We start from the raw sequence: 144179 nt of genomic DNA, 5'->3' as shown, positions 1-144179 counted from the left end.
CTCCTTTTCCGAAATGGACTACAGGCTCTTAAAAAATGACGATATGCAACTGAAAGAGGGAACACAAATGGCCCCCATGTAACCTGAGCCCTGTAGTGTTGACAGGTGTGGTCATGTGTGGGTATCTTAGTCAGAGAAAGAGAAAATATGGGGATTCAGTTTCGGTGAAGTCTTTGTTATTGTTCTTATGTCTGTGATTTTCATCCAAAAACATGAGGTTTGTGGCTCCTCCAGCAGAGGGCAATGGTAAAGCACCAGTGTGAGATTATCTTGGAGTGTCTGTGTCTCACTCTTGATATCTCAATATACACTGAGTGTACAAACATTAGGTGCACCTTAATATTGAGTTGCACCCCTTTTGTCCTCAGAACAGCCTCAATTCATCAGGGAATGGACTCTACGTTGTGTCGAAGTGTTCCACAGGGATGCTGGCCTATGTTGGCTCCAATGCTTCCCACAGTTGTGTCAAGTTGGCTGGATGTCTTTGATTGGTGGACCGTTCTGATACACACAGGAAACCCAGCAGTTGCAGTTCTTGACACACTCAAACCGGTGTGCCTGTCACTACTACCCCGTTCAAAGGCACTTCGATCTTTTGTCTTGCCCATTCACCCTCTGAATGGCACAAATACACAATCCATGTCTCAACTGTCAAGGCTCAAAAATCCTTCTTTAACCTGTCTCTTCCCCTTCATCGACACTGATTGAAGTGGATTTAACAAGTGACAATGATGGACAATGATGGATTATAGCTTTCACCTGGTCAGTCTGTCATGGAAAGAGCAGGTGTTCCTAACACTCAGTGTACATCTACCTACCTCAGTGCCATTCAATGTATCCTTCTCAGTGTTGTGTCCGCAGTTGCTTTTGTAAGATCTTCCTAACAGTAGAGATTACGTATTAGTATGTTGATGTCATTAAGTTAAGCACATTACCAGCATTGTGTTAGAACAGCCTAAAATGGCTAAACAAATTGTTTAATCTTGATAGCTTTCTTTGTATTAATTATATGTGCATTCAATTGACATTAAATATACCACAATGATTGCCATTTTCATTGAGGCAGGCTATAAAATGGGTGGCAGGTAGCCTAGCAGCTAACTGAAAGGTCGCTGTTTAGAATCTCTGAGCTGACTAAGTGAAAAATCTGTTGATGTGCCCTTGAGCAAGAAACGTAACCCTAATTGCTCCTGTAATTCACTCTGGATAAGAGTGTCTGCTAAATGGTGTACATGCTATTATATTCAGAAAGAAAGAACAGACAGCTGAAGAAAAACCCAAACAAGAGTCTTTACTTTTCTTCTTTACCTTGGGCTGAAATTAAATACATCTTTCTTACTTGCCTCAGTCCAGACTACATTCAGAAAGACAGTTTGAAACAGTGAATGTCTGTTTCAAACTGTACAGCTTACGATTGCAAATCGAGTCAGTGCCCAAGTCCCCAGCATTTGGCGAGCCTCTCTTTGACCGAACCCCTCCCGTCCTGATCAGAGGCAAACTTGCCGACGCCACAGTGTCGCATTCTGGGGATAGCAGCGCAGTGGGACGCTGTGATGTGCCACCTGGCCTGGCCCTGCTGGCCCGGGAACTCTCCCTGACCTCCCCACAAAACTCGTTTGCCATCGGAGCCACGTCAGGCAGAGTCTCCAAGGGCCACTTGCAAGCATTCCCCCCCGTGATGAGGACCGACCAGAGAGAGATTGCCAACACCTATTGGAAAAGCTTCTCTGATCTCGTCTTAGCTGCCCAACAGCCTGGACCCAGAACAACTACAAATGTAGCATCTTAATTTGATCACCCTGTTGCAGGTGAACTTTCCAGCAATACAGGAAATGTAAAACGTCTAGTTTATTTGAGGTTTAAAAAGGCTTCTAAAGTTTGCAATTTACACTTAGACATTTCAGACTTGGTGTTCTTTTACGAATAATGTATCAACCCCTGCAAAAATGTAAATTAATTGTAATCCACATAATATCATGTCCTGTTGATGCAGGAGTATTTGCTGTAGCAAACTGGCTCAAATTAAGATCCTACATCAGCTGCACATCAAAGATTGTCCATTTGGTACTGAGCCAACGGGTCCCTAGCTCTCAGCCCTGGTATGAACACACACAACTGCTATAACACAGTACATAGTGTCTGTCTAAGATATATTGGTTTAATGGGAGAACGGTCAGGAGACGGAGAGGAGATTTCATCAAAAGGGAAGTTCATTCTCTGGTTACATTAGCCATTTGAATTATATGGAAATTATGTTGTTTGATTGAAAAAGAAGTACATTTAAATAATACATTACATGCTGAAGCTAGTTTAATGGACGTCACACTGTTTGCTTAGGGAGTACCGCTTCCTCCTGATTCGGCTCACTCCAAGGTTCAAACCCAGGACTCCTGCCTTGCTAACACACATGACCACCCTCCCAAAGCCTCTCACCAGTCATGCCATGAGAAAATCTAGCTACTGGGCACCGTAAATGGGGACACTTCAGGGTGAGTGAGTTTCACACATCCACATTTGCTACATTCACACCCCAAACTTACTCCACAGCGACCCCAGCATTGAGCTGTGCGCAACTGCAGATCTGCGACCATTTGTAACAGATAACACACGGCTTGCTTAGCGACTACCACTTCCTCCTGATTCGGCTGTAACCAAGTATCAAATCCAGGACCTCTGCCTTGCTAGCACACGTGAACACCCTTCCCCTGTGCCTTACCAGTCGCGGCTCGCAAAAAGTGAACTATATGGTAGGGCAAGTGGAGAGCTCCACACAACCCAATGTGCTACGCTAGCCCTCTAATATATTACTGCTCTATAACGTCTTACTGCTATATCACAGCGTTATTATTCATTCATCATTACTCTAATTGACCTACTGTTTTCAGCAACTGTGTTCACAAGAGTATTATACAGGATTTTGTGTAAGTATTCACACTCCTAGATGGCTTTGAGTGTACTGTGTGCAACTTAAAGTGAGACAGGTGTCTGGGTTGTTTTGCATGGTGGATCATTTCGTCCTAGACGCTCTATATGCCCAGACACATCATTCACTCTAGGAGAACATGTGCTATTGGACCTCACATGTAGTCTGCACCATCCTCGTCTCGGTAGTCCTCAGCAAAATGATAATATTTGTCCAGAGAGCTGAGAGGAGATGCTAGCGGCCCCTCACACTTCGTCCAATTCTCTGGAAAGACACTCTCTCCACCTGTCGCAGGTCAGAGGCTAATGTTTTAAGGTCAGAGGTTGTTTCAACAAAACTGGGTTGGTTACAGCTTTATTTTGCTGTAACATTTCCCACCCATGTGTAGAATGATTCAATCAACACATTTATAGATAAGGGAGCTAACTAGTGGTGGAGCTATCACAATAGATCTACGTATATAGTCATTTAAAGTGTATAAGAGTAAAATTATTCACATTTATTGGACTACTCTTGTTGAGCTAATGATAACATGTTAATAGCGTAAGCGTTCCTCTAAGAATAGACTAATTATGATCCTTTGTTCTGAGGCTTTAATTGATTGGTTTAGAAGTATGTATGAAGGAAAATGGCTGTCCATATATGAATTTGGAAAAGTGTACAGGCCACAGTTCCCTGCTCAGCTCAAGTGACGGTCCTCGATGGGACAATGTGAATTGGCAGTACACAAAAAAAGATTAAGAGGGCCACATTAAACCTCCCTAAAAGCAAAAACAACTGCCGTGTGATGTGGAACCCTTCTCCCTAAGTGCCCTGTTGAATCCCGGGCCTGCCCTCATCAGACCATATAACGACCAGATAACTGGGCCGTCACATAACACATCCCCAAATAACATGGACTTGTAGGGCTCTTTTCTAACGGTGCCGCTTTTAGCTGTCCTTTGACTCTGGGGACAGACCTCGGAGGATTCGTAGGCATGCCTGAGGTCTAATTAGCTTGAAAAACAATAGCTCCCTGATCGCCATTCCATTGTGCTCCCCAGAATCGCAGGCCAGATCCTGTTACAAACTCACGATAAACAAGGGGCTAAATTAGATGTGCAGTTGTTGCCATTGTCCCAGATTTTTGATACCCAAGCCCCCTGCGCCCCTGCGCCCCTGCGCCCCTGCTACCCAATGCGAACGAGGGTGAGCCTGAAAGAGTCACAAGTCCCTGATGGAGTGTAAGTATTTGGTAACTGACAAGACGAGAGAGCTGATACAGTGAGGTCGCCTTCCCCTGGCACGGCCCAAGGTAATTAAGACATACAGTAGAGTCCAAGATAGTGGTGGGCGGGTTTGGAATATTAATGTTGCTTTGATGGATGGAGTCAAAAGTGATTTGTTGAGGGTGAGCATGGTGCTGTTATGAGCCAGCTGGTCCAGGGGCAGAGAGCTGGACTGAGGGTAGGAGGAAGGCCCTCTCAGCCTCTCTCTGCTGATGGAGCGAAATTGATTAATGCCCCCCAATTAGAGCAACATTAAAAGCCTAATTTCCAAAGCACATTTCAGGGTCACGTAACACATGTGGCACATTTTGTGTACATTCCCTTGCCAGTAGATGAAGGGGACAGCACATTTTCCATGGAATCCACATTTAATTGGCCAGCATGTGGAGTGCTGATCTTAATGTGTCAGCTTGGGAAAGGATGATAGACATTTCTAGATATAAAGACTTCAGTAAAATTGTCAAATGCCTTCAGAATAGATAACACATGCATAACACACTATGCTTTGAATGAGGAGAAGAACGCAGCTCAAAGACTTTGGCTACTTATTTTTTATTTTACAATTTGTCATTAACATTGTTCCATGAACTCTGCTTTATCCTCATCTAAATTGCAAATATTCATAAAATACTGTTATTCTTGTCATACGTGGCTCATTAATGTTTTACAACACAACCAAACCTTTTATGTTCCTGAATGATGTATTGTCTTATGGTTGGTTTGAAGTGCGTACATATACCTTTTGGTTGGAATAATATCACCTTGTGATATTTTTGGCTGTATCCCACATAACCAACGCAATAAAAACATTAGCATAGCAGGGTTCTTCCTCTTTTCCTTGTGTGGAAATATTAATAAAACCATAGGCCTTTCAGGTTGTGACTTGCAACGGTCGGCCCGGCCATTGAACTGCCTCTAAAACACTTTAAAACACAAACAGTGATATTTGTCATCCCTGTTCTACTCTACATGCCATTGGGCTGCATCATTATTACCCAACGTGTGTCCACACTGGCACATTCTGTCTCTGATAGTATACGATAGGCTCTGTTTAAGTACCGCTCCCAGGGTCCCTTTGGATGTGTTCCAGTTGTACATTTCACAGGTCCACAACCTTATATGACCCTTTAATACACGTTGCCACTTTTTCAAATGAATTCAAAACACCTTTTTGGTTCTTACTTAGCTACCACCCCTGTCTACATTATGCATTCTAGTACGTGATCCATTGCATCCCAGAGGACTGCAAGAAGCCATAGAATGTGTCCTTGTTACTCCGAAGCACTGCCTGTTATGGCCTTGTAATGGGAGGCTGTGGCTGAGACATATCCTTGCCCTGGCCTGGGGGCTGTTAAAAGTAGCACCCATACCCCCAGAGATGGGGTTAAAGAGGTCTCTGTCTGTCTGTCTGTCTGTCTGTCTGACACACCAGAGCCCACCCTCTGAGTGATATGTCACCATCGTAGTTGTAGGCTATTACAGCTCAACTCTCTTAATGAGACTGGTCAAGATGCTCAGTTCCAAAATGTATAATGATCCAAGACGCTTGATGCACATTTGAGTTGGTACTTGTTCAATTAAAAGTTAAGTTAAAGTTGCAACTTTTTATCTGACCTAAAGCACATTACAAAAAAGTATTCTAAGATATTCTTATAGAGTACGACAGAGTGTAATTGATAATGCCCCAGAGGTTCCCTGCTGTCTAAGCTCTATAAGTGTCTTAAGACGAGACAGGGTCAAGGCTAGGGACAACTGGAAGGTGCTTGTTAAGTGTCAAAGGCTCGTGCCGCTGGGACCACTGAGCCATGCTTGGCATCCTGCTACAGTGTGCCCCTCTCAGCCAACACTCCTGCCCCCCACCCCTGTCCACCCCCCTTTCATCCATCACCACCACCATATTATGTCTAGTGCCCCCCCCACTCAGAGCTCAGGGGGCCTGATCGTATAGAAACCAAAAATCAACAAATCAACAAAACAAAAGGGAAGGTGGACAAAGAGACAGAGCCTGACTGTCTCTGCATCTGTCAGGAAATGTCACTGTTGGCCCTGGAGTGAATCCATACCATAGACAGACAGTACCACGTACCCACCCCCAGTACCCCAGTACCCTGCTGAAGCTTTGTCATCCCTGGCCACAGTGCTGGTTGATCCTCCCCACTGCTCTGGTTCAGGGTCAGACTACTATAAAATACATTACCAGGTGCTCATCATTGCCAGAGTACATTATGGTGTTATCTTTGAATGGCATTACTATGGTGAATGATACGTTTTCATGACGCATACTAATTTGCAATTTGGGTGTTATTTTGTTTTAGTTCTGTTTTCATTATCAGTCTTCAATGGCTCTTTGTGAGGTATGTTTGTACAGATATGGTGCAACAAACCATAGATCAACAATGATGGGAATTTTCGGCACCGGTGGAACATCATACCTAATGGCTGTCTGTAGATAGCATCTAACAGCAAATATGATAATCCATACAAAGCTCTGAGGCTATTGCTTTGTATAAACATAATGTGAAGTTCTACTTTGTGCTGTTAATTGATTACATTATCTGTATTTTCATCACTGTAATCTAAGCAAAATAATTTAATCCCACAACACCAAGATTGTGTAAACAGTTTTGATTCCATAATGAAATGTGCTAATGAGATGACTCTGTTGAGGCTTTATCCAGAGGAATTATCTATTCAAATAATAGTCATTATATTGAAGGGCTATGGTAATTGTAGAAGGCATACTTCCTTGTATTCATTATTTTCTTTAAGCCAAACAATGCAATTCACCTTAGGCTGCATATTCAATTTCATAGAGAATAATAATACCCAGTGCATTATAAGTCCTTGGATATGGACCTTGTATGAAAGGTCAGATGTTCTTTTCATTTGGAAAGTTGAGTTGGGGTCAAAGGTTGCAGTCAAGATTAAGGCTTGAGGTCTACTGAATTTTGGAGATGATGAAGAGGCTCTTTATTCAGTTAAGCACAAGCCTTCACAGTCTACAATAAAGATGTTCTAAGCTAAGCTCCTGATGACAGATGACTGGACATCCAATCTATATGTAAAGTTTCAATAGGTATATCTATTGTTTCAAAAGGCAAATTAGAATGGTTCACCGAAAATGAAATTGACAAGTAACAATTTGTTGCATGTTGTTGTTTTTTTTTACATGGAAACAGCGTCATCTCTCTAGGATTTATTTCCTCCGCATAGATCAATAAAACAGCAGTAAACTTGATTTGGGTTTATAGAATGTCAGTTGCCATGAGTCGAGTCATCATCCATAGGAAGATGAGCAATAAAACCAATGACTTATTGTTTGTAGTATATGTAGGGTGGATTGCTGTGGGGGAAATCTTGCTCCAGTTGCTTGGCGTACCCAGCATGGAATCTTTAATGAATGGTTATCAAAGTCCATGTACCCTGTTACCACAACAGCACACCTGGAAAGACGACTCCCACTCATCTGACAAGGCTGCCATTATTTGACACCTGCTGCTGTTGTTTTTAGTGACTCAAGGATATTACATCAATATCTGACATGTGGAATAAGAAAATAATGGCGAGACTGCTACATCCTAGCTGTTAACGGCTCACCATCTGGCCCATATGTCCTCAAGCTACCATGAGGGCATTGAACACTGGTCCTAATGATTGTTATCAGGAAGCACGCAGTTGTGCGATAAACACAGGTAACAAAGGATGTATGAGACACGTATATAGGGAAAGTAAATTTATGGATGCCTTGGCTGTTTTAGACCTATTCACAGCAGGGTACACAAATGATGACGATGGCCAATGGAAGGGGTCACTGGAGGTGACCAGTAGCCAGAGCAGGTGAGATGTTATTGGGCCAATAGGTGGGTGGTGTTTGGGGTCCACTGGTTTCCAAAACAACCACTAATGCATGGGCTTTAGCAGTGACTAACGAGGAAAGCAGAAAAGCTCCAGCAGCAACGACTGCATATTGTCTTGTAATAAGGGGGATCAGATTTCCCAAGCACTGATATAGGATGCAAATGTAATCTATAAATTCCTTTTCATCACACCAGAGCTAACGCGCTAATAACAGATGCCTGCCACCCCCACAGTCCTGGACAGGCAGATATGAGTGCAGGGCCACACTGGGGCACAGGGTCAGCCATGATGTCGACCCCTCCACTTCTCTGTATCTTCCTGGACTTGAAAGGCATCATGAGTGCACAACACGTGTTCTATTGTTTTGCTTTGTTGTTTCAAGGACAACTCTCGGAACCAGACATGTTCTCACCCACGTTTAGTATTATGAATGACCACCATTATGCCCATCAAACATTAGGGTTTTTCTCACTTGGTGTCAGACCTGACACAGAGCTCGTTTAGCTGGAGCATCACCTGAACATGGGATTCTACAGGTGGGAAATTGCTGGACAGTGGGCACTGCCCTCCCGTGCCCAAACAATGGCACCCCCCCCATCACCCCCCTGCTCCATACCATGGCCCCCCACAGGCGACTGATGGGTAACTGGAGTCGCCTTTATAGGAGCCCTCTGCAGCGCTATTGGGGGAGGATGGGGGTGCGAACAGCGGCAAAGATGCCTCTGGGGTCAAGCCTTTAATAATGATTACAAACTGGAGCTGGCTGCTGGAGCGACAGGCTGCAGCTGTGGGCCGGCTGGCTTTGAAGTGCCCCCGCCTGTTGCAAGGTCCCAGGCCCCCTCGCATGAGGAGACGCTGGAACTATGTGACTGCCTGTGGGAAAGAATGTCACGCGACGCCAGGGTGACGGAGGATGGCGGAGGGTGGACCGTGGACGGCGCTGCTGGTGCTGGCAGTGGCAGGGCCGGGGAGGTTTCTCTGAAGAGGACTGGTGGTGGTGGGGACGCTGGAGCAGACGACAAGAGAAAGGGAAAGTAGCCCTGAGGGAGGGTGAGATGCACAGGCTATGTGTCACTGTAGCCAAGAGCCTACTCAGGACCGCTCCATACATTCAGGCCTCCTTCGCTCTGCGGTTACACAAGACCAACACTGATGAAAAATCTGGCCCTTTAGGCACATAGGGAAATAACAGATGATGATTCAGCTGTGAGTGATACAACTTCAACCTGTAGGCCTGAGACACTCCTGTAAACATCCTATCAAATCTCATGTGTTTACAACCCATAACGGATAAATACAATAAAAAAATCCTTGATGCAAGACAATCCTGAACAAGTAGCGTAGAGTTCACATTAACGATGCGAGAGATTTAGGACTCCTTATTAAATATTAGCTGCCAATTGATACTGTCTGGAATTAATTAAAGTGTTTGTGATTAATGTTTTATTGACTAATGACTAAATGACACATTTTTCAGAATCAGAATCATCTTAATTCACCAAGTACATTAACACATACTCAGAATGTGACTTGGTGATATGGTGCTGCTAGTGATATGACAACATTTAGAGACAGAGGAATTTACACAAAGTTTACATTCATTATATATGTTTACGGATTGCACAAAATACAAATCAAGATGTGTAAGCTACAAATCATGCCATATTATTGACATTATATAGATACTAATAAATAATTAACTTGAGATTATAAGGTTCTATCTGTGCAAACAGTGGTGGAAAAAGTACCCCACTGTAATACTTGAGTAAAAGTAAAGATACCTTAATAGAAAATGACTCAAGTAAAAGTGAAATTCACCCAGTAAAATGCTACTTGAGAAAAAGTCTAAAAGTATTTGGTTTTAAATATACTTAAGTATCAAAAGTAAAAGAAAAAGTATAAATAATTTCAAATTCCTTATATAAAGGATATCTTTTTATTTTATTATTATTTACAGATAGCCAGGGGCACACTCCAACACTCAGACATCATTTACAAACGAAGCATGTGTGTTTAGTAAGTCCGCCAGATGAGACAGTCAGGATGACCAGGGATAAATGCATGAATTGAACCATTTTTCTGTCCCGCTAAGCATTCAAAATGTAACAAGTTCTTTTGGGTGTCAGGGAAATGTATGGAGTAAAAATAACATTGTTTTCTTTAGGAATGTAGTGAAATAAATGTAAAAGTATTACACATATAAATAGCAAAATACAGATACCCCTAAAAATAACTGAAGTAGTACTTTAAAGTAATTAAGTACTTTACACCACTGTGAGCAAAGCAGAGTTGTGAGATATTGAACATCAAAGTTTTTTTCTCCAATCCTGGAGTTGATAATGTTGTTAAATCTGTGAACACTTCACATCAATTTCAAGCACATATACAGGTACAAAAAGAACTATGTTTTATTTTGACAGGGAGTCATGCTAAGATCAAGGTCTCATTTTCAGAAGAGCCCCGTAATAAAACATGACATCATAGCACGTAGATACCAATGAATAACTTTCTGTTGAATTAAGAAAGTGGAGAGAAGCAGGACTGATAGAGTGAGCATACGGTATGACTTCACCCATTCCATAACAATGATCCATTATGCTACATGGCTCCGGCTCTGGCAATTGCTGTCCATAAGTTTTATTTGGCATTTTATTGCCATTAGATCACACCAGCTCATTGCCATGCTTAGAGGTGGCCACTCAGTGACTCTCCACAGAGAGAGAGAGGGAGAAAAGAGACCACCATGGGTAATTCACACTCCAGCAAAAATCCTGTGTTTCAGCTCAGTTCTCTGCCCCAGAGATGGTGTACTTTCATCTCTTCCATGAGGATCTTCTCCCTATTTCCCCCACTCGACACACACAATTACTAAATGACAGATCATCAAAATGTCTTAATATGCTGCAAATCCTCCCTTCACTTGACAAGGAAGGAAAAAAGGCAAGCCCGAAGCGTTTCATTTGCAGAACTCTGCTGACGTAGTGGTCACTCAACTTGTGTGTCTGCCTGGGTGCAGCCTAGTTCAACTATCATGTGGTGAGCCACTGAAAAATATCATATTGTTATTATATATTGCAAACACAACATAAGTTCTAATAATGTATTCAACATAGTAATTAATATGATTTGTCAAAATAATCTATTAAAAAGACTTCCAAATACGCAGGGCTGTACTTTACATGAATATGCAAAAAGGTGAATGCAAATATTGTACTGTATAAACTTACTAACTTACATGGTAATTACACAACACGTTTTGCTACTGTGCTGTAAGTCTGTGTCTGTATCAGTATTTTATTGCATATTAACTTTGGAAATATGACTGAATAAATGTAGAAATGTACAACAACAAAAAATGGATGTATTTGAAAATAACCGCCTACTTACTTGATGTAATAATCAATTACTCTTTAAGGAATATAAACACATGTCATTCAACAAATTGTACATTCATTGCAGAGGATTTGAGTGTGAAGTGCAAGTGTGAGATCATGAATATCTTTACTTAGCAAAATATTGTATGGTCTTACAAGGATCAAGAGGCAAAACACCAAGCGTAATAAGTGTCTCCTCTCCATGGGAGTGTAAAAGGAAGTGATGTTTGACTGGTTCTGTGTTGTTGTTGGAGTAGTGATGGGTTTGTCTGAGCTCTGTGTGTATAGGTGACCTATTGTACTCCTCTCTTCAGGGAAGCTGAAAAGCTCTGCCATGACCATGAAAAACAGAAAAATATATATCCCCTGACTGCTCAAGCCAGATGAACATTTTAAATGACATAAGTACCTTATGATAAACATCCATTTGGACAATTTACTCTCCTTGAATGTCCGTGCTTACCATTCCTTTTACTCTTTCCTCCGTATCCAGCTAGTTTGAATTTGATGTAATGGCTTTACCCAATGTAATCCAAGAAAAATAGATTTGAGCTTTTTCTGTGATCTAACATGGCCATTACCTCTTTGTAATTGGAAGGTAAACAGTCTTATATACAGATTAAAGTGGAGGCTAAATGTAATTACTCCTGTGACATGTCCCTTTTACAGATTTTTTAAAGTGCCGTACCCCTGTCTTTTTACGATCTGCTTCATAAAAGAAACCATTCTCCGCAAATGTCCTCTCCTGTGAGCAATAATAGCACTTTGGTCTGATCGAGTGTGCCATAATGTAATGTGGATATTAGACTGGGTTAGCTTCATATGCACTGGCAGATCTTTGGTCTCTGTGCTCAGTTCAATCAAGCCTCAGGCTAATGTTTCCCACTACCACTATTAATATCAATGCTCTTTAAATACTGCACAGAGACCCAAACCAACAGGTAATATTAGGCTACTTGGCACAACAGCCTGTTGATATTAAACCAAAAATGTTATTCAATTGAACATCTCGTCATTTTAAGTGTTTCCCGGGTAACCTTGACTGTTTTGTAACACACCGGGCAGCATTCACTACGATTGTCATGGGGCCAAAAAAAAGCGACTTTATTAAATTGGCATTCAATAGAGCTGCCATAGGACCACTGGCTGTTTCTGAAGGCTGGGGAATACCAACAGTTATTATTAGATCATACGCTGACTGGTTGGTTTTACATTTCTACAATGACATATAGTATAAACTGTATTTACAGTTAATATAACATCCACATTTACCATCATTCAGTCCTAAAGTTTGTATGTTTTCACTGCAATTTGATAGGACATTGTACATCTAAAGAGATTTACAGAGAATCACTGTAAAACGAGATTACACAGAAAGTAAAGTACTGATATTGACATAATTTCCAATTTAAAATGTGAAGTCACTGTAGTAGCTGTAAAAGTTACTGTAATAAATGTATCTTTATGTATTGAAGTTACTGTTCTTGCTTCTATTCTACTTTCCCATTTCTTCTTTATGACAATGTCATTGTAGCTGCCAAATCACACCACTGATTCCTGTGGGAAGAATAAACAGATTTACGGGTTTGTGACTTGGTGGCACTAAATCTGTTCCGCTCTCAGAACAATGTATGCAGAAATAATAGTATGAATGTGACTGATTAATTGTGTCTGATCACAAAGTAAAGCAAGACTTTTTAAAATAAAATCTGTATATACTCCCTCCTCATGTGATTTACCAGATTTGTCAATAATTTATTTTATGATTAAGAGGTTAAGCCAATTGTTTTTAGGTTATCCAGGAGTATTTGACCCATTGATATCCCACAGAAATCAATTTACCTTCACAACCATTTGCTTCATTGACCCTGCATTCCAAACATCCTCTATGTTTACCTTGGATTTGTGCAGCACAACAGCCCCACAGTGTGTCTGAATGGGTTCTGTCTGAATGGGTGTGATTGCATGTCGTGGTCGGACAATGTACTCTCGGTTGCTTTATAAACTGTTCCATTTTAGCAACGTGACTCATCTGAACGTGTACTGAGATGCTAGTTTTGTGTAAATATACCTTGTGTAAACCAACAATGCCCAACTTTTCTGAAAGAGAGAATAAGCCTGCATTTAATTGAGCTCCTGCAGTGAATCACTCTACTATTACCCTTAAATTACAGGGCTATGTAGTGGGTGTTTTTGTACTTCTGTCATTCACACCTTAAATCTATCACTCACATACATACAGCTAGCTACATTTGAAGTCGGAAGTTTACATACACTTAGGCTGGAGTCATTAAAACTAGTTTTTCAACCACTCCATAACAAACTATAGTTTTGGCAAGTCGGTTAGGACATCTACTTTGTGCATGACACAAGTCATTTTTTCAACAATTGTTTACAGACAGATTATTTACCTTGTAAAATTCCAGAAAATTATGTCATGGCTTTAGAAGCTTCTGTTGGGCTAATTGACATCATTTCAGTCAATTGGGGGTATACCTGTGGATGTATTTCAAGGCCTACCTTCAAACTCCATGCCTCTTTGCTTGACATCATGAGAAAATCAAAAGAAATCAGCCAAGACCTCAGACAAAGAAAATGTAGACCTCCACAAGTCTGGTTCATCCTTTAGAGCAATTTCCACAGTACAAATACCACTGGAACACACAGCCGTCATACCTCTCAGGAAGGAGACGCATTCTGTCTCCCAGAGATGAACATACATTGGTGCAAAAAGTGCAAATCAATTCCAAAACAACAGCAAAGGACCGTGTGAAGATGCTGGAGGAAACAGGTACAGAAGTATCTATATCCACAGTAAAACTAGTCCTATATCGACACAACCTGAAACGCCGCTAAGCAAGGAAGAATCCACTGCTCCAAAACCGCCATAATAAAGCCAGACTACGATTTGCAACTGCACATGGGTACAAATATCGTAATTTTTGGAGAAATGTCCTCTGGTCTGATGAAACAAAAACAGAACTGTTTGACCATAATGACCATTGTTATGTTTGGAGGAAAAAAGGGGAGGCTTGCAAGCCGAAGAACACCATCCCAACCGTGAAGCACGGGGGTGGCAGCATCATGCTGTGGGGGTGCTTTGCTGCCGGAGGACTTGCAGCACTTCACAAAATAGATGGTATCATGAGGGAGGAAAATGATGTAAATATACGTATTGAAGCAACATCTCAAGACATCAAGTTAAAGCTTGGTCTCAAATGAGTCTTCCAAATGAACAATGACCCAAGCATTTTTCTTCCAAAGTTGTGGCAAAATGGCTTAAGGACAACAACATCAAAATTTGTGGGCAGAACTGAAAAAGCGTGTGTGAGCATGGAGGCCTACAAATCTGACTCAGTTACACCAGCTCTGTCAGGAGGAATGGGCCAAAATTCACCCAACTTATTGTGGGAAGCTTGTGGAAGGCAACCCAAAATGTTTGACCCAAGTTAAATTTGAAGGCAATGCTACCAAATACTAACTTCTGACCCACTGAGAATGTGATGAAAGAAATAAAAGCTGAAATAAATCATTCTCTCTACTATTATTCTGACATTTCACATTCTTAAAATGAAGTGGTGATCCCAACTGACCTAAAACAGGGAATTCTTACCAGGATTAAATGTCAGGAATTGAGAAAAACTGAGTTTAAATGTATTTGGCTAAGGTGTATGTAAACTTCTGACTTCAACTGTACCTGCTTTTTAAGACTCAGATTTTTGTTATCTAAAGTGATACCCAGGGGGAAATGTCCGAAGTGAATTTGGTAAAAGGGCTTTTATGTACTCTGTGCCATCGTCTTGGAACACCTTACAAAATACTTTTAAACTGGAAGACCTTGTCCCGATTGGTGTTTTTAAATCACTGATGAAGGATTTTGAGGCTGATTCCCTGACCTGTCAATGTTTTTAATTTGCTGTTTTATACTCTTGTGAATTCAATGGTTTTTACTAGATTACTTGTAGTTTTTCATGTTGTCTGTCTGTAATTTTTTTGTAATGACTTGGTGCTGCCTATCTTGGCCAGGGTGCTCTTGAAAAATAGATTTTAATCTCAATGAGCCCTTCCTGGTTAAATAAATAAAAAATTTAAAAATCTCCAATTAAATATATTTGAGGGGGAAATGAAATAGTTTTAAAAAAATTAACAATGGGTCAGTGATTCAGTGAATATTCAATATAATATTTAAAATGTGTTAGAATCTCTTCCACTGCTTTAGCTTAGCAGTTCTAGGGGGAAGCAGAGATATCTCTTTAAGTTGTGTTTGTTCAGAGCTCGTCCTTTTTATTTTATTTATTTAACCTTTATTTAACTCCTTCAGTCCTGTCCCACCACACCACACTGAGACCTTGGCTGGGAGCCAAGGCTGCATGTCTGAGACTGACTGACTGCAGCTCTCTTTGCCTGTTGCTTCCACTCCCACCAATAAGAGAGAGGAGGGGGTGGGGGCAAGGGGCTGCAACCCTCTCCATAGTCCACCTTCACAGTGATGCGACTCGGCCTCCTTCAAGGGGGTAAAAGGGTGAAATGAATCCAGCGATTGTTATGTTTCACCTGCTGCACAGGCACCCCAAAAAGACAGGCTTTTCTCTAACTGCCAAAGCAGCAGAACTACTTAAAACTCTATTACATCATTTCAGTTGGACGGCTTCCAAGCCTGGCTTGGCTCCTGACCAACTCTCTGCACTGCCTTCAGCTCTCCTCTTTATGCCCTATGTGGAATAAGTTACTGCACTTTTCACAATCACACGTGTATGTATTTCTTTCTTATTTTTTGACCTTTACTTGATTCCTTTGGCTTTTTCTCCAACCTCAGTGCACTGTATTCCCCCATGCAGTCATTTGGTTTGGTCGTTCCTCTTCATCCAGTTGACAGAGTATCTTTATTTATGCCAAAACTCATCTCATGTACGCCACTTGAGAGACAGATAGACGTGTGTAACACCAGATCCTGAATGGTGAATTGTGCGTCTCTCTAAGTAAGCCCTGCAGGTGAATAATTGGTGAAAGATGTGCTGCTCCTTATCAGTCAATGGGAATAAGTCTATCAGCAGCTATAGGCCTGCAGGAAGGGCTCTGTCATTTAACAGTTGTGAATAGGTGTTTTTCTTACATCCTCTTCTATACAGTTTTGCCCTGGGGCAGATACTATAGATATAGCTGGTCTTTGCTTGCACTTAATAGAACCCCTGAACAGAGAGGGATTGAGGCCAGATAATAGTCAAGTGTTTTGGCGACGGACTGTAGGTTCGAGGCCCCCCTTCTCTACTTCTCTATTTTGCTAATTTAATGAGGGGAATTGATATCTCATAAAGAGTAAAAACATGGGTTTTCCTACTGGTTTGTCTCAAATTAAATGTTTGAATCCATAAATGAAAACATTTATATTGGGAAAATGATTTTATTACTTTTGAAGGCATAATGTTTTGTCATCAAAGGCAGAGAACAACTCTGGTGTATACCATTGTTGACGTTGATGCCTGGTGAACTAATATGACAGAGAAGATTCCTGTATGAGTGCTAGAAATGTTTATCCATGAATTCAATCTCAGAGTGAGTCAACCACATCACGAAACAGCAACACAAACCTCTTGAGAGTCAGAATCGAGTAGAGATACCGATCGAGTGACACAACAGAGGGCACTTTTCACACGATTGATAATGTTATCCCTAGATGGCTTGGGTGTCGCCACGGAAACATGTGGCAACGTTTGTGTCTGAGGCCTGTGATTCATGATGTGCTCCAGCCTGATGTGGGAATGGGCTGACAGACCATTAAGATTAATGGAAGTGTTTGTTGAATCCTACAGCCATGGAGATTAACAATGGGAGGCCCTAAGATGCTCTGTGTTCACTGTAAACACTGATGGACTCTCCAGCTGAAACCAGAGGAAACTTAAGCTACCTGGCTCTCCATCAATATCAATCTCTTGCATTCCCATCTCTCCCTCCTCCTTGCACTCCATCACCTCCTTCTCACCAATCTATGTATCTTTCTTGTTGTTCTTTAGCAGAGCATATTTTGGAGAACTGCTATAGTCGTAATGTATGTATGATACATTGTTAATGTTTCCGTTATCCATACTATGCCTGCCTGTTGATATGGCAACATCAGCCAGACACACAATGAATTTATCCCCCAGCATTATGAGACGTATCAATACAACTTGAACTAAAATCAAGTTTTTGCAAGTGGTGTGTTAGACCTGACAGAATGATTGTTGCACAAAGTGATGAAGACAGTAGTTTCAAATCAAATCAAATTTTATTAGTCACATGCGCCGAATACAACAGTGAAATGCTTACTTACGAGCCCCTAACCAACAGTGCAGTTACAAAAAATACGGATAAGATTAATGGAAGGTTAAGAGATAAAAATAACAAGTAATTAAAGAGGAGCAGTAAAAAATGACAATATATGCAGTGGGTCATAATATGAGCGTTTTGCTTTGCAAAAGGATGTTGTCACAGCTGTATTGATCACCAGATGTGCAGCTCGCTCTCGACTCTGTGATAAATTAACGCCAGGAACGATTGTCCTGCTGATTGAGGATAACTCTTTTCTCACCCATGTGTTTGTACAGTAAGATACCTTGGCATTAATCTGTCTACGGTTAGTTTATCAAATGTACTGTAAAGCATTATCCTCCGCAGCTGTGTACGTTTCGGTCTATTTTGGGTTAATGGTTTGTTCGGTTGATTTGTTTGGGTGATTTGAATTGTCCATCACTGTTGAGGGTCTAGTGTATTTCCTTAGGTGTTCAGCAGTATGAAAAATATTATGACAGGATGCTTTAGCCTCTGATTTTATTATTTGGTTAACTTAATAAGCAAATAAAACAAGGCAACAGTACACATGTCGTCACCCCCTTGGCCCAATCAGTGTAATTTTTTACATGACAGATCTCTTTGGCAAGAAGTGTCATTCACCCAAGTTTCGTCAAAATCGGACCAGTGGTGTCTGCGGTATCGCGTGTGACTAACGTGCAGTTCATTACAAAGTCAAACAGATCAACAGACATAAACAGGTGCCCATTATAGTGCCATCGTGTGTTCCATATGAATGTTCTTGCATATGTTGAGTCTTGACGGTGTCTGCAATATGTGTACCAAATGTTGTTACAACACGAATATCCTTGACTGATTTATAGTGCCTTCGGAAAGTATTCAGACCCCTTGACTTTTTCCACATTTTGTTAGGTTACAGCCTTATTCTAAAATTGATTAAATAATTTTTCCCCTCATCAATCTACACAAAATACACCATAATGACAAAGCAAGAACTGTTTTTTAGAAATCTTTGCTAATTTATTTAAAATAAACAACTGAAATATTACATTTACATACTGTAAGTATTCAGACGCTTTACTCAGCGATTACAGCCTCAAGTCTTCTTGGGTATGACGCTACAAGCTTGGCACATCTGGGGAGTTTCTCCAATTCTCCAATTCTTCTCTGCAGATCCTCTCAAGCTCTGTCAGGTTGGATGGGGAGCATTGCTGCACAGCTATTTTCAGGTCTTTCCAGAGATATTCGATCAGGTTTAAGTCCGGGCTCTGGCTGGGCCAATGAAGGACATTCAGAGACCTGTCCCAATACCACTCCTGCGTTTTCTTGGCTGTGTGCTTAGGGTCATTGTCCTGTTGGAAAGTGAACCTTCGCCCCAGTCTGAGGTCCTGAGAGCTGTGAAGCAGGTTTTCATCAAGGATCTCTCTGTACTTTGCTCTGTTCATCTTTGCCTCGATCCTGACTAGACTCCCAGTCCCTGCCACTGAAAAACATCCCCACAGCATGATTCTACCACCATCATGATTCACCGTAGGGATGGTGTCAGGTTTCCTCCAGACGTAACGCTTGGCATTCAGGCCAAGAGAATTTTGTTTCTCATGGTCTGAGAGTCTTTATGTGCCTTTTGGCAAACTCCAAGCGGGCTGTCATGTGCCTTTTACTGAGGAATGGCTTCTGTCTGGCCACTCTACCATAAAGGTCTGATTGGTGGAGTGCTGCAGAGATGGTTGTCCTTCTGGAGGTTTCTCCACTTATCTCACCTCCCTGACCAAGGCCATTCTCCCCCGATTGCTCAGTTTGGCCTTGGCGGCCAGCTCTAGAAATAATCTTAGTGGTTCTTCTTCCATTTAAGAATGATGTGTTCTTGGGGACTTTCCCAGATCCGTCCCTCGACACAATACTGTCTCGACGCTCTACTGACAATACCTACAACTTCATAGCTTGTTTTTTTTCCCTGACATGCACTGTGACATTATATAGACAGGTGTGTGCCTTTCCAAATCATGTCCAATCAATTGAATTTACTACAGGTGGATCAAGTTGTAGAAAAATCTCAAGGATGATCAATGGAAACAGGATGCACCAGAGTTCAGTTTCTTTTTTTTCTTGAATTTTTTTCCTTGAATTTTACCCCTTTTTCTCCCCAATTTAGTGGTATCCAATTGTTAGTACTATCTTGTCTCATTGCTATAACTCCTGTACGGGCTCAGGAGAGACGAAGGTCGAAAGTTTTGCTTTGTCATTTTGGGGTATTGTGTGTAGATTGCTGAGTATTTTTCTTTATTTAATACATTTTAGAGTAAGGCTGTAAGGTAACAAAATGTGGAAAAAGTCAAGGGGTCTGCAAACTTTCCGTAGGGACTCTATATGCATTTATGTGCCAGACCATGCCCATGTGAATGTTTATTGTTCAATAGCTGCCATGTTGTTTTAGCCTACCAGTCTGAGAAATATTGCAATTGGAAACCTAATGTCCGTAGATGCCACATATCAAGTTTCATGCAGATTGGTCATACGGTGCCAGAAGAGTAGCGTTTTAAATGTTTTTCACAAATCCAAAATGGCGGAAAATTCATCATGGTGGACTTTATGGGTCCCTGAGACAAATTAGTTCCTTGTGAGGAGAGGGACCTATGTACTGAATTTCATGATTTTGGGTCAATCGAGGTGAGGAGCATGACCTTTCAAAGTTTGCATTTTCAATATCTTGTTATAGCGCCACCATCTGGCCAATCAGTGTAATTTTGTGAATGCCGGATCTCTATTGCAAGATGCATCATTCACCCAATTTCATCAATATTGGGTCAGAGCTGTCTGAAATATCTCCTGTGACTAACACATGAAAGTAGGAGTAGACGAAAGGACGGAGAAAGATCCCCAGTCCCCTTCCCGATTTTATAGTGAGGGATAATTAAGATGTTACTGAAAGGAATTTGTGTTGATGTTGCATCAATAAGAAAACAGAAATCATCCGTCAACAGAAAAGTTGATCTCATCTACGTATGTATCGTGCATAGTGTCTAGGCGTAGACACTTGTTATTTTCAATTTAAGTATTATCAAACTGTTTAAGTGCTATGTTATTAAAAATCACATGAGGTGTGAAGGAGTTGTTTACACCTCAGGTGATAATCTGTTGAAATTGTCTATGCCAAAGGCAGTTTTCATTATTATGATTCTCACTATTAGTTCCTTAGCAACTGTTCTTAATCTTCTCCTGTCCTTTTTGTCAGAGGTATTTCTCACACTTCTGAGGATTAATGAATTACATGTATTGATAGCAAAGTATCTCATCCTGTGCATTCACTGGAAAAAACTGCCATCACACATAGACAGGGGAAAATATATTCAGCAGTGGAAAGTAATAAATAAGCCCCTTATAAAATAAAGATAACCTCTGATTCACCCATTCTGAGAGAGGCTGTGCATGTCACCACAAAATCTACGAGGAGATCTTGAAAATTCATACCCCTTGGGTGATGCCATAGAGTTACATTACAAGTGCTCATCCAAAAAGTCTCAAGGTCATTGACCACAGATAAAATGACGTTATATCTACTGTAGCTTTGATTGGACTGATCATGTCAATATCATACTTTCAAAATCTTAGCTAGCAAGCTAGACAAGCAGTCATCGTCATGAATCAAATCGACAATCTACTGGCAAATCCTGTTCAAACCTTGTCATATGAAGATAAATTATACATAAAATGTATCAGTGCTCATTTTCCATTGGAAATAAACATGAAACAACAAGTTGGAAATTGGAAATTCATTAATGAGTGGTTTGGAAGTAATCAGTAGCTAACTGCAAGCATTGCAAAGCAATTGCTAACCTGCTATTCAGTGGAGTGGGTGTGTGGAACATGTCTGGGTTCAAGGGTCTCTTTTCCAAGCTTTAATGGGTAAACATTCAACACCATGGGCCAGAAAAGGTTGAATGCAATCCAGCATGACTTCTGCCTCATTCAAAACAACTGGAAACTCAGAACTGGGAAATCTCAGACTTCAGTGAGTTTAAGACAACCAAGAAGTCAACAAAAAACAGCTCAGACTGGGAAAATATGTTTTGAACAGTCATCCAACTAGGAATTCCAAGTCGGGAACTCGGGCCTCTTTCTAGAGACCCGACCTGAAGATCACTGACATCAGGATTCAAACCTTGTTTTTTTCAGAGTTCCCAGCTGTCTTGAAAGCACCATAAATCCAGAGAATGAAAGACCTCGATGACAAAGTTTGATGACAAAATTTGCATGGTGCTGAAACTAAAGGTCTGCTGTTGGGACAACTTTATGTAGGCCCTAACAGTTTATGGGCACTGTTTGTCACCGTTATAGAGCAATGAACGTATTGTTTAGTGTTGTGTTGTGTGGTGGCTTTGCTGGCATGCATCTTAAAAATATATTTTGAGTTTGCCCCACCAAGATTTACATACTAAAACCACCAATGCGGAGTAGCCATCTCAATCCAGAACAGTGATCTCACTTGTCTTATTAGGACAAAAATGTACACTTCACGACAAATTACCTCCAATGGCTTCACGCAATTAAAAATGAAAGCATTATTTCCATAATTATATATGAAAAAGCACTGATAGATTAATAGCTATGGTGACTTGAATGCCTAACAAAAAGCGTTAAATTCCCATTTCTGCTTTTACCATCACTCTTTTTTTTTATTTTTTATTTTACCTTTATTTAACCAGGTAGGCAAGTTGAGAACAAGTTCTCATTTACAATTGCGACCTGGCCAAGATAAAGCAAAGCAGTTTGACAGATACAACGACACAGAGTTACACATGGAGTAAAACAAACATACAGTCAATAATACAGTATAAACAAGTCTATATACAATGTGAGCAAATGAGGTGAGAAGGGAGGTAAAGGCAAAAAAGGCCATGGTGGCAAAGTAAATACAATATAGCAAGTAAAACACTCTGACATGGGAATAGTTATTGATGATATTTTAGAGTGTGTATTGACATATAAAAGGAGAGCAACATATGGTGGGATGACAAACATTCCAGTTCATGTTTTAACGCTCTCAATATTCAAGATTGATAATATCAAAACACATTTATACATGCTTTGAACAAGTATCCTTAACATCGTCCTATGTTGATTCATTTGCACTACTGAGTGAAGCAGTCCTTCTTTTACGAACCAACTTTTCTGTGGTGATGGGTTTAAATATGTCTCAATAGCCCCAGCCATGATTTATTTGCAGCAGAAGCATTGCATTTCTGTCTCTCAGTGCTCTAGCAGAAGAATGATTTACAAACTCATGTTCACGCTCAGCCATGGCCATCTATTATGTGTTGACAGGCTTGCTCGAAATGTGAAGCGTTACGCAGATGCACAAACATTGTGTTTTTTCAACCAATGCTGTAATTGTTTTAAATTTATAGACTTGGGATGCCTTGGAGGGGAATCTCAGGTTGCAAAAACACATTTGTGAGGGGGTTTTGTTGGTGCGGTGACGAGGGATTTGATTCCGTGATCCAGATGACATTACATATATGCTATGTCCTGTTTCATCCCATTAAGGTATGATTGATGCTCTTTTGAAAAACATATTTACAGCCAGACAGGTGTGTCTATCCCCATGAATTCTTACACAAATGTTGCTGTCTCTGTATGTTTTATTGGCCTTATGGTGTTTATCCCATATCTACAGACACACTTCTCCTCTTGTGTGAGGTAAACCTGGAGGCAATATTGATTTCACACTCTGTCAGACATTCTCTAACACAACTCTATTTGAACAGATCCAACACAGTGTTGTATTGCGGCTAAAGTCTTGAGGTCACAGTAGGATATACCTTGTGTAGCAGATGCATGTCTCTATACCACTTGATGGGAAGCACATCAACAATTTTCTTTAAAGAGAAATAAAATGGCCTTCAAATGTGTCACCATTGTTTTCATCATTGCTTGTTTAACTTCACTATGGATGTCTTTGCACATGAAATCAATGTAGTTTCATAAACATATAATTACCAACTTTGCTGTAGTGGCAGTTATTGCTATATCAAAAGCCATTCCAGTAGTAAAAAGTTAATTAATTTAATGACCGAATCAGGAGCTGTTTTCCTCATATAAATAATATACCATCGGTTGTGGTTTAGTTAGAGTATGTGCAAAGTAAATGTCCCATGCACCTGCACAAGCTGGCATGCTTTGAAAGCCTCCTTCCCAGTGCATAAATGAGTGATTGAGCAGTGAAAGTTACAGTTGAGGGATACACCTGGCCTTTTTTGGAGGGAGAACGTTTCATGTATTCATGAGCAGCCCCATGAACCTCGGGGGACGCTCTCTTGGCTGAATGGCTTTATTAGTGCCTTTGCGGTCATTTTAGCCCCTCTTAAATGGAGCACCACTTAGCCATTTGATGAAGTAACGCTGGGCCCATTAGCTCTGAGCGCTCCACACACGGCCATGATGGTGACGACTGACATTAGCGGCAGCTGGGCCGACCGACGACATCCAGCCAAAAGTGTGAAGAGAGAAGGAGGGTGGTGGAAAACTACACACTCTCTCCACTTCTTAATGTTCACGAGTATTGTCAAAAGCTCTTGAAAGGGAAAGAAATTATGTCTGGTTAGTTAGATCCAGCTCTTAGTTTTTGACATGTTTAGTAAGATGTTGTTAAACTGATGTAGCTTTAATGAGGTTTACACAAGTGTATGAGTTCCTCAAGATTCTATGAATATCCCTATGTTGGGATTTGTAAATAATACATATTCCAACATTGTATCTCAATGTTGGGATATGTAAAGAATAATATTAGGAATTTGATATCAGAATATGTGCAAAAATATTCAAGGGAAATTGAAAGTTGCACTGATGTGTATATAGATGAACAGGAATGACATTTACTCTTACGGGTGCCCCACCCCAATAAATCTGGAAATCCACGCCCTTTACAGGCCATGCTTCCTGAAAACAACCTTTGGATTACATTAAAAAGACCCAGCTGCTAGGTCAACCCAACTGATTGTTTAAGAAATAATGGTTAAATTAACCTATGTTTGGGTATTCCAAACATTTTTTAGAGTGGAGTATTTTCTTCCTGAAAGCAACCTCCATTGCTGACAATGTTTTGCTACAGTCTTTGGAATAGTTTCAATAGAGTTTCTTGTCATGCTATGTGCCGTGTGTCCATTAAAACTTTAATTGAAGTTGTGGAATGTGGAGGAACTTGAGGAACTGTGACACTTGCATTGCAAGTGTTGAGGTGAATACGGTCAGTCAGCTCTCGTCAAAGACGAGACAATCCAGAGGTACTGAAACACATGCATCTAAGTCTCTGTGATGATTTCTGTGGTCTTACATACACATTCCACTGCTTAACATGTCATGCAAAGAAGCACACCACAGGATGCTGTCCCTGTGTGAATGAATTTAGTTGTGTGACAGGGAGTGTGTGTTCTGTAAGTGTGGCTCTGGACAGCTAAGGAATGTCCCTGGTCTACCCGGTCGAGTGAAACTGCATCGAAACTGGAGCTCAAGTACCACCTCAGCCGAACAGGGATACCTGCACGCCCGTGGTAACCAAGAACAGATGACAGCCTCACACATTCAACTGCTTGCTTCTTTTAGCATATCTATCATCTGCAAGAACAACTTAAGCGTGAAGAAAATTACACGCTGCAAGGAAGGTTGAAGGAACTCATAAAGTTCATATTTTCTGCTGCCAGTGGTAGTAAGAGCAAGGCCGTCTCAATTTGTTCTGTAATTTTACAGGAAGGTCTTTTCCTGCCAGAGGTCAAATTATGCAGTTAACCTTTCATAAGTAGACATGAACAGTTTGGTGTCAGACAACAGGGGACATGTTATTAAAACAGACATAATTACACTTCAGCAGTTTAGAGTGGCAGGTTCAATTGCAGACAAGTCGTAATTTCCCCTCAACCTTTCCGTAGATACATACGCACATACAGTATATCTAATGTAGGCATCTAGCTAACATGACGAACAAACAAGACAGGCAGTTGATAGAATATGGTGATTGCCAATTTAATTTCAATTGAATTGCTACTCAGTGATGTTACAGCCTGGTGATGGCTCCATTATTTAATTCTCCAGACAATAAGTTTTGCGGAAATCTGAATTGGAGATCTAGGGATGATAACATGGCATGGTTCCCAAACCGACTGTGACACATATCGATAACCTGCCCTGAGCACACAGTTTGCCTTACAATAACCTTAGCAGGAGAAGGTAGAAGAAAAAAGGAAAACGATTAGCTAGATGCTGGTATTTCACGCTCTGTGGATGATACAAGCCTCGTACTGAAACTGGCTTCTCCGCTCCAATGACTGGGCCCTTGTCCCTCGAGGCTGATTTACACAAACCACATCTCTTTCTCCACTCTATTTGTTTTTGCCTGTTCCCTAGCAACCACAGGTTGTTTTTCAGTACTGTGACCTGTCTTGTTTCCCCTCTGACAAGCGTAGTAAATCATATTGCTTTATTCATTGCCACATAGCATTTAGTTGAAGGATGGTCAGATGCCTTACATCTTCTATTGGTGTAGACAAAGCCTTTGTCTCCAACTCAGACCATCACTTCTTAGGCAGACAGCGTGTGTTGCCAAGAGTGTGCACTCTCCTTCTTGGTCAAATAGTCCTTACACAGCCTGGAGGTGTGTTTTGGGTCATTGTCCTGTTGAAAAACAAATGATAGTCTCACTAAGCGCAAACCAGATGGGATGGCGTATCGCTGCAGAATGCTGTGGTAGCCATGCTGGTTAAGTGTGCCTTGAATTATAAATAAATCACAGACATTGTCACCAGCAAAGCACAATCACACCATCACACCTCCTCCTCCATACATAACGGTGTGAACTACACATGCGTAGAACATCGGTTCACCTACTCTGCGTTTCGTGGCTGTTGGAACCAAAAATCTCAAATTTGGACTCATCAGACCAAAGGACATATTTTCACAGGTCTAATGTCCACTGCTCGTGTTTCTTGGCCCAAGCAAGTCTATTCTTATTATTGATGTCCTTTAGTAGTGGTTTCTTTGCAGCAATTCAACGATGAAGACCTGATTCACACAGTTTCTTCTGAACAATTGATGATGGGTCAGTTGAGATGTGTCTGTTACTTGAACTCTGTGAAGCATTTATTTGGGCTGCAGTCTGAGGTGGTTAACTCTAATGAACGTATTCTCTGCAGCAGAGGTAACTATGGGTCGTCCTTTCCTGTGGCGGTCCTCATGAGAGCTAGTTTCATCATAGGGCTTGATGGTTTTTTCAACTGCACTTGAAGAAAGTTCTTGAAATTTTACAGATTTTGACTGACCTTCATGTCTTAAAGTAATGTTGGACTGTCATTTCTCTTTGCTTATTTGTGCTGTTCTTGCCATAATATGGACTTGGTCAAATAGGACAATCTTCTGTATATCATCCCTACCTTGTCAAAACACAACTGATTGGCTCAAACTCGCTAAGAAGGAACGAAACTGCACAAATTAACTTTTAACAAGTCACACTTGTTAATTGGGTGGCAGGTAGCCTAGTGGTTAGAGCATTGGGCCAGTACCCAAAAGGTTGCTAGATCAAATCCCTGAGCTGACAAGGTATAAATATGTCGTTCTGCAGCTGAATAAGGCAGTTAACCCACTGTTCCCGAGGTCATCATTGTCAAAAAGACTTGCCTGGTTAAATAAAAAATAAAAAACATTTTGTAATGCATTCCAGGTGACTACCTCATGAAGCTGTTTGAGAGAATGCCAGAGTGTGCAAAGCTGTCATCAAGGCAAAGAGTGGCTACTTTGAAGAATCTCAAATCCAAAACATATTTTGTATGTTTAACACTTTTTTTGTTACTACATGATTCCATGTGTTAGTTCATAGTTTTGATGTCTTCACTATTATTCTACAATGTATAAAATAGTAAAAATAAAGAAAAACCCTTGAATGAGTAGGTGTGTCCAAACTTTTGACTGGTACTGTAAAAAAAACATGTTTTTTTTACAAGAATTAGAATATATGCGTAATAGTCTTGTAACATTTCAATTCAGTGAATCAAAACAGCTAAAACAGACTTGCCTTAGACAAAATTGTTTCTGGGATTTCACAGTGAACCGTAGTACATTAATGCTAAACCATTACATGCTTGTTCATTCTTTGAATGACTGCGAGTGGTGTCAGTGGACATGTGAATACATCTTCTGAGAAAAAGGTTTCGCAAGACTTAGGTGTGGACCAGGATGATTGCACATTCATTAATCCTCCTTTGTTTTGTTCCTCTCTGCCGGGATTACGTGATGATAAACTTGGCTGTGTATTCAGAAATTATATATAATCCTTATAATTTATCCGTCAAAGCACATCTTTACCTTAGGTGGCACTGATTCGAGATGGAAATAGGTGCCTATTTCTTTAGCCCCAACATAGCAATAAATACACACTATCTTTGTTTGCAACCTTTAAGCCCGTGCACACTGCATTATTCAAAATGTGAAGTCTCTGTGGCGTCTTTTATTAGCAGGCATCTACATTAATCCAAAACTATTCTGAGATTTAGTTTGACCCTGGGGAAAAAGATACTGCAGATGAATTCAGATTAGTCTTTTCATTGGTTTGGTGCAATGCCATTCTTGAGAAAAGAATGATCACTCAAATGCTGAGAGACATGAGAAACAACATACATCAAAACAAATAAAATCCCAATAAAATAATGAAAAGGTTTCAGAGAGGATTCAAGACAGACATGGTGCATCTGACAAATGACTATATTCCGCTAGGTGTTACTGTTTCCCGGAATGTATCCCTACAGGTGAAATACAGTGCCTTGCGAAAGTATTCGGCCCCCTTGAACTTTGCGACCTTTTGCCACATTTCAGGCTTCAAACATAAAGATATAAAACTGTATTTTTTTGTAAAGAATCAACAACAAGTGGGACACAATCATGAAGTGGAACGACATTTATTGGATATTTCAAACTTTTTTAACAAATCAAAAACTGAAAAATTGGGTGTGCAAAATTATTCAGCCCCCTTAAGTTAATACTTTGTAGTGCCACCTTTTGCTTCGATTACAGCTGTAAGTCGCTTGGGGTATGTCTCTATCAGTTTTGCACATCGAGAGACTGATATTTTTTCCCATTCCTCCTTGCAAAACAGCTCGAGCTCAGTGAGGTTGGATGGAGAGCATTTGTGAACAGCAGTTTTCAGTTCTTTCCACAGATTCTCGATTGGATTCAGGTCTGGACTTTGACTTGGCCATTCTAACACCTGGATATGTTTATTTTTGAACCATTCCATTGTAGATTTTGCTTCATGTTTTGGATCATTGTCTTGTTGGAAGACAAATCTCCGTCCCAGTCTCAGGTCTTTTGCAGACTCCATCAGGTTTTCTTCCAGAATGGTCCTGTATTTGGCTCCATCCATCTTCCCATCAATTTTAACCATCTTCACTGTCCCTGCTGAAGAAAAAGCAGGCCCAAACCATGATGCTGCCACCACCATGTTTGACAGTGGGGATGGTGTGTTCAGGGTGATGGGCTGTGTTGCTTTTACGCCAAACATAACGTTTTGCATTGTTGCCAAAAAGTTCAATTTTGGTTTCATCTGACCAGAGCACCTTCTTCCACATGTTTGGTGTGTCTCCCAGGTGGCTTGTGGCAAACTTTAAACAACACTTTTTATGGATATCTTTAAGAAATGGCTTTCTTCTTGCCACTCTTCCATAAAGGCCAGATTTGTGCAATATACGACTGATTGTTGTCCTATGGACAGAGTCTCCCACCTCAGCTGTAGATCTCTGCAGTTCATCCAGAGTGATCATGGGCCTCTTGGCTGCATCTCTGATCAGTCTTCTCCTTGTATGAGCTGAAAGTTTAGAGGGACGGCCAGGTCTTGGTAGATTTGCAGTGGTCTGATACTCCTTCCATTTCAATATTATCGCTTGCACAGTGCTCCTTGGGATGTTTAAAGCTTGGGAAATCTTTTTGTATCCAAATCCGGCTTTAAACTTCTTCACAACAGTATCTCGGACCTGCCTGGTGTGTTCCTTGTTCTTCATGATGCTCTCTGCGCTTTTAACGGACCTCTGAGACTATCACAGTGCAGGTGCATTTATACGGAGACTTGATTGCACACAGGTGGATTGTATTTATCATCATTAGTCATTTAGGTCAACATTGGATCATTCAGAGATCCTCACTGAACTTCTGGAGAGAGTTTGCTGCACTGAAAGTAAAGGGGCTGAATAATTTTGCAAGCCCAATTTTTCAGTTTTTGATTTGTTAAAAAAGTTTGAAATATCAAATAAATGTCGTTCCACTTCATGATTGTGTCCCACTTGTTGTTGATTCATCACAAAAAAATACAGTTTTATATCTTTATGTTTGAAGCCTGAAATGTGGCAAAAGGTCTCAAAGTTCAAGGGGGCCGAATACTTTCGCAAGGCACTGTAGCTTTTAAAATGGGTACGTACCTTAACAATGATTATTCTTGCATGCTTCACTGGTTACACTGCTTCACTGAATTAAGAGTAATTTGTGCTATTTGTCATGTCAATTACGTCTGTTTTACTAACTCATTATGATACAATTTTCTTGGAATTGTCGTTTTTATTGCTCGCTATTTTAAGATAATGACATATAACTGAATTACTGTATGTAATACACATAGTACAATGTGCACAGATAATAAAGCAAAGCTTGCACTATGTTATGATGAACACTAAAGACATATTTTGCCAGGTATGAGGTAAAATTATGAAATTCAAAGCACATTTAACATTACAGAAGGTACCTATTTTTAGGCAGGATTGCCTTTACCAGATAATTTTTGTTTGTGCTCATTTCTAAATAAATTAAAAACCAAGTTAAGGCCATTTTATTTTATTAATGAATGAGACAAAATACAGCCTGTTGAGCTGGCCCAAATCGGGGGCTAAACTGCCTGTTCTGGGCAACTGTGTGGCAACAGGTGCTCTCACTGTCTCCTCTGATGGATATCATAGCCAGGCTCTCTCTGGGATTCTCAGAGGCAGCGTAATCCAGCTAAATCTCCCTGTAATTCAGGGAGGATTGGGTTCTTCAGATGAGCTAGTGGAAACCTCCCTGGTTGTGTGGGAGTTAAACAGAACTAAATTGGCCCTGCATGAAATACAGACACAGATTTTTTTTTTATGTCTCTAAAGCAATCCGCCTTTTTCTGCATCCAGAAGCCACAGCCTGGGCTTCTACTGAAAAAAACTACTGCTCTTGTATGTTTGCTACTGTTGGTCGTATTGAGTTTGTGTGCAGTCCTTAGAGATAGGTTTACAATTGAGTGTACTGCATGTAAACTGTATTATGTTTTGTCAACTGTAGTTTACATTTCTGAATATTCTTTCCACAATTTATTCGGTCACCATAATTCCACCACATTTTGAATGTTACATTCAACACAAGCCTATAAAGACTAACACACATCTTGTTTAAAAAAAGAATCATTTGATTAAATAAGTTAGCAGTAGATACAATCTTTTTTCCTTCCTTATCTACAAGACTATCCTCCTTTGTATTGTAGTATTGCTGCTGGACAAAAGAGGACTGTGTAGAGCACAGTAGGTTTGACTTACTCAGTTCGCTCAGGGCCCATTAAATAGTTAAAGGGGACTGGTGTCTGAGGAACAGGATGCTCTCTGCTGCCATGTGTCACAGTGTCATCAAGGCAACTCGCTCTGAGCTCACCCAGCAGGTTACTGTCAGCAGACACGCACGCACGCCCAAACTAACACATACACACAGTACAGTACAGTACACACACACACACACACACACACACACACACACACACACACACACACACACACACACACACACTGTGTCAAATGGTGAGTACATGATGACTGACTGAGCAATCCACTTGCATGTGCCAACAGTTTCCTTTCACCTGAGAACTATGGAGGAAGAGGAGGAGGAGAGGAAAAAGGAGTAGTTGAGGAGGGTGATGAAGAAGATAGTTGTTTATTTACATTTGAACTTCTCTGCCAAGTTGAAAAGAAGGTTTTTATTTCCCCACTGTGCAGTGGTCCTGATAGATTTATTGCCTCAATAAAATAAAGAATTTGTAACAAGGATCCTTGTCTAATAACTATTGAGAAATGAAAAACCTTCTGAGATGGAGATCTACAATGAACAAGGGATGGTGTGGGAGGTCTTCAGCCGACTTTGAGGGTTTTAATGAAATAACGAGAAAATAAAGGGTGGACACACTATGCCAGAGAAGCCAGAGAGAACTTACCTCATCCTAAGCTGCTCTTATGAATGTTTTGTGTAAATCCATTTCATTTGATGATGTTTCGAATGTCGAATAATCTTTATTTATTTATTTTTTTGGTAGACTTTATTTTGGATCATTGGAAAAATCTTTGTTGATGTTCTGCACAATGGAAAACATTGGTTTGTTACACGTCATATTATCTTCTGCCCGATTATGACAATCAAATCAAATCAAATTGTATTTGTCACATGCACCGAATACAACAGGTGAAATGCTTACTTACAAGCTCTTAACCCACAACGCCTTACATACCATCATTACTTTACGTAGAATTAGGAATTAGATTACTAATAATATTGCAATATGACGTCAATGTTGCCTTATTTGCTTGGATTGGCCATTGTGTACATTCAGAGAGGATGCTCATCTTGTTAAATACAGTTTTTACTGTATGTTTTAACAGCAGGCAAAAAAGTTCAATATATAGGGTGGAAGACTGTCATCTGATGCAGGACAGACATTATTAACATACAGGACAGACATTATTAACATACAAGACAGTTATTACTAACATACAGGACAGATATTATTAACATATAGGTAAGATATAATTAACATACAGGACAGATATTATTAACATATAGGTAAGATATTATAAACATACAGGACAGATATTACTAACATACAGGAGAGATTGTCACGCCCTGGTCGAAGTATTTTGTGTTTATCTTCATGTATTGGGTCAGGCCAGGGTGTGGCATGGGTTTTTGTATGTGGTGTGTATATATTGGGATTGTAGCTAGTGGGGTGATCTAGCAAAGTCTATGGCTGTCTGGAGTGGTTCTCAATCAGAGGCAGGTGTTTATCGTTGTCTCTGATTGGGAACCATATTTAGGCAGCCATATTCTTTGAGTTTGTCGTGGGTGATTGTCCTTAGTGTCCTTGTTCCTGTCTTTGTTAGTTTCCACAAGTATAGGCTGTTTCGGTTTTCGTTTCGTTCATTACGTTCTTTGTTTTGTAGTGTTTGTATTAATTTGTGTTTACGTTTGTTCATTAAACATGGATCGCAATCTACACGCTGCATTTTGGTCCGACTCTCCTTCACCAAAAGAGAACCGTTACAGAATCACCCACCACAAATGGACCAAGCAGCGTGTCAACAGGCAGGAGCCACAGGAGAGGCAACAGAGGCAGCAGCAGCAGGAGCAGCAGCAGCTGCAGTGGGAGAGGCTGCACTACCTGGAGAAATGGACATGGGAGGACGAACTGGACGGTAAAGGACCCTGGGCTCAGCCTGGAGAATATCGCCGCCCCAAGGAAGAACTGGAGGTGGCGAAAGCTGAGAGGCACAGATATGAGAAAGCAGCACAGCGAAGAGGATGGAAGCCCGAGAGTCAGCCCCAAAAATTTCTTGGGGGGGGTGGGGGCTCACAGGGAGCATCGTGACGCTAGGTAGGAGACCTACGCCAACTTCCTGTGCTTACCGGGGGGCTAGAGAGACCGGGCAGGCACCGTGTTATGCAGTGGTGCGCATGGTGTCCCCAGTGCGGGTGCATAGCCCGGTGCGGTATATTCCAGCTCCGCGTATCGGCCGGGCTAGATTGAGCGTGGAGCCAAATGCCATGAAGCCGGCTCTACGCATCTGGTCCCCAGTGCGTCTCCTTGGGCCGGCTTACATGGCACCAGCCTTGCGCTCGGTGTCTCCGGTTCGCCTGCATAGTCCAGTGCGGGCTATTCCTCCTCACCGCACTGGCAGGGCGACTGAGAGCATTCAACCAGGTAAGGTTGGGCAGGCTCGGTGCTCAAGAGCTCCAGTGCGCCTGCACGGTCCGGTCTAACCAGTACCACCTCCACACCCCAGCCCTCCGGTAGCAGCTCCCCGCACCAGGCTTCCTGTGCGTGTTCTTGGTCTAGTACCACCAGTGCCAGCACCACGCATCAGGCCTACAGTGCGCCTCGCCTCTTCAGCGCTGTCGGAGCCTTTCTCCTCTCCTGCGCTGCCGGAGTCTCCCGCCTGCTCAGCGCAGCCAGAGCCTTCCTCCTCTACAGCGCTGCTGGAGTCTCCCGCCTGTTCAGCGCAGCCAGAGCTGCCAGCCTGCATGGAGCAGCCAGAGTTGCCAGCCTGCATGGAGCAGCCAGAGTTGTCAGTCTGTATGGAGCAGCCAGAGCTGTCAGTCTGCATGGAGCAGCCAGAGATGTCAGTCTGCATGGAGCAGCCAGAGTTGTCAGTCTGCCAAAGCAGCCAGAGCTGTCAGCCTGCATGAAGCAGCCAGAGCTGCCAGTCTGCAAGGAGCTGCCAGTCTGCAAGGAGCTGCCAGTCTGCAAGGAGCTGCCAGTCTGCAAGGAGCTGCCAGTCTGCACGGAGCTGCCAGTCTGCAAGGAGCTGTCAGTCTGCAAGGAGCTACCAGTCTGTAAGGAGCTGTCAGTCTGCAAGGAGCTGCCAGTCTGCACGGAGCCGCCAGAGCTGCCAGTCTGTAAGGAGCTGTCAGCCTACATGGAGCAGCCAGAGCCGCCAGTCAGCGTGGAGCAGCCAGAGCCGCCAGTCAGCATGGAGCAGCCAGATCTTTCAGTCTGCCAGGATCCGCCAGTCAGCCAGACTCTTCCAGATCTGCCAGTCAGCCAGACTCTTCCAGATCCGCCAGTCAACCAGACTCTTCCAGATCTGCCAGTCAGCCAGACTCTTCCAGATCTGCCAGTCAACCAGACTCTTCTAGATCTGCCAGTCAACCAGACTCTTCCAGATCTGCTAGTCAACCAGACTCTTCCAGATCCGCCAGTCAGCCGGGATCTGTCAGAACTGCCAGTCGGCCAGGATCTGCCAGTCAGCCATGATCCGCCAGTCGGCCAGGATCTGCCAGTCGGCCAGGATCCGCCAGTCGGCCAGGATCCGCCAATCAGCCAGGATCCGCTAGTCAGCCATTACTAACATACAGGACAGGTATTACTAGCATACAGGACAGATATTACTGACAAACAGGACAGGTATTACTAACCTACAGGACAAATATTACTAACAAACAGGACAGGTATTACTGACCTACAGGACAGATATTACTAACATACAGGACTGGAATTAATAACATACAGGACAAGTATTATTAACACACAGGACAGATATTATTAACATACAGGACAGATATTACTAACATACAGGACAGTTATTACTAACAAACAGGACAGGTATTATTAACATACAGGACAGATATTACTAACAAACAGGACAGATATTATTAACATTCAGGACTGGAATTATTAACATGCAGGACAGATATAACTAACAAACAAGACAAATATTACTAACATACAGGACAGATATTATTAACATACAGGACAGGTATTATTAACATACAGGAAAAGTATTATTAACACACAGGACAGGTATTACTAACATAAGGGAGATATATTATTAACATACAGGACTGGTATCACTAACATACAGGATATATATTATTAACATACAGGACAGGTATTACTAACATACAGGACAGGTTTTATTAACATACAGGACAGGTATTACTAACATACAGGAGATATATTATTAACATACAGGACTGGTATTACTAACATACAGGACAGGTATTACTAGCATACAGGACAGATATTACTAACAAACAGGACAGGTATTACTAACCTACAGGACAAATATTACTAACAAACAGGACAGGTATTACTGACCCACAGGACAGATTTTACTAACATACAGGACTGGAATTAATAACATACAGGACAAGTATTATTAACACACAGGACAGGTATTACTAACATAAGGGAGATATATTATTAACATACAGGACTGGTATCACTAACATACAGGAGATATATTATTAACATACAGGACAGGTATTACTAACATACAGGACAGGTATTATTAACATACAGGACAGATATTACTAACAAACAGGACAGGTATTACTAACCCACAGGACAGGTATTACTGTCCTGTAAATAGGTCCACAGACGATGCAATCTCAACCACACTGCACACTGCCATAACCCATCTGGACAAGAGGAATACCTATGTGAGAATGCTGTTCATCGACTACAGCTCGGCATTCAACACCATAGTACCCTCCAAGCTCGTCATCAAGCTCGAGACCCTGGGTCTCGACCCCGCCCTGTGCAACTGGGTACTGGACTTCCTGACGGGCCGCCCCCAGGTGGTGAGGGTAGGCAACAACATCTCCTCCCCGCTGATCCTCAACACTGGGGCCCCACAAGGGTGCGTTCTGAGCCCTCTCCTGTACTCCCTGTTCACCCACGACTGCGTGGCCACGCACTCCTCCAACTCAATCATCAAGTTTGCGGACGACACAACAGTGGTAGGCTTGATTACCAACAACGACGAGACGGCCTACAGGGAGGAGGTGAGGGCCCTCGGAGTGTGGTGTCAGGAAAATAACCTCACACTCAACGTCAACAAAACTAAGGAGATGATTGTGGACTTCAGGAAACAGCAGAGGGAACACCCCCCTATCCACATCGATGGAACAGTAGCGGAGAGGGTAGCAAGTTTTAAGTTCCTCGGCATACACATCACAGACAAACTGAATTGGTCCACTCACACAGACAGCATCGTGAAGAAGGCGCAGCAGCGCCTCTTCAACCTCAGGAGGCTGAAGAAATTTGGCTTGTCACCAAAAGCACTCACAAACTTCTACAGATGCACAATCGAGAGCATCCTGGCGGGCTGTATCACCGCCTGGTACGGCAACTGCTCCGCCCTCAACCGTAAGGCTCTCCAGAGGGTAGTGAGGTCTGCACAACGCATCACCGGGGGCAAACTACCTGCCCTCCAGGACACTTACACCACCCGATGTTACAGGAAGGCCATAAAGATCATCAAGGACATCAACCACCCGAGCCACTGCCTGTTCACCCCGCTATCATCCAGAAGGCGAGGTCAGTACAGGTGCATCAAAGCTGGGACCGAGAGACTGAAAAACAGCTTCTATCTCAAGGCCATCAGACTGTTAAACAGCCACCACTAACATTGAGTGGCTGCTGCCTATACACTGACAATGACACTGACTCAACTCCAGCCACTTTAATAATGGGAATTGATGGGAAATGATGTAAATATATAAACAATGCTACCTTATATAATGTTACTTACCCTACATTATTCATCTCATATGCATACGTATATACTGTACTCTATATCATCGACTGCATCCTTATGTAATACATGTATCACTAGCCACTTTAACTATGCCACTTTGTTTACATACTCATCTCATATGTATATACTGTACTCTATATCAGCTACTGTATCTTGCCTATGCTGCTCTGTACCATCACTCATTCATATATCCTTATGTACGTATTCTTTATCCCCTTACACTATGTATAAGACAGTAGTTTTGGAATTGTTAATTAGATTACTTGTTGGTTATTACTGCATTGTCGGAACTAGAAGCACAAGCATTTCGCTACACTCGCATTAACATCTGCTAACCATGTGTATGTGACAAATACATTTTGATTTGATTTGATTTGACATACAGGACAGATATTACTAACATACAGGACTGGAATTAATAACATACAGGACAGATATTTCTAACATACAGGAAAGGTATTACTAACATACAGGACAGATATTACTAACATACAGGACTGGTATTAATAACATACAGGACAGGTATTACTAACATGCAGGAGAGATATTATTAACATACATGACAAAAATTATTATTAAATTAGGACAGATATTACTAACATAGAGGACAGTTATTATTAACATCCATGACAGGTATTATTAACACACAGGACTGGTATTATTAACATACAGGACAGGTATTATGAACATACAGGACAGTTATTATTAACATCCATGACAGGTATTATTAACATACAGGACAGGTATTATGAACATACAGGACAGTTATTATTAACATACAGGACAGGTATTATGAACATACAGGACAGTTATTATTAACATCCATGACAGGTATTATTAACACACAGGACTGGTATTATTAACATACAGGACAGGTATTATGAACATACAGGACAGTTATTATTAACATACAGGACAGGTATTATGAACATACAGGACAGTTATTATTAACATACAGGACAGGTATTATGAACATACAGGACAGTTATTATTAACATACAGGACAGGTATTATTAACATACAGGACAGGTATTATGAACATACAGGACAGATATTACTAACATACAGCACAGGTATTATTAACATACAGGACAGGCATTATTAACACACAGGACTGGTATTATTAACATACAGGACAGTTATTATGAACGTACAGGACAGATATTACTAACAAAAAGCACAGGTATTATTAACATACAGGACAGGTATTATTAACATACAGGACGGGTATAATTAATTAACATACAGGACAGGTATTATTAACATACAGGACAGTTATTACTAACATACAGGACAGTTATTATTAACATACAGAACAGGTATTATTAGCATACAGGACAGGTATTACTAACATACGGGACTGGAATTATTAACATGCAGGAGTGATATTACTAACAAACAGGACGGATATTACTAACATACTGGACAGTTATTATTAACATACAGGAAAGATATGATTAACATACAGGACAGGTATTATTAACATACAGGACAGATATTATTATCATATAGGACAGATATTATTAACATATAGGACAGTTATTATTAACATACAGGACAGATATTACTAACATACAGGACAGGTATTATTAACATACAGGACAGTTATTATTAACATACAGGACAGGTATTATTAGCATACAAGACAGGTATTACTAACATACAGGACTGGGATAATTAACATGCAGGAGTGATATTATTAACATACAGGACAGGTATTATTAACATACATGACTGGTATTATTAACATGCAGGAGTGATATTACTAACAAACAGGACAGATATTACTAACATACTGGACAGTTATTATTAACATACAGGACAGGTATTACTACCATACAGGAGAGATATTATTAACATACAGGACTGGTTTTACTAACATATAAGACAGATATTATTAACATACCCAACTGGTATTACTAACATACAGGACAGATATTACTAACATACAGGACAGGTATTATTAACATGCAGGACAGTTAATATTAACATACAGGACAGGTATTATTAACATACAGGACAGGTATTACTAACATACAGGACTGGGATTATTAACATACAGGAGAGTTATTTCTAACATACAGGACGGGTATTAATAATTAACATACAGGACGGGTATTAATAATTAACATACAGGACAGGTATTATTAACATACAGGACAGTTATTACTAACATACAGGACACTTATTACTAACATATAAGACAGATATTATGAACATACCCAATTGGTATTACTAACATACAGGACAGATATTACTAACATACAGGACAGGTATTATTAACATACAGGACAGTTATTATTAACATACAGAACAGGTATTATTAGCATACAGGACAGGTATTACTAACATACAGGACAGATATTATTAACATATTGGACAGATATTATTAACATACAGGAGAGTTAATACTAACATACAGGAAAGATATTATTAACATACAGGACAGGAATTTTTAACATACAGGACAGATATTACTAACAAACAAGACAGATATTATTAACATACAGGGCGGGTATTACTAACATGCAGGAAAGTTATTATTAACAAACAGGAGAGGTATTATTAGCATACAGGACAGGTATTACTAACATACAGATCAGATAATATTAACATACAAATACATATATTATTATCATATAGGACAGATATTATTAACATATAGGACAGTTATTATTAACATACAGGACAGATATTACTAACATACAGGAAAGGTATTATTAACATACATGACTGGTATTATTAACATACAGTACATATATTACTAACATACAGGACAGATATTATTAACATACATGACAGATATTACTCACATACAGCACAGGTATTATTAACATACAGGACAGTCATTACTAACATACATTACACGTATTACTAACATATAAGACAGATATTATTAACATACCCAACTGGTATTACTAACATACAGGACAGATATTACTAACATACAGGACAGGTATTATTAACATACAGGACAGTTATTATTAACATACAGGACAGGTATTATTAGCATACAGGACAGGTATTACTAACATGCAGGAGAGATATTATTAACATACAGGAGAGTTATTTCTAACATACAGGACGGGTATTAATAATTAACATACAGGACGGGTATTAATAATTAACATACAGGACAGGTATTATTAACATACAGGACAGTTATTACTAACATACAGGACACTTATTACTAACATATAAGACAGATATTATGAACATACCCAATTGGTATTACGAACATACAGGACAGATATTACTAACATACAGGACAGGTATTATTAACATACAGCACAGTTATTATTAACATACAGAACAGGTATTATTAGCATACAGGACAGGTATTACTAACATACAACACTGGAATTATTAACATACAGGACAGATATTTATAACATGCAGGGCAGGTATTATTAGCATACAGGACAGGTTTTACTAACATACGGGACTGGAATTATTAACATGCAGGAGTGATATTACTAACAAACAGGACAGATATTACTAACATACTGGACAGTTATTATTAACATAAAGGACAGGTATTACTAACATACAGGAGAGATATTATTAACATACAGGACTGGTTTTACTAACATACAGGACAGATATTATTAACATATTGGACAGATATTATTAACATACAGGAGAGTTATTACTAACATACAGGAAAGTTATGATTAACATACAGGACAGATATTATTAACATACAGGACAGATATTACTAACAAACAAGACAGATATTATTAACATACAGGACTGGTTTTACTAACATACAGGACAGATATTATTAACATATTGGACAGATATTATTAACATACAGGAGAGTTATTACTAACATACAGGAAAGTTATGATTAACATACAGGACAGATATTATTAACATACAGGACAGATATTACTAACAAACAAGACAGATATTATTAACATACATGACTGGTATTACTAACATGCAGGAAAGTTATTATTAACAATCAGGACAGATATTATTAACATACAATACATATATTATTATCATATAGGACAGATATTATTAACATATAGGACAGTTATTATTAACATACAGGACAGATATTACTAACATACAGGACAGGTATTATTAACATACATGACTGGTATTATTAACATACAGGACATATATTACTAACATACAGGACAGATATTATTAACATACATGACAGATATCACTAACATACAGCACAGGTATTATTAACATACAGGACAGTTATTACTAACATACAGGACACATATTACTAACATATAAGACAGATATTATTAACATACAGGACTGGTATTACTAACATACAGGACAGATATTACTAACATACAGGACAGGTATTATTAATAATACCAGTCCTGTATGTTAATAATACCTGTCCTGTATGATAATAATAACTGTCCTGTATGTTAGTAATATCTGTCCTGTTTGTTAGTAATATCTGTCCTGCATGTTAATAATTCCAGTCCTGTATGTTAATAATATCTGTCCTGTATGTTAGTAATATCTGTCCTGTTGTTAGTAATATCTGTCCTGTATGTTAATAATAACTGTCCTGTATGTTAATAATATCTGTCCTATATGTTCGTAATATATGTCCTGTATGTTAGTAATACCCGTCCTGTATGTTAGTAATACCAGTCCTGTATGTTAGTAATATCTGTCCTGTATGTTCGTAATACCTGTCCTGTATGTTAGTAATAACTGTCCTGTATGTTAGTTATACCAGTCCTGTATGTTAGTAATACCATTCCTGTATGTTAGTAATACCATTCCTGTATGTTAGTAATACCATTCCTGTATGTTAGTAATACCAGTCCTGTATGTTAGTAATACCAGTCCTGTATGTTAGTAATATCTGTCCTGTATGTTAGTAATACCAGTCCTGTATGTTAATAATAACTGTCCTGTATGTTAGTAATATCTGTCCTATTTGTTAGTAATACCAGTCCTGTATGTTTGTAGTATCTGTCCTGTATGTTAATAATACCTGTCCTGTATGTTAATAATAACTGTCCTGTATGTTAATAATAACTGTCCTGTATGTTAATAATACCTGTCCTGTATGTTAATAATAACTGTCCTGTATGTTAACATACAGGACAAGTATTAGTAACGTACAGAGTTATTTACAGTTTATCTTAGCAACTGCTCTGTTTGTATAACCCTGCACATATGACAATGTAGTGGAGTACATGTTGCTGAATGAACAGGCTAGCTAGTTGGATGCGGGTGTGGGCGAATGTGTGTATGCTTTAACAGGTGTTTCTTCTAACTAAATGTCTTACTTCTTCCAAGGTATTGGCTTTAAGTAAATAGTTTCTCTGTCAGACATTGTGTCAGTCATGACAAACACTTTGTCAATTACTATTCTGGTTATTCGACTTGTTTGACTTGCTCCGGGCCTGTTAATAAAGACAGTCATCAATTAGTTTACCTGCAAGGCCGTCAGTGAGCAATCATCTGTTGTGCCTTTTGCCACTGACCCACCTATAAGATTAAAGACTATCAAAACCCAAGATGTTTCGCTGAGGTTGGGAATAGGAATGTGTAAAGTCATTCATATTTGACATTTTTATGATTTACCTTTACTGGTTGCCACTTTTCTTGCTAACATTTTAGAGGATACCCAACATGCACTTTGTATTTTGCATGCTTTACTATCAATCTAGGGGTTGCCATACAATGCGAGATCACGCCCACTCCATGTCATCAACAACCCTCCAAATTACGTAGGACGTCTTAGAGGGCATGCTATACCGACACTACAGTGTCTCTGGCTCTTGTCTTCACTACTGCCATACCAATCCCTGACAGCAGCAGGCCTTAAGTAAACCGGACTTAAGTCATGGAAGTGGAGCCCCCGATGGCTGTCATTAGAGCAGCACACAAACACTAACTCTCCCGTCCCCGTGTCACAGCACTCATATTTATGGCAGCTCTTCCTCTCGTCACTTCAACCTCAGTCCCGACTGCTGATGGGAAGGAACACTTCATGCTTCGACAGCACAAAATAACTTGTGTCGACAAGACCTGAGTGATTTAGCACCATGAAATGCAGAGATATGTGGTTTAAATACCTATGGCCTATCTGAGTGCGGCAGCCAGGGAAAGCAGAAGAGGTGGTTTTGAGGCCAAAGTGTATTCTTGACAGCACGGTGGTCAGTCTCAGTAGTGCGCTGAGAAAGTGATGACCACTTTACTTCTGTAGACTGCTTATAATCTTCTGAAAGGGCTTCAACATTATATCATGAAATTCCTGAATACAAAATCATTTAATAAGATGTATATAAAATTATATTTGTGTTTGTCGATGAATTTACTTGTACCAGGTGCCTTTTATTAAGATTTTTGATCGTGTTAAAACGTTTGTATGTTGTTGCTCTTGAAGACCTTTAAAAATATATATTTACAAAAGCTGATAACATACAAGGCTGAGGGAGCAGTCACTTCTGGTTACTTTCAGTGTATTACTGAGCTGTACTCAACTCATTAATCAAGTGCTAAAATTAATATTTCAAAGCATTATATTTAAAAATATGTATCTCTGCTTTCCAAATCTCTGATGCAACATTTTGTATTGGTTTTTATTTACATTAAACACAGGGGCCGATTATAAGTGTAGGATGAAAATTTGTGTAAGAACATAATGATAATCATAGTCAAAGTTAAATGATTTCCAAAATTCTGAATGAATATCAATAGCAGTTGTGTTGCCTTTTAGAATCACTGAAACTGGACCCGGTGAAGGTGAAGAGGGGTCAAAGCCAGATTTAGAGCGACTACGCCTGGATGTTTAACCTCGCACTCGTGTGCTCCACTGGTTCAACCAGTGGAAAAGAAGTGAAACTAAACAAACACACTTCCACACCTCTCTGTTGTCTTACCCATGTCTACTGTGAAATCAGGAGGTCCCGGAGCAGAGTCCACATATCCTGTGTGATATGACACACTGAAGGGCCTGGGGGTCACTCTCCCATCCTATTTCTTCACGCTCAGATGTCCCAGAATGCCATTGCACATGAGAGGATGGAGGATTAGAGAAAGTGTCCTCTCAGATGACTTGTCCATCTGTCACTAGGATCGAGTTATAAAGAGTTGTGATATTGGGACTATTTGTTTCAATCAACAGCAGATCCAGTTCAAATAACTCCTCAACTAAAAAAAAAATCCCCAGAGGGCCTGTTCCTTTGGTGGAAGAAAAATAGCACAGTGAAGTGTTTTCTTTCTTTCTATTTGATGACCATGAGACTACATCAAGACAGTGTTTTTCTCTCTCTCTCTCTCTCTCTCTCTCTCTCTCTCTCTCTCTCTCTCTCTCTCTCTCTCTCTCTCTTTCTCTCTCTCTTACCTCCCTCCATCATTCTTAAACCCATTCGGGTGGACATTTTGTTAATCTTTCTTTTGTTCCCTATGGTCTAATCAGGAAGCACCTCGTCCCTGCATATTAGGGAAATCAAATCATTACCACCCACACCACAGGAAAGAAAAACATCATCATTCTCTGATCCATTTTCAGACTGCGACTAGAGCGTATGTCATTATGGTTTTTCACATTAGCGTGGGTTACTAGTGGTTTGATCTTTTGAGGTTCAGAGACAGCGCAACTTAACAGCTTGATTTATGTGTTAAATGTTTTGCGTTATGCTGTTTTTTGTAAAATGCTAAAATGATTTCCTTTCCTCACCAATGAAAAAAAAATGTCATGTCATTTTCATCAGTGTGTCCTTTCAATGATCACTGGTGAGAGCCTTTTTTGTCAGTTAAAGTAATGACACACACACAAATCATGCACACTCAGACTCACACAACAACACAGCTATTTATCTCAGTCCTATCTGCCATGCCCTTTTGTTTCGTCACCTTTAAGTGCTTATGAAATGATCCACATTCACTGATGGCTTGAAGCCTTTTCCTTCTGCTTCACCAGCCAACAATGCTGCCTGTTTCCCAATCTCTGAGTCCTCCAGGCAACCGGCCCTTCACTCACCTTTTCAAGGGCATGGACACATGAGATCCAGCCACCTCCTCCTCCTCCTCCACCTCCTGTGAGCCCTGAATACAGGGCGGCATGCCAGACCCAAGTAGATAACATCTTGAAGGAAACATTACAGTATTGCATACTTAATGCAAATTACCCAAATGTTTATAGCAACCAGCATCACAACATGGGGAGGGCAGGGGTGCAGAGTGATGTGCTGGCAGGCTCTCTCTTCATGGGACTGTGGTTTCTGATGATTTTGACAGCTACTCAAGAGGCATCTGACTCACCTGAGTGAGCCCTGTGCTGTGAGATAATGGAGGTTTTGTTTGGTGAGTGCAGCAGGAGAGCATAGAGAGAGCACACATACTGTACATATGCATACTGTCTGACCAGATAACTATAGGCAGGCCTACAGTCATATACTCATCCGCCACAATCACTGACACCTCCACACCATCATTTGCTATCCTATTCCTACTTGCTGCCATTGTCTCATGCCCGACACTGCTTTGGACGCTCTTCTCAAGCTGACAAGACCATAGCTTACGTTTTCATTCATCTAACTCGAAGCAGCTGCGGTTTAATAAAGCTTGCAGTAACTTTGCAATCAAAACTAATGCTTGTAAAACAAGACTATATTTCAATGTTTATTTTGTTCTTCTTTTCCTCGTCACCTCAGTTCTTATGGTGTTGGAACATGGCAGTTTGAATTACTCCTACATGGAGAGCTTGTGTTTTACTGATGGTGCCACAGCATCCACCGCCTGTGCCAAGGGTCCCTTAAAAATATATGAGGCAGGTAAATGTAGTTATCAGGAGTACAGTCAGATACAGTCTATAAGGTGAACTCAACTTGTGTTTTTCTGTGGTTAGTAATCCAAACGTGTCATTTATAGCAGCGGTCGTATATAAATCTGTTTGAGTTCTGCAGCGACATGCGCATAATGGGAGGGATGAATCATTCCTGTATTCTGGTTCACCTACAGATGCTGTTTTTCCTTTGGGTGTTTATGGTTAACCCTCTGTTTGTTTCGATGCTAAGTGACGCATGCGGCAGGCATGGGTGGCTCTGGGTTTGTTTGTGAGATGATGCGTTGGCGGCATCTCCTCCACAGTACCAGTGTTCTATTTAAGTGATAATGCCAGAGAAGCCGGTGATTGGAGGATATATTGGCAAGGGTGTTGTTAGGCCTGAGACAAAGTCGAGGGCACTTTTACTTTTATACAACGGGTTACAAACATATTGAAATAACGATTGACATGTTTTCAATAAAAACATTATTTGGATTAATTTATTCATACTATTTCATCCTTCCACAAGATGTAGTCCCGACACAAATATAGGGTTGCTACCCAAGACGGATGGCCGTTCGTTCTATTGGTTCGATTACCAGAGATGTGACTCGTCGTTCAATCTTTTTGTTCTGTATCTACGGACGCGACCCAATTGTTTGTTATAAATGTTCCATTGCCATACTGGTTGGCACTGTTCTTATCCCTTGCTTGCTAGCTAGCCAACTATGGCTAACTTACGGTCACGTCAAAAGTCAAAAATAATAACAACAGCTGCATTTGCATTTGTTTAAGCTGTTTTCTAGTGACATTTATTTGGATACACCCATAACGATGAGCTAATGAGAAACGATTTTGCCTGGCATGGAAAATGTGCTCTCTCGTCAGGACACTGTTGTTCAGAGGGGCTAGCCAACAAAACAGCTAACACAATCACGTCAAACACTGAAGCTGTAAAGACTGCAAACTAGCTGCACTTTGTTTCATTTGACCTTTGTTCGATTGACATTTCTTTGTAAATATCCATAAAATGATGCCAGCTGATTAATGATTTTGACTAGCTGAGAAATGCTGCCTGCCTGTCTGTCTCGTCCTGAACCCCGACCCCTACACGTTCATTACTATGGGACAGCTGGAGATCGAATTTGAATATTGAAACAATATTGCAAATGTCGGAGAGACAGGCAGCAAGGTTTATAAAAAACTCCGCTGTTGAAAACAACATTTTTGTCTAAAAGAAATGTGAGAATGTCTAGATGATTTTTATAGTGGAGATCAAGTTCATAAATTGCCTGGCTGGGCTGATGAGACAGTGGATTGAGCAGTCAGATGGAAAAGAGTAAATAGGCAATTTAACGTCAGATTTAGCCAGTGGTAACTTGTAGAATAGACACTGGCTGGAATGTGCTTTAAACTAATCAGCATTCAGGATTAGAACCACCCGTTGTATAAACTTTATTGTGATCACCACAACAATCCCTCCACCCAACAGAAAGAGCCTTCCTGTTCAAGGACTTGTCACTCACATAGCCAGGCCCTGCCCTGCCCTTTGGCTGATGGCTGAACCCTGGCTCCTCGCTGACATCAGCCAGGCAGCATAGAGGAGCAGGAGCCCTTCACAACCACACTGACATGTGTCTCTGTCAGAGCACACGACAGAGTAGACGGTAAATGTGCTGTGAAAATAAATAGAAGCACAGTCTGCCAATCACAAATATCTCTTATTTTTTTCCCCTGTGGAAATATCAAGATGCACATCACTCACCTGAGCTCATTAATGCCCAACACAACAGAATGGCTGACAATAAACCTGTACATACACACCATTCCCTGTGGAAAGAGGCCGTAAGCGTCCACCCCTAGCCGGGGAAAATCTACTCTGTCAACACAGGAAAGTGTCCTAGCTCAAGAGTGAGGATTCATGTCTGAAAGCAAGAATAACTGTAATCAAAGAAAACTTGACTGAGAGGAAACAGGCTTTTGGGGAAGTTTTCTTTGCTATCTCTCAGAGAAGAGAACAGTCAAGAGCCAGATTAAAACGTGACTGACTGTGGAGGGAGTCGTCTGACTGGTACGGCTCCTGATTGACTGTGGGGGGAGGGAGTTGTCTGACTGGCACGGCTCCGGCACAAAAACATCGGCACATTTAATTTCTATTGGGCACAGGAACTATGAAAAGGGCTTTCAGCAAATACGTAATTGTGCAGCAATCCTGAAACTCAGTTGATCCCGCATTACACAGTCAGCGGTGTTGCACTTTTTCCCCTCTTTCAGAGACATTTCCTTGGCTTTGTGTAAGCTTCTCTTATAAACCTGCGACTCAGTGTAAAATATAGATTACAAGCCTATTGAGCTTGGGTTTCATGTTGCTTAAATTAAATGCATTTAGGAGCTGCTCTTTATCATTAGGGAAAATCCTGAGTGAAAGCCTGGCAAAGGGAAGGAGGTGACTGGGTAAAGAGAAAAGGGAGCGAGGGGAGTAGAGTTGTACGTTAACAAAGCCCCTGCAGCCAGTATATGTTGGTATGGCCTCGTATCCACAGCCCTGTTGCTGGAGCCTAATGTTGCCATGAAAGTTGTCCCCCCTTACTCCGTTGCTGAGAGGATTTGAGAGTCTGTGTATCTAATGGAAGGAAAAACACTATAAAACCAGGGGACTAAACCAGCCAATGGAGGTAGTTCCCAGAGGCCTGACCAGGCCGTGATGAAAGAGAAACACATAGGGTCAGCTGTACCTCAGGATGAGTTACGATCAAACTGTGCAATTACTATGACAGTACCCACCACCATTTTAGCCTCCATGCCCTTTTAGTGTTGTTTAAATTTTACTGCCAGTCGAGATAGTTTGTTTGGTTGTTGCAGGTCGCCATCTGCTTGGGAGACGAGTCATTAAGATAAAGATATAAGATGGCGCCTGTCACTTGTGCTCCCTCTCCGGCCTCTAGGTCACCAGGCTGCTCATTATGGCGCACACCTGTCACCATCGCTACGTGCACCTGTGCGTCATCAGACTCACCTGGACCTGATTACCTTCCCTATATATGTCACTCCCTTTGGTTCCTTCCCCAGACGTTATTGTTTTTGTACCTGTGTCATATCTGTGCGTTGTTCGTGTTTATTATTTTGTATTACGTTGTGTTTGGCCATTCAGCCATTCTCTTTGGTGCTGTAACGATATGCGCTGAGAGTCGGGAAGCAAGTTCAGGGATTGAGTGTTTTAATAAATAACTGATGGCTGATGTTTTACGTGCTCCAAACCAATTGTGTTATTTTTTTTAACGTTGTTTGTAACTTATTTTGTACATAATGTTGCTGCTACCATCTGGTATGACCGTAAATAACTTCTAGACATCAGAACAGCAATTACTCACCTCGAACTGGAAGAAGCTTTTTCCTTTAATAAGTCCGACGAGAAGGATATACTGCTTTCCCGGGAACAGGCCCAAATCCCTGTCATTTGCGTGAAGAAATGTTCAGATTTTGTAGGCGAGCGAGTAAACTCCCACTGCCATCTGTTCTATTGGCTAAGGTGCAATCATTGAAAAATAAAATGAATGACCTACGATTAAGATTATCCTACGAACGAGACATTAAAAACTGTAATATCTTATGTTTCACAGAGTCGTGGCTGAACGACGTCATGGATAATATAGAGCTGGTGGGATTTTCCATGCACTGGCAGAACAGAGAAGCTACGTGTCTATTTGTCAATAACAGCTGGTGCGCCTGAGGTAAAGTACCTTATGATAAGCTGTAGACCCCACTATCTACCAAGAGAGTTCTCATCTAAAGTATTTGTAGCTGTCTATTTACCACCACAGACCAATGCTGGCACTAAGAAAGCACTCTAAACCAACTCTATAAGGCCATAAGCAAACAAGAAAATGCTCATACAGAAGCGGCACTCCTAGCGTCCGGGGACTTTAATGCAGGCAAACTTAAATCATTTTAACCAAATTTTTACCAGCATGTCAGGTTCAACGAGAGCAAAAAAAAACTCTAGACCACCTTTACTCCACACAGAGATGCATGCAAAGCTCTCCTGCGCCCTCCATTTGGCAAATCTGACCATAATTATATCCTGCTTGCAAGAAAAAACGAAAGCAGGAAGTACCAGTGACTCAAATCAAATCAAATCAAATCAAATTTTATTTGTCACATACACATGGTTAGCAGATGTTAATGCGAGTGTAGCGAAATGCTTGCGCTTCTAGTTCCGACAATGCAGTAATAACGAACAAGTAATCTAACTAACAATTCCAAAAAAAAAAAACTACTGTCTTATACACAGTGTAAGGGGATAAAGAATATGTACATAAGGATATATGAATGAGTGATGGTACAGAGCAGCTTAGGCATGATACGGTAGATGATATCGAGTACAGTATATACATATGAGATGAGTATGTAAACCAAGTGGCATAGTTAAAGTGGCTAGTGATACATGTATTACATAAGGATGCAGTCGATGATATAGAGTACAGTATCTACGTATGCATATGAGATGAATAATGTAGGGTAAGTAACATTATATAAGGTAGCATTGTTTAAAGTGGCTAGTGATATATTTACATCATTTCCCATCAATTCCCATTATTAAAGTGGCTGGAGTAGAGTCAGTGTCATTGACAGTGTGTTGGCAGTAGCCACTCAATGTTAGTGGTGGCTGTTTAACAGTCTGATGGCCTTGAGATAGAAGCTGTTTTTCAGTCTCTCGGTCCCAGCTTTGATGCACCTGTACTGACCTCGCCTTCTGGATGACAGCGGGGTGAACAGGCAGTGGCTCGGGTGGTTGATGTCCTTGATGATCTTTATGGCCTTCCTGTAGCATCGGGTGGTGTAGGTGTCCTGGAGGGCAGGTAGTTTGCCCCGGTGATGCGTTGTGCAGACCTCACTACCCTCTGGAGAGCCTTACGGTTGAGGGCGGTGCAGTTGCCATACCAGGCGGTGATACAGCCCGCCAGGATGCTCTCGATTGTGCATCTGTAGAAGTTTGTGAGTGCTTTTGGTGACAAGCTGAATTTCTTCAGCCTCCTGAGGTTGAAGAGGCGCTGCTGTGCCTTCCTCACGATGCTGTCTGTGTGAGTGGACCAATTCAGTTTGTCTGTGATGTGTATGCCGAGGAACTTAAAACTTGCTACCCTCTCCACTACTGTTCCATCGATGTGGATGGGGGTGTTCCCTCTGCTGTTTCCTGAAGTCCACAATCATCTCCTTAGTTTTGTTGACGTTGAGTGTGAGGTTATTTTCCTGACACCACACTCCGAGGGCCCTCACCTCCTCCCTGTAGGCCGTCTCGTCGTTGTTGGTAATCAAGCCTACCACTGTTGTGTCGTCCGCAAACTTGATGATTGAGTTGGAGGCGTGCATGGCCACGCAGTCGTGGGTGAACAGGGAGTACAGGAGAGGGCTCAGAACGCACCCTTGTGGGGCCCCAGTGTTGAGGATCAGCGGGGAGGAGATGTTGTTGCCTACCCTCACCACCTGGGGGGCCCGTCAGGAAGTCCAGAACCCAGTTGCACAGGGCGGGGTCGAGACCCAGGGTCTCGAGCTTGATGACGAGCTTGGAGGGTACTATGGTGTTGAATGCCGAGCTGTAGTCGATGAACAGCATTCTCACATAGGTATTCCTCTTGTCCAGATGGGTTAGGGCAGTGTGCAGTGTGGTTGAGATTGCATCGTCTGTGGATCTATTTGGGCGGTAAGCAAATTGGAGTGGGTCTAGGGTGTCAGGTAGGGTGGAGGTGATATGGTCCTTGACTAGTCTCTCAAAGCACTTCATGATGACGGATGTGAGTGCTACGGGGCGGTAGTCGTTTAGCTCAGTTACCTTAGCTTTCTTGGGAACAGGAACAATGGTGGCCCTCTTGAAGCATGTGGGAACAGCAGACTGGTATAGGGATTGATTGAATATGTCCGTAAACACACCGGCCAGCTGGTCTGCGCATGCTCTGAGGGCGCGGCTGGGGACGCCGTCTGGGCCTGCAGCCTTGCGAGGGTTAACACGTTTAAATGTCTTACTCACTTCGGCTGCAGTGAAGGAGAGACCGCATGTTTTCGTTGCAGGCCGTGTCAGTGGCACTGTATTGTCCTCAAAGCGGGCAAAAAGTTATTTAGTCTGCCTGGGAGCAAGACATCCTGGTCCGTGACTGGGCTGGGTTTCTTCCTGTAGTCCGTGATTGACTGTAGACCCTGCCACATGCCTCTTGTGTCTGAGCCGTTGAATTGAGATTCTACTTTGTCTCTGTACTGGCGCTTAGCTTGTTTGATAGCCTTGCGGAGGGAATAGCTGCACTGTTTGTATTCAGCCATGTTACCAGACACCTTGCCCTGATTAAAAGCAGTGGTTCGTGCCTTCAGTTTCACACGAATGCTGCCATCAATCCAAGGTTTCTGGTTAGGGAATGTTTTAATCGTTGCTATGGGAACGACATCTTCAACGCACGTTCTAATGAACTCGCACACCGAATCAGCGTATTCGTCAATGTTGTTGTCTGACGCAATACGAAACATCTCCCAGTCCACGTGATGGAAGCAGTCTTGGAGTGTGGAGTCAGTTTGGTCGGACCAGCGTTGGACAGACCTCAGCGTGGGAGCTTCTTTTTTTAGTTTCTGTCTGTAGGCAGGGATCAACAAAATGGAGTCGTGGTCAGCTTTTCCGAAAGGGGGGCGGGGCAGGGCCTTATATGCGTCGCGGAAGTTAGAGTAACAATGATCCAAGGTCTTTCCACCCCTGGTTGCGCAATCGATATGCTGATAAAATTTAGGGAGTCTTGCTTTCAGATTAGCCTTGTTAAAATCCCCAGCTACAATGAATGCAGCCTCCGGATAAATCGTTTCCAGTTTGCAGAGAGTTAAATAAAGTTCGTTCAGAGCCATCGATGTGTCTGCTTGGGGGGGATATATACGGCTGTGATTATAATCGAAGAGAATTCTCTTGGTAGATAATGCGGTCTACATTTGATTGTGAGGAATTCTAAATCAGGTGAACAGAAGGATTTGAGTTCCTGTATGTTTCTTTCATCACACCATGTCACGTTAGTCATAAGGCATACGCCCCCGCCCCTCTTCTTACCAGAAAGATGTTTGTTTCTGTCGGCGCGATGCGTGGAGAAACCCGCTGGCTGCACCGCTTCGGATTGCGTCTCTCCAGTTAGCCATGTTTCCGTGAAGCAGAGAACGTTGCAGTCTCTGATGTCCCTCTGGAATGCTACCCTTGCTCGGATTTCATCAACCTTGTTGTCAAGAGACTGGACATTGGCGAGAAGAATGCTAGGGAGAGGTGCACGATGTGCCCGTCTCCGGAGTCTGACCAGAAGACCGCTTCGTTTCCCTCTTTTTCTGAGTCGTTTTTTCGGGTCGCTGCATGGGATCCACTCCGTTGTCCTGTTTGTAAGGCAGAACACAGGATCCGCATCGCGAAAAACATATTCTTGGTCGTACTGATTGTGAGTTGACGCTGATCTTATATTCAGTAGTTCTTCTCGGCTGTATGTAATGAAACCTAAGATGACCTGGGGTACTAGTGTAAGAAATAACACGTAAAAAAACAAAAAACTGCATAGTTTCCTAGGAACGCGAAGCGAGGCGGCCATCTCTGTCGGCGCCGGAAGTATTGTTGTTTGAACGCTGAGCTGCAGATGCTATGCTACAGGACTGTATTGCTAGCACATACTGGAATTTGTTCCGGGATTCATCCAATGGCATTGAGGAGTACACCACCTCAGTCATCGGCTTCATCTGTAAGTGCATCGACGACATCGTCCCCACAGTGACCGTACGTACATATCCCAACCAGAAGCCATGGATTACGGATTACCAGGAAGGGTACTCAAAGCACGCATGGACCAACTGGTAAGTGTCTTCACTGACATTTTCAACCTTTCCCTGACCGAGTCTGTAATACCTACATGTTTCAAGCAGACCACCATAGTCCCTGTGCCCAAGGAAGAGAAGGTAACCTGCCTAAATGATTACCACCCCGTACCACTCACGTCGGTAGCCATGAAATGCTTTGAAAGGCTGGTCAAGGCTCACATCAACAGCATCCTCCCGGATACCATAGACCCACTCCAATTCGCATACCGCCCCAACAGATCTGCAGATGATGTAATCTCAATCACACTCCACACTGCCCTTTCCCATGTGGACAAAAGGAACACCTACATGAGAATGCTGTTCATTGACTGCAGCTCAGCGTTCAACACCATAGTTCCCACAAAGCTCATCACCAAGCTAAGGACCATGGGACTAAACACCTCCCTCTGCAACTGGATCCTGGATTTCCTGACGGGCCACCCCCAGATGGTAGGGTAGGCAACAACACGTCTGCCACACTGATTCTCAACACTGAGGCCCCTCAGGGATGTGTACTTAGTCCCCTCCTGTACTCCCTGTTCACCCACGACTGTGTGGCCAAACACGACTCCAACACCATCATTAAGTTTGCTGACGACACAACAGTGGTTGGCCCGATCACTAACAATGATGTGACAGCCTATAGGGAGGAGGTCAGAGAACTGGCAGTGTGGTGCCAGGACAACAACCTCTCCCTCAATGTGAGCAAGACGTGAACTACAGGAAAAGGCGGGCCGAACAGGGCCACATTAACATCGATGGGGCTGTAGTGGAGCGGGTCGAGAATTTCAAGTTCCTTGGTGTCCACATCACCAACGAATAATCATGGTCTGAACACACCAAGACAGTCGTGAAAAGGGCACGACAAAACCTTTTCCCCCTTGGGAGACTGAAAGATTTTGCATGGGTCCCCAGATCCTCAAAAGGTTCTACAGCTGCACCATAGAGAGCATCCTGACCGGTTGCATCACCGCCTGATATGGCAACTGCTCGGCATCTGACCGTAAGGCGCTACTGGTGTAGTGTTTATGGGACCAAGCTTCTGCTATCCAGGACCTATATAATAGGCGGTGTTAGAGGAAAGCCCATAAAATTGACTCCAGTCATCCAAGTCATAGACTGTATTCTCTGCTACAGCACGGCAAGTGGTACCGGAGCACCAAGTCTAGGAGCAAAAGGCTCCTCAACAGCTTCTACCCCCAAGCCATAAGACTTCTGAACAGTTAATCAAATGGCCACGGACTGTTTACATTGACTCCATTTGTTTTGTACACTATTGCTACTCGCTGTTTATTATCTATGCATAGTCACTTCACCCCTACCAACATGTACAAATTACCTCAACTAACCTGTACCCCCGCACACTGACTCGGTGCCGGTACCCCCTGTATATAGCATTGTTATTGTTATTTTATTGTGTTAGTTTTTATTATTTTTTACTTTAATTTATTTGGTAAATATTTTCTTACCTCTTCTTGAACTGTTGGTTAAGGGCTTGTAAGTTAGAATTTCACAGTAAGGTCTCCACTTGTATTTGGCCCATGTGACAAATAAAGTTTGATTTGATTTAACACCGGGGCTGGACAGAGGGAGAGCTGGGATGAGTGGGATGGTTTGACCAGGGCATTAACTAGAGCAAGATGACAGGGAGGAGGACATCACTGTAATAAACACAGTAAATGCATTAGCTGCAGAAGAGACCTTAAAGAGGAGAAAGGAAGATCAGATTGGGCCATACCAAGGTGTTGCTGTAAAGAGGCTGTTCTCTTTAAATGAAATAAGCTGATTAGTTAACAACAGGAAGGGATACAGAAATAATCTAATTCATTGGGCTCCTCCACTTATGAATGTCTCCTGGAGTTTTTGAAGTTTGCTGTTAGTTGATGGGGAAGACAGGAGATAGGTTGTGCTAATTTTAACATTCATCCTAATGATAATAATCCTGTTGAATTGGTTGTCAAATAGTAAATCATTTTCAGTATCAGTATCTGTCAAATACAACTGATACTGAAACTGAAAATGACACAGTATTTGAATGCCAAGCTTTATGAACATTTCACGGCCAAGCTTGCATTGACGTGGGGTGGACCAGTGCACGTGTCATCCATATAAATGGTCATGTACAGTACCAGGCAAAAGTTTGGACACAACAACTCATTCAAGGGTTTTTTCTTTATTTTCACTATTTTCTACATTGTAGAATAAAAATAATAGAATAATAGAATAATATTTTCTACATTGTAGAATAATAGTGAAGACATCAAAAGTATGAAATAACACACATGGAATCATGGAGTAACCAAAAAAGTGTTAAACAAATCTAAATCTATTTATATTTAAGATTCTTCAAGGTAGACACATTTGCCTTGATGACAGCTTTGCACAGTCTTGGCATTCTCTCAACCACCTTTATGAGGTAGTCACCTGGAATGCATTTCAATTAACAGGTGTAAATTGTTAAAAGTTAATATGTGGAATTTATTTCCTTCTTAATGCGTTTGAGCCAATCAGTTGTGTTGTGACAAGTTAGGGCTGGTATACAGAAGAAAGTCCTTTTTGGTAAAAGACCAAGTCCATATTAAGGCAAGAACAGCTCAATTAAGCAAAGAAAAATTACAGTCCGTCATTACTTTAAGACATGAAGGTCAGTCAATCCGGAAAATGTCAAGAACTTTGAAAGTTTCTTCAAGGGCAGTCGCAAAAACTATCAGGTGCAATGATGAAACTGACTCACATGAGGACCGCCACAGGAAAGGAAGACCCAGAGTTACCTCTGCTGCAGAGGACAAGTTAGTTAGAATTACCAGCCTCAGAAATTGCATCCCAAAAAAATGTTTCACAGCGTTCTAGTAACAGACACATATCAACATGAACTGTTCAGAGAACACTGTGTGAATCAGGCCTTCATGGTTGAATTGCTCCAAAGAAACCACCAATATGAAGAAGAGACTTGCTTGGGCCAAGAAACACAAGTAATGGACATTAGACCGGTTGAAATCTGTCCTTTGGCCTGATGAATCCAAATTTTAGATTTTTGGTTCCAACCGCCGTGTCTTTGTGAGACGCAGAGTAGGTGAACGGATGGTCTCCGCATGTGTGGTTCCCACCGTGCAGCATGGATGAGGAGGTGTGAGAGTGTGAGTGTGCTTTGCTAGTGACAGTGTCAGTGTTTTATTTAGAATCGAATGCACACTTAACCAGCATGGCTACCACAGCATTCTGGTTTGTGTTTAGTGGAACTACAATTAGTTTTTCAACAGAACAATGACCCAAAACACATCTCCAGACTGTGTAAGGGCTATTTGACCAAAGAGAGTGATGGAGTGCTGCATCAGATCAACCGACCTCAACCGAATTAAGATGGTTTGGGATGAGTTGGACCGCAGAGTGCAGGAAAAGCAGCCAACAAGTGCTCAGCATATGTGGGAACTCCTACAAGACTGTTGGAAAAGCATTCCTTATGAAGCTGGTGTAGAGAATGCCAGGAGTGGGCAAAGCTGTCATCAAGGCAAAGGTTGGCTACTTTGAAGAATCTAAAATACAAAGTATATTTTGATTTGTTAAATCGAATGTTGGTTACTACATGATTCCATATGTGTTATTTCATAGTTTTGATGTCTTCAATATTACTCTACAATATAGAAAATAGTAAAAATAAAGAAAAACCCTTGAATGAGTAGGTGTGTCCAAAGTTTTGACTGGTACTGAACATGTGCACGGTAATGTTCTCCTCTGCTGCTGTTGAAAACAATAGGGTGATTGTTAATGTTGTCGGAAGGATCTCCCTCTATTGACTTTAGTATGCCTGCTGTGGCTCCAACCCCTGGTATTTAGAAATTGCTTCCCCTGTCATAACAGAGAAGAGACTAAAACACTGAGAGCACCCCTCAAATCGTCAGGGCTAATTGCCTGCAGAGCGTGAGTTAAGCTGACAGGTGAAGGTGCGCGATGGATGTCTTAGGGGGGTAGGGATTGACACCAGCTACAATCTTTATGACCTGAGTCTGAACCTGTGACAAAATTACAGGCTCTCCAATAAGACCTCTGGTGTTTTACCCAGGGCTGTTTCTGTAACCCTTCCTTACCTCGCCACACAACAATTACCCAGCAGCGGTGCTCTGCTCCCTGCCTGTGGAGACCTGCCACTTCGCACGGCTCAGCTCACAGCTCATACAACAGGCCTGCCTGCCTAGCTGGCTGCCAACCACAGCCTTTGTTTTCACAAGGCTTTAATATGGACATGTTGCCCTCGGTCTCTGCAATTAAAACAGATCCACTGTACCTGCTCCAATCTATCTGGTTTTCTAGTCCTAATTTAACCAGGTGACTTGGTTGAGTGAATCACTTCTCATTCAACATCAGCCTGGCTCTGGCTGGCAAGTGGTGCAATAAATGTAAAATAATTAAATTGATTGAGAACAGTATAATGCAACAGTCAATAACAAATCAGTAATTCCTTGGTAGATCATGATTGTGATCCTTGGCATCTTCACATCTATGTTTTCGTGCAGTCGACTGGCATGGACATTTGATTCACAGTTATCATTCTCAATGATGAGGTATTATTTTTATTCAATGGCTTAGAATGATGGGGTCTTGACAAAAGCAATGACAGTGAAAACATGACATAGTTTGGCTCCAGTTGCAGATATCCAGCCTCCTATTCATGTTACAGTCAGTGTTCTGGCCAAAGTAAATATAAACTGAGCTGATGCTCTGACAGTGCTTTTTAAAATAGGCAATTGGGATTATGCTGATGCCCCTTCCACCGTGTGTCCCTGAAAATAAGATTAATCTTTGTGTAGCTTTAATACAATGGATTGATCTTATCTTGCCTGTTCAAATCGTACACTAGCTTGTACTATAGTGAAGAAATAGCTACAATAGCTACTGAAGAAATAGCTACTTCGAAAGAGTTTCCCGTCCCCTTCGTCCTCCACCTTGACCTTCCTCAGACCAGTAACACACACACAGACCTGCCTCTCACCCCCACGGCACAACCACTTCCTGCCCGTAGGGTTGTACTGATGGTCCAAAGAAAGGCCTAGGGGTTGCTGTACGCCTCTAAATACACACTCATAGAAAGCATCCTCACTGTGTTTACACAAGGAGTTAGAGCACATTGCATCTAACTCAGTGCCAACCTGCACTGTTTGCTTTACAAATCATCCTGGTCCAGTATCATGCACTAAAAATACACTTTACAGCATAACTAGCTTGCCTGGCCTGGGTCAAAGAGGAGTGTCTCAGTGTACTAAAGGCCAACGTGTTTGCCAAAAAGATCAAGATGATAAATGTCACAACACAGAGTGCATAAAAGGCTTTGTTCTCTAAGGCTGATTTATGGTCAACTCTTCCATAAAATATTATGAGCACAGTGCAACTTTGTGAATTATTTAATTTTACTGCAGTATTGCAGTAGTTACATTGTTTTTCGTTAATACAAATGTACTTTTCAATCCCATGATATGATGTTGTGTATGTTTAACAATTTACTTGATTTGCACAAATGAGTGATTTACACAACTGTCATTAACTACAGTGATGTCAATGGATAGATTAAATACTGTATGTATCTTTCTATGTGACATGCAGTACAGTTGTCTATTATGCATTGCCTCGCGGCCTCGCCTTCTGCCGTATGGAGGGGATCTGTCATATCTATGACAAGCCTTTTGTGTCAACTCAGCTTGAACCTCTTGCTACATGTCGGCAGAGGGTTTCACGTCAATGTAGTTCCATTGCATATCAGATCAAATGGAAGATTCCTCCTAGCATAGTGAGAGCATCAAGATATTTTTATGGATGAAGATTAAATAAACCCAGGAGTACACTTCATTCTGGTTCAAATAATGCTTAAAAATACAAATGCGTTTTCCTGAAAGTCAACTAAACTTGGATACCATGCTTGTGGTCTGCTATTCAATTTTTTTTAGATGAAGATCAAAAATATTCCAGAAAGTAGTAATCAATATGATTATAATAATGTGGGACTTTCATCATTCATATGGAAATCATTGTCATTTTATTAAGTGTATTTAAATACACAAAACACACCTCGTATATGGTCAAAATAAAACAATCAGCATTGTGTTATCCATGCCAAAAGAAAACTATTCAGTAGCTTAACAACAAGCATTATTTACATCAGAAAAATACTGTACTAGTTTATATCAAACTAAATATAGATTATTTGTTTTAAAAAAGGAACTCTTTACAAAAAGACATCTTTAGAAGGAAACAACAGGAGGCCAAAGCGGAAAATCAAAGTGTTGACAAGCAGCTGAAGACAGTTTTATGTGGGGAGTCTGTAAGACAGAGTTAGAGGACTGCTCCGTTGATGCAATGGCCTGCGGGCTGAAAACCTCTAAAAGATTTTAAATGTTTCTCAGTTTCCTTGTTTCTTTGGCAAAGGGTGTGATTTATTCATTTCTACAGTCTCTGACAGTTTAAGAGACTTCCCTCGTGGCAGTAAAACCCCTCCACCCCCAGTTTCAAAATAGAAAGTTAAAGGGTCAGATACACTCTATTTTTTTCAAAATGAAAATAGAACCCTTTACCTATACTGTATATATACAGTACCAGTCAAAGGTTTGGACACACCTACTTATTCAAGGGTTTTTTCTTTATTTGTACTATTTCCTACATTGTATAATAATAGTGAAGACATCAAAACCATGAAATAACACATATGAAATCATGTAGTAACCAAAGAAATGTTAAACAAATCAAAGTATATTTTAGATTTTAGATTCTTCAAAGTAGCTAACCTTTGCCTTGATGACAGCTTTGCACACTCTCTCAACCAGCTTCATGAGGAATGCTTTTCCAACATTCTTGAAGGAATTTCCACATATGCTGAGCAGTTGTTGGCTGCTTTTCCTTCACTCTGCGGTCCAACTCATCAAAAACCATCTCAGTTGGGTTGAGATTGGGTGATCGTGGAGGCCAGGTCATCTGATGCATCACTCCATCACTCTCCATAGTCAAATAACGCTTTCACAGTCTGGAGGTGTGTTTTGGGTCATTGTCCTGTTGAAAAACAAATGATAGTCCCACTAAGTGCAAACCAGATGGGATGGCGTATCGCTGCAGAATGCTGTGGTAGCCATGCTGGTTAAGTGTGCATTGAATTGTAAATAAATCACTGACAGTGTCACCGGCAAAGCACCCCCACAAAATCACACCTCCTCCTTCAAGCTTCACGATGGGAAACACACATGTGGAGATCATCCATTCACCTACTCTGCATCTCACAAAGACATGGCAGTTGGAACCAAAAATCTCACATTTGGACTCATCAGACAAAAGGACAGATTTCCACCGGTCTAATGTCCATTGCTCGTGTTTCTTGGCCCAAGCAACTCAATTAGACCATGAAGGTCTGATTCACTCCGAACAGTTGATGTTGAGATGTGTCTGTTACTTGAACTTTGTGAAGCATTTTTTCTAAGGCTGGTAACTCTAATGATCTTGTTCTCTGCAGCAGAGGTACCTCTGGGTCTTCCTTCCGTGTGGCAGTCCTCATTATAGCGCTTGATGGTTTTTACGACTGCACTTGAATAAACTTTATTATTGACTGACCTTCATTACTTAAAGTAATGATGGACTGTCATTTCTCTTTGCTTCTTTGAGCTGTTCTTGCAATAATATAGACTTGGTATTTTACCAAATAGGGCTATCTTCTGTATACCCTCCCTACCTTGTCACAACACAACTGATTGGCTCAAAACAATTAAGATATATTTAGATTTGTTTAACACTTTTTTGGTTACTACAAGATTCCATATGTTTTATTTCATAGTTTTGATGTCTTCACTATTATTATACAATGTAAAAAATAGTAAAAAATAAAGAAAAACCCTTGAATGAGTAGGTGTGTCCAAACTTTTGACTGGTACTGTATATCGTTATCTGACATGGGTTTTTTTTGGAAACCTATCCAATGTAAAGCAACACAACACAAGTTAATTGACCAAATAAACAAGACAATACTGTAGCTCATGGACAGAAATACAATTCCCTTCAAAGCTTGACAAAATAAGTACAATGTCAGTGTTAACTGTAATTCAGAGCATATAGTAATTAATTACCAAAGTGTTGCTCTTTTTAAAAAGCAAAAGGAAAACACTGTTAAAGAACACTTGATATGAATTTGGTATTAATAAACCTTGGTGTTTCTAGACTGGTAAAGCTTGTTATATCCTCTGAGAGAAAAAGGCACTATGACCAGTGTGGTCATTTTGTGTTATATCTGTGGCACAGTATTGATTTACATATAGCTACAACACTCAGGCAAACTGGATAGCATGTGACTAAAGGAGTCCTCTCTCGGTAAACAAGCAGGTCTGAGGCTGGGGAGGTGATAATGTTGTTCTAAAAGGAAAACAAAAACACAGGGACAAAATGCACTGTACAATTCTGGATGTTTCATTTGTATATACACCTAACTCTACATGTAAACTCTTTTTAAAACACCATTTTATTCCAGTATATGGCAAAAGTGATATGGCAAAACCAAACTGATCTACCGTACCTATGAATGTCACCCACTCTAGTCAAACCTCAAACACGACTGACTAATCTACACCAGACAGGCTTTTTTCAGTGATCCTGAGGCACAACAGTAAGTGCTTCTGTTTTCCAGTCAGCGCCAGTCTTTGGCTGTTTCATTCAGACATGAATAACTGTCTTCTTTAGCTGGCAGCATGTGTCTCTGACTGCATCGGGAGTGACTGCACTTGCTGCTCTCGACCCTCGCTCACCGCCGTGGGATTGTAGGTCTCTGTAGCCCCAGCGACCGTGCTGAGGTCATGGGGTTCCGACTGGGGAGCTTCTCTGTCGGCCAAGGCCTCTTCGGGTGCCATCCTCATTCTCTCCTCCTCAGCCAGCCTGGCCAACCTTTCCTCTGCCTCTATCTCCTCGGTGGTGGGGATGGAGTTCTTCTTAGGCCTGCCCTTGGGCTTGGTGGGGGCCTCCTGTCCTCCCTTCAGCACCTGGAGCAACACATCCCACACAAACACAGACACACGGCTCAGTGGGGTTGTGATGAATGCTGGCCGCGGTCAAAGGCAACCGTGGTTATTATAGCAATTAAGGGAAGATGTATGGCTCTGAGCTGCTCCATGTACAGTCATTAATCTGGAGAGTTAACAGTTTGAGCCTTTTGTTTTCTGAGCTGCTGACCTGACTAGACTAGACTAGACTTTGGTGTCCTAGGCCCTCATCCCTCAAACCCAGACATTTACACCCCTATCACTCCTTCTCTCTACACTGACCCGGGGTCATTGTTGTTATGGGTGTGTGAGGCGCTCACCATTTTCTTCCACTTCATCCTTCTGTTCTGGTACCAGGTCTTCACCTGAAGCTGTGTGAGGCCTAGGGATTGGGCCAGGTCTAGTCTGTAGGGAAACAAACACGTACAGTACAAACGGCAACTCAATATACAGTACATGTTTCTGAAACATGAGTTATTTCTTTATAAGATTAAAAGCAGCAGTAGATAGACAATTGATTTCAGTGGAGGCCCCTCAGAAGAGGAAGGGGAGGACCCTCCTCAGTGAATTTCATAAAATAAATATTGTAAAACATTCAAAAAGTTATCCTTTTTAGATAAAAATATACAAAATATTATCATGTCACCAAATAATTGATTAAAACACTATTTTGCAAAGAAGGTCTACAGTCTCTGTGGAGTAGCACCATAGTGTAGCTGGAGGACAACTAGCTTCCATCCTCCTCTGGGAGGAGGACAGTAATTATGACAACTTCTGGAGGACGTCCTCCAACCTATCAGAGCTCTTGCAGCATGAACTCACATGTTGTCCACACAATCAAAGGATCAGAGAATTAATCTGGTAATGAAAGCATAAGCTACAGTTAGCTAGCACTGCAGTGCATAAAATGTGGTGAGTAGTTAACTCAAAGAGAGAGAAAGACAGTAGTTGAACAGTTTTTAACAAATTAATTTCTTCCAAAAATGAAAGAGAAGCAAGAGAGAAATAGAGAGAGAGATTATCATTTTTTTCACTTTCAGTTTCACTTACTTAGCTATCAAATTTAGCTACCTAGTTTAGCCTACTGAAACAGAGGGATTCTATGTTAGCTACCTGGCTATGACTTTCCAACACAGCAATGGAAGTCTTCCAAATCAAGGTAAGCTTTTGGTTTAACTAATTTATTGCCACCAGGGCCTGCTGGTGTAATTGTTTACTGAATGTACACTGTAACGTTACTGCATAATTGTAGCGGGTTTAAAAACGCGTTAATTATATTAGCTATGCCAACTATGAAGTTACTTTAGCTAATTTGGTGACAACAATGTAGGCTGTGTGTAGCAGGTTGGCTTGGAAAGGTTTTTTCGCCTGGTCACATGCAGCTGATGTGTTGTGCACTGAAGTCCACAAGCGAAGGGAAGAGGTGAGAGGAGGAGAGCGCATAGATGGAGAAGGAATACAATGTGGCTGCAATGAAAGGGAACTGTGTCTATGTGTGATCAGTGGTGTATTCATTCTGCCGATTCTGTTGAAAAACATTTCCTAAACGGAAGCAAACAGAACAAAACGGGGATAAACATACCTGAATTTGTCCAATAGAAACTCTAGTTTGCAACTCTTGGACTAATGATTCCACCCCATATCAGTTAGATGCAGGCAAGAGTGTGCAAGGCGGTATTGAATGTCAGTCCATGTGTCACTGTCTATAATTTGTCTCTCGACCTGTGTGCACCTACGTTGTAAACTGTCATTCATAGACTAGGTTGTAGCAACCTCATGATGGGTATAGGGAAAATTCAAGTATCATGTAGTAGCCTCAACCTATCGCTGTTACATTGAACTGGGCGAATTAAATATGAATGACAGACATCCAATATGCTGTAATAGAAATAAGGCCATGTTCATGAAAAAAAAATGTCCTCCCTCATCTTAAATGAAACCGACTGCCTCTGATTGATTTACACAGAGAGGGTGTAGCTGGAGTAATAAAAACAAATGAATTAGTTACTTTTGCTTTCCAATCACCTGTTGACTATCCTACTTTATAACCACATTCTGGTATGGTGCATCAGAGTACTGTAGTCTCTTTGATACAACCCTGTTATGGTCCAGAGAAAGACTTCACACCTGCAGCATACAGGAGAGACCTTATTGAACATCTGTAAGGGAGGTCAGCAATCGAATCAAAGCATCTGTATCTGGATGTTCAAGGGGATACTTCCTGAACACTTCCACCACATGTGCTCTGATCCATGACTAATAATTGTATTGGATGGTGTGTAAAATGATATCCCAGGAAGGGGGTCAGTGAAAGAGGGATCAGCCTACAGCGGGAGGGAGCTTTATCGGGTTTTAAAAAAATTTGATGTAAAGAGACAGAGAGAGACTGAGAGAGAGAGAGAGAGAGAGAGAGAGAGAGAGAGAGAGGGAGAGACTAGATTACTACAGAGCCATCAGCTTCCTATCTTCTCATCCTCCCTTCTTTCTCATCCTCCCTTCTTTCCCGTCCTCCCTTCTTTCCCGTCCTCCCTTCTTTCATGTCCTCCCTTCTTTCCCGTCCTCCCTTCTTTCCCATCCTCTCACCATCTCTATCTGACCTGATTTGAAAGTATTACATAGAGGGAACTTCAGTTCATACAACAGCATACAGTATTGACAGCTGCACTGCCTCAGTAATTGAGTGCAGAAGAAAAGTGTCTGTGCATACTTTGAAAAACCAAAAATACAGGCAATCAAGCTGTCCATCATGCTTTACTCTCAAACCGCCCAGTGGAGGGACTGGAGGCAAGGAAAGTAATTGCAGGAGAGGAAAGCACCCCAGTTATTTATGGTCATTAGTTTTCTTTGGGGGGAAACCACACACTTACAGCGACAGGCTGCCATACAGTACTGTACAAATGACTGTGCCTTCTAAGTGCCTCTGCTGGAGGCACTTAGAAGTCCTCTGTTTGCTGTTCGTCTCAAACCTGTATCAGCAGGGATTTTAGTTGCAGCTTAATGCATAATGATGATGATGCTTATTATACTAATCTCAATTAAATAAAATCATTATTGCTTAATGATTTAAATCATTACAGTCTGTGGTGTGGTGTTAGGGGCTTTTTATATGCTGTTTTCCTCAGAACACTGTCTCAGTCAAAGACCACAGTGTCAAGAAATAAAGCCAAGAAATAGCTAAATAAAAAAGTAGAGACGGAGTTATCTTTGGATCATAACAAAGTGAACTGGGGAGCACGACACACTTGTGATGATTTGAAAGGGGATTTTCTCAGTTTGTTTTCCATCCAGCTGTGGGTTTAATTAGTTCATCACAGCCAGTGGGAATTTGATTATTGGCATGATACAGATTTGGCAGTGAGGCCAGGATGGGAGGTTTGGATCACCGTTGGGCTGTTGTAGTCTACCTCATCCTGCCTGGGAGTTTACAGAGGAGCTGTGGTGTGGTGTGGCTCATTGGCTAGAACAGAGAAGTGTGATTTGCATTGAAGTTGATATGCATTGTGGGAGTTTTCCCCAGGGATGGGATGTGTATAGACGGGTTAGATGACAACGTCATGAAAACAATGTGCGCACTTCAATGGGTTAGAAGTCTGTGTGTTGTTGTGATTCTGGATGGCCAGATAGCTAGCAACAATAACAAGAAGCTGCCATGTGGGGAATCGTAAGTGGCTCATTTCAGCTAGTTTCATCTTGTTCTTGATACCATGTCTTGTTTTGAGGTGTTTTAACTTATGTCACATCTATGCTAATATGGCAAAACATTTGCTAGCTAGCTAATCAACAACTGTAACAATGTATTTGAGAGACAACAAGTGCTCATTGTACAAATGTATTTATGTTTCCAATAAACATTGGAGGTGAATATAGTTTAGATGCTGTCTGTTTTGCCTCATATTTGCACATATTTGCACATTGCTGATAACAAACATCCTCTCCCAAGTCTTTTTGAGATTCTTCAGGGCCAAGGAGAAGGATGGTAAAATGGTAAAGTTCCGGTAAATATAGGGGTGCCTTTTTAGTACAAATCTACAACAATATAAAAAATAACTGACCATTTTTAAAGCATTTTGTGGCTGTTGTGTTTTAGTAAAATAATGATTTTTCTTCTCGCTCAGATCAAGCTGTTGTAACCATGTGTTGCTAAGGTTTACTAGCTGTCTGATGTTCTTGTTGCTCGACCGAAGGAAAATATGAGGTTTATTGCTCAATATTAATTTGGGGTATAATGGAAATATGTCCGGCAGGCCAAATCTAAAAGTAGAGTTTAAAATCAAATGGAAAATGTGTTATTGCCTTATGTCAGGTATCGAAAATGACCCAGGGACTGGAACCTACGACATCCATATTAACATGGATATTACCTCATCTAAATGCAGTGTACAAAGCTACATGTATTTTATATACAGCTTCACATATATTACATGATTGGCAGTAAATCAATGCAATACATTCCTGTTTGCTTGTGTTGGCAGACGTCCCTAGTTTCTTGAATAGAGCAGTGATTCTTTGTTGAGGCTTTTTGCTATTCAAGAGTTTAGGGTTAAAACGTTACTCTTGTCTCAACTAGAATGCTGAGGTAATGCCTGGATTAGAGAACTTAACATTACATGACACATTACCCAGGACATAAATCAAAATGTTATGATGTTGATCCTCTAGTCAGATATTGCATTTGCTTTATGTTTAATCAAGTTTGGTTGCTATGACAGAATTTCACATTTTCACAAACTTGAGTGTTAAGTTATACTGTATGAAATTTGAGGTACTATTTTTTTTTATTTTACCTTTATTTAACCAGGCAAGTCAGTTAAGAACAAATTCTTATTTACAATGACGGCCTAGGAACAGTGGGTTAACTGCCTTGTTCAGGGGCAGAACGACAGATTTGTACCTTGTGAGCTCAGGGGTTTGAACTTGCAACCTTCCAGTTACTAGTCCAACGCTCTAACCACTAGGCTACCCTGCCGCCCCAACTATAATACTGATCTATCAGGAAGGAAGCTTCTTTCAAGTAACCAATCAGCCTCTGGGGTGCTATCATTTTGGCCTATTAGAGGTGAGATGCAATATGATACTGACCTATCAGGGGTGGAGAGGTACTTCTGTTTCTGGAACTTCTTCTCCAGGCCCATGAGCTGCAGCTCAGTGAAGATGGTGCGGCTGCGTCTGGGTTTCTTCAGTCGGGTGGTGCTGTGCTCCGTGTCTGACTCGCTGCTGATGCTGACAGGTGTCTCGCTGTGGGAGGCCTCGGAGACCCGGGAGTGGTGCTGGGGGGAGAGCAGGGGCAGGTGGGGAACCTGGCCGGGAGATGAGGGCTGGGAGAGGTGAGGAGGCATGTTGGGGGGCTGCCGCGTGATGACTGAGAGAAGGGGGTAGGCCCGCAGTGAGGAGGATCCTAAAAGAGCAAAAAGAGAGAGAGGTCAGGGGCAGGTGAAATGCAGAGCAATAAATACAATTGTACTTTTAAATGTGTATTTGCTACTGTATGCATCACCTTGGATGGTAGTTTTAATAGACCTGTAATAATCACTAAGACAGGGTTCTTTTTAATTGCTATTTTTTTTACAATGAAAAGTGTTTTGACCTCTTTGATGTAGAAGGTTCTGATCTTAATGACGCACTGTGTGTTTTACTCTGCCACTCTGAACCCACCAATTGAATAATTATTTTGGGGCCAGATAAAGGATGTCTTTCTGCCACCTCGAACACACACGCACACGCACACACACACAGTAAATCTGAAGTGACTATGCCCCTCGCCATTTAACTCTCCCCCCCTCACTCTATATCTTTATCTATGCAGACAGAAGCATCGAGACGCCAGAATCAATAAAAAGTAACAAATGTCTGGGGGGCCACCCACTGGAGCCAAGACCAAAGACTGCGCTCCGCAATGAACATAATATCTGGTGGTGAAAACCTTACGGCTTCTAATAAACATCAGATCCCAATGGCATAATTTACGACTGAACTAAGACAGACATAGAAACTAATGCTCTGTTTGCTATGTGGCAGGAGAGAGTGATGTGTTGAGGAAGAAGATATATAAAATCCAATGACAGAAAAGAGAGGACATTATGCTGTCCCATTACATACACAGCATACTCTTTCCCCTTGTGTGTTCCTCACTGCCTGTGGTGGATCTGCCTCTCTTATCTCTCCATCAACCCATAGATAAGTTTATATTATTCAAACTCTACACGTACAACTGAGAGGATACATCCAGGCAGACCTTGGTCGTAAATTTGTATCCCCTTTCTCTGACATTTTCAGTAATGTTCAGCAGTTATGGGAGCTGGTGTGACAGGGGGTTGGTTGGTCTGGGAGGTAATTGAGCATGTATTTGGGCACATGGGGGGGAAAGAGGAGGGAGGTTAAGCGCTGCAGCCAGCCCCTACCATATCTACACCCCCACCCTGAACCCTCCTCTCTCTCAGACAGAGCCTCGGGCTCGTCCCTATATAAATGACATCATCGCAGGGCGCTGAGCTCATCACTAATCTTCCACCTCAGAGAATTGCTGCTGCTGCTGCTGCTGCTGCTGCTGTCTGGACATGATGCCTCATTCCCTCCACAACACTCTCTTTCTCTTTTTCTCTTTCTCTCTCGTTCTCTCTCTTTCTCTGTCTGTCTCTCTCTCTCTCGGTCTCTTTTTCTGTCTCTCCCATATTAGCTCTGTCTTTGATGTTGAGTTGTGACAAACTGAGTGGACCTGTGCAGATAAATGTCAGAAATAACTTGTTTATTATCTCTTTGTTGCATTTTAACATAAAGTGCCTTCGGAAAGTATTTAGACCCCTTCACTTTTTAAACATTCTGTAACATTACAGCCTTATTCTAAAATTAGATTAAATGTTTTTTTCCCCTCATCAATCTACACACAATACCCCATAATGACAAAGCAAAAACAAGATTTTTGACATTTTTGCTAACATACTTATTTTTTAAATATATGAAATATTACATTTACATATGTATTCAGACTCTTTACTCAGTACTTTCTTGAAGCACCTTTGGCAGCAATTACCACCTTGAGTCTTCTTGGGTATGACGCTACAAGCTCAGCACACCTGTATTTGGGGAGTTTCTCCCATTCTTCTCTGCAGATCCTCTCAAGCTATGTCAGGTTGGATGGGGAGCGTTGCTGCACAGCTATTTTCAGGTCTCTCCAGAGACTTTCGATCAGTTTCAAGTCCGGGCTCTGGCTGGGCCACTTAAGGACATTCAGAGACTTGTCCCGAAGCCACTCCTGCGTTGTCTTGGCTGTGTGCTTAGGGTCGTTGTCATGATGGAAGGTGAACCTTCACCCCAGTCTGAGGTCCTGAGCACTCTGGAGCAGGTTTGCATCAAGGTTCTCTCTGTACTTTGCTCCGTTCATCTTTGCCCCCACAGCATGATGCGATCCTGCCACTCCAGTCTCCCAGTCACTGCCGGTCTGAGAGTGACCACTCTGTCATGTGCCTTTTACTGAGGCCCTTCTCTACCATAATTACCTAATTCGATGCTCAGTTTGTCCTTCTGAAAATCTCCACAGAGGAACTCTTGTTGACCACTCTGTTCCAAAGTTTGGAAAAGTCGTCTTCAATTTAAGATGGAGACAACTGTGTTCTTGGGGACCTTCAATGCTGTAGAATGTTTTTGGCACCCTTCCCAGATCTGTGGCTCGACTTAATCCGGTCTCGGAGCTCTACGGACAATTCTTTCGACTTCATAGCTTGGTTTTTGCTCTGACATGTACTGTCAGCTGTGGGACATTCTATAAACAGGTTTGTGCCTTTCCAAATCATGTCAAATTAATTAAATTTACCACAGGTGGACTCCAATCAAGTTATAGAAACATCTCAAGGATGATCAATGGAAACAGGATGGGCTCAATTTCGAGTCTTATATCAAAGGGTCTGAATACTTACGTAAATATGTATTTATTATTATTATTATAAATTAGCAAAAAAATCTAAAAACCTGTTTTCGCTTTGTCATTATGGGGTATTGTGTGTGGATTGCTGAGTCTTTTTTAGTTAATCCATTTTAGAATAAGACTGTAACATAACAAAATGTGGAAAAAGTCAAGGGATCTGAATACTTTCCGAAGGCACTGTATGTATTTATCTTTCGGAAATATATTGTTATTATTATGGAATAATACAAAATACACAGAAATATCAATACATAAGGAGTCCAAGTGAATAATTACTTGCTGTCACTTTAAATGGGAAGATTGATTGAAAAGCAAGGAAGGAAACATCTTGGTTTCTTTCACGGTCTTCAGGAAATCTCCTGTCAATGTAGAGCTTGAGGTTGTCTTGAGAGTTGTGACAGCCGTGTCTTTTGGATGCTTGTCAGAAGGGAAAAATCAGACCTCATGGTGACTTTCTCCTGACAACTAAGCCGGCTTCCTTAACCCAGATCTGACACATTGTTGACAAGTTCCAGTGTCCTGTCAATAGTCTACAAATAAACCATTTGTGTAGCAAGGAGAGTGCACTCTGTCCATGCTAAAGCACACTGATACTCTTGACAAGCACAATCGGAATGCTCGGACTGGCACATGTGCTTGTGGTAGTCATTACAGAATAAATACCTCCTAATAATAACTAAAGAATAGGCTGGTAGCATTAGATACACACATGCTTGTTTTATCATATGGTATTGATAACATAATAATTATTGTCTTTTTTTAAAATGATTTTTGGTGTTTAAATGACATTTTATATATAATTTGAAGGCTTTGATAATGGCAGGACTTAGTAGAATAAGTCACCATTTTGCAGTGAAATCTCCAGCGTCAAACTCATTGGTTGTTTGATATTTACTCCTTATTTTCTGCACCTTTTCTCTTTGTTTAAATGGATTCCAAGATGATGATTCAAGACTTGGTACTCAGAGGCCACATTAACTTACAGTAATATGTATTGTTTTGGGTGTATCATGTGGTGACAGGTTGAGAAGTGTTACATTAGACATGTTTACTTATTCACTCAACAGCCATCTTGTCAAGCCAGCCCAAGTCAAACACTGCAGGAATGGGATGGGCAACAGGGTATGCTGCTTTAACTAGCACTCATTTAATTGGAGTCATTCACCTGCTTTTGACAGATCAGACCAGTTAAGTGCCAATTTCAACTCAAGTTTGGGTTTCATGAGATGTTTTGAGGTTTCTAGAGTGTTATGTGTAGTGTTGTGGTGCTATTTTCTCATGCTCACAGGCAGTTTTTTCAGACGTGTGCCAATCCGAGGGCATTGTGTTTCCCGTAAGTGTTAACTACGTATTTTACGTGAAACACAATCCTGTGAATTTTACCTTGACATTTGAAGACAGCCTGCGGTGCAATCTACTGTAAAACCGATCTCTGATCTGCCTTGATGCAGAGCTCTGATGATGATTGATGACCTGATGGCTTAGGAATTGTGTGTGTGTGTGTGTGTGTGTGTGTGTGTGTGTGTGTGTGTGTGTGTGTGTGTGTGTGTGTGTGTGTGTGTGTGTGTGTGTGTGTGTGTGAGTGCTTGTGTATGTCAATGCTTTATGTGTTAACAGAGACAAGATCGTACCCCTCAAGCTAGCCTCATGGTTAATGGCAGGCCTTATTGTCTGTGGTGGATTAGCTGTTAAAATGGGATGAAAAGCCTTTGCTCTCCCTGCTTTCTTCCATAAACCCTCAGTGGTGGCGTAGGACTATGCTGCAGTACCTGGGCCCCTCGAGGTCCACACCCTCCTATTTGGCCGTTTTTCATCGCGCTGTCATGTGAGATTACGCCAGAGTTGATCTTTATCTCTCGCACCTCCTTCCAGAAATCCCACTAAAAGCCTTGCCCTGGGTTCTGCTGAGAGATGAGACTCTAAATTAAATATTGTAACCCACCATTATACTGTTCACTGCTCCCCTGCAAGGTAATGATCTGCTGGAGGTCAGGTCTATCACTCCTGTAGTTTTACAAGGCACAAAACGAGAACAGAGAATAGGCTCAGAGGTCATCAACCGGTTTTACTGTATACACTGTCGTGAGGGCATTTGGCTTGGCACAGGTAAATGGACCATCGTGAAATGTAAAGCAAGGAGCAGAGAGGTGTGATCCGTGACAGAAAAAAAACATCACAGAGCAGAAGGGGTTGTTGGATCAAAGAGAGGAGTAATCACTTTGTTGACATGTTGAGTGGTCTCTTACTAGTTGATGCCATATTATATCAAGAACAAACAAACATCTTGTAATTTGGGTAAAATTACCTGCCTGGGACCACTGTCCTATAGCAGCCTCTACTGGTAACTGCTGGAGCAGAAGCTCCACACTGTGAGAATGTAGACTCCACTTTCACTGATGGGGACCACTGCGGGCCAATGGACGTTCACTGGCTCTGGGCCTATAAGCCTGCCAGCTTCTATATTGAGCGTTACAAGCCATTGAAGTGTGGGACTATACTGTGTCTCACACCCCCTCAGCTAAGTGGTGGGCACTGGATAGTAATATGTGGGCTGGTTACTCTATCCATCCGTCACGGGGTTGCCAAAACCCTTTACAGTGCCCTCTAGCACATACCCAAACCCCACATCGCCTGCTATTTATATCTTTGTCGCTGTCATCATCAAATTGCAGCATTTATTATTTCATAGTTTAGGTAATTATCATAATGATTATTTGAGAGAGCAGTAGTCAATGCTGTTTTGACTCATAACAGCAGGATAACCCATTAAGAATGGATTTAGAAATTCTGCTGCATTTGAGGGAAAGAAATGTGTTAGTCTTTCAGGCCAAATGCTTTTTAGGGAAGGTTTGTCACTTACCTGTACAATTATAACACAGTGTTGGAAGCATTTATGACTGACTGCAGTAAGCCATGATAACTGGGAAGAAAAATAAGTTGATGTTGATGATTTAGAGAAATCAAGTGCTAAGCTAGATGTTTTGTGAACAAAGCATTATCTGACCGGCTAAGCAAGTGAGACAGCATTCAAATAGTTTGTCTTCACACTTGGTGGCAATGTTTTCTTTTGTTGCTTTTTCAAATTTGCTTGTATTGATTAAGGAAGAACATGCAATCATTATTTTATGCACTAATTACTTGTTTTGATTGGCCTTTTGGGATACTGAATGAAGCATGAAGTTAGTCTTCCTCACTGAAACAGTTGGATCAAGCGCACGTAGCCCATGAATTTATAAATTGCTGAGATGACAATCGCAATGAATGTCTCTTCATAAAGCAACATACTTCTATGAATGAAGGTCATTGGGGCTGACTTGCACACGTCATCAGCATACTGTAAACTTTCATGGTGTTTGCACAAGCAACTGTAGTGTCAGGTAGATACATGTCCATCAATGATGACATACTAACCTTGCCCTTAACCACCATGTACCTGCCCTCACCAATATCAAACTGTGGAACTCTGAGCACATACTGCACCCCCATATACCCCCCCAGAAAGTAAGTTGGGTAAAGTGCATTGCCCATGCTTCAGTAAATGCAAAGTAGCAGCAGTAAAAGTCATTAGGCAAGGCTTTGGGTTTAGCACTGCGCCCACATTAATCCTTCTGAATGAGGACAAGTGGCAGTAGTAGTAGTTACTGCTCTAGAAACCAAACGCCTGCTGTTTCATCTAAGTGCAGGGTTAGTTATTGTGTGTTCTGAGTTCATGTGTCTTTTGTCAGAAGTGAATATGTTAAGTTGACAGTGTCAACATAATTCATGGGGAATCAGGTTTCCCCTTACTAACCGCTTTAATCACCACACTGGGGCTTGGTTCATCCTGTATTTTTAACATGAACATAAAAGACTGAGGTTGCTAATGATCTGAATGTCAGAGTAATACTAATAATATAGACTTATTGGAGGAATTTGCTGATAGATTGTGAGACAGTATACTGAGTAAATGTTGCTTAACTTTCATAGGCCCTAGTACATAATGTTTTATTTGTGAATGAAAGTATATGGAAATGACAGTTAAACTGTGAAATCATGTTTTGGATTGGAAAAGGGTCACATCCGTTCTGCTGTTGTAAAAGGAATTTAAAACGGTCAAGTCTATCAAGTAGGTTATAACACTTTAGGGGACTACATTACATCTACTGTACCTGTTGCATTTATTTGGTGTGCTTTATTTCACAGGTTAAAGTTACATGATAAATCCCTGTAAATAACAGGCTATCACAAGATTAAGAACCATAATATAGACCTTTGATAAATATAGATAGCATGCCTAACACAAATAGAAAGGTGCACCATGAGTAAAAGTGCAAAGTGAGGACAGTTGCCTGAATTAAGTTTACACATCATCCATCGCTATAGTACTCGTCTTGCACAGGTAAACTTCAACATGAATTGACAATCATGACGTCTAATGTGATTCTGAACCTGTCCCTGTTTCTTATTTGCTTATATTAGAGATGTATCGAACAGAAAGTCATGCAAATGCAGCTCAATTTCTTTAAAGCTGTTAATTTACATGTAACGGATTCTGCACAGGTGTGTTGCGCCATGCTATGGCCTCTATTGACAATTTAATACAAGTTATTTTGTCAATACTCCTAATAAAACCATTAGCCTTATGTATTTCGTGATATGAGTAGACCCATGATGGACGACCGCCTGAACATATAAGGAGCATATGCCTAATAACTAACTTTGTTCATGATAAACAAAATCAGATGTAGTTTTCATACAATAATGATTAGCATTCACTGAATGCATAGCAATATTAGATATAAACCATTAACACCATTATGCATTCATCAGCATCCCTTGATTTGACTGAGAGTTCAAGCATATCCACTTACCCGAACATGAGTGCAGAGGTTTAGGCCTAACGATGAGTGAAGGGCATACTGAGTAAAGAGAAAGTTTCTCAAAGTAATCACAAGTTTCCTTGGAAAGAATTTCGTCAATCATAAAAGTCTTGTAGCGACGCCTGGCTGCTTTCAGCTGCCCGGAGGAGGAGAGTCTCAACTCGGCTTGACAGTGCATGATGTCCCGATGTGCTTAGCGTTCGCACTGTGCCCAAATATTAGTTCAAAATGTCAAAATGAAACCAGTTCAAACTTGAGAGTTGGGTGTCTTCAAGCAAATTCGTGTTATTGATGCATTTAGTCGTCCTTTTTCCGAAAAGGCTTGCTTTGTTCTATGCCTGGCGGTACTAACTGCAGTAGCCTTCAACTTGAGCCGCGCAGTGGGCTTCAGAGTGGCAATTATGAACAATGTGCCCGGACGCGCCGCTATATATAAACGATCTCCCCACACACATCTTTATTGCAGGACACTCCAGGTGTCAATCAACGTATCTCTCTCTCTCTCTCTCTCACTGTCCCGCAATGTCTCTCTCTCTCTCTCTCTCTCGCACTATCTCTCTCAGACTGACAGACACACTCGCTCTCTCCCTCAACCCCTCTCGCTCTCTCAGAGCAGCCCAAACCGGTCTCGCTTCTTTGTTCTTCCCTATATCCACTCTAATTGCACAAGGCGTTCAAAAACTTTACAGTAGTAACATTGCCAATATGATACAATATTTCAGATGGTTATTGGAGAGATTATTATTATTATTGCCATTATTAGTATCTGCTTTAGTGTTATGCCTAACCTTTTAGCAGCTAATTATTTTGTTCATATTATTTCTCGAACATCAATAGGACTATGGATGTGCATAGTTTACTTTATTTTATTTATTTTACCTTTATTTAACTAGGCAAGTCAGTTAAGAAAAAATTCTTATTTTCAATGACGGCCTAGGAACGGTGGGTTAACTGCCTGTTCAGGGGCAGAACGACAGATTTGTACCTTGTCAGCTCGGGGATTTGAACTTGCAACTTTCCGGTTACTAGACCAACGCTCTACCCACTAGGCTACACGTAAATCAAAAATATATTATTATTGTAAAGCTATTATTTAAAAGCAATTAAGGGATAACAAAACGACTTTATAAACGACTGTACTAAGTAATCGGATTAAAATAAATGTATAGGTAGGCTATGAATGAATGTATTTAATGCATTTGGGATTACATGTACATTTTAAATATATTATTATTGTAATAGCTATTATTTAAAAGCAATTAAGGGTTAAGAAAAACAACTCTAAACGACTACAAACTAACAGTAACACTAAACGTATTTTGCAGTGCAACCCTGCTTTCGGGCTACGGAGAAAAACGTATTGCAGCAGGTTGGTATTATTCCTTCTTGTGTGAGTTGAAAGATGAACTTTTGTAGCGTTTGTAATTGTCTTATGCACATGTTTTTCGATCGTGTTTTTCTATTACACATTTACTTTCGTAGCCTAACACAATAACACACTAATGGTATTTTTTTTAAATGCTATTTGAATAGAATTAGAATTATATTATTGTTGCTATTGTGCCGTTATTTGTTTGATTATTTGTTTATTATGCCGTTATAACGATTTGTAGGTCTTTTCGTCAACGAATTTGACTTTCAAACCAAAAAGTTATGGCATGGATATATTTACAAGGTGAGTAAACAACCGACATTTGAAACATAAAGATTCAAACATAACGATGAGGTTTAAGTAACCTTATGTTCCTTTTTACTTGCCAATAAAAATGACGACATTCAAATATGTATTATTAACCCTCAATTTAACTTCTGGCTTTATTTCTACCAAGGGTTGTCAAATACCTACTGGCTATAAGATAATAACTGCCTAAAAGCGAATACCTTCTCTATTCTGCAATGACGTGCGGAAAGGACCAGGCAATTACTGTTTCGTTTGTGTCTGTGGGTAACTGTCTTTCACATTTAAACTTTTGGGTCTTGAAAATTAAAGTTAAATAATACACGATTATTTAATTGTTTTCACCAGAAAATAAACTGTTGTAGTCTATATGTTCATCAACTGCAGGGCCATCCAAAGTAATTATACAAAATAGGCATAAGCACTGATAAATCAGTAGGCCTAGATAAAAACATTGCATTTTAATGGTGCGTCTTATATGACCCTGCAACCGTTTATGCTTTTATCAGAAATAGTTATACCTGTGACTGGGAACAATACTCCAACCGATGCCAAAATGTAAATTAATACAACCTATTATCTTAATTAATATCCACGCCCAAAAGTCCATTATAACATATTTTTAATGACTAGCTACAGATACAAGGGAAATGAGTAATCACTCACACACCAGTTGACAAGTGTGATTCCTTAGTTGGCAGGCTGCATATTTTCCTTATGTTTTCAATATGGTTTCAGGGACTTCGTTTAGGTTGGACAAGGAAACTTCAATGGCGCTCCACGTTTGCTCTCAGTGGAACTTTTAAAAGGAATTCTAAAAAAGTCCCGTAGAAGTATCATAAAACTGAGATTTTAATACAGCATATTTAATTCGAAGTTACAGATAGGCTATAATGAAAATGTAGGCTAGTAGATCACCCGATTGCTTTCCTGAAACGGCTCAGATAACAACTTACTGTACTCAATGTGCAGTTCAAAGGGCATGATGTTCATTTCAGATGGCTCATTTTATTCTGTCTGTTTAATGAGAGGATAGACCACAGCAGCAGTAACCTCAAAGAGGATAGTGTCAAGTTTACACTTTGAAATCGTGGCCTGAACAGAAATAATTACATTTTTCCAAAGCCATAGAGGTAAATATAACTTACTGCAGAGCCTATGTAGATTACAGCCGCCATGTTCAAAGTGTGAAGGATTATGGTGAGGAAACGGAGCTCTGCATGTGAAAGCTTGGGCTCTTTTGGGTTTGATAGCTTGATCAAAGGGAGAAGATGAGAACAATTGTGAGAGGCTGGAGGGGGGAGGGGGGGGGACAAAGGGGGTTTGGATACTTTGGCACCAATGAACCCTGCAACCTGAGTGCATGGATCCAGGGTGATGGAAGCAGGCTCCCGGGCTTCAGGGAGGGAAGGAAGGGAATGGGGAAGGGGGGATTGGTCGATAATTTCATGACAGTGCTTCTATATACATGGGCGTCATGCACCCCAAAAATCTAAGGGGGCACAAAAATATAAATGCAAGATGTAAAGTGTTGGTCACATGCTTAATGAGCTGAAATAAAAGATCCAAGAAATGTTCCATATGCACAAAAACACGTATTTCTCTCAAATATTGTGCAGAAATTTGTTTACATCCCTGTTATTGAACATTTCTCCTTTGTCAAGATAATTAATCCACTTGACAGGTGTGGCATATCAACAAGATGATTAAACCGCATGATCATTACATAGGTGTACCTTGTCCTGGGGAGAATAAAAGTCCACTCTAAAATGTGCAGTTTTGTCACATAACACAATACCACAGATGTCTCAAGTTTTGAGGGAGTGTGCAATTGGCGTACTGACTACAGGAATGTCCACCAGAGCTATTGCCAGAGAATTTAATGTAAATTTCTCTACCTCCAGCTTCGTTTTAGAGAATTTGGCAGTATGTCCAACCGGCCTCACAACCGCAGACCACGTGTAACCATGCCAGCCCAGGACATCCACATCCAGATCACCTGTGGGATCGTCTGAGAACAGCCACCCGGACAGCTGATGAAACTGAAGAGTATTTCTGTCTGCAATAAAGCAGACACTTATTCTAATTGGCTGTGCTTGACTCCCAAGTGGGTGGGGCTATGCCCTCCCAGGCCCACCCATGTCTACACCCCTGCCCAGTCATGTGAACTCTATAGATTAGGGTCTAATTTATTTATTTAAATTCACTGATTTACTTATATGAACTCTAACTCAGTAAAAATCGGTGACGGTATTTTTTTTTTTTTTTAAACAGGACAAATCTGAGGCGGTATGTACCCCTGCCCCCTATGGGCATGATGCCTCGGTCTATATAAATCCACACAGGAGCGGCCACCTAATCCGGCCACTCTAGGGCTAGAGACGCCAAGCAGATCAATCAATTAAAACATTTAGGCCCCAGCCAGCAGGGGTAATTACAGCCTTCCTGGTACTGCCTGTGACAGGGTACTGAGGATCCTCTTCATTAGAGCCACCTCCAATCATCAGGGCGGAATCTGACATTTGCCAGATTACAAGCAAGACAAAGGGCTTAGTGTAGTAGGTGCAAATGCACCTCCACTTTTGGATCCAGAGCTTTATTGGGGGATGTACATGTTGATACACAACGGGAGCCGTTGTTAGCGGCCTAAGCACTTTCGGAAGGGTACATTATGACCTCAACGTGGACTTTAAGGGATTTCGGCAGGCACTTTGTTGGAAGCAACCCTTGGTACAGGCGACACAGGGGCATCACATACAGCAGGGCCACTAATTGTAACATGAGATCCCAATCCTGGGCTGAAACAATGACCAAAGTGGAACAAATTCCATGGCTGAACAATAGTTTTAAATCATATCCAAAGGTAACCAGGCTTTAGAGCTATAGCCTATGATTCCAAGTTTGTATAAGTCAGAAATAATACCGAATGTGGATGCTCAAGTGATGAAAAAGTGGCACTTCTAGACTATGTCAACAAGATGATCGTTCCACCATCTTGACAATAGCTAAGTTGCACTGAATGTAAAGAGAATATACATATTGATCCTATTATTTACCTTGTGTAACTTGACTATGTAGAACTCAAGCAGTCATTTGAATGAGCATTCTAAAGACAGAGTAGGCTACAGATCATCAGTTGGCTTGGTTATCTTTGTCATCCTAATTGATTCAATAAAGAGGTGTGTGTGGCGCCACCTGCAGATTACTTTCTAACCCACTGCACAAGCATATTGGTTACACATGGTCCATTTTTAGAGAGAGCAGACAAGCAAGGCATGAGTTTGGGCATAACTGCATGTAATAGCATTAACATACAATAGTTAACTTCTGTAGGACTGCGTTTGGATGGAAAAAGTACCATTTGTGTCAACATTTCATTGATATTTTCATTGTAATGCTTTTCCTGTAAATAGAAGGCCACAAAAGGTGTGTGGACAAATGTTTATGCTAATATCTCATGAAAAGATCTAGTTTCACATGTACATGGAATCTGTTGGGTATCTTACAATACTATTCTCAAATTAATAAAAAGACTAATGTAAAGTCAATTTTCAGCCTACTGAGTAACACGGAACCCAAACCGGCTGAGCTTGTGCGCCATCGTGCATAAATTAATTTTGTTCCCCTACACCAAATGCGATCACGACACACAGGTTAAAATATCAAAACAAACTCTGAACCAATTACATTCATTTGGGGACAGGTCGAAAACCTTTAAACATGCATGGCAATTTAGCTAGTTAGCTTGTACTTGCTAGCTAATTTGTCCTGGGATATAAACATTGAGTTGTTATTTTACCTGAAATGCACAAGGACCTGTTATCCTACAATTAATCCACACATAAAACAGCCAACCGAATCGTTTCTAGTCATCTCTCCTCCTTCCAAGCTTTTTCATCTTATATGGTGATTGGCATCTAAACTGTCATAGTATTACCATGACGACCGGCAAAACAGTGTCTTTCAATCACCCACGTGGATATAACCAATGAGGAGATGGCACATGGGTACCTGCGTCTATAAACCAATGAGGAGATGGGAGAGGCAGGCCTTTCAGCGCGATCTGTGTCAGAAATAGAAAGGAGTTCTATTTTAGCCCTTGGCATCGCAGACGCTCATTGGCATGCACGAGCAGTGTGGGTGCAATAATTGAATAACACAATTTCTACATTTATTTTGCAACGCTCGCGCACGCGATGTGTCCGGTCTGGTCAGCATGTAAGTGTTGCTGGTTGAATTAGATTACACAGCTGAAACATGCCAAAATAATTCCCAAATTTTTTTTTTTACTAAATACCTGAGCAATTTCCCACTAAAAACAGTTGAGCACCATACCTTGTATGAAAGGAATTGTTCACAACAATACCAATACTTGACAAACACAGCAAATCTTTTCAAACAAACCTTGCCTTCAAAAAGCTATAACTACTAGGGTAGAATGATTTAACAATTCCTCAGGGGACGGTATAAAAATCTATTTCATCTATTTAAAAAAAAAATAATCACAATAAAACAATTGTGGAAAACCTCACAAGTAAATTTAAAATAACCAATCAATATTTTGTTTACTTGGACACAGTCCAGTGCATTTAAATATCATCCTAAACATGACTAACCAATTGTAAAAAATAAAAATGCATTTCAAGCATGAAAATGTTTCTCTCAATATAAATTCATAATTCTGTTTTGATTAGGATTTACACTGAGTATGTGACAAATCTGTAAAATACTCAAATGTCCTTTAAAAAAAGTGAAAAATATTCACAATTCTGTTCTTAAATTCCCATAGTGCTTCAGTATCGTCTCCACCGGCCATCTCTGGAGCCGTCCCTCCACCTGTCATCTCTGCTACGGTTGCCTCCGCTGCTCCCACTCCTGTCGTCATGGTTATAGTGTTCACCTCGCTGGTCATCTCGCTGGCTGCGGTGGTGGCGGTTGGAGCCGGTGTCATCAGAGTCTCCTGGGTACCGCTGGTCCCTGCCGTAGTGGCTGCTGCTGTCCTGCTGGTACCCCTGCCTGTTGCCTCGCTGTGAGGAGCTGTCCAGTTGCCAGGACCCACCACCTCCACCACTCTGTGGCTGTAGCTGTTGTGGTGGTGGCTGCCCCAGAAGACCAGCTGGGAAGCATCCATTCACCCCCTGGAGCTGCTGCATCTGGAGCTGCCACATGTTGTTCATCTGTTGAAAGGGACCAAAGAGCATCACTTTTACAAATCCTTGTAGACTGGTTAAATGTTCATAACACAGTCCACATAGTTATGTAGTCAAGTTTGCCTTATGCACAGGATACACATGGTACACAGTACAATGAAATGCTTACTTACAGGTTAACACAACAATGTGACATAAGTGTCACTACTGGAGATGAGGACAATGTGTAATTGAATGGCTTGACAAGCGTAATGGTCAGTGTGGATGGCGGTAAGCTCACCAAGGCCTGTCTCTGCAGACTATCAGGAGAGGAGAAGGACCTCTGGATGTGCTGAGAGGGTGAAAATGATGGGGAGCCCATCTGGTCTGGGCTCTTGTCAAACCTGCACAAGAAACATGGCATTCCATATCAACTACAGAGGAATAGAGAAGCTATTGATGCCCAAAAACATCCCCTACATATGCATACGAACATTGTTTTGTAGGAATTTGCATTATGTTACAACATACCTGCCCGCAGCCCCATGTGGATTGGGAGTATTCACAGGGCTTTGATTCTGAGAGTGCCCTGGACTGTTAATGTGACTGCTTCCTGTAAATATGTATCAAAAGAATGACAGTTCAGTTGCAGGAAGACCCAAATTATCCATTAGCTAGTCAATTCACATGACTTGTAAGGGGTTTACATTAGTTTACCTGCTCTAAACTGTACTTTGAGAGTCCTTCCAAATAGAGTTTCCCCATTGAGCAGGTTCATGCCATAGGGTACGGACACCTCATGTTTGAAACAGACAAATCCAAACGCTTTCTGTTTTCCATCATTGTCTTTAGGGATTTTCACTTTGAACAGAGGTCCTGCCTGCATCAAAGAGAAAACACAGAACAGACGATGGAGAACACAACAGTCAAATTGAAAAGCGACACCGATCAGAGGCAACCCTTAGTCGTCGTTCGATAGACCAGTGCTAGATATGTGTTCGCTAATATAGATACCTAGCTAACGTCTTTGCTGCAAACGAGTACCTAATTAGCTAAGGATGAAGGAACTATATTTATCTGGATGGCTAGATAATTACGGGCCAGAAGCTTCCTGGCCATAATTGTTTGTTGAATACTGAGAAAGTATCGCAAATAATTTAGCTAGCTAACGGTAGATATCGTAGCGTAGGTAGCTAATTCAAAGCTACTGCACCTGTAAAAATAGCTCGAATAAAAGTTCCTCCGTCACTTTTGGATCTAAATTTCCAACAAAGAGAGTCCTGTCTGTTTCATCCGCTACTCCCATCTCGTTTTAATTATACCTAATGCACTTTATCGGGATGCAAATTTATAAACAAATTACAATGCTGCGATTTTTAAACAGGAGGTCCGTGATACGGCCGTAAAGCAAAACTGACGTAATTCCTTAGCTGGAGTTGCAATAACCATCTTGTTTTACGACATATGCTCTTGCGCTCCAGTAAAAAAAAAAGAGGACATGGCATCAAATAACATGTCATTAGTTTAGTACACATGAGCTTGGCTTCCTGTTACGTTTGTATTTACTGAATGTTACAATATGCCGATCAGTAACACACAATTAACAGTTAATAGTGAAAAAAGTAGCCTTGGCGAGAGCTTTCGTTTTTAAATTATCAGCTCAAAATGTTTAACATGCAAGGATTCCCGAGGCTCCCTAGACCTGCTACCTTATCCCAGAACTGCTGTTTCAACCCTCTCTCGCACCTGCTGTCTCTTCCTCTGAATGCTTGACAATGAAAAGTCAACTGACATTTACTCCTGAGGTGTTGACCTTGCAGTGTTGCCAACTCCTCAGTAAGGAAAGTAGCTATTGGCTGTCCTAAAAATCGATAAATGACATCATCACCGAATTTGCATAATTGGCCATGTGCATGTAATTGTGATGGACACTGTAGGAGAGAGGAATAACGTCATGGGAGAGACAAAAAAGTGAGTAAAAAACACCCTAGATATGTTTAGAACTACAAATGAGCAAGCTGCAGAGTGGCACACACAGCGAATAAGAACCAGATATTTGAGGCCATACTCCTCCTTGAGCACTTTATGGACCCCATTGTTAATCCCTGTCATAAGAGGCATTGTCAGTCCCTATCCCCAGGAGTTTCTCTTTTTTAAGACAACACTTATCGATGAAAGCCACAACAGCACAGGCTATAGATTTGGCATCTCCTCCCTCCAACTCAACAAGCCCCAGAAATGTTGATACAATTGTCTGCTTGGTGTCACTAAAGTACCTTATCACAACCTCCAGGTACTTAGAAACACTAACATCTGTGGACTCATCGAGGAGGAGGCGGAAACGCTGGTCACCCACATCTGCAACCAACGTTTTCAGAAAGTGTGGTGCTAGTGTAACAGTATAGCTTTCGTCCGTCCCCTCGCCCCTACCCGGGCTCGAACCAGGGACCCTCTGCACACAGACAACAGTCACCCACGAAGCATCGTTACCCATCGTGCCAACAAAAGCCACAGCCCTTGCAGAGCAAGGGGAACAACTACCTCAGGTCTCAGAGCCAGTGATGTCACTGATTGAAAGCTATTAGCGCGCACCACCGCTAACTAGCTAGCCATTTCACATCGGTTACACTAGAACACCATTAATCATTTCTGTGCACTTTGTCCTGTGCATTTTGAAGTGGGTAGCAGCAGTGGAGTCTGAGAAAGCAGCTCTACATGCTTCTCCAATGTGATCACATGCCAGCATGGAACCATTTTCAGCGATAGCTAATGTCATGGTGGCCTCAGCCTTTTTGAAGAGTCAATTTTTTTAACCATGAATGGCAGCTTGTTTTTGGTGTAACTGTTATAAGGCTTTGCCTTTTGAGTATGTTTTTGAGTTGTCATGTGTTTTTCTATATCACTAAGTTTGGCGTAGAAATCAGCCTTACAATACAGGCAGTATGCCCGTGTATCATCTCCAATAAACGGCTTCAACCAGCCTTTGAATTCAGTGTTTGATTCCCACTCCTTTCTGTCTCAGCCTCCAGTATTTATGCTGCAGTAGTTTATGTGTCGGGGGCTAGGGTCAGTTTGTTATATCTGGAGTACTTCTCCTGTCCTATTCGGTGTCCTGTGTGAATTTAAGTGTGCTCTCTCTAATTCTCTCTTTCTTTCTCTCTCTCTCTCTCGGAGGACCTGAGCCCTAGGACCATGCCTCAGGACTACCTGACATGATGACTCCTTGCTGTCCCCAGTCCACCTGGCCGTGCTGCTGCTCCAGTTTCAACTGTTCTGCCTTATTATTATTGGACCATGCTGGTCATTTATGGTCCATGCTGGTCATTCATCTTGGCCATGTTATAATCTCCACCCGGCACAGCCAGAAGAGGACTGGCCACCCCACATAGCCTGGTTCCTCTCTAGGTTTCTTCCTAGGTTTTGGCCTTTCTAGGGAGTTTTTCCTAGCCACTGTGCTTCTACACCTGCATTGCTTGCTGTTTGGGGTTTTAGGCTGGGTTTCTGTACAGCACTTTGAGATATCAGCTGATGTACGAAGGGCTATATAAATACATTTGATTTGATTCTGTATTTTTGAGTGTACAGTTTAGACTGAGACATGATGAGCTAGCCAGCTAGATGTTTAGCTTATGTCACAAGAGAGGCACACACACAGTGGACAAGGTGAGTAAGTGACTGAGGCTATGTGAGTCAAATGCAGTGATTTATTTTTGTGTAGTGATTTATTTATGTAGTGATTTTGTTTATTTTAGACAAAGAACATTTTACATCTACATCCCACCCTGAATGTAAGCCAGGGCGGGATCAGCCAGTGGCGCCTTCCCGCATGCACGATTCATTTGCAGTCTGGACGCGGAGGGGTGAACATCTCCTGCTCTGACTGTAGCTGGGGGACTGGGCCGCCTGTGAGTGCTTTTAGACGGGTGGGGCCCACGGCAGAACCCGCTGCTCGTTGAGAAGAGTAAGAACGATAAGTGCTTTCACGTCAGAGTCTCCAAAAGTCTCCAATAACACCAGAAAAAGTCGCTAGATTTGTCGCTAGTCAATTTTTGAAAATGTGTTGCTAGAGGGGTCTGAATACTCGCTAAATATATGACAAAGTCGCTAATTTGGCAACACTGTTGACCTGTTGCACCCTTTATAACCACTGTGATTATTATTTCACCCTGCTGGTCATCTATGAATGTTTGAACAGCTTGAAGAATGATCTAGCCGTAATGGCCATGTGCTCTTGTAATCTCCACCGGCACAGCCAGAAGAGGACTGGCCACCCCTCAGAGCCTGATTCCTCTCTAGGTTTCTTACTAGGTTTATTCCTTTCCAGGGAGTTTTTCCTTGCCACCGAGCTTCTACATCTGCATTGCTTGCTCTTTGGGGATTTAGGCTGGGTTTCTGTATAAGCACTTTGTGACATCTGCTGATGTTAAAAGGGCTTTATAAATACATTTGATTGATTGATTAATTGATGCTGTGGCAAAGTAGGACTACTTTCCCCAGCTGTCCGATGTGCCGTGGGCAAGGTGTGAACCCAATCCCCTGGTGATAACTCAGCCTGGCCTCGGAGTCATACAAAATATACTTTATGATAGCTTGACTGCTCCAAAATGTAAGACACCTACTAATGGTCTAGTTGAGAGAGAGAGAGAAACAAAAGTAGGGAAGTTGGTCGGGGAGGATGGTTGGACGTAATCTGTGACCGTCTAGCAATCTAAGGGTTTCATGTTTGTGTCGCATCGGGGGAATCAAATCAAATTTTATTTGTCACATGCATCGTAAACAAAAGGTGTAGACTAACAGTGAAATGCTTACTTCCAGATCTTTTTCCAACAATGCAGCGTTAAGATAAAGATACAAAATTAAGTAAAAAAATATAAATGGCAACATGATGAATAAATACACAGTGAATACAACTGTAGCATTTTAGCTAACCCTTCTTCTAAACTTAACCCAATTCACCTAACCTGCTACGTCAATTCACCTAATCTAACTCATTTTAGTTTCCCTAACCTTGCACGTAAATTGTCCTATCCTTTTTTGTTAGTTCACCTAACCACCAACCTAAATTCTCCCCCTAATTGCTCTTTGTGGTAAAAGCAACAAGGAACCTGGTCTCAGTGAAAGATGTAAAATACTATACAAACCCAAGATTCATTAAAATAATCAAACTTGTATGCTATTGTACGACCGGTTAAGACATATGATAATATACGTCCTCTAATTTATGACATTGTGAGACCGCTATTCTATTAAGCATGTAACTTAACGTAACATATCACACTTATCATCATCATTTTTGGCTCCCGAGTGGCGCAGCGGTCTTAGGCACTGCATCTCAGTGTATGAGGTGACACTACAGACCAACTTTTTCAGAAAAAAAAAGTTTGATTCCAGGCTATATCACAACTGGCCATGATTGGGAGTCCCATAAGGCGGTGCCAATTGACCCAGCGCTGTTAGGGTTTGGTCGGGGTAGGCCGTCATTTAAAATAAGAATTTGTTCTTAAAACCTCTCTATGGTAGGGGGCAATATTTTCACCTCCCGATGAAAAGCGTTCCCAAAGTAAACTGCCTGTTACTCAGGCCCAGAAGTTGGATATGCATATAATTGGTAGATTTGGATAGAAAACACTCTAAAGTTTCCAAAACTGTTAAAATAATGTGAGTATAACAGGCGAAAACCTGTTTGTAGTTTTCCATTGACTGCTTATACAGTATTCAATGACTTAGGACTTAGATTGCACTTCTTATGGCTTCCACTAGATGTCAACAGTATTTAGAAATTGTTTCAGGCTTGTATTCTGAAAAAATGAGGGAGTAAGACCACTCTGAGTGGATAGTTGAAAGTCCCCAGACCTGTTTGGTGCGCGCGACCTAGAGCCTTTCTTGTTTTTCTTATATATTGACGAAGCTATTGTCCGGTTGAAATATTATTATTATGACTAAAAACAACCTGAGGATTGATTATAAACATCGTTTGACATGGTTCTATGAACTTTACTGATACTTTTGGGATTTTTCGTCTGCCTGTTGTGACGGCCTTTGACCCTGTGGATTACTGAACAAAATACGCCAACAAAATGTAGGTATTTGGATATAAAGAGGGACTTTATCGAACAAAACAAACATTTATTGTGTAACTGGGAGTCTTGTGAGTGCAAACATATGAAGATCATCAAAGGTAAGTGATTCATTTCATCGCTATTTCTAACTTTTGTAACTCCTCTACTTGGCTGGTAACTGTTTGTAATGATTTGTGTGCTGGGCGCTGTCCTCAGATAATCGCATGGTATGCTTTCGCTGTAAAGCCTTTTTGAAATCTGACACAGTGGTTGGATTAACAATAAGTTAATCTTTAAACCGATGTATAACACTTGTATGTTTTATGAATTTTTATTTTGAGTATTTCTGTTTTTGAATTTGGTGCTCTGCAATTTCACTAGATGTTGGCCAGGTGGGACACTAGCGTCCCACGTACCCTAGAGAGGTTTTAACTGACTTGCCAGGTTAAATAAAGGTTAAATAAATAAAATACTAAATTAAGAATTAATGGTTTACATATATAATATTACGAATTGCCATTAGACCACATTGCATAACTTCTTCTGGGGTTCTCTGACATTTCCTGCAGCAAGTAGCCTATCCTTACTAACAGCTCTATAGAGTAGAGAAGGTGATGATTCAGACAAGCTGTAATAGTGTGCCCTCCTCCAACTGTGTGTATAGGTCTCCTCATGCCCCTGGAAGTCGATGTGCATGCTGATAAGAATTTCCTGTACAAGTACATGCCACAGTCCGGTGCATGCGATCGGATTACTGACTCAAGCACCCTGTGAGGTATGCCCCTGGCCTTGTGGTGATGACAACATCATTATAGCGTTGAGGTCAAATGGGCCGTGTGAAAAGCTTGACTTCCACTCTAATCAGATGGCACTTGAACTGTGTGTGGCTGCTATATTAATTAGATTGATTAAAAGTCTAATGATTTCCCCCATGCTTGGAGAAATCCCATAGAGATTGTGATTGAGGCTGTGCATGAGGACCACACTGTAAAGATAAGAGGGACTCTTTTGAAGGCTGTTCTTTTTCCTGCTTTCATGGTCCATGAGGCAGAATTATTTACAGGATACCCACTATTAGGTCTATTTAACTAGGCAGAGAGTGTTTGTGAAATGTGCTGTACAGTAAATGTTCTATGTTCTAGGAATTAGTGAATCAAATAAACATGTCATGTAATCTGTATGATTTATTTATGTCATTTTCACAGGATTTATGGCTATCATTCATAATGTGGCAATAAAATCTATAGTTTAATACTAAAATCATCAATTCTTTTTACTGCCCAGTTTGTTATGGGCATCACGTGTCATGTACAGTATAGGGTAGTTAACACTTGATGTATCGGCACTTTCACATTAAATATTTATGATTTCAAATGCAGCACATTTTTGACAGCTGACAACAATAAATCTATACCATAAAACCACACCTGTGCAGCAATGCACTCTGATGACTAAGGCACATTAATCTATTTTTTGACCCAGAATAGTTATTAACCCATATAGCTCCCTGATGCCTTTTCCCTTTTTATAGCGTTGGATGGAATTCAGGAGCGCACTAAGGAACAGCAGTTCCACAGATCTATTGGACTTAAAGCAGAAACAGATGAAAATAGGCATGAAATGGAGTAAAGTCGGGAACAACAAGCGAACAGGCTGAGCTAGTGAGGGAGACAGAGCAGAAAGAGTCGCTTTGAGTAAGAAAAAACGAAGAGATGCTGAAAGAAAACAAAGTTTGCTCTGAGCCTTTTTTATTTCACGAATACATCTGCTTAGTAGACTTTCTCCATGGTATTTTGGATGAAACCTAAATCTTGTCATATTTCAGATTCATAATATCAAACACCAATTGGGATTGCTCTCTATTCAAGTGGAATAGTATTTTGTAACAGGAGGGAGTTAACCCATTGATTTCTCTCGAGTGGCAGCAGATGGCAGTGTTGTTCTGATGATCGACTGCATCCCTATGTAGAACACACTGGTTTGATTTGCTTGCTGTATGTAACAAGGGCATATCCTACTGTTGAGCTTTTGTAAAAGCAAAAAAAGACAGACAAAACATTCTTAGTGGAAAGAGAAATATGCACTTTTGAGTCTGGCCTGAGTGTACCTGGATTCTATTCTATTTCGTAGACTATCTCATTTGTACAAAACACAGCGATAGATAGTGGAACTGACCAATAATTCAGTGCAGATAGGGATTGAATATATTGGAACTACAACATTGTGTCAATGTTGAAAAAGGATGCTACATTGTGTCATACAAGTAGCTTCGGAAATTGGAAACTGTTCAGCTAATTATTCTCAGAATGACATCATGGCATATTTAACTATGTAAATATAAATACTTGTTGCATGCAAGATGCGTTAGTAAACACCCACAGTTACAGTATATGCCTCATCTCCTGTCTCGCTTTGGTAAGATACATGTTGACCCTAGCTGTATCTCTCATCTTAATCTAGTAAACACAGCATATAACAAGCACTTTTTAATCATTAAGGAGACACTTAAGTGTATTGAAAGATTGGAATGTTGGCATTGCATTTATTGTAAGAGAACTGAAATGTCAAAATGTTACACACTTAGCATGATTATCACTGGCCACTTTGGTTTCTGTCTCTACCCCCATATCTTGGAGCTTGCATTATTTTTGATTGAAGTGAATAACTTGACCAAAGAGGAATATCGCTCTGGGGCAAGATGGGAGTGAATGAGCATTCAAAAAAGTGATATGCAACGACCAGACCAGCCCAAGAACTAGGCGACTAGCCTGTGGTGAAATCACGTATGGGTTTTTTGTTCCTCCACATTAGTCCCCCCATCCTGGAAGGAAGCGACTGTTGCTGTGGCGATACACTGGTGGCTGGTCTCATGCCTTGGCCCTCGCCTCTGGCTCAATTTATCCATCCTTTTATTCAATAATATTCATATTTCATGTGGAATGAAGTGATTTGAGATCATTAAATGAACATGAGAATTTGTCGGATGACACTTTAATTAAGCCATCCCTCAGGTGGAGCATGACATCATCAAGAGGCTTCCCGTTCAATGCGCTCAGCTCCCCCTTTCACTGCTTTATTTTACATCTCCTGCACTCTGACTGGCCAGTCTAGTCTGAGATGGTTTTGAATGGTTTTAGATGGCACTGAGAGGGTGTGGATCAATCATACTTAATTCAATAGAGTGGCAGAGCCTTGCACTTTTGGTACACTTCATTCAAATGTCAGAAATGATTCAGTAACAGACTGTATTTACGGAGGGTGATTTTGTGTACATATGGATATAAGTGCTGTGTGTACTGCAGTGGTGTAAAAATACTTTAAAATACTACTTAAGCAGGTTTTTGGGAATCTGTATTTTACTTTGCTTTTAATATTTTTGGCTACTTTTACTTCACTACATTCGGAAAGAAAATAATGTACTTTTCACTCCATACATTTTCCCTGACACCCAAAAGTCCTCTTTACATTTAGAATTCTTAGAAAGACAAGAAGATGGTCCAATTTATTCACTTATCAAGAGAACATCCCCGGTAATCCCCATTGCCACTGATCTGGCGGGCTCACTAACCACACTTGCTTCGTTTGTAAATTATGTCTGAGTGTTGGAGTGTGGCCCTGGCTAGAACCTCCTGTCGGAATAGCTTAATATAAGGAATTTGAAATCGTTTATACTTTTACATTCACAGGTGAAGTCGGACGTTTGCATACACTTAGGTTGGAGTCACTAAAACTCATTTTTTAAACCACTCCACAAATTTCTTGTTAACAAACTATAGTTTTTGCAAGTCGGTTAGGACATCTACTTTGTGCATGACACAAGTTCATTTTTCCAACAATTGTTTACAAACAGATTATTTCACTTATAACTAACTCAATGCATCACAATTCCAGTGGGTCAGAAGTTTACATACACTAGGTTGACTGTGCCTTTAAACAGCTTGGAAAAGTCCAGAAAAGGATGTCATAACTTTAGAAGCTTCTGATATGCTAATTAACATCATTTGAGTCAATTGGAGGTGTACCTGTGGATGTATTTCAAGGCCTACCTTCAAACGCAGTGCCTCTTTGCTTGACATCATGGGAAAATCAAAAGAAATCAGCCAAGACCTCAGACAAAAAATTGTAGACCTCCACAAGTATGGTTCATCATTGGGAGCAATTTCCAAATGCCTGAAAGAACCACGTTCATCTGTACAAACAATAGTACGCAAGTATGGACACTATGGGACCACACACCCATCATACTGCTCAGGAAGGAGATGCGTTCTGTCTCCTAGAGATGAACATACTTTGGTGTGAAAAGTGCAAATCAATCCCAGAACAACAGCAAAGGACCTTGTGAAAATGCTGGAGGAAACGGGTACAAAAGTATCTATATCCACAGTAAAATGAGTCCTATATCGACACAACCTGAAAGGCCGCTCAGCATGGATGAAGCCACTGCTCTGCTCCAAAACCGCCATAAAAAAGCCAGACTACGGTTTGCAACTGCACATGGGGACAAAGATCGTACTTTTTGGAGAAATGTTCTCTGGTCTGATGAAACAATAATATAACTGTTTGGCCATAATGACTATCGTTATGTTTGTAGGAAAAGGGAGAAGCTTGCAAGCCGAAAAACACCATCCCAACCGTGAAGCACGGGGGTGGCAACATCATGTTGTGGGGGTACCTTGCTACAGGAGGGACTGGTGCACTTCATAAAATAGATGGCATCACGAGGAAGGAAAATTACGTGGATATATTGAAGCAACATCTCAAGACATCAGTCAGGAAGTTAAAGCTTGGTCGAAAAATGGGTCTTCCAAATGGACAATGACTCCAAGCATAATTCCAAAGTTGTGGCAAAATGGCTTAAGGGTATTGTCTTAAGGGTAAGTCCAGGTATTGGAGTGGCCATCATAAAGCTCTGACCTCAATCCAATAGAAAATTTGTGGGCAGATCTGAAAAGGCGTGTGCGAGCAAGGAGGCCTACAAACCTGACTCAGTTTCACCTGCTCTGTCAGGAGGAATGGGACAAAATGGACCCAACTTTTTGTTGGAAGCTTGTGGAAGGCTACCTGAAATGTTTGACCCAAGTTAAACAATTCGAAGGCAATGCTACCAAATACTAATTGAGTGTATGTAAAAATGTATGACCCACTGGGAATGTGATGAAAGAAATAAAAGCTGAAATAAATAATTCTCTCTACTATTAGTCTGACATTTCACATTCTTAAAATAAATTGGGGATCTTAACTGACCTAAGACAGGGAATCTTTACTTGGATGAAATGTGAGGAATTGTGAAAAACTGAGTTTAAATGTATTTGGCTAAGGTATATGTAAACTTCCGACTTCAACTGTACCTTTTGACACTTAAGCATATTTAAAACCAAATACTTTTAGACTTTTACTCAAGTAGTATTTTACTGGGTGACTTTTACATCAGTCGTTTTCTTTGAAGGTATCTTTACTTTTAATGATAATTGGGTACTTCGTCCACCAGTAGGGTACTGCGTTTCTTACCTATTTGATTGAGTGAACAGGACACACACACAAACCCACCACACACACACACAGTTAGTTCCTGTGACATTGTATCAGCCCATTTCAAGGCCTCCAAGGAAGGATAGCGGAAGATGCTGAGGCAGGACTCCAAGCACATTATTTTTTAAATATTGCACCATGTTTGTTATCTAAATTTCACTACTACATGCTGCCACCCTGATATGCTGTGACTGTTTCCAGACTGTGACTCTGACTGCTTAGAACTAGTGTATGCAGAAGGGTGTCAGCCTGCCTGTTGCCATAGTACTAGGCTACTGCAGTGCTGAGTAGAAGAGCTTGGCATCAGCACCATGCCACCAACTGCGGCTATAAGCGACAAGCGCTCCAGCCCCACATCACTTACGTCTGAGGACCCCCCTTTGGTCCCAGGAGGAGTTTGATTACTTAAATGAACATAAATAATTAAGAGCATGGGAAGGAGCGCAGGTCGTAATAAAATTAATCAAGGGGGCAGCAGTTCATTTTTTTACGTAGCTTCCCTCTTCCTCTTCACGGTTTTAAGAAATTGAAGCGTAAGCACATTTGTCAAGCTCTGCAAATCCTCACCCTCTCTCACCAAGACCACCTGTTGAGACACAAAATAATACCCTCTGCCAAAGGGGCCATATGGAGAGTACATTATAGACGGAAGATGGAGGCGATAACGACGTTCTTGCAGGAATAATTAATAAGAGATGGATATGCAGAGTATCAAGCACATCTCATCTCACATCTCACAGCGGCTCTGAAGATCCCTCTCCTCCACTCCCGCTGCTTTTGAAGCCTCAACACCTTTGGAGAAGATAATGAGCTCTGTCAAAATATATTAAAACATTTTCCTCGCATAATCAACAGTGTGGTGTCCCACATTTCAGCAGTTTAAGCAAAAGATTGCCTCATAACCAGTCAATATCATAGCTAAGACAACATTGCATTCAGGAAGTGAGGGCTTCAGATCTGAATGTCCTCTGAGTAGAAAAAAAATACCAAAAATGTCAAATCCCAGTCACGAGAATGTTCAATCCCAATGATAATATCTAACAATCAATAGCTCTGACCAGTCCCCGAGGTTTGTAAGACCATGAGTATAATAATAATTAGTCAGACTCAGCTTATGCAAAAGGCTAGTACAATTTATTCAGAGAACGTTCTAAAGTCAGAAACGCAAAGACATCCTTTTTATAGCTGCGTACATACTTCCACACAAACAGTAGGTATCCTACGCTCATACTGTCCTGCTACCCAGCCGACAAAGATTAGGGGAGGCCGTGAGAATCACTCCCCGTCCTCCCTCAAGATAGGGAGACCCTGGGAAGTACTCTGTGGCCCCCAGCCAAGGTCGGCACCGCTCTTGCACAGACAGTCTGTTTTTAAGATACTATAATAGACATATTGTACAGATATATTGTTATACCCTAATTCTGCCTAATAACTACACTCACGGATATATAATTCTACTGACTAAAACTACACGCATCATAAGAATAATCTCATGATTCTAATCAATTTCATGCAATCATATGGTTTCAGGGTGGAATATTCTAATCATTCATTTAAATATATAAATCCCCATTAACAATCAACCAGTTTTCCTTTGAAGGCACCATCAATATGATAATGAGTTGATCATTATCGGCAGGGTAGCCTAGTGGTTAGAGCGTTGGACTAGTTACCGGAAGGTTGCAAGTTCAAACCCCTGAGCTAACAAGGTACAAATCTGTCGTTCTGCCCCTGAACAGGCAGTTAACCCACTGTTCCTAGGCCGTCATTGAAAATAAAAATTTGTTCTTAACTGACTTGCCTAGTTAAATAAAAATAAATAAATGAATAATAAATAAAATAAAAAAATTTAAAATCAGGGGTACGGTTTGCTAACACTGACTCGTAATGCAGATATTTGTTCTGCCAGTGGATCTGTTGGACTGAAATCAGCTGATTTGTTTATTGGTAACCAAACCCACAATGTAATTTCTCTGATGACCACCTAGAGATTAAATTAGTTGGTACAAATTACAATCAAATGTCAGATGTTTAAACAACGCCACTGAGGAATTCCCATCAAACCACTAGAGTAACCTTTGGAGTGTACATCCAACTGGCACGTGCCGTGAATAAAATATTTTATTTCCATGTTATACAAACCTGATAGATTCGACTGGTTGACAATATCAAATATCTATCCAAAGGGTGAACATACATGGTAAAGACAACGATGGACCATGTCTACCGTATATGATGCACATACATTACAGCATGCTTAAAAATCCTGGTTCAGCCTTGGTTGCCAAATTGCCACCTCCAAAAAGTCAGTGATGGAATTTCAGGAGTGAAATAAGACTGCATTTAGACATGTAATTTAATCGAGAAGCTATTTGTATAGCCAGGTCATTTATGGAGTGCGAAAGAAGGTCAAATAACTCTCAATCTTGTTGGTAAATGTATTGCTGGTGGAGGCTTTATGGAATAATTGAATTGACTACCGGCCTTATCGGCCTAAAATTGCAGAGCTAACCTTCAGAAACTCAGTGAGCTCTCAGGAGACCTCTCTAGTTTTTTTCTCCTCACCCCAAGCTCTACCTCTTAATCCTCACTGTCGGGATAAACCACATTACTTCAAACCCATGCAGGAGTAGGAGCTCCTTTGCGCTGTGTGTTTTAAACTCTAGAGAGAAAGTTCAAGAGCCATTTTGACAGATTCGGCATGATGGGACCATGTCAAATCTGTGAGATACCGCTGGATCTATCATTGTCAAAACCAACATGATGATTGTTTCTGCTATTTTTGGTTTTTCTGTTTTCTTTCCACCTTCATTGTTCACTGCAGTGCCTAATGTAGTCACAATAATTGGTGTTTTATGCATTCATGCTAAGAATTGGAAGCAATTTAAACAAGGGAATACATGCCAAATGAAGGGTGGAATGAAACATGATGGGAGATATTAATTAGCTTTTAATCATTTAGTACTCGTCCAGAATTTGTTTTGAGGTACAACAGAGGAACTGTTGCTTTGAGGCAGATGCAATAATATCTCTTTAATCCTTCAATCTGTCATAGATAAACAAAAAACAGCCAGGCATAATTGAGGCACAGTGGCACACACAATTTCCTTGATAATCAAAGCTAATTCTTCTTACACCACATTTATAATATTGTATTTTCAAGAGTGAAATATATTGACTTGCTGTGTGAAATCAATCGTTATGGAAATTGAATGTACAGAACATGGACTTCATTGTGTTAACCTAAGTGGAAGTTAAACACATTTTCTGAGGAAAAAAGTTTCCTAGTCAATGCATGTATTGGTGATTTCCAATACATAAGAGTTCTAAATTGAATTGCGAGATACTATGGTTTATTCACTGAGTACTCCATGTCAATTACGTAGCAATGAGGAGCCAGTGATTGTATTTGGACCGGCACAAAGATGGGAAGTTATTGTGACATTGCTTTTCATTTACCAGACCACTGTGATGCCAGCACCGATGCATCAGTCAGTTTGCCAGGCCGCTAGAAGCTCTGAGGAGAGAACTAGGAATCCTCCAAAAATAGCCTCTGTATCAACACCCCCACAAGCTGGTTCATGCTCGGCCTGGGGACATCAAATTTCATCAATCTTTCAGCCATTTATTGACGGGATGTCCACACAAATTTGTCTGACAGGCGATGCAGCACTATGAAATATTAATTTTATGTTATCTGGCTTGTATTCCTAGATGTGGGGGACAAAACTCTTCCCTCTGGCAACCATTTCATACATTAACCCATAATGGCTATGGGAAGTAGAATAGTAGGACATGTAAGCCTATTAATGTTGGGCGGTCTGCCGGTCCCTACTACCCATGCTGTAAACACCACATGTAGTGGACTGGGAACAGTTATGTGGAAGTCCCATAGTAAACTGAGTAAAAGTGTTGCCATGGTTTCTAGAAAGGCATAGAAAGGCATCAGATTTGCATATCCCCACTCTTTTTTTTCAAAGTGACAGCGACTCAACTGGACTTGCAAGATCTGCCAAGGATATGCCGTGGTTTGGTGCTTCTTATTTTTTTTAAATTCTGAAAGTAAATAAATTCTGAACATCAATCTGCACAGCAAGTGCAATAAACATGTCTTACGTACAATTATAGCACTGGATATGGATTTGGAATGGAGGGATGATGGGAGTGTTCCATAAAAAACATGTTTATTACACGGCCCAGCATGTGTATCTAATAGTATCACATGGGCTATCTGTGCTTTTATGGCAGAACACTCAAGGCCTGCAACCTGAACAATGGAGATGATGCAAGCACATTATTGTGCAGGAGGAAGTGTACATTGGAGATTTACTACTTTTCGCTATTGTGTTTTACAAGATGAGCGGACAAAGCCATAAGCTGCGTGGCAAAAACTCTAAATCAATATCATGCATGCAGGCAGGACCAGGAACAAATCAAAGAATGGAGTCACTGTATTTATCCTGGAAATGACGGGAAATGGATCTCAGATATTATTATGATGAAGGGTAGCTCTTGCCATATCAATTTACTTTCCTTAGAGAGGTCAAGGTACTGCCAGGGCAAAGGGTGTAGTAGGAGATTGGGGATGGCTATAGAGTTCCCAGGAACAGCCATGTGGTCAGACACCCAAAGCTGTTAAAATGAAAAATATGACTTTATTAAAAGATCATAAAGGACAGAAGAAATTAGGACTAGGCATTCCCAGAGAGGAACATTTCCCCCATCCATTCCAAGCTTCTTATCCCTGACATATTTTTAATTCTATAATGATTCCGGGATTAGATAAACTGTTGTCTAGGTCAAATGGATTGAATCAATGAAGCTATCTAGCCTACCCAAAGGCTTGGGTGTTGAGTTGAGAGGGTCAGGATACAGTAGTAATTTGGTGGAATGTAATAAGTCTCATGTTATTTAAAGATTGCATGAGCATTATATTTTAGGGCCAGGATTTGGTTTTGATTTTAAGCAGATCAAGGCGGTCCCTTTAGAACTTGATGAGACTTCTATAGCTTTTGCCATTTCTTTTCCCATGTTAAACAAAGCAAAGCATTCTACCTTTATGCTCTTAGAGGTTTTCATCATTTTTCTGCATGTAGAGTTATATTTTCTCTCTCCAATTTAATCTTGTTTTTTTAAATGTTTTTTTTTGGCTATGAGCAAATATACTAAACTCTGCTTTTTTTCACCCATGAAGCCTTGCACTGGGGGACAACTTCATATTAACTCATTTTAATCATTTCCATCTGCCTAATGAGGACTTATTTTCATGTGCCCAGAGGTGCAGCTGTTTGTGTTGTTTGGTTTTACCACTTGGTTAAATGTTAATTGAGTTTCTTCATATAATTTGCATTGAGTTAATGTCTCACTCAAAGGATTTGTCCCAAATTAGCTTTGAGGATCTCTGCGGTGTTTAAATTCCAGTCATATTGTTGGAATCGCTGTTGTTAAATCATGTATGTTCACTTGGGCCATTTGCAGGGCTTGGAACAGCCAAGACATTGAGCGATTGACTGACAGTCATATTTCTCTTGTTTCTCTTCTCAAAATGTTTATTTTCATGGAAGTGATTCACTCAACAGCAACACTTTATTTGATAGCCTCATTTACTTCACAACTATACTCCGGCTGCAAATTGATTTTGTTCCCCTCTTCGCTGTAATCGATGAGCTGTTGTATCCAACCCTCAGAACCCTTCTGTGAGTCGACACTGTAATTACTCTGAAGAGTTCCACACACAGTCCTATTAGCGTACCGGTATGCTAATTGCTGCTGGAACGATAGGCCTGTGCGGCTGCCTGGCTCCTCGCCGGATGGTCTGATTTATGAACAATCTGCAGGATGTATGGCTCTGCAGTGTGGTGCCACGCCCTCCCCTGATTAAAACAGTTCCAAGTAGAACGTACAATGTGCCTCTTGTGGAGGGCTGATGCACTTGAGAAGGCAAGGCAACCCACTGTTTGGATGTTATTAGTGGGCTTTAGACACAAGGTTGGATGGTGGATATAGAGAGGCCCATCCGTAGGCTGCTCCTATTTATGCCTAACTCTTGCCTGGGGGCGGTGAGGAGCAGCAGCAGTAGCTCTGTAATTACCCCTGTATCAGCAGCATGTCCCCTGTGTGGCCCATTTCATTAGCCACGCATCCTCCCCAAACAGTATGTTTGAAATGCCTCTTTGCTGATTTTTTTATTATATATTTCCTCCGGTTCTGATGGTTTAACAAGCTGCGTATGAAATAGTTTAGCATCGTTATCACTATCAGGCCTCAACATATGAAACGTAAGGAGGGGGAAATTGACTCGAGGTATGGGACATTGACATTTTCCCCTCATTGGTTAAGAAAAGTAGATATGTATTCACAATTCTCATACATTGGCTTTAATATACAGTTGAAGTCAAACTCAGTTTCACAATTCCTGACATTTTATCCTGGTTAAAATGTCCTGTCTAAATTAGGTCATTTAGGATCACCACTTTATTTTAAGAATGTGAAATGTCCAAATAATAGTAGAGAGTGATTTATTTCAGCTTTTATTTCTTTCATCACATTCCCAGCGGGTCATAAGTTTACATACATTCAATTAGTATTTGGTAGCATTGCATTTAACTTGGGTCAAACGTTTCGGGTAGCCTTCCACAAGCGTCCCACAATTGGGTGACTTTTGGCCCATTCCTCCTGACAGAGCTGGTGTAACTGAGTCAAGTTTGTAGGTCTCCTTGCTCGCACATGTTTTCTTAGTTCTGCCCACAAATGTTCTATAGGATTGAGGTCAGGGCTTTGTGATGGCTACTCCAATACCTTGTTGTCCTTAAGCCATTTTGCCACAACTTTGGAAGACTGCATGGGGTCATTGTTCATTTGGAAGAGCCATTTGTGACCAAGCTTTAACTACCTGACTGATGTCTTGAGATGATGCTTCAATATATCCACATCATTTTCCTACCTCATGATGCCATCTATTTTGTCAAGTGCACCAGTCCCTCCTGCAGCAAAGCACCCCCACAACATGATGCTGCCACCCCTGTGCTTCACGGTTGGGATGGTATTCCTAGGCTTGCAAGCCTCCCCCTTTTTCCTCCAAACATAACGATAGTCATTATGGCCAAACAGGTCTATTTTTGTTTCATCAGACCAGAGGACATTTCTCCAAAAAGTACGATCTTTGTCCCCATGTGCAGTTGGAAACCGTAGTCTGGCTTTTTTATGGCGGTTTTGGAGCAGTGGCTTCTTCCTTGCTGAGCGGCCTTTCAGGTTATGTCGATATAGGACTCGTTTTACTGTGGATATAGATACTTTTGTACCTGGTTCCTCCAGCATTTTCACAAGGTCCTTTGCTGTTCTTGTTCTGGGATTAATTTGCACTTTTCACACCAAAGTATGTTCATCTCTAGAAGACAGAACGCATCTCCTTTCTGAGCAGTATGATGTCAAGCAATGAGGCACTTTGAAGGTAGGCCTTGAAATACATCCACAGGTATACCTCCAATTGACTCAAATGATGTAAATTAGCCTATCAGAAGCTTCTAAAGCCATGACATCATTTTCTGGAATTTTCCAAGCTGTTTAAAGGCACAGTCAACTTAGTGTATTTAAACGTTTGACCCACTGGAATTGTGATACAGTGAGTTAAGTGAAATAATCTGTCTGTAAACAATTGTTAGAAAAATGACTTGTGCCATGCACAAAGTAGATGTCCTAATCGACTTGCCAAAACTATCGTTTGTTAACAATACATTTGTGTAGTGGTTGAAAAACGAGTTTACGACTCCAACTTTCGACTTCAACTGTGGGCTACAAGATTTGTGATATGATAATTCTTCCACCTAGTCCTGTGATTCCTTCTTAACAAGGTGCAACAGAAAACTGTGTAAATGAATAATACTACACCCTGCTGTCTACAAAAGCAGGTGCTGTCACAATTTGTACGAGAAAGGTGGAGGGATGAGGCCATTGGTACAATGCTGATGTAGCAGTTGATCTGTTAAAATCCATTTGTGAATGTTTAAAAAAAAATATTGCTCTCTCTCAGTTGCTCACAATCAGTACAAGCCAAACCTCCATTTCAACTGAACAGTCAGATAGACACCATGGACATTTTTGTTCAAACAATAAGGCGTCTCTGGGGAGAAGTCACTGGGGGGAGGATGGAGGGCAGGTAGCTGGGGAACGGTTGGGAATAGATTGCCAGGAGCAGAATCCCAGCATGCAACCACCATAGTACTACAGGTCGCACACACATACTGGTGCTGTTCTTCTTAACACTTCTGAATGTAAATTCTGGCCATATAGGATAGGCTTGAGGCTAGCACACCTCACACTTTAGAGCAGGATACTGTGTATTCTGTTGGCTGTTGTATCAGCCTTCGAGCACATGACTATCCTATTCCCCTTAACAACGGGTTCCAACTTCAGCTCCACTAGATAAATGGTGTGCATATTAAACTCTCCTCAATTACGCAAACATGCCAGAATAAGTCATCGATAATTCATCCTGTAAAATGAAAATGTCAATCAAATATAAATCCTAACTCTGGGCGAGGGATGGGGATGGGGATGGGTGTGAGTGAATAACTGGCCAGACCTGTTACACTTACTGCACCTCACTGACTGAGTGAGTGAGCGCAGAGGGTTTCCCTATCATTGCTCTCCCTCTGCCTAGCATAAATCATCCTCATCCAATTATGATAGTCTGTAGCCCAGATTACGTGGTTTACTGTGAGGGAGAAAAATATAATTCTCCCTGACACTGTCTCACAGTGAATAGGAGTGAGTTTTCAGTTCAGCTGCAACGGGCCGTGTCCTTTAATTAATGGGGCTCGGCTGACTCGGAGTGGTGCAGCTATTTAAAATGCTAAATGTTTTTTCAGATTTTCTGTCTCATTTCTCCCCCCTCCCCCCTCTCTCTTTGTGGCGTTTGTGATTAACTTTGCCGGTGCTGAGCACATGGGTTGGCGGTTCCTCTCGGAATGGGGGTAGGGGAGCAGAGCAGTGATGGGTTGATAGATTGATAACTAATGTAATTTGCAATCTGCTGTCAGGGTGGTGATTAAAAGAGGTCCAGAGATACAGTGCAGAGGGAGAAGAGAGAAGGAAGGAGGCTGCATGGGGCAGAAATAGAGCTGGAGCACGGCAGACATCAACTGAATCCACACTCAGCAAGCATCTGGTGACTTTTTCCCCGCAGTGGATCAGAGCAAATATTTTTTACTTTGTGGGTTGCGCCGTCTTCTCGACAAGGACAATATGGAACATTATTAATAAGAAAAATACAATTATTACGTTTTGATTTTGTAATTCAGTGCTACAACATAATATCCCTCAACACCACACGTGATAGAGAAGGAATCCCTCTGTTTGGACCATAGCATTGTGCCAAACCTTTATAAATCAATCTCAGTCAAGAGTGTTTAAAATCAAAGGGCCATGATTCCTGAAATATAAAAAAAATAAGAAGAACATACCACATGGATGATAGGGAACATTATTAATACGAAAAATATGGAATTTGTTCGCCTTCCACTATGGAAATCACAGAATATTTTAAGAGCTTTATGGCTGTAGCTCCCTCAGACAGTCTGTTGTATGTCACCCAGGCACGTGCACAGATGTCCCTTTGCCATTCCAGTCTGGTGGTATTATTTCCATTTTCAAGGAAAAAATATTATTTGTACCTGTTGACTCTTGAAAACATTTGACCTCTGTCATTGCCAAGAAAGGGTATATAACAAAGTATTGAGATAAACTTTTGTTATTGACCAAATACTTATTTTCCACCATAATTCGCAAATAAATTCATAAAAAATCCTACAATGTGATTTTCTTCTTCTCATTTTGTCTGTCATAGTTGAAGTGTACCTATAATGAAAATACAGGCCTCTCTTCTTTTTACGTGGGAGAACTTGCACAATTGGTGGCTGACTAAATACTTTTTTGCCCCACTGTAAGTGAGTAGGGGCTCTCGTAAAATACTGCCTTGTCTGAAGGAAGCGAAGCTAACCTGCCTAAACGTCAGTAGCCGTGACGTGCTTTGAAAGGCTGGATATGGCTCACATCAACAGCATCCTCCCGGATACCCTAGACCCAAACCAATTCGCAATGCTGCCCCAACAGATCCACAGATGATGCAATCTCAGTCGCACTCCACACTGCCCTTTCCCACCTGGACAAAAGGAAAACCTATGTGAGAATGCTATTCATTGACTACAGCTCAGCGTTCAACACCATAGTGCCCACGAGGCTCATTACTAAGCTAAGGACCATGGGACTAAACACCTCCCTCTGCAACTGGATCCTGGACTTCCTGATGGGCCGCCCCAAGGTGGAAACGGTAGGCTACAACACTTCTGCCACACTAATCCTCAACACTGGGGCCCCTCAGGGGTGTGTACTTAGTCCTCTCCTGTACTCCCTGTTCACCCACGACTGCATGGCCAAACACGACTCCAACACCATCATTAAGTTTGCTGACGACACAACAGTGATGCCAGGACAACAACCTCTCCCTCAAGGTGAGCAAGACAAAGGAGCTGATCGTGGACTACAGGATAAGGCGGGCCGAACAGGCCCCCATTAACATGGACGGGCTGAAGTGGAGCAGGTCGAGAGTTTCAAGTTCCTTAGTTTCCACATCACCAACGAACAATCATGGTCCAAACACCAAGACAGTCATGAAGAGGGCACGACACAACCTTTTCCCCCTCAAGAGACTGAAAAGATTTGGTATGTTGTCCCCAGATCCTCAAAATGTTTTACAGCTGCACCATTGAGAGCATCCTGACCAGTTGCATCACCACCTGGTATGGCAACTGCTAGGCTTCTTACCATAAGACGCTATAGAGGGTAGTGCGTACGGCCCAGTACATCACTGAGGACAATTTTCCTGCCATCCAGGACCTATATAATAGGGGGTGTCAGAGGAAAGCCCATAAAATTGTCAGAGACTCCAGTCACCCAAGTCATAGACTGTTCTCTCTGCTACCGCACGGCAAGCGGTACCGGAGTGCCAAGTCTAGGACCAAAAGGCTCCTTGCCAGCTTCTAACCCCAAGCCATAAGACTGCTGAACAATTAATCAAATGGTCACCGGACTATTTACATTGACACCCCCCCACCCCCCACCATTTGTTTTGTACACTGCTGCTACTCGCTGTTTATTATCTATGCATATAGCCTCGATTGTTATTTTATTGTGTTACTTTTTATTTTATTTTACTTTCGTTTTTTTGGTAAATATTTTCTTAACTCTTGAACTGCACTGTTGGTTAAGAGTTTGTAAGTAAGCATTTCACGTTAATTAAGCAATTGCTTTTTTCTGGCCACTCTTCCATAAAGCCTAGCTCTGTCTTCTTCAGGCTAAGTTTGTAGAAATGTTTAAATAATGTAGGAGACTATAACACAATAGATATGGTAGGAGAAAATACATTTAAAAAACAGATCAGATTTTTTCTTATTTTGAGAGCCCATGCTCTTCCAATGGAACATAATAGGGAAATCATTAAATCTATCTCCCAGTATGCAATGCATATGGCTTCCACTGGGTTTCAGTAGCCTTTGTTCAACGTTTTAGGCTTGTTTCTTCCAAAACGAGGAAAAATTATGAGTTTTAGTACAGGGGGACACACGCACGACAAAGAGGACACACACCTGCTAATATCGTTTTCCTATTGAACATACTTCTTTCCATATTAAATATTATAGTTTAATTACATATTAAACATTTATAGTTTAATTAAATTTTAGGGTATCTGAGGATTAAATAGAAACTTGACTTGTTTTAACAAAGTTTAGCAGTAGCTTTTTGGATTCCTTTCTCTGCATATTGAAAGAGTGGATTACTCAAATCAATGGCGCCAAGTAAACAGACTTTTTGGAATATAAATAAGGATTTTATCTAACAAAATGACACTACATTTTGTAGCTGGGACCCTTTGGATGACAAATCAGAGGAAGATTTTCAAAAAGTAAGTGAATATTTAATCGCTATTTGTGAATTTATGAAACCTGTGCTGGTGGAAAAATATTTTGATGTGGGCGCCGTCCTCAAACAATCGAATGGCATGCTTTTGCTGTAAAGCCTACTGTAAATCTGGCAGTGCAGTTAGATTAACAATAATTTAAGCTTTTAACTGATATAAGAAACTTGTATATACCTAAATGTTTCATATCCATAATATTTATGATTTATTTGAATCGAGCGCCCTCCAGTTTCACTGGAAGTTGTCCCGCTAGCCGGACGCCTAGCCTTATTAAAGTGGTCCTATAGATAGATACTCCAGTCTCAGCTATGGAGTTTTGCAGCTTTGCAGCTCCATCAGGGTTACCTCTGATCTCTTTGTTGCCTCTCTGATTAATGCCCCCCTTGCCTGGTCCGTGAGTTTTGGTGGGCGGCCCTCTCTTGGCAGGTTTGTTGTGGTGCCATATTCTTTCATATTTTTATAATGGATTTAATGGTGCTATGTGGGATGTTCAAAGTTTCTGATATTTTTTTATAAGTCAACCCTGATCTGTACTTCTTCACAACTTTGCCCCTGACCTGTTTGGAGAGCTCCATGGTCTTCATGGGGTAGCTTGCTTAGTGGTGTTGCAGATTCTGGGGCCTTTCAGAACAGGTGTATATATACTGAGATTATGTGACACTTAGATTGTACACAGGTGGACTTTATTTAACTAATTAAGTGACTTCTGAATGTAATTGGTTGCACCAGATCTTATTTAGGGGCGCCATAGCAAAGGGGGTCAATATGCATGCATCACTTTTCAGTTTTTTATATTTTTGAATTTGTAAATGTTTTTTTTAATCAGAAATGCAATTGTCATTGGATCAGTCTAAAACTTTGCACATACACTGCTGCCATCTAGTGCCCATAATCTAAATTTAGTTTGGGCTGGAATAATACATTATGGCCTTTCTCTTGCATTTCAAAGATGATGGTACAATTTTTTTTTTTTTAACTATTGTTTTTTTCTTTGTATTTTCTCTAACCAGATCTAATATGTTAAATTCTCCTACATTTTTTTCACATTTACACAAACTTCAGAGTTTCCTTTCAAATGTAATCAAGTATATGCATATCCTTGCTTCAATACCTGAGCTAAAGGCTGCTAGATTTGGGAATGTCATTTTAGGCGAAAATTGAAAGAAAGGGTCCAATCCTTAAAGGGGTAAGGTCTACACTTGTATTCGGCGCATGCGACAAATAAAGTTTGTTTTGATTCAACATTAATGGTACTCCCAAAATCATTTCCCACTGTCTATTCTCAGTTTGAATGCTTGCTACCCTTTTTACTCTTGAATTGTTGTCAGGCCTTAGATGAGTGCATAGATTGACCCTTATCCTTCATTATAAACTGGAGCACCCCGTTTATATTTCTTTGAAATCAGCAGATGATCATATAATGCCAGTCCTTTACAGTATGTGGACATTGTTTTGATGCTACAGACTATGTCCATTCTGGGGTAGTAACCTTTTTGCACATTGTTGCAGTACAAAGGTATATTGATAGGTCTCTGCAGTGTGCTCTTTCTACTCTGACTAACACATTTGAGCAATACTGAGTAAGTCTACTTTATTTTTATGAAAAATGAAAGTTATAACCCAAGAACAAATTACATCTAGCCTTACATGTATTCTTGGTGCATTTGTGTTTCATCGAGCAATGTACAGACAGATGCAGGTTCTGAGGATGAGTAAAGCTAAGTTGAAATCCAAACAATTGATCCAGGTTTGTTTCCCATTTTCAAATTAAAGACATCCTTTCCAGCTTAATTCATAACTGATTGCCATTGAATTGTATCACACATATCTCGGTTTTCCTACATTTGCTTGGTATATTTATTTGTCTGCAGATATAGCACTGGTATGCAAAGTGGGGTATTCTATTCTACAGCCGTTTGGATAGACAAGTGTGACCATTCATCGAACTCATTGACTTTCAGAGATCGACTGGAATCGAGAAGGACCTGACATTGCCAGCCATTGCTGTGGTATGAGACCAGTGCTTGATGCATTATCTTGGGTCCGGAGTGGCGCAGCGGTCTAAGGCACTGCATCTCAGTGCTAGAGGCGTCACTACTGACCCTGGTTTGATTCCAGGCTGTATCACAACCGGCCGTCATTGGGAGTCCCATAAGGTGGTGCACAATTGCCCCAGCAATGTTAAGGGTAGGCCATCATTGTAAATAAGAATTTGTTCTTAACTGATTTGCCTAGTTAAATAAAGGTTTAATAAAAATTAAAAAACAAAAGAATCTGAGGTGGCACTACCCAGAGGAAGTGGTGAGATGGATCAGTTGAAAACTATCTTGAGTAGCAGACGCATGGAGAAATATGTTTCTACCCAACTGGGTCTTCCTCGAGTCAGTGCTGCGTGAAGAAACATGTTGTCATGCATCTGCTACTGCATCATTAGATCAGTAAATGTTCTCTTTACACTTTCTAGGCTGCATTTCTTATATTGCATAACAAATACCAATTGGGTGCAACTTCTATCTAAAACAAATCTATTTCCTCTTAGGTATTGTCACCAGGTGTCTATTGGAATTGAAACGAAGGAAGAGTTTTGGAGGCAAATGGAAGGTAAAGATCCGTTATCAAGGGATATTGGAGACTTTTGAGGATCCCTCATTGGTTGAGATTCATGTCAGAACAGGTGTGCAAGTTTCAACTGAATGTAAAGCATTACATTTCACCTTAACATTCCCCACAATATACAGTAGATACATACTGATAGTGTAATTTTATGTTGGCTTATAGTTTTCAATAGATAGTCAAATTCACAAAGGTACGATTACAGGGGTGAGTAATGTTATCCAATTACCTGTTTTTAAAGCTCAGAATACTCTAGCCGGAGATGGTGTTGGGATCTGTGATGACCTGATAACGCTGGAAATCACGTCTCCTGATGTATGTGACCTCACACTTATTGATCTACCTGGGATTACCACTGTACCTTTCAAAGACCAACCAGAGGATATTGGTGATCAGGTTAGTGTCACAAAATTAATGGGGTTAGGAGGAATTATATACTGTATGTAGACGATGTAACTATTAATAATGTGCATTTTGTAACCTTGTTAACTTCACTGAATCATAAACAGTGCTCTCCACATTTATTTGGACAGTGAAGAGATTAAAGTAGTCTAACGATTAGTATTTTGTCCATCAATTTGTCATACCTGTGACTCAACTCATGTCTTGCCCTATAGTAACTGAATGGTTATTTTCTCCTTGTCTCAGATTCACTATGTATCACTGACAGATGTTAGCAGTCTGTTTCAAGAGATAATACTCTTATCAATTTTGGTCTTTCATGTCACTTTAGATCAGACGTCTTATTTTGAAGTTTATTAAAAAACGAGACCATTAACCCGGTCGTAGTGCCATGCAATGTTGACATAGCAACAACCGAAGCAATGAGAATGGCACATTCAGTGGATCCCAAAGGTGCAAGGACTCTGGATATTATCACAATTGTTTATTTGAACTCCTCACCCTTTTCTCTCGTGAAAATTATTTTTTAAAATATGGATATACAGTTTGTACTGTGTTTACAATAAATTCTGATCAAGCCAGACTTGGTTGGCAAAGGAGCAGAGCCAGAGAAAAGTGTTATTGGCCAAGTTGTTCACCTGAACAAAGGCTATGTCATCGTAAAATGCCCTGGCCAGAGTGATATCATCCAGAAGATCTCTTTGGCGGACGCCACTCGACTGGAAATGGAATTCTTAAAAAACCACCACTTTAGACTATTTTTGTAGCACCACTTCATACCAGGGGGTCAATGTTGATCCCAATAGGCCATTGAATCAGCTGATTTCACTGCCCTTAACACATCAGTCAGCTATAAAAGTCACTAAATGGCAGTTTAATTGTTACTGTGTGTCAGTCATACTGTGTGTCAGTCAAACTGACTATCCTACCGATCCTCGACTTCGGCGATATCATTTACAAAATAGCTTCCAATACTCTACTCATCAAACTGGATGCAGTCTATCACAGTGCCATCCGTTTTGTCACCAAAGCCCCTTATACCATCCACCACTGCGACCTGTATGCTCTAGTGGCCTCTTTTCCTTCCAGTTCTCTGCTGCCAATGACTGGAACTAATTGCAAAAATCGCTGAAGCTGGAGACTTATATTTCCCTCGCTAGCTTTAAACATCAGCTATCTAGGCAGCTTACCGATCGCTGCAGCTGTACATAGCCCATCTGTAAATAGCCCACCCAATCTACCTACCTCATCCCCATATTGTTTTTATTTACTTTTCTGCTCTTTTGCACACCAGTATTTCTACTTGCACATCATCATCTGCTCATCTATCACTCCAGTGTTAATTGCTAAATTGTAATTACTCTGCTACTGTGGCCTATTTATTGCCTTACCACCTCACGTCATTTGCACACACTTTATATAGACTTTCTTTTGTTTCTATTGTGTTATTGACTGTACGCTTGTTTATTCCATGTGTAACTCTGTGTTGTTGTTTGTGTCGCACTGCTTTGCTTTATCTCTAGTTGAGCACTTGTTCTCTACTAGCCTACCTGGTTAAATAAAGGTGAAATAAAAAATCAAATAAAAAATACCAGCTGGTCTCAAAGGTCTTCTAGAATTGCAGAACTACCAGACATTTGAGATCTGCTAACTTGCCTTTATCAACTGTCATTAGTTTTGATAATTGAACATTTACAAGAAGTTATCTTTAAATTCCATGGTCAAACAAAAGTGATAAGCCTGGTTCTTCTTACCAAACCAAACATTTGGTAGATGCAACTAGAACAGGTTTTTCGGGGGTCCTGATTTTGAATACTGAATAGCTAGCCCTCTGTGTGTTTAGGTTAGAGACTTACCATTGCTTGTAGTGGCTGCAGTTCAACCCCCTCTTTCTGCTGACATAAAGTTTGCAGCTATTGCGTAACATTGGGCTTGTGAAAGCGGCCTTTTTCTACAGATAAGGATCCGGACAAGAAAATCACTACGAAATCGTCTGTAAATCTCAAACCATTTGAGCTACAAACTGAAGTCGCCACCATGGAAAGATTAGACTCACGAATATGACAGTGTGAGCTGTTTTGCTGTAAGATATCCACAAGCTTTATGGCAGTCGTCTGAACTCTGTCGCAGACGTCCTCATTTCAAAGAGGTCTTCTCAAAAAACCAACTGTCCAGACCGACCCGTTGGAGCTACAAACTAATATGTCACCAATATCGAAAGGGGAGACTCTCACGAACACAAAGGTGTCAGTTGTTCTGCTCCATGACGCATACAAGCTTCAGGGGTGTCTTCTTAAATCTCTCAGATATAAGGCACACACTTCAAAACCTTATTCCATATGATTTATTTTGGGACTCTGTGTTGCCATGTACAAATGTGTTATTCAATGTGTTTCTAATGGGCTAAAACAGTAAAGGCCAATTCAATGTTTGATCAAAAATATTGTATTTATTTCAAATTAAAAAATGTCACATGCGCCGAATATACCTTACCGTGAAATGCTTACTCACAACCTTACTTAAAAACCCTAAAAGATCTTAATCAAATGGCTAAATTAAATCTTAAATCTTAAAACAATGCCATATGTTAGCTGAGTATTGTGGTTTAAGGGCTTAGACCTACAGGGGATTTAAAATGGGCCCCCAAGTGTTTTTGGAAATAACTTTCACAATGGCAGAGTTATTAGGACTCACAATGCATCAAAAACAGCCATGGTGGTACTAGTGCTAAGGGCATGTGGTAACTTATTCTCACATTGGTTTATGGCTTGTTTATACACGTGTCAACCAAAACTTTTCTGTGCATCTCAATTACAGTCCACTTCTTGAGCAAAACAAGGTTACAATACAATGCCTTTCCACAAGATCTGGTAGATCATATCAAGTTAAGTTGACTGTAATGTAAACTAGTCATTGACTATTACATTCAATGCTAAGAACACTACTTAACTTCAATTAATTGTTTCCCAACAGATACCACTGCCATACTTGACAGACGAAATCAGAGAGCATCTTGAGACTGTTAAAACAGTACTGAAGAAGTATAGCACAGGTCCTCCACTGAAACGTACAAAGATGGGGCCCTAACTGAAGGAGATGAGTACATAGAAACCTGAAGAAATAATGTGAACAATAATCTTTTCATATAATTGTTCAAATCTATATTCCACTGTTGAAATTAGGTTCATGTTGTCACTAATCTCAGCACCCAGAACCATGTCAGCTACTTGATTTTTGTTCTGGTACCGGATGTATAGACATAGAAACTAGCGAGTGTTTCTCGATCCAGGAAATGAGAAACGAGTAAATATAGAATGAAATAATACAACAGTATCAGAAAGATCTGTACACTTGAAATTCTTATTAAATACTTGACAACGTGGTTGTGTCTACATTTCTAGAGACTAAAGGATTTCATTGACAAGATTCCTGAACTATGCAGAACTGGGAAGGGTGTGCATACGTTCCTACATCCTGTATTCCAACAGTGGTATAGTTTTCTCAGTAAAACCAAAGAATCACGTAAGTCCTGTATTCATTAGATTTCATGTTGCTGCTATACTGATCATAGTTCATGCTTTGCAGTTGACAGGATGTAAGGCTGCTTGCAACTTTATAACATAACAAAATTGTATTCCACTCAGAGTGTTCTGTCTTGGTTCTAGGTATCATTTCAGTCCACAACAAGGTGGCGACCATGATAAAGAACTGTGATAAAGAACATTGTGGGAGGGAACTTTCAGTGCCTGTTGTATATATGAACATGCTGTTCAAAAGCACATCTTTGGACTTCAAGAGCTGGCCTTGAAGGTCCTGAAACTCATTCCAGGTATTATTTAAACTGACATTCTGTGATATGACATGATCACAAAAGGCACAGTGTTTGTATGTCGGAATTCGTCCCACTCCTCATGGTTTCACGCCCTGATCTGTTTCACCTGTCCCTGTGATTGTCTCCACCCCCTCCAGGTGTCGCTTATTTTCCCCAGTGTATTTATCTCTGTTTCCTGTCTCTCTGTGCCAGTTTGTCTTGTATGTTTAGTCAAGTCACCCAGCGTGTTTTTCCCCGTACTCATTTTCTATTCTCTTTTCATAGTCTTCCCGGTTTTGACTCTGGACTACTTTCCCGCCTGCCTGATCATCCTGCCTGCCCTGACCTTGAATTTGCCTGCCCTTCGGTACCTATTGAACTCTGAACTGGTTTTGGCCTTTTGCCTGTACACGACCATTCTCTTGACTACCCATTTTTTGATTAATAAACATTGTAAGAGACCAACCATCTGCCTCCTGGGTCTCACCTTGTGCCTTGATACATGGTATAGTAAAAGTACAAAGCTTAGTCTGTAGGCAGTAATATTTAATGTGTACATACAGTATATTATATACAATTGAAGTCAGGAGCTTACATACACTTAGGTTGGAGTCATTAAAACTAGTTTTTCAACCACTCCACAAATATATTGACTCAGTTACACCAGCTCTGTCAGGAGGAATGGGCCAAAAGTCACCCACTTATTGTGGGAAGCTTGTGAAAGGCTACCCAAAATGTTTGACCCAAGTTAAACCATTTAAAGGCAACGCTACCATATACTAATTGAGTGTATGTTAACTTCTGACCCGCTAGGAATGTGATGAAAGAAATAAACGCTGAAATAAGTAATTCTTTCTACTGTTATCCTGACATTTCACATTCTTAAAATAAAGTGGTGATCCTAACTGACCTAAGAGGGAATTTTTACATGGATTAAATATCAGGAATTGTGAAAAACTGAGTTTTTAAATGAATTTGGCTAAGGTGTATGTAAACTTACGAATTCAACTGTACATACCTCACATGCGACTCATAATACGACAAAGCAATTAGCCCATTAAATGAATTATCTGACTCCATAAGATAAATAGCATATATTGTGCAAGTGTGTGTCTGTGTTCAGTATGTGTACAATTGTATTTAATTACTTTGTAAAATGAATGGATTGACATACAAGGCATACAAGGCACAAAGCTTAAGTTACAAACATTAACAAGCGTTACAAGGCATTATTCCAAGCATGGTCAAAATAAATCATGGCTTGTGCCATGACCCATAGGTCATGGGAGAGGGAAAGAGAAAGAAAGAAAGAGCGAGAAGGGTCTTCTATGCCATTAAAAGAAACACAAAATTCTACGTACCAATTAGGATCGGGCTAAAAATACTTGAATCAGTTATAGAAGCCATTGCCCTTTATGGTTGTTCTGGGGTCGGCACACAAACCAAGAATTCACAAAATAGGGCAAACACCAAATTAAGCATGCAGTATTCTGCAAAAATATCCTCTGTGTACAATGTAAAACACAAAATAATACATGCAGAGCAGAATTAGGCCGATACCCGCTAATTATCAAAATCCAGAAAAGAGCCGTTAAATTTTACAACCACCTAAAAGGAGGTGATTCCCAAACCTTCCATAACAAAGACATCACCTACAGAGAAATTAACCTGGAGAAGCACCCCCAAAGCAAGCTGGTCCAGAGGCTCTGTTCACAAACAAAAACAGAGCCCCAGGACAGCAATAAAATTCGACCCCACCAAATCATGACAAAACAAAAAGATAATTACTTGAGACATTGGAAATAATTTTTAAAAAAGGAGAAAACTAGAATGATATTTGGCCCTAAACAGAGAGTACACAGTGGCAGAATATCTGACCACTGTGACCGACCCAAATTTAAGGAAAGCTTTGACACTGTACAGACTCAGTGAGCGGTGCCTTACTATTGAGAAAGGTCGCCTTAGACAGGCTATGTGCACACTGCCCACAAAATGAGGTGGAAACGAAGCTGCACTTCCTAAACTTCTGCCAAATGTATGACCATATTAGAGACATATATTTCCCCCAGATTACACAGATCCACAAAGAATTAGAAAACAAACCCAATTTTGATAAACTCAGAAATCTACTGGGTGAAATACCACCATTTTAGCAGCAAGATGTGTGACCTGTTGCCACAAGAAAAGGGCAACCAGTGAAGAACAAACACCATTATATTATACAACCAATATTTATGTTGCTTTATTTTCCCTTTTGTACTATTTGCACATTGTTACAACACATTTGAAATGTCTTTATACTTTTGGAACTTCTGTGTAATGTTTACTGTTCATTTTTATTGTTTATTGCACTTTTGTTTGTTATCTACTTCACTTGCTTTGGCAATGTTAATATATGTTTCCCATGCCAATAAAGCCCATAAATTGAAATTGAAATTGAAATGAGAGAGTATCTCACCACAGCAGGTCAGGAACATAAGAGAAAGAACAATGAATCCAACATCCTTTTATAAGCATCTGATGAATCTAGATTCAAAAACTGAGTTGAAGATCAATAGTATTACAGTAAAGTTAACCTCCAATCAGATAGCAGACCTACCGGATGTAAACTCAAATCAAATCAAATGTATTTATATAGCCCTTCGTACATCAGCTGATATCTCAAAGTGCTGTACAGAAACCCAGCCTAAAACCCCAAACAGCAAGCAATGCAGGTGTAGAAGCACGGTGGCTAGGAAAAACTCCCTAGAAAGGCCAAAACCTAGGAAGAAACCTAGTGAGGAACCAGGCTATGTGGGGTGGCCAGTCCTCTTCTGGCTCTGCCGGGTGGAGATTATAACATGGCCAAGATGAATGACCAGCATGGACCATAAATGACCAGCATGGTCCAATAATAATAAGGCAGAACAGTTGAAACTGGAGCAGCAGCATGGCCAGGTGGACTGGGGACAGCAAGGAGTCATCATGTCAGGTAGTCCTGAGGCATGGTCCTAGGGCTCAGGTCCTCCGAGAGAGAGAGAGAAAGAAAGAGAGAAAGAGAGAATTAGAGAGAGAGCACACTTAAATTCACACAGGACACCGAATAGGACAGGAGAAGTACTCCAGATATAACAAACTGACCCTAGCCCCCCGACACATAAACTACTGCAGCATAAATACTGGAGGCTGAGACAGGAGGGGTCAGGAGACACTGTGGCCCCATCCAATGATACCCCCGGACAGGGCCAAACAGGAAGGATATACTCTGCTTCTCAGAGGTGAAACAATGGAGGTTGGTAAGATAAATGCAGAGGAAATTCTTGCATACTGTTGATTAGAATAGTCACTTCGGGGGCTGCCCTTTTAAGGGCTCATTTCAGCCAAATACCAGGTTTTCTACTAACCTTTGACTCACAACCTTAATCTAGAATGTACACTCAGAAAAAAGAGAACCCTTTTTCGTTCCAGGTAGAACCTTTTTGGGCTCAATTTAGAAAGGGTTTTTAAATGGAAGCCAAAAGGGTTCTACCTGCAACCAAAAAGGGTTCTTGAAAGGGTTCTCCTATGGGAACAGCCAAATAACCCTTTAAGGTTTTAAATAGCAGAGTGTAGTATTTGTGGGATATATTTGTGAGATAATCTTATCTAATGCAAATAGTATCTTATTCTGATTTAAATTGTGGTTTAATCATTATTATTAGACAATAGATTGTGAAATTCCAATGATGAAGGATGAAATTTGCATTGATATTGCATGGTGTCACTATGTTATTTGCATTGATATTGCATGGTGTCACTATGGGGCCACACACACACTACCTTCCGACGATACCCCCGGAAAGGGCCAAACAGGCAGGATATAACCCCACCCACTTTGCTAAAGCACAGGCCCCACACCACTAGAGGAATATCTTCAACCACCAACTTACTATCCTGAGACAAGGCCGAGTATAGCCCACGAAGATCTCCCCCACGGCACGAATCCGATGGAGGCACCAACCCGGACAGGAAGAACACACCAGTGACTCAACCCACGCAAATGATGCACCCCTCCTAGGTACGGCATGGAAGAGCACCAGTAAGCCAGTGACATAGCCCCCGTAATAGGGTTAGAGGCAAAGAATCCCAGTGGAGAGAGGTGAAATGGCCAGGCAGAGACAAGGGCGTTTCGTCACTCCAGTGTCTTTCCGTTCACCTTCACACCCCTGGGCCAGACTACACTCAATCGTAGGACCTTCTGAAGAGATGAATCTTCAATAAAGACTTAAAGGTCGAGACCGAGTCTGCATCTCTCACATGGATAGGCAGACCATTCCATAAAAATTTAGCTCTATAGGAGAAAGCCATGCCTCCAGCTGTTTGCTTAGAAATTCTTGGGGCAGTAAGGAGGCCTGCGTCTTGTGACCATAGAGTACGTGTAGGTATGGACGGCAGGACCAAATCGGAAAGATAGGTAGGAGCAAGCCCATGTAGGTTTGTAGGTTAGCAGTAAAACCTGAAATCAGATCTAGCCTTAACAGGAAGCCAGTGTAGAGAGGCTAGCACTGGAGTAATATGATCAAATTTGTTGGTTCTAGTAAATATTCTAGGTGCCATGTTTAGCACTAACTGAAATGTATTTAGTGCTTTATCCGGGTAGCCATTGCAGTAATCTAATCTAGAAGTGACAAAAGCATGGATATATTTATCTGCCTCATTTTTTAACAGAAAGTTTCTGATTTTTGCAATGTTACGAAGATGGAAAAAAGCTGCCCTTGAAATATTCTTGATTTGTTTGGAAAAAAAGAGAGATCAGGGCCCAGAGTAATGCAGAGGTCCTTATTTGAGATGACTGTACAACCATTAAGATTAATTGTCAGATCCAACAGAAGATCTCTTTGTTTCTTGGGACCTAGAACTAGCCTCTCTGTTTTGACCGAGTTTAAAAGTAAAACATTTGCCGCCATCCACTTCCTTACGTTTGAAACACAGGCTTCCAGGGAGGGCAGTTTTGGATCTTCACCATGTTTCATCGAAATGTACAGCTGTGTATCGTCCGCATAGCAGTGAAAGTTAACATTATGTTTCTGAATGACATCACCAAGAGGTAAAATATTTAGTGAAAACAATAATGGTCCTAAAACGGAACCTTGTGGATCACCGAAACCATCCACAGAGACAAACTGATATCTTTCCCAACAGATAAGATCTAAACCAGGCCAGAATTTGTCCGTGTAGATCAATTTGGGTTTCCAATCCCTCCAAAACAATGTGGAGATCGATGGTATCGAAAGCAGCACTAAGGTCTAGGAGCACGAGGACAGATGCAGAGCCTCGGTCTGACACCATTAAAAGGTCACCTTCATGAGTGCAGTCTCAGTGCTATCGTGGGGTCTAAAACCAGACTGAAGTGTTTTGTATACATTGTTTGTATTGTTTGTATTCAACAGCTTTTTCATTTTTGAGAGGAATGGGAGATTTGATGTAAGTCGACAGTTGTTTTTTTTCTGGGTCAAGGTTTGGCTTTTTCAAGAGAGGCTTTATTACTGGCACTTTTAGTGAGTTTGGCACACATCCGGTGGATAGGTAACCATTTATTATGTTCAACAAAGGAGGACCAAGCACAGAAAGCAGCTCTTTCAGTAGTTTAGTTGGAATAGGGTCCAGTATGCAGATTGAAGGTTTAGAGGCCAAGACTATTTTCGTCAATGTGTCAAGGGATATAGTATTAAAAACCTTGAGTGTCTCCCTTGATCCTAGGTACTGACAGTGTTGTGCAGAGTCTGTAATTTGCTTTCTAATGATCATAATCTTTTTGTCAAATAAGTTCATGAATTTATCACTGCTGAAGTGAAAGAAATCCTCTCTTGGGGAATGCTGCTTTTTAGTTAGCTTTGTGACAGTATCAAAAATAAATGTTGGATTGTTCTTATTCTCCTCAAATAAGTTGGAAAAATAGGATGATCGAGCAGCAGTGAGGGCTCTTCGATACGGCACGGTACTGTTTTTCTAAGCCAGTCAGAAGACTTCCAGTTTTGTGTAGCGCCATTTTCGTTCCAATTTTCTGGAAGCTTGCTTCAGGGCTCAGGTATTTTCTTTATACCAGGGAGCTAGTTTCTTATGACAAATGTATTTTTGTTTTTAGGGGTTCGACTGCATCTTGGGTGTTACACAAGGTTAAATTGAGTTCCTCAGTTAGGTGGTTAACCGATTGTTGTACTGTGACGTCCTTGAGTAGGTGGAGGGAGTCTGGAAGGGCATCTAGGAATCTTTGGGTTGTCCGAGAATTTATAGCACGGCTTTTGATGATCCTTGGTTGGGGTCTAAGCAGATTATTTGAAGCGATTACAAACATAATCAATGGCCATAGTAATATAAAATATGCAATGATATAACACAACACATGAGCTAAACTGGAATGACACTCTCCCACACAGCTGCATAAAAACAGCTGTGCGCAAACCATGCCACAAAATATTCTAATGAGCTGCCTGCCTCCACTTAAAATTGAATTATAATTAAAAGAGCAAAGTAACTGTAAAGAACCATTGAAAAGCTCAAAGGGTTATTTGTGTCATTATGGTTCCACATTTAACCATCACCTGTACCAAATACCCTTGAGGAACCCACATTTTTGTGTGTACAGTATAGACCTAATGTTAAATATCAACCAGTATCAACCGGTCTTCAAATCTGTATGTTGACATTTTATTTGAATTTTTTAAAGGTATAGTGCAAGCAGAGTTAGAGATGTGTGGGAAGCTTGTTTTAAAAGCTATCCTCAGCTCAGATGCCTTGCTTTGTTGAGTAAATATGAATGTAAATATTTTACATCGTAGATTATGGTCGTTAAAATGGAAAATCAATGATATATTGTTGTTTGAGTTATTCATGTAGTTAACTGTCAGTCACACAACACAATTCCTCAGACTAAGACTGACAAAATCCATCTGAATCAGGAAGCCAAAGTTGAGAAGAAAATCAAAGAGTACACCAATATGGAGCCATTGGTGTACGGTCAGGATACTATTTTTGTCAAGGGCTTGAAGGATCATGAAGATCACTTCAAAGAAGCCTTTGAGGAAGAGCAGTTTAATGATCCAGATGAAATTGAGGACAAGAACACCACTGCTACATTCAACTGTGCCGTATTTGATACCAGGAAGCTGACCCGCATACACTTTGCCTCTACTATGAGGTATGTTTCACAGCAGTATGATTTTCATAATAGGTGGTGGTGGGGGTGGAGATTCTACCTTTAGGAGGACATACACTGGGAAGCTTGAAGCTTTGCATGTTCAAGAAGAACAAGAAGCTTTGCATGTTCAAACAACTCTTACACTAAAAGAGCATTATCACCATTTTCACAACTTCACAGTATTATTCCAATCTCATAGTGTGGAAATATACATAAAGCATAGGAAAATTTAAAATTTGACTGCACTGGACCTAATAATTGAATAGAGCATTCTGAATATTTTGTGGTCACACAGAATAAACTGCATGTACAACTATAGACAGTTTAATTTGTCTCACTAACTTTTTATTTACCTATTGATTTGATACTATTATCAACTGATTATTCAAGTTCCACCAAGAACATTAAGTATTATTAATCCACATATTTGTATGTTAATTATTTTACATTTTGGTTAACTTTTACTCTGACCAGCCGTTGTCATAATGATGGCAGTTCATTTCTTCAGATGAATAACATTGCTTTCTATTGTTTTTTTTGCCCTCTTGGCCATCTATACACATCTAAAAATTAGTTATTTTTTATGTAACCATTTGTACTGTTTTCCACTTATAAGGAGGGAGGGGAGGTGGGGATGGCATGTCCAAAGATGATTTGCATTCTGTTTTGATATGATGCTGTACTTGGACGGAATCATTTCAGGCACTTCTGAATGCTTTCTACAGACCATTGCACAATATGTCCAAAGATCACAGGTTCCTCAGTTATCCCAACGAAGTTGTGGCCATCGATGGTTGAAAAGCAATGATGTTGCAACTAGAGCCTTCAAAGTTTTGCCCAACCTGTACAGAAGGTTAAAATCACATTTACAGTGATGAATATTGCAACTTTTCCCAGGTAACTCAATGTCTTAATCTTTGTGGCAAAACATGTACAAGGCTAATTACAAACGTATCAAACTGGTCCCATACATGACAGCAAATTGAGTTGACTCATAGACCAATGTCATGAGCAGACCCACATGACAAAATACTACTTATTTACTACACAAACCCTATTTGTGCAGTAGTGACTATGTAGAGACGTCTAGGGATTGTGTAGTGAATGTGTAGTTTAGGCACAAGTAGAGTTTTGTAGTGTTCAGTAGGAAAATAGTAGTGTTTCCAGTAGTAATCATGTAGAGATTTATACTACTTAATTTTGGTAGTAAATAAGTGTTCAAAACACTATAGCTTTACTACACAGGCTTTTTGCAACTGCAGAAGAAAGCTACTGTTTCTGACAATCACAAATGTAATCATCTTCCATCCTTCATCATCTTGTTTTTCATAGCCCTTATGCTGGCACCATATGTGCGTTTAACTTTCCTTTATGTTTCATGAACACTTTCATGTCATTGTTTAGCCATTTATATAACTTTTTACCACATCAAAAGGATTGCTAGCCAAAGCGGTATTGTGATTAGACTAGCTGTTCGCTGGACACATTGAAATGTAGCTATGTACCCTCTGTTTTCGTCATGCTAGCTAATAACTGTGTGTGTTTGTATGCAAATGTACAGTATGTTCACATTGCTATAATGACCCATTCTACATACCTGTTTTGACCTGTTGCCAAGGAGGCCCTCAACATAAGAAGACTGTTGTGTTGTCACACTTGGTCCCTTTCAGACAATTTTTGTGAACTCAGTATGGTTAGCTGATTTTTTTGTGTAGTGTGACCACTCCAAAAGGAATTCAGACACAACAAAAGAGCCTCGAGAGGGTGGTCTGAGTTTGGTTCACTTTTATTCCGGGGTCCGGTTCCCTTTTTTAGGCCAATGTGAACACAAAGCTCCCCATGTTTGCTTGTCAGACCACACTCTAGACTACTGCAACACTGCTTCCCCTGTCATAAACCCTCTCACATTGGTGTTACAAAAGAAAGAAGTTGATGATTTGCAGGTTCGTGGATAAAGGTGTACTGTTTTTGGATAGGCCTATTGATTAGCGATTGTCAACGATGCACAGAGATTTTATTTCAGATTATTTGTTTGCAATATGTGATCTAAAGGCTAAGAGAGCTGCAGACACTTTCCATTTGATTGTAGGGTTTGAATAGTGTGACAGACAAAATATTTGGTGAGAATCACATCATAGGGTACAAAATCGATTATAGCTCTTAAAGGGGCAGTAGCCTACATTGGGTGTAGAATTTTCAATTGCATCATTATTTAATCTGCAGTTATTCTTCTACTATGTATTCTGTTAATAGTATGATTACAATTATGTCTCATCTTTTAACTAAATCTACTAGCTTCAAAATGTAGGTAGTTATACAGTTGAAGTCGGAAGTTTACATACACTTAGGTTGGAGTCATTACAACTCGTTTTTCAACCACTCCACAAATTTCCTGTTAACAAACTATAGTTTCGGCAAGTCCGTTAGGACATGTACTTTGTGCATGACACAAGTAATTTTTCAAACAATTATTTACAGACAGATTATTTCACTTATAATTCACTGTATCACAATTCCAGTGGGTCAGAAGTTTACATACAGTAAGTTGACTGTGCCTTTAAACAGCTTGGACTCAGACCACAAAATATATGAAGTGAACTGGCAAAGGAGTTGAGTCGTCATTCAAAGGCGAGGGCAGTTTGAATACAAAAGACAACTGAGTTATTTAGCTTTTTTTACCCAGAGTTCACTTTAAAGATTCCTCTGTTAGCAGATGGTTGATAATGGCTCACTGTATAATTGGTTGTCTCTTGTGGCTGCAACAAAAAAGAGAATCTGAAGATAGTTAAGTCAAAGATGAATGAAGACAAGGTGTCAGGCATGTGTATAGGTGGCAGGGAAGTCAGGCGCAGGAGAGTCAAACGGAGTGTAAAATGGAGTATTTTAATAATGTCATAGTAACATGCTCCATAACACTAAACAGGAAAAAGAACATAAACAAATATGGGTACGAAGACCCGTCACGCACCTATACAACAAAACACTACGCTGACAATAAATAATCTCTGACAAAGACATGAGGGGAAACAGAGGGTTAAATACACAACAGGTAATGAATGGGATTGAAAACAGGTGTGTGGGAAGACAAGACAAAACCAATGGAAAATGAAAAATGGATCAATGATGGCTAGAAGACCGGTGATGTCGAACGCCGAGCACCGCCCGAACAAGGAGAGGCAACAACTTCGTCAGAAGTCGTGACACAAGGCCTCAAAGAGATGAACAAAAAATTGTAAATATGTAATTTAATGTCTTAAAAAAATGAAATTAAGTTTGTATAAGCTTATTATTTATCATTTGATGATATAACTGCAGTTAGAAACTTGCAGAAATTACATGTGCACTAGTCTAGTAGTGACACAGTAGTGAAACAAGTAAATGTGTCAGTTTTCAATAGTAATTCAAATGGGGGTTTATGTAGGAAATGAAAAAGGAGCAGGAGCAATTCAGTAGTGATCAGTAGTGACAACACTATACACACAAATGGCAGTAGTAATTCAATCAGGATTGAGTGGGCATACAGCTCTAATGTCTATGCATACTGTAATTCAATAGTGAACATATAGGAATTGTGTAGGTATGTGTAGGAAATATGTAGTGTTTGGCAGTAGTGAAACTTCCCAATTTATCACCCATTACCACTTAAATTATAACATAAATCAATACTGGTTTATTAGACATCTCAGTAGCAATCAAGTAGTAAAACCAGTAGGCTTTGTGTAAATCTTATATAGTAGTGATAAGTAGTGATTCAGTAGTACTTTCATGAGGGGAGATCCCTTAAAACGCTTAAAATAGTACCTTCATACTCACAGCGAACATACCCATTGGTTATAGTTTAAACAAAAGGCAATGATTACAAAGTTAAACAAACCATACAACTCTATGCACAATGACTACTTTTAATAATTTCTACTGAGTCGTATGGTTTGTTTAACTTTGAGGTCATTGGCTTTTGTTGGACATACATGATCTTTTCAAATCAGATCTGATTGCGCAAACATCAATTAGTGAAAAAAATATCAGAATTATGCTGCCTGTGTAAAACCGTTTGCATATCTTATGAGTTTTTGCATATCTTATGATGGCATTTTGTGACGTTTTTAATTTTTTGGGGCTGTTTGGGCACACAACATTTTATCTCAAGGCAAGTCGGTGCAGTTGCAGTACCAGGCGGTGATACAGCCTGACAGGATGGTCTCAATGGTGCATCTGTAAAAGTTTGTTAAGGTCTTAGGAGCCAAGACAAATTTCTTCAGCCTACAGTTTTTACGACAGGTCTGATTTATAACATAAACATGCGTATGTACAGTATTGTAAGGTCCGAAGGTACGGGGAGTAGAACATTTAATGAGGAACAGACATGGAGCAAGACAGGAACAGCATCAGCACACGGGTGACACAACGACATACGACAATTAATCCTGAAGCAGGGAACAGAGCTTGGGAAAAGACAGATCTAGAGATAATGACACAGGTGATTGTCCAGGTGTGTCCAATAATTGCTGATGCACGTGACAGGGGAAGGCAGGTGTGTGCAATGATGGTGGCAGGAGTGCGTAATGCTGGGGAGCCTGGCGCCTTCAAATGCCAGGGAGAGAGAGCGGGCGTGACACAGTATGGCATGTGCCATGTTCATACATTTCTATATTTTTGTACTTGCACAGACTTTTCAGAAATGGGGCACACAGAAATGTTGTGTGAAATATATTTATAATGGTTATAAATGATGCCCCTGTTAACTACCACACAATTTCCCCCTGTTTGTCTCAATGCTACACCATTCAGAATAAAATGAACATGCATTTTGGTAAAGACATGTATTCCTTTTTTCTTTTAAATCAGTCACTATACAGTGAGGGAAAAAAGTATTTGATCCCCTGCTGATTTTTTACATTTGCCAACACTGACAAAGAAATGATCAGTCTATCATTTTAATGGTAGGTTTATTTGAACAGTGAGAGACAGAATAACAACAACAAAAAATCCAGAAAAACGCATGTCAAAAATGTTATAATGTCATGTCCTGACCTTAGTTCCTTTTGTATGTCTCTGTTTTAGGTTGGTCAGGGCGTGAGTTGGGGTGGGCATTCTATGTTTTGTTCTATGTTTGTATTTCTATGTGTTTGGCCTGGTATGGTTCCCAATCAGAGGCAGCTCTCAATCGTTGTCTCTGATTGAGAACCATACTTAGGCAACCTGGTTTCACCCTTGAGTTGTGGGTAGTTGTTTTCTGTTGTGTGTCTGCACCAGCAAAAACTGTTTCGGTCGTTTGCAGTGTTATTTTTGTGATTTCAGTGTTCATTAAATAAATATGGACACATACCACGCTGCACCTTGGTCCTCTCCTTCCAACAGCCATTACATATAAATTGATTTGCATTTTAATGAGGGAAATAAGTATTTGACCCCCTCTCAGAATAAAGTGACAAGTACTGTTACTATGTAAAGTCAGATTTAAGCTGTTGTCAGGCTGCATAAGAGGCCCTGGCACAACCCCAGCTGGGTGGAGGCCCTGGCACATCACCAGGGTGTGCCTGCACATGCACAAATAGGGCTCTACCTGTGCAGAGCACATGCCCCTTTGCCCTACTAGTTTTCAAAGTGCCCTTTTTGGTGGTGCTGGCAGCTTCATGAAATAGTACCGGCAAAACACCAGTCTCAATGACAACAGTGAAGAGGCGACTCCGGGATGCTGACATTCTAGGCAAAGTTCCTCTGTCCAGTGTCTGTGTTCTTTTGCCTATCTTAAATGGTATTTTTATTGGCCAGTCTGAGATATGGCTTTTCTTTGCAACTCTGCCTAGAATGCCAGCATCCCAGAGTCACCTCTTCACTGTTGACATTGAGACTGGTGTTTTGTGGGTACTATTTAATGAAGCTGCCATTTGAGGACTTGTGAGGCGTCTGTTTCTCAAACTAGATACTCTAATATACTTGTCCTCTTGCTCAGTTGTGGACCGGGGCCTCCCACTCCTCTTTCTATTCTGGTTAGAGACAGTTTACGCTGTCAACTAGTATAAAGAAGGACAGTTTTATTGCTTCTTTAATCAGCACAACAGTTTCAGCTGTGTTAACATAATGGCAAAAGGGTTTTCTAAAGAACAATTAGCCTTTAAAAATTTACTTGGATTTGCTAACCCAACGTGCCATTGGAACACAGGAGTGATGATTGCTGATAATGGGTGTCACGTTCTGACCTTTATTTCCTTTGTTTTGTCATTATTTAGTATGATCAGGGCGTGAGTTGTGGTGGGCAGTCTATGTTTGTTTTTCTATGATTTGGGTATTTCTATGTTTCGGCCTACTATGGTTCTCAATCAGAGGCAGGTGTCATTAGTTGTCTCTGATTGAGAATCATACTTAGGTAACCTGAGTTTCACTGTGTGTTTGTGGGTGTTTGTTTCCGTGTCTGTGTTTTTCACCACACGGTACTGTTTTGCGTTTTGTTCATTCCACGTTTATTGTTTTTGTATTCAGTTGTTCATGTGTACATTTTCGTATTAAAAAGAACCATGGACACTTACCACGCCGCATATTGGTCCTCCGATCCTTTTCGCCTCTCCTCTTCGGAAGAAGAGGAGGAAATCCCTTACAATGGGCCTCTGTACGCCTATTTAAATATTCCATTAAGAAGTCTACACTGTATTTCTGATCAATTTGATGTTATTTTAATGGACAAAAAAATAGCTATTTTTAAAAAAAAGGACATTTCTACGTGACCACAGACTGAACGGTAGTATATCTGGCCTTTTGTTTTAGGTAATTGTCCTGCTGAAAGGTGAATTTGTTTCGCAGTCTCTGCTGGAAAGCAAACTGATCCAAGTTTTCCTCTGATTTTGCATGTGCTTAGCTTTATTCCATTTATTTTTACTCCCTAGTCCTTGCCAATGACACGGATACCCATTACATGCTTCTACACCTGCATTGCTTGCTGTTTGGGGTTTTAGGCTGGGTTTCTGTACAGCGCTTTGAGATATCAGCTGATGTACGAAGGGCTATATAAATAAATTTGATTTGATTACATGATGCAGCCACCTCCATGCTTGAAAATGTGGAGAGTGGTACTCAGTGATGCGTTGTGTTGGATTTTTATTCTATGCAAGCTTCCTTCTTTTCACTCTCTCATTTATTTTAGTATTGTGGAGTAACTACAATGTGGTTGAACAATCCTCAGTTATCTCCTATCACAGCCATTAAACTCTGTTACTGTTCTAAAATCACCATTGGCCTCATGGTGAAATCCCTGAGCGGCTTCCTTCCTCTCTGGCAACCGAGTTAGGACGGGTGCCTTTATCTTTGTAGTGACTGGGTATAGTGACACAATCCAAAGAGTAAACAATAACTGCGCCATGTTCAAAGGGATATTCAATGTCTGTTTTTTTATTTGTTTACCTATCTACCAATAGGTGCCCTTCTTTACGAACCATTGGAAAACCTCCCTGGTCTTTGTGGTTGAATCTGTGCTTGAAATTCACTACTCGACTAAGGGACCTTAGAGATAATTGTATGTGTGGGGTACAGAGATAGTCATGATAAAGAGAAAATCGTGATAAACACTATTATTGCACACAGAGTGCGTCCAGGCAGGGTAGCCTAGTGGTTAGAGCGGTGGACTAGCAACCGGAAGGTTGCAAGTTCAAATCCCTGAGCTGACAAGGTACAAATCTGTCGTTCTGCCCCTGAACAGGCAGTTAACCCACTGTTCCTAGGCCGTCATTGAAAATAAGAATTTGTTCTTAACTGACTTGCCTAGTAAAATAAATTATGTGATTTGGTAAGGACATTTTTACTCCTGAACTTACACTGAGTGTATCAAACATTAGGAATATCTTCCTAATATTGAGTTGCAACCCCCTCTTTTGCCCATAGAACAGCCTCAATTTGTTGGGGCATTGACTTTACAAGGTGTCAAAAGCATTCCACAGGGATAATGGCTCAAAGTTGTGTCAAGTTGGCTGGATGTCCTTTGAGTGGTGGACCATTCTTGTCATACACGGGAATCTGTTGAGTGTGAAAAACCTATCAGCGTTGCAGTTCTTGGCGCAAACTGGCGTGCCTTTAACCTAGTACTGTACCTCATTCAAAGGCACGTAAATCTTTTGTCTTACCCATTCACCCTCTGAATGAGACACAATGAATGAATGAGGGGGTTGGAGACAGTCCATGTCTGAATTGTCTCGAGGCTTAAAAATCCTTCTTTAGCCTGTCTCCTCTACTTCATTTACACCGATTGAAGTGGATTTAACAAGTGACATCAATAAGAGATCACAGCTTTCACCTGGATTCACCTGGTCATGTCATGGAAAGAGCAGGTGTTCTTAATGTTTTGTATACTCAGTGTATTTAGACTTGCCATAACAAAAGTGTTTAATACTTAATGAATGTGTAAATATTTCTCAAAACATAATTCCACTGTGATATTATGGGGTATTGTGTGTAGATCAGTAATCTATTTTAAATTCAGACCCTAACACAACAAAATGTGGAGAGAGAGAGAGCATACATCATTATACAATCCATGTACATGAAACTTTTTTTTTGTTTATTTCACTTTTGTTTATTATCTATTTTCATTTGCTTGTAAACATATGCTTCCATTGCCAATACAGCCCCTTGAATTGAATTGAGAGAGAGAGAAAACATCCAGCAGGCTGAACAGTTTGCCTTCCTGAGCCCTCTCTTGCGCTCTCCCTTCCTACCAATCACACATTCTCACCCCCACACCCCAACCCGCTGTCCCTGGGGCTACCATTTGCGAATTCATCTCTGCCCTCGTAGCTCTGCTCAACTGTCACATCGCATCTCTCGTGCACAGACAGTCAATGATAACAACGGCCTTTCATATTTCATACACCCACCCAGACCTAGCTCCACGGACATGCATTGTTACCCATTGCCTCTCATTGTCAGCCTCCCTCTGTGCTTTGTGGACGGCTGATTCCATCTCAACTCCTGTGTCTCTCTCTATGGATATTCAGCGTGTCACTCTCATCCTCAGCCATTCCATCTTTGGATAGAAAAATAATCAAGTGGAGCAGACACATGTTACCATTTCCTTGGAACTTGTCATCTATTCAAAGATGTATAGTAGAAGCCATCCAAGGATATCATCGAACACAAACTATTGTAAAGTGAGTTATGAACCAGTTCCTTCACTCAAATCATAAGGGATCACCAGATTTTCTATTGAAATACAACGGCCTCTATTTGTTACAGAGAGGTAAGTCATGAAAGAAAATGGGATATGAAATAACAAGAGCATCACAAGTATCATCTAACAACCTTGGAGGATGGTATTTAATGGAAGTAGAAACATAGGCCAAGCTACATAAGAATGAACCAACTGGGAAGAGGAAAGAGAGCTGGTCTAACCTGTTGTTCTGTGTGCAACTCAAGGAAGACGGCCTAATAGGAGATGACAAAGTGAAGGAAGAGAAGGGGGAAAAGGGGATGAGAGGAAAGTCTTAAAAGCTACTAAGAGTGTGCTACTGAGGAACTGGCAACGTTGACTACGAGACAACACAGTGGGACAATAGCAGACAGAGAGAGACATCTAACAACGTGCCTTACTGCTGGAGGCTAAACAATCAATAACACCTGACTGTGCATCTGTGCTAAAGCTTCTCTGGTGAATATCTCCCCGCAGCAGAGATGAGCCCTAACTCTCCAAAAGAAAGTATGGTAATGCTAGGGCTATTGTGTTGACCATATTAACACCACACTGGCAGTCATGAGTCATGACCACAAGGCAATCTCCTTTTATGCACTCTGGACATGCTTTGGTAGTACCCAACTTGATTAACTACAATCAGATCTCTAATGGCCTGGTACTCAGGGCTCTATTGTCCCTCTAACCACTCTAACATCAATGCAAATGAATTAGAAAAACACATCACAGCAGGCCTATCATACTTTTAAAACTCACCTCACTGTGATGATGAATTTGACGAAAGATGTTCAACAGGTTGAAACACTGTAAAACATGGTTGTTGTGGATGTTGTTTCAAAACCTAACAACGAAATGGACAGGACTTTCTAAGGTGATGATTAATTCAAAACATCCATAAGCATATTAGCGCTTATGCATAGGCTTATGAGCTCAAGCCCCCCCCCAAAAAATGAAATTAAAATTATGGTTGTGCCCTTATACAATTCATAGCCAACAGCATATTACGCATGGCAGAAAAACATACAACAAAACTGACTTAAGATGTCTTTGGTACATAATTAGTCTAGCCTATACTCTAACATTTTTTTGTTGTAATTGCCTTTGAGTGTGGACTGTATTATTATGTACACTGGATGTATTATTATGTACACTATTATGTACACTGGATGGACTGGTTACCTTATGCTACACTCCAACAGTTCTACCCATGAGTCTGGGAGAGAACGTACAGCCCTAAGCGATGCTGTTGGTTCATTGAATGTACTGAATTTAGTGAATTTGGTTTTGAATGAATAGCTTAGAAATACATTTTTATATTTTATAATTAATTGGGTGACACATTACATTTAGCTATACACCATGTGCGTTTTCATTTCCTCTTGTCTCTTTTCTTTTCCTTTCTTGAGCGCGCAGACAGGCTGTCAACAGTTTAGTGAAATGTGTTTCATTGTGAAACATGTTGCTATCGATGTTCCCGAACAGATTTCACTTGGTGTCCCAAAATAAACTCTAGGTAGCTGCAGTAACAAGGTTGAAGACTACATGTCATACAGAGTTTGGGTGGAATATCACCCATAGGGAAGCGAGAGCATGTCCCTCAAACAGTGGCTGATGCACGGAGTGAAATAAGTTTTCTTATATTTCCTTTTATTTCCAGCTGCTCATATTTAAGCACATGCTCCGCTATAAAACCTACAGTAGGCCAACTCACATTCTGTTCTTCTGAAATACATTTACTTCATATCATAATCTTTCTTTAGACCTAAATTATTTATTTATTGTGATGATGTATATTCAATTGATATTATACTTTTTAAATGTAGATGTTCCAAAGGCTCGCATCAGCAGCTTGTATGAGTGGAGTCCTGGAGATGCGAAACATGTTTATGTTAATTAACAGTAAATTACTGTGAGACTGGCAGTCTTTTGAATGACAATAACCGTTGGACAAAATGTCATGACCGCCACAGCCCTAGGTAATGCTCTTATACCTGTTTAATAACACCGTAATTACTCTATAAATAGTCTGTCAAATTTTCAGTCTATCTTCGGGAGTTGAATTCCACCTCAAAAGGCTCATGCCAAAGTGAATTACATACCATTACAATTGCTCTGACACACACGTTTGTTTAACATTCAATGCATGGATAGTTTCCTTGCATTTTCAAAGGCAAATCCACCAGGCAGATGGAAGATGGATTGAGTAAGCTTCTGTAAGGTAGACATAAAAACATTGAGCATATGGGACATGGTTAGCATTGTCTTGATATTTGATAGAAGCGTTGCATCTGATCTGTTCCCCTGTAGATTCATGTGCAAGCATTATTCCACCAATAAAGTGACGTTGAAATGTGTTTGGAAAGTTGGCTGGAATAATTGCAGGAATGTGGTGAGCTTGTGATGGAAATGTTCCTGTTTGTGCTTTTCTAATGACCAATTTCTGTGTTCATGCAAGTGACTGATTGAACGAATTCTCACTATCAGTATATGCAATTTGGCAGTACGCCCAGACCCTTTTTGAGAACGATATCTCAGTTTCAAGGTCTCAGCTTAGACAGAAGAAGTCTCGTGAGGTATTGGTCTGTCACATGCATGACCCAGTATTGGTTGGTCACATGAATGAAGCAAACGTTAATGATTAATTAATTATGAATAATGAATAAGCTAAATCATGCAAATATTACTTTGTGTAAGCAGTAGGTATATAAGATAACTAATGGGACTGCCCCATTGGAGCTCCTGATCGACATGTGTACTTGGTGCATTGAGTTGGTTGGAACCTCTCCATTGCTCTGATGATAAAGAATGATTTATTTAAGATTGACATGGAGTGTCCCTATGGAGAATTTTCAAGCTGTCAGGCTGTTTTGTCTCTTCTTCCCTGATATTTATTTTTGCTGGCACTTTTTCCCAAACTTCTTCATCTCTCTGTTTCCTGGAAATCGTTTATTTATGTCAGAGGAAGGTCTCTCTCTTTCTCTCCAACATAGGGCAGCACACCCTCCTTAATAAAATAATATAGTAGATTGTGTATAGGTCTTCAAATAATTTTTCAGAAACAAGACAACCCTTCTCTGAGTGACTCAAACTTGTTATTGAACTCTGCAAAGCTGACAAATAAACATTTTTGATGAAAACATACTATGACAGTTCTTCAATTTCAAGCTACAGAGAGCTGCATCATTGTAGCGTTTGCCCATAATAAAGAGCCTTGTGGTGTGCATGGTAATGACCTCTTCCTCTAGTCTAGCTCCCGTACCACAGAGCCACAGCTCCCCACCTATTCCTCTAGGAGTCTCACTCAATCACAACAGCCCTGCTGCTCTCTTCAGAGCTGTCAAGAAAGGAAAGGGAAGATACCTAGTCAGTTGTACATACAGTGGGGCAAAAAAGTATTTAGTCAGCTACCAATTGTGCAGGTTCTCCCACTTAAAAAGATGAGAGAGAGGCCTGTAATTTTCATCATAGGTACACTTCAACTATGACAGACAAAATGAGAAAAAAAATCCAGAAAATCACATTGTAGGATTTATTATGAATTTATTTGCCAATTATGGTGGAAAATAAGTATTTGGTCACCTACAAACAAGCAAGATTTCTGGCTCTCACAGACCTGTAACTTCTTCTTTAAGAGGCTCCTCTGTCCTCCACTCGTTACCTGTATTAATGGCACCTGTTTGAACTTGTTATCAGTATAAAAGACACCTGTCCACAACCTCAAACAGTCACACTCCAAACTCCACTGTCGGCAGTGGAAGTCGGCGATGAGTGCTGGATCCAATATTTCCCTATCAGGAACCCAGCACCACTCCTCTGGGCCGTAACCCTCCCAGTCAACCGGATACTGGAAACCCCTGCCCCGTGGTCGAACACCCAGGAGGCGTATTACCATGTATGCCGGATGGTCATTGATGACACAGGGAGGAGGGGTGGGCCTGGAGACAGAAGACAAAGGGCTGTGAGACACGGGCTTAATACTAGACATATGGAAAGTAGGTTAAATGCGGAGGGTATGGGGTAACAAAAGATGGACAGCAGTGGAACTAAGGACTCTCGAGATGGGAAAAGGACCAATGAAACGGGGGGGGGGGCAGTTTGCGGGACTCCACCCAAAGGAGCAGGTCCCGTGTGGAAAGCCATACCCTCTACCCAATGCGGTAGCGGGGAGCTGGAGTCTAGTGGCAGTCCGCTTTTCGACGATACCTGGAGTTGGTCTTGAGAAGTGCCGTCCGAGCTCTTCTCCAGGTACCTCAACAGCGGCTGACAAACATCTGGGCCTTGTTCTGAGAAGAGCGGAGGCTGATACCCCATAGAGCACTCAAAAGGGGAGAGTCCTGTGGCTGAACAGGGAAGGGTGTTCCGGGCATACTCCACCCAGACCAGTTGTCGACTCCAGGTAGTGGGGTTGGTTGAGACCAGACATTTTAAGGTGGTTTGCAGGTCCTTGGTTAGCTCGCTTTGACTGGCCGTTGGATTGGGGATGGAATCCGGAGGACAGGCTGGTTGACGACCCAGTAAGGGTGCAGAACGCCTTCCAGAACTGAGACGAGAACTGAGGACCCCGGTCAGAGACCATGTCCACCGGGAGTCCATTGTTCCGGAAGTGCTGCACCATAAGCTGGGTCGTCTCCTTGGCAGAGGGTAGTTTTGGGAGAGGGATGAAATGGGTGCCTTGGAGAACCGATCCAGTACCGTCAGAATGACAGTGTTGCCATCAGACGGAGGGAGCCCAGTGACCAAGTCCAGAGAGATATGGGACCAGGGACGATGAAGGACAGGTAGTGGCTTTAGAAGGCCAGAAGGAGCTTGCTGTGGAGTCTTGTTCTGAACACACACTGTGCACGTGGCGACAAAGGCAGAGACGTCAGGAACCATTGTGGGCCACCATAAATGTTGTCAGAGGAAGGCTAGGGTATGACGGGAACCTGGATGACAGGTCAGCCTGGAGGAATGAGCCCATTCCAGGACCCGGGAACGGACTGAGTTAGGGACAAACAACCAGTTAGCTGGGCCCCCTTCGGGTTCAGGCTGGGGACATTGTGCCTTGCGGACCAAGGTTTCAATACCCCAACCCACTGAAGCCGCAAGGCATGGGGTAGGGAGAATGGTTGTCACGTTCTGACCTTTATTTCCTTTGTTTTGTCTTTATTTAGTATGGACAGGGCGTGAGTTGGGGTGGGCAGTCTATGTTTTGTGTTTCTATGTTTGGTTTCTGTTTCGGCCTAGTATGGTTCTCAATCAGAGGCAGGTGTTGTTAGTTGTCTCTGATTGATAATCATACATAGGTAGCCTGGGTTTCACTGTTGGTTTGTGTGTGTTTGTTTCCGTGTCTGTGTTTGTCACCACACGGGACTGTTTCGGTTTGGTTTTCGTTCATGTTCACATTTATTGTTTTGTAGTTCTTAGTGTTCAGTTGATGTTTTATAATAAACGATATGGACACTTACCACGCTGTGTTTTGGTTCGATCCCTGCTACACCTCTTCAGACGAAGAGGAGGAAATCTGCCGTTACAATGGTTTCGGAGACCGAAGGTGTGGCAGAGTAACTGTATAGGTGGGAGAGGTCATCAGGCTTCACATTTTTGGACCCTGGGCGGTAGGAAATGGTGAAGTTGAATCCTGTAAACAATAAAGCCCACCGGGCTTGCCTGGAGTTAGGGTGCTTGGCGGTACAGAGATATTCCACATTTTTATGGTCCATCCAAACTAAGAATGACTGTTCTGCTCCTTCCTTGCAGTGCCTCCACTCTTCCAGCGCCATCTTGACCGCCAGGAGTTCTCGGTTGCCTACATCGTAGTTCCTCTCTGCAGGATTGAGGCGATGGGACAGGAAGGCACAGGGATGGAACGTTTGGTCCTGGGCAGATTGCTGAGACAGGATGAAGGGGACGTCTCAAGAACGGCTGTGCCGCTTTAAGGCAATGAGAATGACAAAATGGGCTCCAACCCAGGATGGAGCTCGTGGTCCAGTCAATTACATGATTGTGTTTCTAAAGTCAAGAAAATCCCAAACCCACAGGAACATGGGGGGAAATCGATGAAGAGGAACTGTATGGTCTCACTGGTTTCCTGATACCCGTATATGAACGGGCACTGTGCTATGGGTGACTTTTCCAATAGAGGGGCCGTCCAGTGCCCTTGCATCCATAGGGACAGAGAGAAGTTGAATGGGAATACCTAATTTAGAAACCATGGTAGCATCCATAAAACTTTCAGCAGCCCATCAGCCATTTCCCGAGCTGCGAGCTCGTCCTTCATCCCCTCCGACAGTCCATGGAGGAAGGTGTCAAACAGAGACTCCGGATTCCAGGAACTCTCGGCAGCCAAATCTACTGCGTAGTCTGCCACACTACGGGAGTTCTGATGTACCTGCAGTAGTTCTCGAGCCGCCTCCCTCCAAGGCACAGGAGAATCGAGAACCTTTCTCACCTGAATTCCTCCAGGCTATGGCACACAGTGGATTGCTGCTCCCACCCAGCCATTGCGCAGGAGAGCGCCCTTCCGGACATTAGCGTGATTAAATATGCTATATTTGATCGTTCCGACGGGAACGAAGAGGGCTCGAGTTAAAAAATGAGGGATCATTGGGAAAGGAATGCCCAGCAGGTACCAGGATTGCCTGCATAACGCTCCAGAGGAGGTAAGCGGGGTTCTCGGGGAGCCGGGGTAGGTTGAACAAATCCACTAGTAGTAGAAAGTTTACTGGGTGGTTGGGAGGTCTCAGATGTGGCGTGCTGCCTATGAACTAATTCACGGATTTGCTCCATTGTAGCCTTGAACCTTTGGTTCAAAAACAAGATGAACTGGCACAGAGAGACAGGAAACACAGGGATACATACACCGGGGATAATAAGCGACACCTGGAGGGGGTGGAGACAAGCACAAGGACAGGTGAAACAGATCAGGGCGTGACAGTACAACTGAATGCATTCAACTGAAAGGTGTCTTCCACATTTAACCCAACCGCTTTGAATCAGAGATGTGCGGCGGGCTGCCTTAATTGACATCCACATCTTCGGTGCCCGCGGAACAGTGGGGTAACTGCCTTGCTCAGGGGCAGAACGACAGATTTTTACCTTGTCAGCTCTGGGATTCGATCCAGCAACCTTTCGGTTACTGGAGTGTGTGTGAGGGCAGGTGTGTGTCTGCATGCATATGTGTGTGTATGTCTGCAGGTAACTAAAACAGTGTGTTGGCAAAGGTACACAGAATCACTCTCCACACCACCACCTGTATTGACCTACCACAATGCCACGTCTCTCTGGGGTCCAGCCTTCACGTCTGGGCAACAACAACGAAGGGGGAAAAGAAACAGGTAGACAAGGACAGCTGTCAAACCAGCAGGCCTGTGTGTCCTGCTACTGCAAATGTGATCAATTAGAAGCTGAGGTATAGACAACATCTTTCCCAAAGCGCTGTCCCTACATTCTGATTATACACTAACTAACACACTTATTTACATGTACTTTAATGCCAGCAATAAAAATGTCTGGCATCAGCATTGTGCAACTGGGCCGTGTCCACCATTAGGGTTTCGATTGCATTATGGGACGTAAGCATGATTGATGCAATGGGGGGAAATGGTGAGGCTGCAAAGAGGGCCAGTGCAAGTAGAAAGATAAATCAATTCATTTTCAAATGTAGAATTTATATCATTGGATAAGAGACATATTAAGGGGAACTGATTTCACATGCAAAGACACCAAAGAGAGCGGGGGAGAAAACGGTTTTGGTCTATTACCATTTTGCTGATAATCAGAACTACAATGAAGAGAGTACTGTCAAGTCTATTTTGAGGTTCTATCAACATGGCATGAGAGAGTGAGTGACATCCCAACTCATGTATCATCAGTTACTTCACTCACGCTGTGAATCACAATATTAAAGTTCTATAAAAGATGGCTGCTGGTTACTCTTGCTTTTTTTACTAATAACCACAGTGAAATAACCTTAGACATATGCTTAGTGAAACCCTAAATGTGTCCTAGGTCTCTCCTGGACTGATTCTCTCTTTGATAAAGATATTATATACATTTACAAACAGCACCACCCAAAGCAAAGTCATTAATATCCCAATGCCCCAGTGCAGTGATTGGGGACACTGCCCTGTGTAGGATGGAACGTTAAACGGGTGTCCTCACTCTCTGTGGTCATTATTTAAAGATCCCATGGCACTTATCGTAAGAGTAGGGGTGTTAACCCCAGTGTCCTGGCTAAATTCCCAATCTGTCCCTCATAACATCACGGTCACCTAATCATTCCCACCTTACAATTGGCTCATTCATCCCCCTCCTCTCCCCTGTGACTATTCCCCAGGTTGTTGCTATAAATGTGAATGTGTTCTCAGTCAACTTACCTGGTAAAATAACGGTAAAATAAAAACTCATAGCCCCATCTACTGAACAGGGAGTAATTTATTTTCCAAATATGTCATATGCCCTTTTCATTAGGCCTAGGTGACAGGGGCATTCCTGGGACCACCCATATGTAATCATTGATGCAAGCATGACTGTAAGTCGTTCTGGATAAAAGTATCTGATAAATTACATATATTATTATGTTAGATGATGTCATAAGATTTCTGACTCTCTTCAACTCTGACAAATCAAATGCATTGTTGCCATGTTATAGAACACAGAGATATGTTCTATCTTGTGCTATTACAGCAGACATGCTGTACCATCAGGTCTGAGCAGACTTGGCCCTCTGTAGTTGAGTTCATGATGGCTCACTGATTCTCTCCCTCTATCACTGATCCTCTCCCTCCATCAATGGTTATCTCCCTCTATCCCTCATTCTCTCTCTCTCTATCCCTTGTTCTCTCTCTCGATCAGCAGATAATTGACAGTCAAATGTTCTGGCGGTAGCCACACTCTGGTGGATGGTGCTTCAGTCAGAGTAATGTGTGACAACCGGATGCCAGCGAATTCCCAGCGAATTAGTGGCATAACAGAAAATGCTGATCTCATTTTTGAGGGTAATAGGAATTCACTCCTCCTATAAGTCCCCTCTAATGGGCCTTGGACACAAACACATGGCCAGCAATGGGGAGCCAAGAGGAAACCAAGCCACAGAAATCAACAATTCATTCCACGGATTTGTCCTGTGATGTGAGTTTCTTCTGATTTTCCTCCGCCTCTAATGCTCAGTGAAGGAGATGGACCATTATAATAGCCGAACATGTCTGTGACATGGCTCCGGGGAAATCGTGTGCCCATTAATAATTCAGAGGCAGACAAACAGAGCAAGACAGGTTGTCAGTTACCAGATTTCTCTTCAGTGAAAGACACAAGATGCTCAACCTGGAATTAGTGATAGTCAATGTAAATCAAGGACACATACACTATGATACAAATTAGCGGATTCCAATTTGTTGTGGGTAACTTTAGTTAGGTGGCTAAAGCTAAGTTTAGTTAGGTGGCTAAAGTTAGCTAGGTTAGGGGTTAAGGTTAGGGTTAAGGTTAGGATTAGGATTCAGGTTAAAGGGTTAAGGTTAGGCAGTGGGTTAGGGGTAGCTAACATGCTAAGTAGTTGCAAAGTATTTAGGGTTAGGGTTAGTCAGTTGTCAGTAGTTGCAAAGATGCTAATTAGCTATAATGCTAATGTTATCCTTGATGAGATTCGAACACGCAGACTTGGGGTTGCTAGACATTTGCTTTATACATCTACTATCCACCCCAACCAACTCCCCTACTTTAGTTTTTGCCTTAAGTAATCTTGTCTTATGTAACCACACCAAACATAACATACTGTATCAATCTAATTCTAACATTTACTTGATGATTGATGCTAGCTGGGATGGCAGCTTCTTCTGTTTTCTCCCTTCTCTGGCCAGCCAACCCATCTGACCCTTCCGTCCATTCTTTAGTTCCCCTGGACAGAGGGGGTGGCAGACAGAGGTCATTAGTAACTGTCTGGACAGTGGGCACCATCCCCTAACACCGGCCACTATGAGAAAACAGACAAATATTGGGCAGAGCACCTTTCATAGCAGATGTCCTACTAGCGATTGATGCCCAGGCTCCAGTCTGACAACTGTGGACATTGGGTCCCCTTGGCCCCGGTCCTGTCGGGCAGAGAGTCCTGGACACGTTGTCTGTGTTACCCCCTCAGCCAACCCTCTGAGCGGAGCTGTGAGACTGGGGAGTGGGAAGAGGCGGGCTAAGCTCTTAGCAGCTCCTTGTCTCCACACTTTACTGCACATGGGACAGGCACAAAGTAAATAACCAACCTTTGTAAAGAGTAATCAGACGGAAGGGTTCCAGGAGGTCATGATGCTGCGGTAGGGCAGGCAGGCTTTCTCTTTCTAGATAAATTCCCTTTCCTGACTGTCTGAATTCTGAAGGAGGACTGGAATGTTTCTGGAATCTGACTGTTCTTTTCTACTTTTATCAGTCATTCCCGTAAATTCCCACTGGTGTTGTCTTATTAAAGGCTACAGGAACACGATGTCATCAATTGCCCCTATTCATTGATCCTCTTTGTGTCCAGATGTTAACACCAATGCAGTATGCCCTTTTATAAATTCATGCATTAAGTACAAACCACTTTCGTCCTGGCCTGCTCATTCCAGACTATAGACAGACTACAGGAAATGGTGTAGCCTCCTTGACTGCTCCAAATGACTGATACGAATGAGAAGTGCTGATGAGTGTGGTGTGGGACTGGTTCCTGGCTGGGATAATCTGTCTGGGGGGAAACCTCTGATTTTCCACACACTCCTGCTAATGCTTCTCGGTAAATGCAAAGGGCAGGAATCAGGGAGAGGCATGTAGTGTAACACAGTGTGATCTGTTTACCCACCAGGCCGATATGGTTGTCTACCTCAATTGACCTCCCCCTTTTAATGTGTTGTTTGAATGTGTTGGCCTGATCTATGAGAATGTCTCTTGTTTAGCACCGCAGCATTGTAATCCATTCAATTACGGACCTAAATTTAAGTGAACCCATCTGTATGTAAACAAAGACCTTCCCCCCCAACGGTGCTGAGTGAGAGGAAGAAAGAGCACAGTGAGAGATCAGGATGGTATGACATACCCACCCACCACTGTGTTTGTGATGAAGCCAGAAGAGGTGCCCTTGCCAAATCTGCAAGTCAGCATGACTCGTTTGATGATTTCCCGATCCATGATTCAAAGAGGAGCGGTAGGGATGCAGACTCCTGGGTAGGTAGGCAGCTCTAGCTGGCTGTGTGGGGCTAACTCCCTCACTGGGCTCTCTGCCAACATTTACATTTATTTATGCTGCAGCTCACTCACTTAACAGGCTCCGTGATATCCTGGCTGTTGCGGCAATCTCATTTACCACCCCGAGACACGGCGCCAAACTTCCCCTTCCATTTTCACCTTAAGCACTCACTCCTGTATCAGGATGAATAATGCATGACTGTGTGGAGGTGGAGGCCTTCCCTACTATAGCTTCACACATTCATAAAATACCTAAAGATGTTATTGGGGAAATACGCTGTAGGTACTGTATTTGCGGTTGAAGATATTTTGGGGCATGATTAATGGACATGAGCAATAAAATGATAATACAAATCTGTGGTTAAGTGGTGTCTGAAGAACTTGGTTACGATGCCCCAGTAGAACATATACTATATAAACAATGACAGATAGATTATTTCTGTAGTTTATGTCAAATGTGACTATTTTGCTACTTGTGACTATTTTGCTACTTACAGTCAGATGAACTCATGGATACAAATTGTATGTCTCTGCATCCAGTTTGAAGGAAGTTGATAACTAGCATTAGCGCAATTGCTAACTAGCGTTGGTGCAATGACTGGAAGTCTATGGGATCAGATAGCATGCGAACAATCGCTCCCAAAAACCTTTCAAACTGCATACAAATAGTATCTATGAGTTCATCTGTACAAGAACAAAACCAGAAAAACTTAAGGGGTACCATTGTGTTGCACTGTTCTGTTTCTCACTGCATGACACAGCATTTCAATCAATCGAAAACTAATGTGACAATGATCCCATCAAGTTGATCAACGTCATTCAACAGACTGGTAATATTTTTAGCCAGCTGTGTAGAGCGGTATTAAGTAGCCTCTCAACAATGTTTGCAGTATGTTATACCTGTCAAGTCTCCAGTCATTTGCATGGAGTCTGGTGGTTTTGATGTATGTCTTCTGGACGTAACGATTACGCTCTGGTTTCCCAGACATACACCATATGCTGGACTTCTGAAGGATTCAAAAAAACATTCAGTATGCTTTTGATGCAGAAGCAACATGAACGTTAATCTATCTTGGCTACAAGTTAGAGTGATGCAAAATGTTTGGACATTGTCATTAACTTCTTATGGCTGCAAGGGCAGTATTGAGTAGCTTGGATGAAAGGTGCCCAGAGTAAACGGCCTGCTCCTCAGTCCCAGTTGCTAATATATGCATATTATTATTAGTATTGGATAGAAAACACTCTGAAGTTTCTAAAACTGTTTGAATGATGTCTGTGAGTAGAACAGAACTCATATGGCAGGCAAAAACCTGAGAAGAAATCCAAACAGGAAGTGAGAAATCTGAGGTTGGTCGATATTCAACTCAGACCCTATTGAATTCACAGTGGGATATGGATGAAGTTGCACTTCCTAGGGCTTCAACTAGATGTCAACTGACTTTAGAAACTTGAATGAGGCTTATACTGTGTTGTGTGGCTGAATAAGAGCTGAATAAGTCAGGTTATTGGCAGAGAGCCAGGTCCTGGTCATGCACAATTCACATGATAGCGACCTGCGTTCCATGGCTTTTCTACACACAAAGGAATTCTCCAGTTGGAACTTTATTGAAGGTTTATGATAACAACACCCAAAAGATTGTTTCTTTTCTTAGTTTGACAAGTTCTTCGACCTGTAATATAACTTTTTGAAGTTTTTATCCGACGTTCGGATGGACCTGCACAAGCGTTTGGATTTGTATATCTAAGCCCTAGCAACAGTAGCTACTTGGACATAAATAATGGACATTATCGAACAAATCAAGCATTTATTGTGGAACTAGGATTCCTGGGAGTGCATTCTGATGAAGATCGTCAAAGGTAAGGGAATATTTATAATGTGATTTCTGGTTTCTGTTGACTCCAACATGCCGGATAATTGTATTTATTTTCTGAGTGCCGTCTCAGATTATTGCATGGTTTGCTTTTTCCATAAAGTAAAAAATAATAATAATAATTTGAAAGCGGTTGCATTAAGGAGAGGTATATCTATAATTCCATGTGTATAACTTGAATTATCATCTACATTTATGATTATTTCTGTAAAATGATGTGGCTCTCTGCAAAATCACCAGATTTTTCTGGAACTAGTGAATGTAACGCGCTAATGTAAACTCAGATTTTTTTATATAAATATGAACTTTATCAAACAAAACATACATGTATTGTGTAACATGAAGTCCTATGAGTGTCATCTGATGAAGATCATCAAAGGTTAGTGATTAATTTGATCTATATTTCTGCTTTTTGTGACTCCTCTCTTTGGCTGGAAAAATGGCTGTTTTTCTCTGACTAGGTACTGACCTAACATAATCACATAGTGTGCTTTCGTCGTAAAGCCTTTTTGAAATCGGACACTATGGTGGGATTAACAACAAGTTAATCTTTAAAATGGTGTAAAATACTTGTATGTTTGAGGAATGTTAATTATGAGATTTCTGTTGTTTTGAATTTGGCGCCCTGCACTTTCACTGACTGTTGTCATATCATCTCATTAACGGGATTGCAGCCCTAAGAAGTTCCATGTTTCCATCCAGAGTTTTTATGCAAGTAAAGTCATACCTTATAAAACAAATCATGACAGCTGTGATGGAAATAGGATATTTCAGTAAAAAAAATATTACTTAAGAGAATTTGTAAATTTGACATGGTGGGTTCTTTTTGTGTCTGTACAATTAATAATGCAAGAAAGGGCAGTTGAAACTCCTTCATGTTCAAATATTGATTTAATAACCATCAAATCGAAGTCAACTTGGAGTTATGCGATGATATGCTGTGTGGTCCTCCCACTACGTCTTGGGAAACCATGCAGTTTATTCGGCTACAGATTAAATAAATTATGATTAACTTCACAGGGTGGTTAAAGTGCACGGTGATGAGCTTGATGCTATTTTCTAATAAATATCAACTGTCTTTTTCTGGTGACATGATTATCGGTGCTTGACTACCATTTGACAAATAAAATTATCTCCATTTTATCCATAATAATCTCATCATGTACAGTTGAACTTGGAAGTTTACATACACCTTTGCCAAATACATTTAAACTCAGTTTTTCACAATTCCTGACATTTAATCCTAGTAAAGAATTCCCTGTCTTAAGTCAGTTAGGATCACCACTTTATTTTAAGAATGTGAAATGTCAGAATGATAGTAGAGAGAATTATTTATTTCAGGTTTAATTTCTTTCATCACATTCCCAGTGGGTCAGAAGTCTACATGCACTCAATTAGTATTTTGTAGCGTTGCCTTTAAATTATTTAACTTGGATCAAAAGTTTCGGGGAGCCTTTCACAAGCTTCCCCATTCCTCCTGACAGAGCTGGTGTAACTGAGTCTGGTTTGTAGGCCTCCTTGCTCGCACATGCTTTTTCAGTTCTAGCCAAAATGTTTCTATAGGATTGATGTCAGGGCTTTATGATGGCCACTCCAATACCTTGACTTTGTTGCCCTTAAGCCATTTTGCCACAACTTTGGAAGTATGCTTGGGGTCATTGTCCATTTGGAAGACCCATTTGCGACCAAGCTTTAACTTCCTGACTGATTTCTTGAGATGTTGCTTCAATAGATATGCATAATTTTCCTCCCTCATGAAGCTATCTATTTTGTGAGGTGCATCAGTCTCTCCTGCAGCAAAGCACCCCCACAACATGATGCTGTGTGCTTCATGGTTGGGATGATGTTCTTTGGCTTGCAAGCCTCCCACTTTTTCCTCCAAACATAACAATTTTTTGTTCTATTTACATTTATGACAGTTCTATTTTTGTTTCATCAGACCAGAGGACATTTCTCCAAAAGTAGGATCTTTGTCCCCATGTGCAGTTGCAAACCGTAGTCTAGCTTTTTTATGGCGATTTTGGAGCAGTGGCTTCTTCCTTGCTGAGGGGCCTTTCAGGTTATGTCGATATAAGAGTCATTTGACTGTGGATATAGATACTTTTGTACCTGTTTCCTCCAGCATCTCCACAAGGTCCTTTGCT

General features: G+C 41.1%; 3 protein-coding genes across 4 annotated transcripts; 1 reads left to right on the top strand and 2 right to left on the bottom strand.

The window, feature by feature from the left end:
- Positions 1-61682: 61682 nt before the first annotated feature.
- LOC112265608 (homeobox protein BarH-like 2) lies at positions 61683-75998 on the bottom strand. The gene is made up of 4 exons (XM_024443104.2): positions 75446-75998; positions 67757-68072; positions 62998-63082; positions 61683-62677 (listed from the first exon to the last, which is right to left on the bottom strand). The coding sequence occupies exons 1-4, from the start codon at positions 75630-75632 to the stop codon at positions 62378-62380; spliced, it is 888 nt and encodes a 295-aa protein (XP_024298872.1). The 5' UTR covers positions 75633-75998; the 3' UTR covers positions 61683-62377.
- A 5400-nt stretch (positions 75999-81398) lies between these two features.
- Positions 81399-84094, bottom strand: rbm7 (RNA binding motif protein 7). Of its 2 annotated transcripts, none has more exons than XM_042296279.1 (5): positions 84008-84094; positions 82979-83141; positions 82793-82874; positions 82563-82665; positions 81399-82309 (listed from the first exon to the last, which is right to left on the bottom strand). In XM_042296279.1, exons 1-5 carry the CDS (start codon positions 84053-84055, stop codon positions 81926-81928), a joined length of 780 nt encoding a protein of 259 aa, XP_042152213.1. In that variant the 5' UTR covers positions 84056-84094; the 3' UTR covers positions 81399-81925. The 2 variants fall into 2 exon arrangements, with proteins under 2 accessions (XP_042152213.1, XP_024298871.1); XM_024443103.2 differs by lacking the exon at positions 84008-84094 and adding an exon at positions 83475-83686.
- A 23410-nt stretch (positions 84095-107504) lies between these two features.
- Positions 107505-109605, top strand: LOC112266149 (interferon-induced GTP-binding protein Mx-like). Its single transcript, XM_042294952.1, is given in 7 exon segments — positions 107505-107535; positions 108095-108124; positions 108363-108497; positions 108678-108832; positions 109170-109195; positions 109197-109320; positions 109417-109605. Coding segments are annotated over 7 exon segments (690 nt in total).
- The last annotated feature ends 34574 nt before the right edge of the window (positions 109606-144179 follow it).

The sequence above is a fragment of the Oncorhynchus tshawytscha genome, linkage group LG13 (assembly GCF_018296145.1).
Source record: "Oncorhynchus tshawytscha isolate Ot180627B linkage group LG13, Otsh_v2.0, whole genome shotgun sequence".
Lineage (NCBI taxonomy): Eukaryota > Metazoa > Chordata > Actinopteri > Salmoniformes > Salmonidae > Oncorhynchus > Oncorhynchus tshawytscha.
The sequence above is the reverse complement of the archived record's forward strand: the minus strand, read 5'-3'. Positions and strand labels throughout refer to the sequence as shown.

Bases quoted from the DNA above. Each gene is read 5' to 3' on its own strand.
- LOC112265608 (XM_024443104.2), bottom strand. From the start codon at position 75,632: ATGCACTGTCAAGCCGAGTTGAGACTCTCCTCCTCCGGGCAGCTGAAA. The intron at 68,073-75,445 runs GTAAGTGGATAT...TTGCTCTTTTAG, and splicing joins ACCTCTGCACTCATGTTCGG to GATCCTCCTCACTGCGGGCC. The intron at 63,083-67,756 runs GTCAGTATCATA...GTTTCCCTACAG, and splicing joins TACCTCTCCACCCCTGATAG to ACTAGACCTGGCCCAATCCC.
- rbm7 (XM_024443103.2), bottom strand. From the start codon at position 83,567: ATGGGAGTAGCGGATGAAACAGACAGGACTCTCTTTGTTGGAAATTTA. The intron at 83,142-83,474 runs GTGCAGTAGCTT...TCTTTGATGCAG, and splicing joins TATTCGAGCTATTTTTACAG to GCAGGACCTCTGTTCAAAGT. The intron at 82,310-82,562 runs GTGAGCTTACCG...CCCTTTCAACAG, and splicing joins GTCTGCAGAGACAGGCCTTG to ATGAACAACATGTGGCAGCT.